Source organism: Lycium ferocissimum, chromosome 8 (genome assembly GCF_029784015.1).
Source record: "Lycium ferocissimum isolate CSIRO_LF1 chromosome 8, AGI_CSIRO_Lferr_CH_V1, whole genome shotgun sequence".
Taxonomy (NCBI): domain Eukaryota; kingdom Viridiplantae; phylum Streptophyta; class Magnoliopsida; order Solanales; family Solanaceae; genus Lycium; species Lycium ferocissimum.
In genome coordinates, this window is record NC_081349.1 from 40,832,387 (window position 1) to 40,952,357 (window position 119,971).

General features: G+C 35.9%; 9 protein-coding genes across 13 annotated transcripts; 3 read left to right on the plus strand and 6 right to left on the minus strand.

Moving 5' to 3' along the window:
- Positions 1-9,032: 9,032 nt before the first annotated feature.
- LOC132068475 (ABC transporter G family member 1-like) lies at positions 9,033-14,757 on the plus strand. Its single transcript, XM_059462072.1, has 9 exons — positions 9,033-9,564; positions 10,471-10,550; positions 10,940-11,404; positions 11,906-11,992; positions 12,142-12,267; positions 12,369-12,563; positions 13,102-13,188; positions 13,305-13,563; positions 14,102-14,757. Exons 1-9 carry the CDS (start codon positions 9,051-9,053, stop codon positions 14,500-14,502), a joined length of 2,214 nt encoding a protein of 737 aa, XP_059318055.1. The 5' UTR covers positions 9,033-9,050; the 3' UTR covers positions 14,503-14,757.
- An 11,092-nt stretch (positions 14,758-25,849) lies between these two features.
- LOC132068477 (uncharacterized) lies at positions 25,850-40,795 on the minus strand. Of its 2 annotated transcripts, none has more exons than XM_059462074.1 (15): positions 40,517-40,795; positions 39,280-39,368; positions 38,113-38,179; positions 37,872-37,987; positions 34,222-34,288; positions 34,086-34,134; positions 33,893-33,978; positions 33,446-33,711; positions 33,283-33,338; positions 30,688-30,773; positions 29,465-29,557; positions 28,505-28,796; positions 26,794-27,323; positions 26,389-26,614; positions 25,850-26,307 (listed from the first exon to the last, which is right to left on the minus strand). In XM_059462074.1, the coding sequence occupies exons 1-15, from the start codon at positions 40,706-40,708 to the stop codon at positions 26,090-26,092; spliced, it is 2,433 nt and encodes an 810-aa protein (XP_059318057.1). In that variant the 5' UTR covers positions 40,709-40,795; the 3' UTR covers positions 25,850-26,089. The 2 variants fall into 2 exon arrangements, with proteins under 2 accessions (XP_059318057.1, XP_059318058.1); XM_059462075.1 differs by lacking the exon at positions 40,517-40,795 and adding an exon at positions 38,878-38,916.
- A 2,833-nt stretch (positions 40,796-43,628) lies between these two features.
- On the plus strand, positions 43,629-46,667 carry LOC132068476 (disease resistance protein RPP13-like). The gene has a single exon (XM_059462073.1). It carries the CDS (start codon positions 43,842-43,844, stop codon positions 46,455-46,457), a length of 2,616 nt encoding a protein of 871 aa, XP_059318056.1. The 5' UTR covers positions 43,629-43,841; the 3' UTR covers positions 46,458-46,667.
- A 1,296-nt stretch (positions 46,668-47,963) lies between these two features.
- On the minus strand, positions 47,964-50,517 carry LOC132068478 (pentatricopeptide repeat-containing protein At1g06143). Its single transcript, XM_059462076.1, has one exon. It carries the CDS (start codon positions 50,474-50,476, stop codon positions 48,800-48,802), a length of 1,677 nt encoding a protein of 558 aa, XP_059318059.1. The 5' UTR covers positions 50,477-50,517; the 3' UTR covers positions 47,964-48,799.
- A 4,775-nt stretch (positions 50,518-55,292) lies between these two features.
- On the minus strand, positions 55,293-58,790 carry LOC132068480 (prohibitin-3, mitochondrial-like). 2 transcript variants are annotated; one of them, XM_059462078.1, is made up of 3 exons: positions 58,359-58,790; positions 56,799-57,288; positions 55,293-55,613 (listed from the first exon to the last, which is right to left on the minus strand). In XM_059462078.1, exons 1-2 carry the CDS (start codon positions 58,710-58,712, stop codon positions 56,803-56,805), a joined length of 840 nt encoding a protein of 279 aa, XP_059318061.1. In that variant the 5' UTR covers positions 58,713-58,790; the 3' UTR covers positions 55,293-55,613; positions 56,799-56,802. The 2 variants fall into 2 exon arrangements, with proteins under 2 accessions (XP_059318061.1, XP_059318060.1); XM_059462077.1 differs by lacking the exon at positions 55,293-55,613 and having other exon boundaries at positions 56,622-57,288.
- Positions 58,791-62,819: 4,029 nt separating this feature from the next.
- Positions 62,820-74,983, minus strand: LOC132068481 (ADP-ribosylation factor-like protein 2). Of its 2 annotated transcripts, XM_059462080.1 has the most exons (7): positions 74,829-74,977; positions 71,860-71,943; positions 71,652-71,762; positions 68,039-68,201; positions 67,195-67,275; positions 66,595-66,827; positions 62,820-62,885 (listed from the first exon to the last, which is right to left on the minus strand). In XM_059462080.1, the coding sequence occupies exons 2-6, from the start codon at positions 71,922-71,924 to the stop codon at positions 66,690-66,692; spliced, it is 558 nt and encodes a 185-aa protein (XP_059318063.1). In that variant the 5' UTR covers positions 71,925-71,943; positions 74,829-74,977; the 3' UTR covers positions 62,820-62,885; positions 66,595-66,689. The 2 variants fall into 2 exon arrangements, with proteins under 2 accessions (XP_059318063.1, XP_059318064.1); XM_059462081.1 differs by lacking the exon at positions 62,820-62,885 and having other exon boundaries at positions 66,739-66,859; positions 74,829-74,983.
- Positions 74,984-78,112: 3,129 nt separating this feature from the next.
- LOC132066947 (WEB family protein At3g02930, chloroplastic-like) lies at positions 78,113-80,996 on the minus strand. The gene is made up of 2 exons (XM_059460132.1): positions 78,994-80,996; positions 78,113-78,708 (listed from the first exon to the last, which is right to left on the minus strand). Exons 1-2 carry the CDS (start codon positions 80,353-80,355, stop codon positions 78,292-78,294), a joined length of 1,779 nt encoding a protein of 592 aa, XP_059316115.1. The 5' UTR covers positions 80,356-80,996; the 3' UTR covers positions 78,113-78,291.
- Positions 80,997-82,148: 1,152 nt separating this feature from the next.
- On the minus strand, positions 82,149-82,959 carry LOC132068482 (histone H3.3). Its single transcript, XM_059462082.1, has 4 exons — positions 82,874-82,959; positions 82,711-82,787; positions 82,526-82,616; positions 82,149-82,402 (listed from the first exon to the last, which is right to left on the minus strand). The coding sequence occupies exons 1-4, from the start codon at positions 82,943-82,945 to the stop codon at positions 82,232-82,234; spliced, it is 411 nt and encodes a 136-aa protein (XP_059318065.1). The 5' UTR covers positions 82,946-82,959; the 3' UTR covers positions 82,149-82,231.
- Positions 82,960-90,202: 7,243 nt separating this feature from the next.
- On the plus strand, positions 90,203-108,340 carry LOC132068483 (uncharacterized). 2 transcript variants are annotated; one of them, XM_059462083.1, is made up of 14 exons: positions 90,203-90,688; positions 95,482-95,558; positions 96,043-96,201; positions 98,742-98,955; positions 99,432-99,518; positions 99,615-99,754; positions 100,655-100,735; positions 102,766-102,830; positions 104,133-104,308; positions 104,900-105,030; positions 105,115-105,202; positions 105,985-106,198; positions 106,460-106,566; positions 107,384-108,340. In XM_059462083.1, exons 1-14 carry the CDS (start codon positions 90,521-90,523, stop codon positions 107,879-107,881), a joined length of 2,205 nt encoding a protein of 734 aa, XP_059318066.1. In that variant the 5' UTR covers positions 90,203-90,520; the 3' UTR covers positions 107,882-108,340. The 2 variants fall into 2 exon arrangements, with proteins under 2 accessions (XP_059318066.1, XP_059318067.1); XM_059462084.1 differs by lacking the exon at positions 95,482-95,558 and having other exon boundaries at positions 90,549-90,688.
- The last annotated feature ends 11,631 nt before the right edge of the window (positions 108,341-119,971 follow it).

A 119,971-nucleotide genomic window follows, 5' to 3' on the forward strand; every position in this document is an offset into this window, starting at 1 on the left:
AATCATCCTCTTCATGCCCCGGGTCCGACCCATTCTGCTCCGTTGTCGAACCCGTGTACTTTAGTTGCTATTTAGGGTCCTTGCCGCCGACTGATTCACCTTCTTTTTATCCGATTTTTTTGGGAAGGGGTGATGCTTCCTCCACCGCGAACATCTCTCTTCAGCGGGTTTTCTCCCGATGGTTTTTATCCCCTCCGGGGTCAGGAATTTCAGTAGCTGATGTAATGTCGATGGCACGGCCCTCATGCTATGTATCCACGGTCTACCCATAGAATGCATTATACTTCATATCCCCTTCGATGACATAGAACACCGTTTGCTGAATGGTGCCATCAATGTTGACCGGCAAAGAAATCTCCCCTTCGTGATTTCACTTGCCATATTGAATCCACTGAGCACTCGGGCTACCGGTACGATTTGGTCGAGTAGCCTTAGCTGTTCAACCACTCTCCACCGGATGATGTTGGCCGAGCTACCTGGGTCAATCAAAATACGTTTAACTTGTGATTTAAAAATAAGAATAGAGATTACCAATGCATCATTGTGCGGTTGAATGATGCCTTCTGCATCCTCGTTGTTGAAAGAGATGGAACCCTCGGATACATAATCCCGGCTGCGCTTCTCACGAACAATGGAAACCTTTGTCCGTTTCATCACCGGCCCTCTAGGAGCATCAGTACCCCCGATTATCATGTTGATTATATGCTGAGGTTCCACTGGTTCGGCCCGTTTATGAGATTCCCTTTCCTTGTAGTGGCTTTTAGCTCGTTCACTTAGCAATTCTCGAAGGTGGCCATTTTTCAGTAACCGAGCCACCTCCTCTCTTAGTTGGCGACAGTCCTCAGTTCTGTGCCCATGGGTTCCATGATATTCACACATCACGCTCGGGTCCCGTTGGCCCGGGTCTGACCTTAGTGGTCTCGGCCATCTTGCTTCTGCGATACGGCCAATAGCCGAGACGAGGTCCGAAGTGTTGACGTTAAAGTTGTACTCCGATATCCTTGGCAAGTCTTTGTTGCTGGCCGAGCTTCCGGCATCACTCCTAAATGAGAGACCTCGACTGTTTGACGGGCGCTCGGTCCGTTTATCACCCCGACCGGAGGATTGGCTCGGGCCAACCCTAGATTTTTCGACCTGAAGCTTGGCTTTTCCGAATGAGAGTATGGCCGATATCTTTCCCTCGACGGTCTTGACTCCGGATCGTAATTTTTCCTCGATCTCTCAGAGCTTTTGTTCATATTTACGGGCCCCGGTGGAAGTTCGAGTTGGTCATCCTCAACCCGAATCTTTGATTCGTATCTGTTATGGACATCCGCCCAGGTCACAGCCTCGTATTCCAGCAAGTTTTCTTTTAGTTTGAACGAGGCCGTCGAGCTCCGAGGATTAAGCCCTTTGGTAAAAGCTTGTGCAGCCCATTCCTCCGGAACCGGAGGGAGCTCCATCCGTTCCCTTTGGAACCGGTTGACAAATTCACGCAATAACTCATCATCCCTTTGGGCTATACGAAAAATATCCGCCTTACGGGCCTGCACCTTTTTGGCACCGGCTGAGCTTTTATGAACGCATCCGCGAGCATTTCGAAAGAAGTGATTGAATGCTCGGGCAGATGGTCGTACCAAGTCAATGCTCCCTTCGACAGAGTTTCCCCAAACTTTTTCAACAACACGGATTCAATTTCATCCTCTTCAACATCATTGCCTTTTATGGCACATGTGTATGAAGTCACATGTTCCTGAGGGTCCGTTGTGCCGTCATATTTCTAGATATCTGGCATTTTGAACCTCTTCGAGATCAATTTCGAAGCCGCACTCGGAGGAAAATGCCTCTGAATGTACCTTTTCGAATCCGGTCCTTTCAGAATAGGCAGAGCCCCCGGGATCTGGTCCACCCGAGAGTTATATGTTTCCACCCTCTTCTCAGTCGAGTCTACCCGCTTTGCCAATGTTTCGAGCATTCTCAGAACTAGTCCATCATTCCAAACCTGACTATTCTTTTCTCAAGGTCTTCGGTTGGCTATGCTTTCCTTACCTCCGACCCTACAATAAACACAAGTTTGATTTTCGAAGTAAACCTTGTGTGTTTCTTACGCTTCTGACAACCCACCTTGGGTATCGCTGTTTGGATCAATCCACTGGACGAGTCTATGTTGCCCGACATGTTCGCTTTGATGAACATAACTTTCCATTTGCCAAGCCATCCATCCTTGGCCCTGCACCCAATCAGTCTCCATCTACCGCGCCTTGGGCTTCTCTTCTAGTCTTTATGTCTCCATCAAGAGTCATTCATCAATCCTCTTCCGGTGGAGATCCTCCTCCATTGCTGCCTAATCCCGTTCAATCACCTTTACCACCACCGATTCATCCTACCACTCGTTTAGGAGACTCTTCTCCACCCTCTTTAAGTCCCGATCACACTCTGAGTCCGACCCCATCATCTACTCCTACATCGTATTCACATGCTCCCACTCCAGAACCAACTTCCTTCCAAGGTATTCCCAACACCTCTTCCCCTAGCCTACCTCTTGTTGTCGACTGAAGTAGCTATAACATGTTCCCAGATCGTTTCCCTGCTCTGTTGCCTCCTCCAACCCGTACCAATAGGCTCATAGTCCCTCCTCGACGTTCACATAAGATGGTACTTAGGCACATGCATCCGTCCTCAAATTTGGCTACTACCTCGGATTCATTATCCCCTCCCACATATGAGCCATCGTGTTTCACTGAAGCTTCCAAACATAAAGAATGGAGGGCTGTAATGGCATCTGAAATAGATGCATTACTGCGAAATGAGACACGGTCACTGGTTCCTTATGATCCGCAAATGAATATTCTTGGGTGCAAGTGGTTATTTCGCATCAAAAGAAACTCTTCTAGTGCAATAGAGCGCTACAAGGCTCGCTTGGTTGCAAAAAGATTTCACCAACTCGAGGGACATGACTACTTTGAAACATTTAGCCCTGTTGTTAAGCCGGCTACTATTCACATTGTTCTTGCGTTGGCAGTATCACACAACTGGGTTTTGTGTCAGTTAGATATGCAAAATGCCTTTCTCCATGGTGCGTTGCAAGAACAAGTATTTATGTCACAACCTTCCGGTTTCATACATCGATCCTCAGTATCCGAATCACGTCTGCAAGCTTAAGAGATCCCTCTATGGTCTCAAATAGGCGCCTCGAGCATGGTACATGTGCCTTCTTAAGTTCCTCCTCACTGTTGGGTTCACTACTTCAAAATCAGATACATCATTGTTTATTTATCTAGCTCATGGTGTAGTGGCTTATATCTTGGTCTATGTAGATGATATTGTTGTCACTGGAAACAATTCATCCTTTATGGAAAGCATAATGTCCAAACTTGGTGCAGAATTTTCAATTCGTGACCTTGGTCCCTTAAGTTTTTTCCTTGGCATTCAAGTCTCTCATGGATCTGCCGGCATCATACTCTCTCAGGAGCAGTACAATACCTCTCTTCTAAAAAATGCTAGTATGCAGCACTGTAAACCCCTTTCCACACCTATGGCAGTGAATTCGAAGCTCCATGCCGGTGACAGCCCCCTGTTCCACGATGCAACGTTGTATCGAAAAATTGTCGGAGCTTTACAGTATGTCACACTCACCCGTCCTGACATTGACTTTGTAGTCAACAAAGCTTGCCAATTCATGCATAATCCTACATAGAAATCAATGGGCTGCAGTTAAGCATATCCTACGCTATTTGAAGCACACTCAACGTTTCTCTTTTCACATTCCACGCTCCTCCACACTGCTTCTACAGGCTTTCACTGACTCGGATTGGGCAGGGTCCCTAGATGATCGTAAGTCGACTGGAGGCTATGCCATATTCCTTGGTGCTGCTCTTGTATCGTGGTCTTCGAAGAAACAACGTACAGTGGCTCACTCCTCCACTGAGTCGGAATACAAGGCGCTCGCTGATGCTGCGGCTGAGCTAACTTGGATACAGTCTATCCTAAATGAGCTTGGGGTGCACCTCCCTAAAGCTCCTATCATGTGGTGTGATAACATTGGTGCGGCCTATCTTTCTATTAATCCAGTTTTTCATGCTCGCACAAAGCATGTCGAAATAGATTTTCACTTTGTTCGAGATAGGGTCGCTAAGAAGGATCTATTGGTGCAATTCTTGTCGTCTAAGGATCAATTGGCCGATGTCTTGACAAAGCCACTTTCAGCGGCGCGCTTTGAATTTCTACGTTCCAAACTGAATGTGTCCTCGCCACCTTCAATTTGCAAGGGGAGTATTGAACCATGTCCATCCCAATCCGAACATGGATAAGTTTTAGCTACTATTACTTTGTATCCTAGTGTTATTGGAACTCTATAGTCCATATCAAATTGTAATTCCTAATTGTATATAATGACATACAAGGCAGCAGTACGATGTGGTGAGAAAATAACAACATTCATTGCTTCAGACTAAGTCTTCACAGTGGGGAAAATAAAATGAAGTCAAGTCTACATAAGGAGAATTACCGAAAAAGAATGTTAACTTTTTCTATTTGTATAGTAGTGAGTTGTCCTTGAAAATAAAAGTGGATTAAATCAAAGGGAACCTTAGCTTACAATTTGCTATTTCATTATTAAAGTCAAGAAATACAGCTGCCAATAATTCGAGTAAAAGAAAAAAAAAAAAAAAAGGTAAACCCTAATTCCTAGATTCCCATTACGTACTTATTCATCATAAGAATATGACGCTCAACGATGTAAACATTTGGGTATTAATTTTTTTTCCTTTTATTTTACTGAATTCCGGAATAATAAAATCAGATATTTTAACATTTTAAAGCCAATATCCATGTGGGGAGTTTACGGCCATTCGGCGATACCACCATCATTTATCTGTATGTTCTTGAATGATTTTGCCTTATAAAAAAATTATATTATCAAATCATTTAAGAAATAGTTATGGTAGTTGGCAATTCTAAATTAGGCCGATAACATGAGATAACTGATACATTTATTAATCAGTGCATATGAGCAGAATTTAGACAAGTTATATTCAATAGTTTTGTATGTGTGATCATCTCATTTAAAAGCATATATAAGTTGTTAGATAGGGCACAATTTTAACAATTTAATTAGTATAACACGCATTTTCAAGTGCGTGCCTGATTTTTTTCATGGCCAGGAAATACAAGACAATCATTTTTCGTAATGGTGAGAAGTGAGACTCAAACTCAGGACCTCTGCTTAATCTAATATTATATTAAAAGGTCCGAGTATCTCATCTAAAAGCTTTATTTGTTAAAAAGAACATAATTTTAATTATTTAATTATATTATATCTCAACAATTTCAAACTGCTCAGCATGATGGTATTATTACGTTACTTCCATTGTTAAATTTTCTTACACGGGAGAGAAAGAAAGATTAATCGAACACTTAAAGATATTCCCCCTACTTGGTACTACAGTCAAACCTCTCTATAGTGGCAACGTTTGTCCAGAAATTTCATGGCTGTTATAGTGAGGTGCTATTATGCATGTATACTGGCATTCGATATTTAGATCTCATTTAGCTATTATAAACAAAAGTACGCAAACAATTAACTTTTGTACTTTTTATGTTATAAACGAAGAATTTTCTCCAAACTTGTGGGTTGTTTCATAAATTCTAGTCTCTTAGTGATAATATAACGCTTGAACTGACGAAGAATTTTCTCCAAACTTTCAGCAAAAGGAAATTCAATAGCTTTCCCTTGAAGGTTGTCTAAGTGCTTAACGTATTTACTCTTCTATCTCCAAGTAATAGCATAGTCGAGGCTCTTACTATCGACACTTTTGTTGTCACATAATATATTTCCTACAAAATATTATTACAAACTATTTAATTATGGTTGTTATAGAGGTAATTTTACAAAGAGTGTACCGCTATAATGGATGTCATTGCTATTATAGACAGAATGCTACTATAGAGAAGTAAAATATAACATGAAAAATTGGTTCCGGAAAAAATCAGGCCGTTATAGTGAAATGCCATTATAACGAATGGCAATTATAGAGAGGTTCGACTATATAACACAGTTGGACGTCAACTTAGAAACTAAGATTTTTTATTGCTTCTAACATGATTAAATCAGCAATATATATATCCACTAGTATAATTATTCTTCTCCACAATGAATATAATTCTCTGGTTGAATATTCCCATTGTTACTTTTTATTTCCAATATGAATCTTTATTTTAGAAGGACACCAAGTAATTCCACTGCGACAGGCATGATTATAAAGTCTATTGTCAACAAAACACCATACAAACCCACTACTTTTGGTATAAATGATTTTACGTGTTCTCTTCTATGTAATAAAATTAATCATTGGTCAAAGTTTTGTTAACCATTTTCCATCTAAGTCTATTGGTGTCTCAAAAAGAAGATTTATTCGTCTACTATATTTTCTCTTGGGTTATTTTTTTTTCCCCTAATTATATCTATATGTGACTCCATCATTATGTGATTTTCCCATAATTATAAGGGTTGGCCTAAGTCCATATCTATTCCATCATTTTATATGATACTATTACGTACAATAAAAAAATTAAGGCCTAATATTAAAATTTGACTTTAGGACATCAAATTTGTTCTGCTCCTGCACGGATCTACCACCGCCCTACTATATTCTACTTTAATAAGAATATCTGCGAAAATACTGCTAATAAATGAGTTCATGAAAATTTGGAGGCTGACCATATATAAGAGCTACACACGAGGCTTGGTCCCAAGATATACGATGTAGTAATTCTCATTCAGTTCTTCGATTTTATGTTTTACTCTAATATTAATTATAATACATAAAAATAAACAATAAACAAAACAAAATAAAGAGTAATAGATTAGCATGCAAATTCTCGATCGGTCTGCAGTTCTATCTTTTTGAACAAAATAGTCTATTTTTCGATGTTCATAGGCTTTTTCTTTTCAGATCAACTTCGAATAATTATGGATAATATAATACATTTTTACAATCTCATTGCAATTTAACCTTGTATACATAGCGAAATATAGCTCAACACGTGGCATGATGGGAATGAAACACGTGGCTTAGTCGTTTGGTTTGGTCGGGACGAGAGATCCCGAATAAACCCGGAGAAATTCTTCGGTCTAGTTGGCCCGGGTCATTTATGGAGGATCGACGTTACATGACCGGCCCGGATTCGAAGCAAACGTTACGCCTTAGAATTAAAGTAGCATTTATTGTCTATTATTACTCATTATTAGAATTAAACTACATCTCAATGCTGAGAATTGCAACTATAAAAGGAGCCAAAAGCTCTATGTAATGATCATCGAATACCATTTTTACTACATTCAGAAATTCAACTTATACAGTTTAAACAAACAAAATTGTTCTTTTATTGATTAGTTACTTCGAGTTTTTATTTCAGCTAGGCTCAGAGTTCCTCCGAGGAGATATTCATTAAAGGATAATCTCCGAGACTGCTCCGGCCCAGACTTATTTACTGCTTTAGAACTTCATATTTACTTGATTTTTCTACTTGTTATTAGCTATTCATTCCTTATTTATAACAAATCAATTCACGTATCCTTTAAACCACAAACAAATTTAATTGTACTCTTTTTAGGGTAAACAAACCTACTGTAAAAGGTTATTTGTCTTATTTATCAAGTTATTACTATTAATTTTACTTATTATGAATAATTACTTATAATTACCTTTGAAATAATTTGATAGTGAAAAAAATTACACCATCAATGTACAAAGGTTAAACTCTTACATTTGAACATGATTTGGTTAAAATTCGAAAGAACGTATATTTATTTTAAACTCGAAATAGAAAAGAAAGTTATATAGAATTTGATCCTAGTCATTCAAATTCAGCTATTGAATCCGTGAATCTAGCGTTGGCTGACTTCCACTAATAAATGGGGAAAAAAGAAAAATTGAGGACACAACACATACACACACAGCGAGATTCCTCAAATTATTACCCCAAAAAAAAAAAGAAAAAAAAAAGAGAGAGATTCATCAAAAAAAAAAAAAAAATCATCTAGATAACCAGAACCAAAATTTTGTGTTTTATTTTATTTTCACTTATTATTCTTTTTTCCATCTTTTAATGAAAGTCATCCCCGGGCCCCGGCTAGATTTGCGGATTCAACAATGTTTTCTTAATCCTGACAATACAGACTTCTCAAGGGGAAATTTTAGCATATAAAAATAATTATAGGGAATTAATTTGGAAAAGTAATTAATGCCTATGTAAATCAAAGAATCAACTCAGCAATTAATTGATTAACTTCTTCTTTTTTCCAATTTTAACCATCCGGTATCAAAGCATGTTGGCCCGACAAATACGAAATAGACTTGACTTCGAGACATCTGGTTAACAGTAAAGATCAGATTTAGACTTTCAATTATCCAATCACAATTCTCGGTAGAGTCAGAGCTAGAGTTCTAGCTATGATTTCGATAGAACCCAATAGCTTTGGCCAAAATTATATATTTGTGTTGAGAAATGAGTTGAATATGTAGAAATAATTTATCAAAACGCAGTGAGCTATAGAATTAAAAACTATAAACTCAATTTATAGTCTCCGGCCCGGTGATGCTAATAATTAATTTACAACTACAAAGAAAGGAGCAAACTAATGAAAAGACAGAATGATTTAGAAAATGGAAAAATCCAAAGTGAAGATGCTAAAATCAATTCTCTTTTCATACAATTCATAAGGTAAAGTCTCCGAAATCAACCTTATCACTAGAGGAGGAAATGGTAAACGAAGACTCAGCTAGTCCAAAACTGTCTCATTTCATTGTATATAACACCACATTTGTTCCTTGGCTTAATTCCAAGCCTTGTTGGAAGTCAATCTAGTCTATTTTATTTGCCACTATTTTATACATTGTGCTAGCTAGATCATTAGTCTAAAATTTCCCAATACCTTCCTTATTGCTAGTATAAATATCAACCCTCTTTCCACTCTCTTCCATGCATTAATTCACTTTTTCTTCTTCTCTCCTATATCGAATTCCAGTAACTAGCACAAAATCACACACAAACAAAAAAAACTTTAGCAAATGGAGTCTCAAGCTAATGTTCCTAGATGGACACCTAGTCCAAATAGATCACCACATAGACGTCATGAATCAGAGACAAATGAAAGTGTTAGCTTTGAAGAAGATATTTCTTTTAACAACAAAAATCCAACCAAAAATTTCCCATTTAGTACAAGTCCACCACCTAATATTGGTGATATTGAAGCACCATCACTAAGGGTTGATTCTGAAATAAAAAGGTCCTTAGAGATGGAAATTTATTATGAAGCACCACCACAAACTAGTGTTCCTCCTCTGATTAGTACTAGTAATTTTGCATATGATGATGTGCCTTTGAGTACATTGATGTTTAATAAAGGTGGTCATGAAGGTATTTCTTTAACATGGAAGGACTTGTGGGTAACTGTGCCTGACAAGAATACTGGAAGGAGAGCTATATTGCAAGGGCTTACTGGTTATGTTCAACCTGGTGAAGTTTTGGCCATTATGGGTCCTTCTGGTTGTGGCAAATCCACTCTTCTTGATACTCTAGCAGGTATTTTTTTTTTTACCAATATTACTTGTTTTTTATTCGGTTTAGTCATTTGGTATCTGAAATTTTATAGACCAGTAATTTAAATTTGTACTGGGGATTAAAACTCTCCTAGCAAAACTTTTTTTATTCTTAAAACTCGAACCAATACTATAGTTAGGGCCAGAGGGATTAAACCATTGCGTTTACATTCCTAGCTAGCTTGGTGATTATTTTGATGCCAGGGATTGGTCATCTAGTCCTAAAAACAATTTTTTAAAGAAAAATCACTGAATTTACTGACAAATACTCCTTCTTGATAAAAAGTATTTTCTCTATTTTAATTTATACATGTCTTTATTTTACTTTTTAATTTGTTTTAAGAAAATGCCTAAAATAGTATAGTTGGTAAAAATTGGAACATTCTGCTTAAAATTATAGTATTATAGAATTGGCTTATGCACTACTACACCACGTACTACACGGATGGCTAAGGGTCCACAGATTTTGACCCAAAACACCACCGAGTTGAGTATTTTCCGTTAAATTAAATGAATGAAAAGACGTAAGGGAAAAGAATGTTTTAGTCAACTAGAAAGAGATTTTTTTATCGTGTACGATATTAGTTTTGTACTCCGACTAATTGAAATTTATGCCGGCTAAGATTCATTTAAAAAAAAAAAAATTATCAAGATTTTTTCATCCTCAGGGCTCAACTCTGATTAAGTGTGTGAATCGTATTCATCGTACCACAGTCCCTACTGGTGCTAAACAGAGACCCGGCTGTATCGACAGCTAGTAGATACATTAAAAATAAAAAAATAAAAAACTGAGGAACAAAAACAAGAATTAACGTTTAAGTTTTTTTTAAAAAAAACAAGAAATGAAGTTTATGAATCTGATTATAAGGTGGACTTAATACAATTGCAGGGAGATTGGAGTCCAACACAAGACAAACTGGAGAAATTCTCATCAATAGTCGGAGGCAATCACTTGCTTTTGGCACTTCGGTATAATAATTATCTCACCCTTTTTTTCCCGAGTTTAATTTTTATATACTGTCAGTCATTACTAGAAAATCACTATTTCCCACTGTAATTTTTCACTAAAAAATGTTCAGTGCTATTCCCATAAAAATCAATGAGAAAAGAAAAAACAGTAATGTTTTCACACGAAAAAATTAGATTGTTTCCCAACGTTTTAATAGTAACTTGTTTCCCATCATGCGTTTTCTCAGCGAGTTGGTTTAGTGGGAATGAGGTGGGGAAAATCGTGTTTGAAGAACAAATTTCTCATTGATTCGCTGTGGGAAAAATCTCTTTTCTAGTAGTGAGTGTAATCAACACTAAATATACTTTTTTCTAGCTACTAAATGTTTCATTTTATTTTATTTTCAAAGGCATATGTGACACAAGATGACACGTTGATGACAACACTAACAGTGAGAGAAGCAATCTACTACTCAGCTCAACTCCAATTACCTGATTCAATGTCAAGATCCGAGAAGAAAGAAAGAGCAGAAGCAACAATAAGAGAAATGGGGTTACAAGATGCAATGAACACAAGAATTGGTGGATGGAGTGTTAAAGGATTGAGTGGTGGACAAAAGAGAAGAGTTAGTATTTGTATTGAAATACTAAAACGCCCAAAGCTTCTGTTTCTTGATGAGCCAACAAGTGGACTTGATAGTGCTGCTTCTTATCATGTGATGAATAGAATAGTTCAATTGGCTAAACAAGATGGAAGGACTGTTGTGGCTTCTATTCATCAGCCTAGTAGTGAAGTTTTTGAACTTTTTCATAATCTTTGCCTTTTGTCCTCAGGCAGAACTGTCTACTTTGGTTCCATTACTGGAGCAAATGAGGTATCACACTCTTTCCGGAGTTTAACTTCTATACGCCGATAATATAAAATATTTTATACTATTAAATCTTTTAAATGATAATTACTTATAACTATAAAAGGGTTGAATTTTAACTTGCACAAAATTTGCTTGTGAGTTTTGACGCTGGACATGTCAATTTGAGCTAAACAAGTTGTCGTGACACGAATCGCCCAACTCAATATATATTTTTTTTAATGACCATCTAACCAACCAACTCCAAAAATTTATGTTTCTTTGTTTTGATAAGCTTTTTTAAAGACAATTTAAGCTTTGCCCAAATTGACTCAAAACTTTTAGATGAACTAACTTGGGTTATTCTCAAATTCACCTTACAATGAATATATGCTAGCCTTACCCAGCTAAGGCAGGTTATAAGTAATATTTTCATAAGCTAAATTTGACACCCTGCTCGATATTTAGTATTTAAGAAAAAGACTAAGCTAGAATCTAATGAATCTTTAATTCCAATTTTTCTTGCAGTATTTTGCTTTGAATGGGTTCCCATGTCCAACAATGAGAAATCCATCTGATCACTACCTAAGGACAATCAACAAGGACTTTGATGTTGTAAGTATCCAATAGCTTCTTCTTCATTTAAAATCTAATTATTTGCAGAGAAATTAATTACTATAGTCTATAGCATTGTTAGAGATAATTACGTACTCATGAGGGACTAATTGTCTCATTGTCCATTTTGACCTTAATTATAATATTAGGATATCGAAAAAGGAGTTAGTGGAAAAATCACTGCGACAGAAGCAATCAACATTTTGGTTAAGTCATACAAGACCTCACAGGGCTGTCAACAAGTGCAACGTAGAGTTTTGGAGATTTGCCAACAGGTTTGTATAGTCATGTATGTGATTCATAAAATGGAATTTTTGATCTTATATAAAATTGCTTAATTGGTAATTAATTTTATTTTATGAATATTTGTGTAAAGAATGGTGGAGAAGAGGCAAAGAAAGGAAGCCAAGCAAGTTTCATAACTCAGTGCATGGTTCTCACAAGGAGGTCTTTCGTGAATATGTATCGTGATCTTGGCTATTACTGGCTTCGTTTTGCAATATATATTGCTTTGTGCTTGTGTGTTGGGACCATATTTCATGACATTGGCCACGACTATGGTTCCATTCAGGTAAACATTTGAACTTTTTTGATAATTTCGAGTTTATTAGATCCGCAACAAACATATAAGATATGAATAAAATACCAAAAATTATGACTTTTAACTTTTATGTAGCATAAAGAATTTCTATACAATGAAGTGACCTAAAAGATAATTACAGATAATTGTCCATAAAAAGAAAGATCAGTAACCACGAAAACAGATCTCCTATTATAACATGTTATTATTTTATAATGGTAGTCTACAATATTCTTATACGGTCAGTACATAGAAGTTAAATCTAAGAAGTTCTAGTTTCATTGCAGTATCAATACTATAAAGAAAAATGAATTAGCTATGAAATTCATCGATAATTTGTCGCTAAATAGCCAGTAGCTAACTGGATTTGCTAATAATTTGTCGATGATCCGTCGTTAATTAAGATTACCGATGAATTTTTGTTGATTATGACAGAAGTTGTCCGTCGCTAACTCCTGTATTTTCATAGCGTAAGATGCAATTTAACTCGTCTAACAACTTCCTTTCTTCCAATCGATATGTTTTGCAGGCTAGAGGTTCGATGTTGATGTTTGTTGCAGCCTTCTTAACCTTTATGGCCATTGGTGGATTCCCTTCTTTTGTCGAAGATATGAAAGTATGTCTCTTCTAACTATCTGTATATAGTAATTTGTCCATTTATATATGTACATAAAACCTCTCAAAATATTAACAATTATTCTAATTATTTGGCTTTTTGCTCCTAATTGCTAGATTTTCACTCGAGAAAGACTAAATGGACATTATGGTGTGGCTGCATTTGTGGTGGGAAATACATTTTCTTCCATTCCTTATCTAGCAATGATCTCAGTAGTACCTGGTGCCATGGCTTATTACCTCGTTGGATTACAAAAGGGGTTCGATCACTTCGCCTATTTTGCATTAATGCTATTCGCAACGATGATGTTAGTCGAAAGCCTCATGATGATTGTCGCCAGCATTGTCCCTGATTTCCTCATGGGAATCATAACAGGTAAGGGTATCAAATGAGAGGGTTGAGCTGAATTTGGGCTGGTGAAATAAATAGTGAGTTAATAAATGGGCGGGTCAATAACTTGCCAAAAATTTCATGAGCTGAAAATGAGCTGGGTCAAAATGGGCTAACTAATGGGTCATAACTCAATTTGCACAGCTCTTACCAAATTTTAATTAATTTGTTTATTTTTATAATTTATTTAAGGAACAATTGACATAAATAACCGCATACCAACATAATAGCTGATAAATATAATATACACCTTCTATACATAATTAGTGTATATTTTTTGTAGATTTGGATCGCGGAAAGCCCCTTTTTAGTTACCTAATAAAAAATCTTCATTATATCTTTATATAACATATTAAACCAAAAAAAAAAAAAAAAATTAATAAGGTTTCTCATGGATCAATTTGGGTTATATATCAGCCCAACTTTAGATGATTTGAATTGGACGGCTCCTTTAACTCATACAAACTTGAAAAGGCTAGGTGAATCATGTTTTTATGGCTAATTTTGTCACCTCTTATGACAGGAGCTGGAATTCAAGGTGTTATGATGCTTAATGGAGGTTTTTTCAGATTGCCTGATGATCTTCCTAAGCCATTTTGGAAGTACCCAATGTATTACATTGCATTCCACAAATATGCAAATCAAGGGTTTTACAAGAATGAGTTCTTGGGATTGAATTTCCCTAATGAGCAAATTAGAGGGCCATCTATAATTAGTGGTGATGAAATCTTGAGAAATGTATGGCAAGTGCAAATGGGATATTCAAAATGGGTGGATGTTGCAATAGTATTTGGAATGGTGATACTCTACAGGTTCATGTTTTTGGGAATAATTAAGACTGTGGAGAAAGTTAAGCCTATGATTAGAGCATTTATGGCTCGTTCTTCTAAGAATCCAACTCATGCTGAAGATCCAGATGCTTAAAGAAAGATTATTATTATTATTATTATTATTATATGGAGTGTTAATTATATTTTGTGTTGATGTAAAATGTGTATTGAAGTTTATTATAAGTTGTATTCAAGACCAGGCCAATGCCTTGTTGGTCGATCGTTTACCTACTTAGCGAGTATTAAAAGTTGGAATAAATTCATTTTTCCCTACTTGTATCTTGTATGGTGAATTGATACTGTATAAACTATAAAATCTTATTTTAACAAATTAATTTTGGTTTATTAATTTGAGGTTTCTTGTCACAGCTCAACGTAGGGTGGACATGGTATGGTAGATACCGATTACCATACCGAAACAGAAATTTTTAATACCACGGTTTCGGTATTATGGTATTTGGTACGGTATTTGATATGCATTTTTAAAGAGTTTAGTATTCGGTACGGTATTCGGTATTCATAAAGAAAAATACCAAAATACCAAATACCATACCAAAGTATATAATTACTTATACAGTTCATACATCTTAGTATTATAATACTAACAAATATATAAATTAGTATTATTAGAAAACTAATTGTTTAAATATTGAAACTTTGACTACTCTATCTTGATTTAAATGTCTTTTTTGTGTAATTGATTTACGAAGGGGATTGCTTGTACTTTCTTTTGAATATTTTTACGTGTAAGGTGTTTATTACATAATAATTGAGACGTTTCTTAAGTAGCGTAAGTCATAATTCTCCACGATATGAGTATATGTAAGTCGAAGTCGGACAAACTATGGTACCGATTTACTGTACAGTAAATACTGAAATCGAAGTTTAAAATACCGAACCATACCGAATTAATTTGGTATGGTAATGGTATAGTATTTTTAGAAACCGAAAATCAAAGTTACCATACCGAAGTTTCAAATACCGTACCATGCCCACCCCTAACTCAACGGGTGTTGGCGTTGAACATGAAAGGGGATTCGCTATAACAGTTGCCTTTGACCAATTATATTGGAGTGAGAGCAAAAAGTAAGGCAATATACAAAGGCGATTTCAGAATTCAACTGTTAAGGCGTCTTTTGGATTAAAGTTCAAGGAGATAAATTTGTGAGGTCCATAAGTCTTTAGATGGTCCAAAAGGGGATCGAGTCAAAGCGGACAATGTCTTGATAGTTGGATTTAGACCTACTGTGGAAATATCTTACGAACATGGTTATCAAAAAATGAAATAAATTAAAGACTAATCACCTAGATAGAGATAACAAAAACTATACTTTATTTTTGGTGAACAAAAAAAAAAAACATACCTTTATTTACTTTGTTTCTTTCACTTGGTTTTGATCTTTCAAAGACAAGAAATTTCCAGCATATATACCTCCACTCGTTGCTAGAATTTAAAGAAAGTTCTAAAGTCAATTAATATGATTATTACAGAAAATAAAAAGGAGAAGAAAGATGCGCTGGGTCTTATATATATATATATATATATATATATATATTTCCCATTTGATTAACGGTAATAGTTTTAGAGTTCGATTAATCACACCAAAAAGTCTTATTTTAAGAGTAACGAGGCATGATTCTCTAAGAAAAGAGTGGCTACCTACTAGAGCTTTGACCAGCACCACCTATTAATATTACGTTTTGCGCCTTTCAGTTGTTGGATGCACAAAACAGCTTATTCCCCTTGTGATTACTCCATTGACCTTTGATAAGTTACACATGATTGCACGTAATCTTTACTTCTTCTTTTTTTGTTGCTTATGCAGTTGACTGACTAATAACTTTAAATTAAGGGATAATTTCAGAGACCTCCCCTCACGTTTGCCTTCGTAACACTTTCCTCCCCTGTGGTTTATAATATTACGCTTACCTCCCTTATTTCAATTTTTGTGTAACAATTCTTTTTACCTATTTTTCATAAATGTAAATAAATAAGAGTTTGACTACTTTGCCCTTACTAATATACTCCTTTGTATAATATATTCTTTCCTAAATTCCTTTAAGATAGCTACCAAAGACTAACACACAAATATAATCATGAATTTGATATATGAATTATATAATCATGCTTTACTAAATCTTAATGAGGTTTAACAATTTTGGTCAATGATTAATTTATAACACCTTTAATAAATATATTTAGAGAAAAAGAGCACATCTGGGCGTTAAAGTATAGCATCAAAATCTATAGAATAAGAATTCTTAATCTGCAAAACCAAACGCCATGGCATTTGCAAATTAGTACTCCGTGATTTGCTTTCTTTTGCGTAAAAGATTGATGATGATCTTGCTTAGAAATAAAAGAGGAGACGGAAGATGAATTAAAAAATGTGGATTCTATGGTTGTCGAGAATTAGGACTTTAGAGCGAAGGGTTTTTTATTCTTAAAAAACTTGTTAAAAAGATTTCTACAAAATTGTTTAATTAGAAAGATTTAATTTAAAGAAGGGCACAATAGTCAAACTCTTATTTATTTACATTTATGAAAAATAGATAAAAACAAGTGTTACATGAAAATGAGAATAAGGGAGGTAAGCGTAATATTATCACCTTTCTCTTAGAGTCCGCGACTTAAGTAGCACTAAAAATAAAAAGTTGTACCAAACTAGTGCAAAAAAAAAAAAAAATTCCATTAATAGTATTCACGCACGAATTTCGTGCGTGAAAGGACCAAAGTGCAAAATTTCACTTTTGGCCTTTCACGCACGAAATTCGTGCGTGAATGAGGGACCATAAATCGGCCCCTCATCTTCCCCACCTTTATCGCGACGTCTCCTCTCCCACCGCCATTAACCCCTTTTTTCGGTTAATCCCAACCCCCTTAAAACTATAATTTCGTGTTATTTTTCAATCCAAAACTCAATATTCTTGGTATATTGAAGTGTAGGAACAAGTTTCTAAGGTTGGATTTCGGAATAGAGCGGCGTATAACACATTTCAAAAACTCAAAAAAAGCTTCAATCTAGGTATTTCACTACAAATTTTCTATTACATTGTTAAATATATTATTATCTAAGCATGGTCATTGTATAACTGTGGTGGATTACTCGTTTTCCTTTTCTTTTTTTTTGCGTTTTTTGGGCAGTCCGTGCACTGTTGGGACTGCCCATTTTTTGGTTTTTTTTTTTTTTTTTTATTTGTTTATCTATTGTTAATTAGTTAATTATTTATTGCTTGTTTATTTAGTATTTGTTAATTATTGGATTAGCGACTTAAGTATTTATTAATTGTTAGACTAGCTATTTCAATTGTTAGGCGGCTAATTATTTATTTTGTTTTTGCTAAGCCAATTGTTTATTTGTTAATAATTTCTTAATTGTTTTGTTTCATTAGTTAATTAATTGTTTATTTGTTAAATATACGATAATAATTTATTAATTTTTTGATTAGTTACTTAATTGTTTATTTATTAAATATATGATAATAACTTGTTAATTATTTGATTTGTTAGTTATTTGTTTATTTATTAATTATTTATACTAATTGTATCCTAACTAATTGTTAATTATTTAACTCATCTTTATATTTTAGGAATGAAAACCCTTAGTTTAGGATTCATAACCCGTAGCTTAGGATTGAAAACCCTTAATATAATTTTCTATAAAAGATTACGTAACTAATATTACTTGTTAATGATTTATTTAAAATACGTAAAACAGATGGGTCACCACAATCTTTAATAAAATTTTCGATAAAAGATTACATAACTAATACTAATACTAATACTACTTGTTAATGATTTATATAAAATGCGTAAAATAGATGGATCACCACCCTCGATCCGGCCCTTCGACCGAGAGTTCTTGTATCTTCGGCCCCGAGCATAGGTCGCAACATATATGGACATCCGACCCAAACGGGAGTCTCGGTCCGTATCGGTTGGGGGACTCGACGCCAAGATCTTAGTCGCTCGCCCCACATCCTCGTGTCTGGATATACTACGTCGGGCGGTATCTACCGGTGCGTCGAAGTTGGTCGGGTACGGACGATAGGTCGCTAGTGGCAAAGATTGATTGAGAGGTGGCGACCGGAGACGCACACATTTCATCTTCGCACCGGTGAGGCTACCATTACCTTTCAGGATGTGGAGGTCATTTATGGGCTACAGGTTGATGGACGCCCATTGTATATTGAGGAGCCTCCTGTGCTGCCGCCTTACCGGGATGAGTTGATTAGGCTCATCGGTTTCGTTTATACGGATGGTCATATTTCCGGCCGCAGTCGGCTTTTGTTGTCGGCCCTTTATGCTCACTTGCGCCCCTCACGGAGACATGCGGCATCCGATTGGAGAGGACACGCCTGGCCGATGTTGATCGACGCGCGCGTCTATACCTACTCATCATATTCGGGGCCATCCTATTCCCGAACACTTCGGGTTCGCATATGAGCTTTGAGGTATCTTCGGTATATCGACGATCTCGCCGAGATAGGATGTTATAGTTGGGGCGCCGCTCGTGCTAGCTACATGTCGAGGATTACGCCGATGTTCTACACGAGGCAGGGTCCCCGCATTTTGCTCGCTCCTTCGGGTTATATATTTAAGTGCGTGTTATTATACACAAAATATTTTTTTTTAAAACGACGACCGAGACCTTTTTTTAATTGACTATCGGATATGTGTGTGGACTAGGTTGAGACACTTTTCGGCCCATGCCAACTCGACCCTCCCGTCCCGACTATCTTCTTGTCCCGATGCCATACGCGCGGAGATGGTCGCGGCGTACGCCGACGTGTGGAGACGCACCACAGCCTTCTCCCGTTTAGGGATCAGCTAGACCGCATGACGGCGCAGACGGTATGTTCATATTTTGGATTCACACGCTAGACCACATAACTACTATTTTAACTAGTTCAATTCTTTTTACAGGCTTTTATATGGACGCCGTATGATCATATTTTGGATGAGCTGCCGGCGTTTTGTAGGGCTGGTCAGCACATGTGGATGTCGCGGTGTCCATATACGCCGGACCTTTTTTCAGGTTATGTGCCCTGGCCTTCACTTTCACATCAACCAGTTCGTGATCCACAGGGTGAGCGGCCAGTTCGTGATCTACAGGGTGGCCTACATTTGCAGTTCGACGACACCATGTTCGAGGACTTCGTGTTTGATATGGCACCATCTCGCATCACTGCCGGCAGGGCCGCTCGGGAGCCCTCTCACCGGGCATCTCGAGGCCGTCGACACACGAGTTTGACTTTTACAACAAAGTAAAGTAATTTATTAATTATTTGTTTATTTAAGGTTCATTTTACAATAAATCAAATCTAAATTATTTATATATTATTTTCGATTCATTGTTCTACGCACGGGTCCACGGGAGCGACCCATCCAGAGACTACCTCATATGCACCACCCCACCCATCTCAGGAGCCTACAGACCCATCTCAGGAGCCTACTCAGGCGCCCGTTGACACACAGGTTCTATTAAATAAATAACGTGAATGTATTCAATATAAATAATGACAATTTCAGGAATCTATGACACATAAAGGATTGATTTGACAATACGTTGCTGTATTTTTTGACCGTTTTGTATTGCGCACCAATTTAATGCTCACTATAAGTATTGATTTGACAACACACCACGCATGACAATTTCGTCTATGACACATAAAGGCTTGATTTGACAATACGTTCTTTGCATTATTTGCGCGTTTGTATTGCGCACCATTTTAATGCGCACTATAAGCATTGAGTTGACAACCCATGACAATTTCAGAAATTTATTTAACTTGAAGGCTTGACGAGTGAAAAACTCATCAATTGCATAGGCCTAAGTCTTACAAGTCATAAAAAAAAATCAAACTTCATTCAAAAAATGTCTCAAAATGCTTGCGTGTTAAGGTTTCACTATTTTGGGATGGAGATATCGTCGAGGACAATTACTCCATTCGTTATAGTGTCAAACCAAAAGCCCATGTTAAATTTCCAACAACTTTAAGTTATGAAACACTAGTCGGTTACTTGCACGAAAGAATGAAAACTACACCACCGAGTTTGGAATCTCAATAAGGCGATATCCACAAACAATATCAAACGGTGTAGTGCGTTATGGCATGCACAATATCAACGATGATGAATCTTTGAGTGATTATTTGGGATCGCCGGAAGAATATCGTGATTTAGTATTCATTAATGTTCTTGAGATGTATGTTGAAAAGATACCTCGGGAACAAGTCCCTCAAGTCCAAAAATTCTATTCATGGTAACACTTATGGGGACTTTAGTTCTTATGGAGACATTTTGAGTGGTCAAGTGCGCATGAAAATCTAAGCCAAACAATTTAATCAAGCTCACAATGAAAATTGGTAAATATGGTTTTGTTATATTATTATTATGTAGTAGCATGTGTTTGTTGTATGAATTGGTAAATAACCGGTTTTCAAATCTTTATAGGAACTATTCTCAAAACTCACCGAGTGGTACCAAATATGGATGTTGGTCAATCCTCTCGATTCGGTGGAGTTGATCATTCTCCACACCATGTGATGCTTATGAACAACGTAAGTTCATCACCTTGATATTAAATTATCTATATATATGTATGATGTTGGTATTTAAAATATGTTACTTTTCATGTAGGAGGATGAATGCACTTAATAATGAAGATTTTCCTAATTATTATGAGTCATCATCAAGTGATGACGATGAAATACCTAATAATGCGGTAACCGATGATGAAGACGATGATGATGTTCAAGTTGGTATGACCAACAATATTCCTCAAAGCCAAAACCAACAACAACCAATGCACCAAGACGTACCACCACCGATGGCCGAAAACCCAACTTCGAAAGCCCAATTCGGTGGCATTCTAACAATATCCCTTATCTTGATAGCACAGTGGTCGTGATGATGCATTTGTCTTCACAAGAGAAGATTATGATAGTCGCTAAAAACCTGGATTGAACCTAAGGATCTCGAACAAAGATCGATGCTACCTTGCAAAGGGAATGTTGTTCGCATCCAAAAAAGCTTTCCCACGAAATGTCAAAATTTATTGTTTAAGGACATGAGAGAGTTTAAGGTTGATCACCAACCTCAAAGATATGGAGGCTAATTTGTAGACGACGGTATCAAGGCCGTGAGTGGTTGCTTCGGGGGAATTGTTAAGCCGATGGTATGTGGGCTATCACAAAATTTCGCGAAAGACACACTTGTGATATGGAAGAAAATCGAAGCGAGATCATTATAATTTAGATACAAACATGATTGCTCAAGTGTTACTTAAAGACATTGCCGAAACGCCAAGGTAACTTATCCTACCTAGTACATTATATGTCTTATATCAATTGAAAGATTATTACTAAAATTTGTTTGTTTAAATTTGTGCGGGTTCCCATTAAAGATTGTATTCGAAACGTTCAAGCCGTATATAGTAAAACTATAAGCAACAAAAAGGGATTTCTCGGGCGTAGACGCTTTTGAGATGGTCTTTGGAAATTGGCATACTTCTTTTCGATCGGCTACAAGGTATATGGCGGCTACACAACATTTTAATCTGGTACCATTGTTGTAGAGTGGCGACTTATAGAGGGTAAAATCTTCAACTTCGTATTTTGGACATTCAAACCATGCATTGATGGTTTTGCTCAACTTTGCATCGACCGATTGATATCCATAGATGGTACGCATGTATATGGTGCCTACGACATCAAGCTCCTAATTGCAATAGGAATGGATGCCAATGGGTCAATATTTCCTCTTGCTTTCGCAATTGCCGCTAACGAGAGCAACGACACATGGGGGATCTTTTTGACCCATTTGAAAACTCATGTTATTAAGGATCGTACCGGTATGCGTCTTTGTCGATCGTCATAAAGGCATATTGCACAATATGGATAATTTACGGGGTGGCCTCCCTTTGTTTACCATCGATATTGTTTAAGGCACGTGAAGGCGAATTTGCAATCAACGTTTCACAATGGCACTCTAAATAAATTGATGTGTGGGGGGGCGATGGAGCATCAACAACGAAAATGGGTGCAAAAATGGATCGATCGAGTCGAAGTGAGTGAACCCGCATACGTTTGGTTGATGAAGCTCGATGTTGAAAAATGGACGTTTCATGCTTGATGGAGGAAAAAGATGGGGCATGCTCACAACAAACAAATCGGAGTCTTTCAATGGATTGCTGAAATGCGCTCGAGGACTACTGTCACCGCAATGGTGAGAATGACTTTCAAGCAAGTGGTGGAGCGATTTGTTGTTAGGACAAAGGCAGGAGCGATATTAGCCGACGGCGGGACATGGATGCCAAAGCCCTTCAAAACTATGGAGCATTATAGACAAAAATGTCGGCGTCACCAAATGACCGAGTATGACCCAATTCAACATGTGTATGAAGTTAGGACGGGTTATTATAACGGTAAGGGTGGAAACGTGCATACCGTTTATGAGGCAACAAGAATATGCACTTGTGGTAAGTGGCAAAACGTACCACGCCGTGTTCTCATCTTTGTCAAGTGCTTCGAGAGAATGAGAAAAACGGTAACAAATTATGTGGCGGGGGAATACAAGGTCCAAAGTTACCTTAGAGCATATTCCGGCCAATTCCACCCACTTGGTAATGAAGCTTATTGGCCAAACGAGCCGTTTTCGATGGTTGCTAACAAGGATTACATTAGAAAATTGGGCATTAACTCACGGAGTCGTAAACCCAATCAAATGGATGTTAGTGAAAGAACTTACTCTCGCAAGTGCTCTATATGTAAGCAATATGGCCATGACAAGCGTTCGTGTGGGCAACAAGGCCGTGGTAGTACAAGCACGTCTCGAAGTAATAGAGCCTCTAGAACTTGAAGATTGTATTGTTATTGTAATTGTAATTTATTATTGTATTGCTTTGAATTAGTATTGTAATTAAATGGAATGAATTATTTTTTAATTAGTATAAACCTCTCGTATTGGATGAATTATTATTAAAACACTTAAATCAAAACCCTATAAATATTACAAGTTTCAAAACTTGCTTGGGGCACTTTAGAACCCCTAAAACGACGATCCAAACGTTTAGGTGGACTTGATGTAATGAGCCGACATTATTGTACGCAAAAAAAAAGATATTAAGTTTTATATAAAATATTGATATTTTAGAATTTTGAAATATGACTAATCTTTGCCCAAAGTATGGAAAAAAACGTGTTTGGAAAGGTAACGCAAAAAAAAAAAAAAACAGTTCAGCTCCTTTCACGCACGAATTTCGTGCGTGAAAGGCCAAAAGTGAAATTTTGCACTTTGGTCCTTTCACGCACGAAATTCGTGCGTGAATACTACTAATGGAATTTTTTTTTTTTTTACTAGTTTGTACAACTTTTTATTTTTTTTTGTCTTCTTTTAGAAATTCGCGACTCCTTTCTCTTAAGTAAATTCAATTTGTGGGGACTCCTAAAAGAGTACATGTCTTGGTGAACTATCTGACGCACTATCCACATTTTTCAACATCGATCACTACGTACTAGGATGAGCATTATCTTTTTATTTTTTTGGATTAAAGTAGATGGCCATTTAATAAGTTTACTTGACTCAAGACTATCTTCATGCTGAAATATATTTTTTTTTTAAAATGTTGGAATAACATGACCGTCGTTGTTTTGCTGGGTGAATAAAACATTGAATATACTTAGGCCCGGTTTGTCCATAGATACCAAAAAAAAAATTCATTTTTTTTTGGAATTTTGGAGTTGGAGTTGTGTTTGGCCATAGTTTTTGAAATTGTAGTTTTTGGTGAAATGTAGTTGTAGAAAAGTGAAAGAAGTAAAATTTTTTGAAAAACAAGTTTTTTGAGTTTTTGGTATTCTGGAATACAACGTCAAGTTGTATTCTGGAATACAACGTCAAGTTGTATTCGGAATTCTCATGACCAAAGGCTGATTCCGGAAAAAAGTGAAAAAAAAAAAATCGGAATAAAGTGAATAATTCTTATGGCCAAACGGGGGCTTAAATTACTTTCATTTTTTTTGCGCGGATTGTCCTTCTTTTGGGGTGGTCTTTGATTTTTGCCCCTCAAATTGGTGGTCTGTAATGTTTGCCCTTCGCTTAACACCCAGAGGTCCTGGGTTCGAACTCAAGCTCAATCAAAAAAAAAAAATCACAAGGCAGAAATTGGGATTCGCAAGGCATAAGTTGGGGTCCAACTTATGCCTTAAGGCAGTAACTTTTACCCAAAATTAGGCCGTAAGGCAGAGGTTTGCAAAATTCCAGCATTTTTTTTTTTTTTTTTTGCTTTAAGGCAGAGTTTGAAATCCAACTTATGCCTTTCGATTTCTTTTTTTTTTTTTTAATTTTTGACTGAGCGGACGTTCGAATCCGAAACCAAGAAGCTTTTAGCAAGGGCAAAAATTAAAGACTACTGATTTGAGGGGAAAAAATTAAAGACCACCCCAGCGAGGAACAATCCTGCAAATTGCCCCTTTCATTTTGGTTTAAAGCGATGTCCATCTGGATAGAATGAACTGTTTATTAGCGAGATGACTAAATCCAAATAAAATTTAAGGTATGTATTGACAAATGTCAAAATGTTGGAGGAGTAAAAAATGCGCTTCCATCATTAGTGCGAGCGATATATTTGAATCTTTTTAATTGTTCAAAGATACTGTGATACAAATAACAACGTTATGGATATTTATAAGCCGATAGGTTAAAAATATGAGAAAAATCACAAACGTTAAAGACTTTTTTTACCCTTTTCTGTTAAAAAATACATTATTAATGAAATTTAACCTATGACACTTAGGCAGATTAGCTTTCATCTATATCGGGTCACGATTAATGCTTATTATAAATATTTGTAATAATTACTATTCAAGTAACCTAATTGTGTAAATATTTTTCATCAGTTCTAGAACTTAAATCCGATCCAACAAAGTACATCTAAACTAGTGCATATCAAAGTTTGACTAAATTTGACAAAATGGTACTGATACAAGAGCACAACTTCTAGCTTTATTGCAGGCCTGAAAATTGAAGTTGATTATAGCTTCTATGTACTCAATCCTGCTTGACACTACTTAATGATATTTAACGCTACTTAATGCTGTTTAAGCCTTTTTAACACTACTTAATATGTTGATTTTCTACACACAAGGATATAATAGGTACATAAATTCACTCGATACATATTTTCTTGGAGTCAAACAAGACTAGAGACAACTAAGAGTGGATGGTTGAAGGAAAAGTGAAGTCGGAATATATAAGGAATCGATGTTCCCCAAACCATTAGACTTCCAGAGAAGAGTCAGGTCGCTAAATTTTGGCTATAGCAATATCAAAGAATAATGCTATATGTGATTTGTGGATATTTGTTGTCTTTCTTTAAGAGTGAAAAGCTAATATTCATATTCTCCTATCGATTGAGATTTGATTTTTAGTCATCCAACCACAGTTGATAATTTGGTGCTTCGACATTTTGATTACAACACATAAAAGTAAGATTACAAAGAGGACACTTCCCTCCATATTCTTCTGAAATCTAAAGTTGTATGAATTGCCTAAACAGAAGAAACAAACAAATAAACATCAACATGTTACAAATTTCCCTGTAATGGTACACATATAACAGCTTCCAAAATTTTAACTAACTATGATTTGTCTCAATGTTATTCAATATAATCAATTCAGCTTAATCTGCTTTAACTATTTCATCTGCCTCGGCAGCAATCAATGGCTTGTTTTCCAGCAATAAGGAATCTGAATCCTCCTCCAAATACATCAACATCCTTTCTAGAAGTTCTTGGATATCAAGTGCAATCACCATCACCGTGATGCTATTCCTGCCTCTCCAGCATCCTATAGCGATAGTTGAAGCATCCACTCGAGGTTCTGACAAGGTCTTATTGTCTAAAAGAAATAGAGAGCAAATTTTACGATAGAAACAAACCAATCGCGTTTACTAAAATGAAGATTGTATGCACATCTAACCTTTATTCAAAATCACTGCACAACAACCAAACTGCAGCTTTGAAGCCTTTTCCCGGAATTCAGCATCCACAAAATCACCAAATTTAATGCTCTTGTACTGCAAAAGATGCTTGAAATCTGTAGGAGATGCATACACTATCTGTTTGCTCATATGTGGAAGCAGCAGTGGCAATCCTTCAGATGTTATGCGGAATACACATTGTGCAGAAACATCTTTTTGCCGCTCCTGCAGCATTGAAAAGAGAAAACAGAAAGGTTATCTAATAGCGCAATGGACAGAGGTCACCGGGAAAGAAAGTTTGGGATTGGCGGAGGGGGGTTGGGGTGAGTTCTTTGCACATGAAACTATAGTGCGAGACGAGTTCCAAAAAGAGAAATCTCAAGTGTCAAATTTGAGGGACTTACAAACATCTTGAGCCCAACGGCAGCTATCTTGAGCTGCTCACCAGCTAGAAAATTGAGTTCAAGAACTTCTTTCACAGATTTAGATACATAATAAACTCTCTTCACATGGCTGATATCACTATTCCTCACAATCAAATGACCTCTGAATGGAAAGGATTCCTTGATGCCATAGAAGGCCTTTATCTGATCCACAGCTGCCTCCTCCCGGTAAAATAATATTGGGTCAATCCCTCTCCAATATCCTTGCATTTGTAACTTTCTTCTCCCTCTCACCAACTCAGGACCAGCTCTTCCATCACTGGAAGGTTCAATCAGCTCCGGCCTCTTTTCTTCAACTATTTTGCTGGGGTCAGTATCCAGTGGAGCTTCATCCTTTCCATTTTCAAGAATATCAGCATCATCTATAGTTGCTTCAGATAGCTGGTTACCTACAGAATCCACTTTCTCAACTTCACCAGCATTTATATCTTTGACCTCGATAAAATTTTGTGCTTGGAAATTGCCTCTGGAAGTTGTCTTCATTTGTATGACTGCAAAGTCATAAAGAATGGAATCTTAACAATTACAAAAGTACAGAGCAAAATTAAGATAGAAATTGTATTAATTATAATGACATCAAGGGTGTGTACTCCTGAATCCTGATAGCTCACGGATTGGCAATCATGGCATTGGAGGCCTCCAACTTATTAAGGGCCTAGAGTGTTTCAAGAGAGCATGGAAAAAATACCTCAAGACCCATAATATACTTGTGTTATTTAAAAAGAGGAATCAAAGACAACTAAACCAAGGATCCAATTTGACCGCCCAAGCCCAATCAACATCAAGTCCTTGGAGTGCTAAAAAAGGTCATGGAAACTAAGCTTCAAGTCAAATGTATCCAAGGAAAACAAGAAACACAAAGAGGAGAGAAACGTGGACCAAAAAACGCCTCCACATTTCAAAATGTGGAGCCTGGCAGGAAAGGAGGAAATGGAGCACGGCATGATAATCAAACATGGAGCCAACTGTAGGAGAAGCTCACCAAAAGCAGCTCCATGATTATCGAATGTGGAGACGTTTTAGGACCCCACGATTTTACTAATTTCGGCCTAAGTGTAATTGAAAGCCTAGTTTAAGGATATTTTTTACTATTGTTAGCTTCTTCCTAGACCTAGTATAAATATTTTAGTTTCCTCTTTTGGCAAGCTAGCTAGTTTTTAGATGATTAAAGATCATACTCTTCTGGGTGATTGTTTGTATCTCTTTATGGAACCTTCTTGGAATTCTTCTTGCCATGGACCCATGTATGAGTTCAACTCTCTTCCCCCTTGTATTATTCTAGTAATTAAATGTTTATTTGATTGTTAAAATTCTCCTTTCTTTCTTCTGATTTTCTGTTAACCCCAATCTAATTACAACTTCTATCCTTGTGTTCTATCTAGTTTCTTCATTACTTGTTCTGCTTCCTCGTTTTGCATCTTGGTTTCTATCATTTAGTATCAGAGCTTTAGGCTTAGGAGTTGTACTTAAAATCCTTGGTCTTTGCTTTTCTAAAATCTAAATATCACAATAAAAAAAGGAGTTCCACCATTGTTGATGTTTGAGTTCTTGTGCTTCAAGTTTCGAATCTGAATTTCAAAACTTGAACCACAAAAGAAGATATAGCTGTGCAGATTTTCTACTAAATGCCCCAATTTTCTACTTCTGAGGAATAGTTGACGTTTTAACTCACGTGGTAAAGGAGAAAGCTTGTGAAGGACAGCAATAAAGAAAGCTCCACTGTTCTGATCATGTGGCACTATCCTCATACAACGTTCCAATGGTAGACTTGAAGCCTCCTCGCCCAAGATTGTAGTAGGAGTTGCAGGATCCTGCACCATCCCAGTACCATTTTGAGAATTACCATTATGCTCAAGTGCATCCACATATCCTTTGCCAGAGGGGAACATTCCAGGAACAACTGCAGCTCTGCGAGAATCAAGAACTTCATTGAAAGAAGTCAACCACATCCCTTTATCTTGAACCTGCATGCACAGAAGAATGACTCAAGGAAGCAGTGTAAAGCAACCATACCTGTGTAACATAAATAGAATTAAGAATTTAAGGATGGCTATTAGTCTTTACTTCTACTCCGGCTTGTACTACTAATAGGCGAATATAGAATAAGTGGAACTCATAACAAAGTCAGGATCACTGAAAGCCTTCCAAGTCTTATAAAATGAAACAAAATAGAAAGAACTTCTGATATTTAACTAGTTCCAGTGACGTAATTCTCGTCCTTCATATCTTGGACCAGCAAAAACTATACAGCTGAATTACGTTATAATACTAAACTTTGGCTGACAGTATAATCCAGAAAAGTTAATGACCTCTCAACATTAAGAGCGGGTTGCACATCACATTAAGGAGGAATATGGCTGACTGGAAGCTTTTTAGATTAACAGAATTTCTTGTTTTTGCAGGGCTGGCAGGGGAATAATGCAAAGGAAGATAAAAGTATCGTGGAAACTGATAGAAAAGGAAATTTTACTGTGAAGTCGTGTTATGAGAACCTACTGCAGAAAATGCTCAAACACAAACATATCCCTGGAAATCTATTTGAAATCAAAGGCACCTCGATCAAAGCAAGTTGACCAAATCTGTCATCTCCGAGAAGAGATCAAAATCAGCACCAAGAAAATTAACCACAAACCTTCCATTTTTTCAGACCTGGCCTTCTAACAAGCTGAGGAAGTTCACTGGAGACATCAACGAGTTCAACAGACCCCCCACACCTTCTCAAAATCTGAGAAACAAGAGAACAATCAGGCTTTATGAGAAGGAATGGAAGACTTAGAATTTATAAAGTTGCAATGCAATATCAAAGTTGTTACTCTCTGTCGTTCAGGAGAATTATTATGATTATGTCATCAGAAAAAGGAAAAAAAAAAAAAAAGTACTTATGGGAACAATTGTTATACTAGGGATAGAGAGGCTGCACACTCAGCTACTATTTTGACAGTTTTGTTCAACACTGAAGAGAGAAATCCAAGTAATTTCCATGAAATCCATAATATATAAACTACTCCCTCCGGTTCAAAATAAGTGTCCACTTAGCCTTTAGCACACCCCTTACGAAAATACTAACTCCTAGAAGAAAATAGGTAGTTTGACTAAACTACCCTTAATAAAAATTTGATGACTGTTAACTTGACACATTGGGATCTGGTCACTTAGCACTTAATAAGGGCAAACCTGAAAAAATAAAGTTAATTCCTTCTTGATTATGTAACTGGATACTTATTTTGAACCGTAGGTAGTAATTACTATTGTGTCCATTATACTAATGGAGTATAGTAGTTGACGTAGCAATGGAAAACATACAAAGAAATCAAAGAAAAAGAAACTTGCACCACATCAGCCCACTTGTTGATATAAGTTAGATCAAGAATAGGCATATATAATTCAGACAAACCCGGGTGTCGGGACAGGAGGAACAATAAAAGGAGGGCTGTAAATAAGAAAATTCAGCTAATAAATGTGCAGCCAATGCAATGATTGAAGAGCTCACTAAGGGGTTCTCTTTTTTTCCGCTCTCCCACCCTACCGCAATCGAGCAAGACCTATACTCAATAGTTTTCTTTTCTGTTCTTTTTCCTACTTTCGGTAGTATCACTCATTGACTTTCTGGGAAGCTAAAAATGAGCAAAATTTCATTCTGTGACAAAAGCTACACATTTAACAGAATCATAATCAATATGTGGGATCCTGCTTTGATTTCACTTCTTCTGAGCCGAGGGTCTATTGGAAACAGCCTCTCTACCCCACAAAGGTAGGGGTTAGGTCTGCACACATCTTACCCTCCCAAGACCCCACTTGTGGTATTACACTGGGTATGTAGTTGTTGTTGTTTTGATGCATTCTTTCTGAGATTACCTCGGCAACCACAGCCTCATTCTCAATGGGATTCATTGAGCAAGTTGAATAAACCATCCTTCCACCAACTTTAAGCAAAGACATGCCTGAAATTTAAGTATGAACAACCATGTGTCAGTTGAAGGCTTTTCATAAAGAAAGAGGGGTCTTACATAGAAGGAATTGCATAGCGCTCCAAAGTCCTAACCCCTCAAACGTTTCAGCAAACTTTCATGCTGGTCCAGTTACCAGCATCTATTCAAAGCTCAGACTTACACAAAACTTCTCCTAAAGACTTAAGCTTCTCAACTCTATATAGCTCAAGGAACAACATCCCTAGCAGGGAAAATATAGCCAGGGCTCCGCAACAATCCGAGCAACTAAATTATAGTTTAACTGATGTTGCTTCTTGAAGGACATACAATTCATCTCATGCTTTTATGGTCTTCTAATCCATCTTGTTTGAGTAACTAGAATCATTTCCTTTCTATCCTTACTTCGGAAGAGCAGAATCTTTTAATTTAATCAAGCATATTGAAATAGCTTGTTTATGCAATTCCTCTTTGATGTGTATGGAAAATTCTTTTCTTATTTGTTTTGGAGGTTTTGGAGGACTCAGATTAGGGTAGAAGGCTAGTAGGTAGTCGCTGTTTCGATCTATAGTCTATTGTCCTTTGTTTCTTGCTACTATATGTTGTTTCTTGTACTTCGATTATCTTATTTATCTGTGGTAGCTACTGCTCCCTTTTTTCAGACTGCTCTATTTTGACTTATTCGCTTTCTTTAGTTTCATTTGCATTTTGCTTTCAACTGCTTGTGCTTATCTAACCTTTCTCGTTGTGTTTTCTCTTGAGCCGAGGGTTTTCGGAAATTTCCTCCTATCTTCCGAGATAGGGGTAAGGTCTGCGTACACTTTACCCTCCCCAGACCCACATTGTGGGATTTCACTGGGTATGTTGTTGTTGTTGTATTTGTTTGGTGCTATTGTGGCATAAAACAACAACTACTACTACACCTCAGTCCCAAACGAATTGGAATCGGCTATATGAATCTCCACTTTCATTTGAGCTCATTTCATATCATCATAAGATAATACTAAATAAATAAAAGTGAAAAATAAGTAATATATATATATATATATATATATATATATAATACTAGAAGCTCTCTAACAAGTCTAAAACCTATCCTCAACTAGTAGCTATCACCTATATGGATCTTTTTCTATTGTACCCTATCTCTAGCTAAGTCTGCATTGATACTAAGCATTTGTAAGTCTTTCGAGACAACTTACTTCATGTGATTGTAGGTCTACCCTGTCCCCTTTTAACACCTTAACTTACCATAGTTTCACACCTATGGGCAGGTGTATTTTAGGTTGACGCAGAAAATGTCCAAACCACCTCAAGCAACCTTTTCGCATTTTATCCTCAATGCGTGCTACTTGCACCTTCTTGTGAATGTGGTCATTTTTAATCTCATCTAAAATGGTATTACCGCACATCCATCTTAGCATCCACATCTCAGCAACACTCATCTGGTGGATATGCTGGACTCTAGCAGCCCAACATTCACTTTCATATAACATTGCCCTATTGTGGCATAAAAGTAGTTTGTAAATTCAGGTCACGACAGGGATTTCCTACCCTTAGATTGCTATTGCGCTCCATTAGTTGGGACTTTGGACGTCTTTCACAAGGGAAGAAACAAGATATGGTCTATCTAAATGAAGGCACCAACATGCCTTAACATATGCTACAGTTGCTAGGATGAGACAACCACTACTACTTCACCTTTGTGAGACATAAGTATAAAATGTATTTCACTACCACTATTCTTCTCAATACAGAAATGGACATATTATATGTGATAGAGGAAATATTAATGATAGAGGAAATATTAATTAATCAATCAATTAAGCTTCACTTGCATAAGTTGCGGTGTCTATATGAAATCATCTATACGACTCTATTCAGATCCATTTCATTCAAATATACTAAATAAATTGCCTTTTAAGGCAATCAGGGTTTCTCGAAATATCACACTTATCCCTACTCCTACAAGGATGACTAGTTTAGTCCCAACATGTTGGTGTCGGTTATATGGATCCTTTACTTCCATCATGTTTTATTCTTAGCTAAGTGTATGATTTCGATAGATTTAGAACTTTTGAGACGACTCCCTCTACATAATTTTAGGTTTACCTCGTACTTTTTTTACCTTCAATTATAATGTCATACCTATGGACCAGAAAGCCTGGAGGTCTGCATAGGATAGGACATGGTTTAATCATCTCAAACGACCTTATCTTATTTTATGTTTGTGTTACTTGCACGAGTGTGATCATTTTTACCACTGTTCGATCTTGATCTTGGATATCAAGATGTGTCTTGAGCCCATAATGAGAAAAATTACTTCGAATATAGTGAAGTTTCGCCACTGGTAGACTAATGCTAGTAAATCTCTGAAGTAGTCAACAAACCCATCCTTAAGCACAAACTCAAAGGTGATTTGCCGGCTAAAATCATAAGTTGCCGTCTGATAGGTTAGTGATGGTCAGCTTATTTTGTTTAGAACACTAATGTACAATTAAGAGAGAGCGAAAGTATAACGAACCTCGCATTGCTATCTGAACCTGTAGCCCATGTAGACCATTACCCATTCCTGCATTCCTGTACGGAAGGAAAAATAGAGGGATGTGGGAGGGACATTAGACAATTGTATTGATTGCAGAATGCAAAATGAGAGTGATAAGTACTAGTAGTCCATAAATAACTACCATCTTCTCCATATATCAGGGGCTTTGCGTAAAGTGCCATCACCACTGCATGGAACGTCACACAGGACACGATCAAATAGAAGTTGATCAATATCAAGTTCCTTCGCTTCTCTTGGCTCAGAACCTTTTGCATTACTTCTATTCAAATGACAGCTCGGGAAGTGTTGTGCTTCATGATTCGTGACTATCAAGTTGGCAGTGGACATTCTCTTCGTTTGATGGATGAGAAGGTTACACCTCTGAACATCAACATCATTTGCTAAGACCTATATAACGAGGCATTTCAAAGAGAAACATTAACTATGTGACAAGGATCCAGAGAATATTATTTGGTAAGGATGGGGCGGAGAGTGTATTATGACGCCAACAATGATGGATGAAAGAACCAAGGAGAGAGTTGCATTGACATCAATGATTTTAAGAGAAAAAATGAAGAAAGAGGTAGACCATTCCACCAGGTAATGATCCAGGTTCAGCTGAGTGGTGTATCATCTCAAGTAACTGAAACGTTTTCGAACCAGGAGCTGCACACACTGCAGGATAAAGGGACGGTAAAGATTCTATTTATCCAGTTTGGTATTCATAATTAATGAAGAGATGCAAAATGAACTCAGATCCAGAGTATTAAAGAATAGCTTACTGTCAAGAATGAAATCATCTGGCCGTACATCCAGGAACAGAGGAGGAACCTGAGTCAAAGCAGCCACAGAATGAATAAAGGGCACAATGTTAACTCATTTATACCAAACAAAGCAGTATAGCAAGAGTTGGCCCACCATGCTAACAGCCTCCTGTCTTGTAATGTTACCAATCTCATTTTGTAGCTTCAAGAACTCGTGGAACCTGAATGTTTTATGTGATGACAAAAATCAATACCAATCTTCAATTATAATTCCGTAAATTTCTTGACCGTTTATTAGATTCTAGGAAAAAGAATTGCATAATTCTCTACGGAGGTGGGGACAATTACCAGGAAGGGAGTAAGGTTTATTATATCCAAAGAGGGCAAAAGGACATGGACTTCTAGATACACAATTTTCTATGCGAGATGTGCATTTTCTTTATTCGAACATAATTATACAACTACATCAATCCTAGAGTAGTTCACACCGGCTATAATAATTCTCTATATTTATTCTGCTCGATCAGACCCATTCATTCCACCATAGAATAATCTCTCTGTAAGGACAGATTAAGGACTCTCTGAAGTTAGACATTATCGCTAATTCTCACACTTATCCGTATACTATCACGCAACCTCTAACAAACCCTTTCTTTATAAGTAAAAGGTAGAGATATATAATCAAACTTAAAGAGGCTTTCTCATCAAAGGACCAGATGTAAGTAGTACCAGTAACAATTAACCTTAATCCCAACTAATTGATACCACCTATAAGGATATTTCGCGTCTGTTGTGTTATATGTTTGCCAAATTTGCGTGGATTCCAGGAATTTATACATCTTTTTTTAGAAAACTTCTTTCCATATGATTTAGAGCTCATTTGGATTGGCTTATAAGCTGTTTTCAGCTTTTTTGAGTGTTTGGCTGGCCAGCTTAAAGGCATTTTGTGCTTAAAATAAGCCCAAAAAAATAATTGGGCCCGTTTGGCTTAGCTTATCTAAAGCAGCTTATAAGCTAAAAATAGCTTATAAGCCAAAAAAAAAAAGTTGTTGGGCTACCCCAACTTTTTTTTCTTTTGGCTTATAAGCTGTTTTCAGCTCATAAGCTGCATTTTTTAAGCCCATCCAAACAGGCTCTTAAGGTCTTAATCATTGCAGGCAACAATCTCACTTCTAATCGTCTCATGCATTTTACAACACTCATCTTACGGAAATGGTGAAATTTTATCCCAACATTCGCTGCAATATAGCATTGTTAGTCTCACAATCGTCTGATAGAAACTTACCTGCACTTTGTAAAATATCCTCCTACTACATTATCATGTCATTCTCTTGAAAGACTGAGCCTAGATGTCTTAAGTGTCAATATTTAGGACTGCAGTCCTGTCTAATCTCATCTCAACTTTGCTTTTCTTATATTGGCTACAATTATTGTGTGTATATTCTATCATCCTTCACCTATCCTAAAAACTCAGTTTCGAGTGTTTCGCCATAAATTAAGCTTTTAGTTAACTCTCCCACTAGTTGTGCCAACACAGAGATTCTGGTGGACTTGGCATTAGAAATTTGGGGTTACAGAATGAATGCTTGTTGACAAAGTGGCTTTGGAGGTTTGTTTATGAGGATCATGCACTTTGGAAGGAAGTGATTATCAATAAATATGGGCAGTGTGTTCATTGGTGTTCTAACATAGTGTGTCTCAGTATGGAGGACAATTAGAAATCTATGGACTAAGCTGGCTGGAAGTGTTCTCTACAGGGTGGGGAATGGTACCAAGATCCTTTTTTGGAAAGAGAACTGGATTGGACATGAGCCTCTGATGAACTCATTTCCAGATTTGTTTTCTTTTTGCAGCAATTCAGAAGCATCAGTAGCTGACACTTGGTCCCCTCAAGGTTGGAATCTTACATTCAGAAGAAACTTGAATGACTGAGAAGTGGGTAGAGTTGCTGAGTTACTACAACGGCTAAGTGGATTTGAAGGCATTTCTACAGAACCAGACAAAATAAGATGGAAGTATGGTAGCGATGGAAAGTTCTCTGTGGGCAGGCTATATAGAAAGGAAGTGGTGGAACAACCAGGGGGTATATCAGGTCCTTGGAGACAGATTTGGAAGTATAAAGTCCCAACTAAGGTATAAGTGTTTCACTTGGTGGCTAGAAGAGCATGCCTCACTCGTGAAAAATTAAAAAGAAGAGGATTTGAGATTGCTTCTAGATGCTTCCTTTGCAAGGAGACTGAGGAAACCAACAGCCACCTGTTTCTCCATTGCAAAGTTACAACACAGCTATGGTTACTATTCCTTAGCACGTCTCAAACTAAGTGGATAATGCCAGAACACACTGCAGACCTACTCAGTGGCTGGATAAGGAGAGGAGGAAGCAGAAGCCAAAAGAAATGGTGGAAGATAATACCACCTTGCATAGGGTGGTCAACTTGGAGAGAAAGAAACAACAGATGTTTTGAGAATGCTTCTAGTTCAATCCAGAAAATCAAAGAGAATTGTGTCAACATTTTTTTCTTTTGATGTTTTGCCTTTTCTTGAGCCGAGGGTCTATCGGAAACAGCCTTCCTACCTCCCAAGGTAGGGGTAAGGTCTGCGTACACTCTACCCTACCCAGACCCCACCATGTGGGAATATACTGGGTATGTTGTTGTTGGTGGTGGTGGTGGTGTAAAGAGCAAGGTTTAGAAGAAGCTGAACAGTTAGTAGATTTTTTAGGTTCTGTATAGTTATTTTAGTTTTCTCTTGTTGTTTTGGGCCGATATTTTTGGAGGTCTCCAGCATGTCCTTAATGCTGAGGAATACAACATTATCATTCTCAAAAAAAAATATAGGCCTGCAAATAACATATACTGTGGAACTCAATCTTGTATATTATCAGCTAACTCATTCATAAATAGGATAAACTAGTTCAGGCTGAAAGAAAATTGCTTGATAAACCATGGTTACGGAGAAATCTGCATCTTCTTCCATAGTTCTTACATTTGTGACACCTCCTTCATACATATCCTTTATTGAATTTATGTACTTGAGATGATCTCCTTTCCTCTCTAGCACATACAAAGTCCGGGATCACATTTTCATTCAAATCAGGATAAAAAATTCCCAAGAAATGGAATTTCGGAATTGATCATGATTGTGATATTAATCTCATATCTTAGATCACAATTACATTCATGTCACAATCATATGGAGGAAATTATCAAAAATTATACGATAGAAAGTTATAAGTTAACTCAATTGAAGAAAGATCAGCAGTACTACAGAGATGCTTTACACAGAGAAAAAGGAAAAATAATCTCCTACATGTGAGATCAGCAGAGAGAAAGGAGCTAATAAAACTCAAAAGGCAGAACTTGTTTCAGACTCGAGCTCAGCACCACCGTCATCAACCATTTGAACTGATTCAAAAGGTGGCTCATAAAAAGGATTGGTAACTTGAAGTGACTTTTCCAAAAAGCCATACTTATTAATCCCACTGTCCCATTCTATGTGGCGTATTTTTCTTTTTAGCTTGACCCAAAAAGAATGACATCTTTTTATATTTAGAAACGATTTAACTTTAAACTTCTCATGGTACCCTTAATGAGATGATTTATAGCCACAAAAATAACTGGCTAGCTTTAGGCAACAAGTTTCAAAAGTCTTTCTTTCTTTCATAAACTTCATGAAAAGGCAAACATCGCCACATAAATTGGGACGGAGGGATTATTATCTGCTTATGAGTACTATTTTTTTTTCAGATTGAAGTTGTTTCCAATATTCAAAAGTTACAACATAAGAAGAGACTGCATCTCTAACCTCTTAAGTATTTCGTTTTTCCTCAACTGCTTTCGAGAAAAAGTTGACTGCCAGGCTAGATTCTCTGGATACCAAGGTAATGGTCTTATTGCGACAACCTCACTCCCATCTGTCCCCTGAATCACAAACCGTTTTGGAAATATTACTGAATAGCAGAGGCTCTGAGCTAGAAGCTGCATACATACTGCAGAGAGTTCATAATTCAGTAAGAAAAAGTAATCATAATAAGCTGATGAACCACCTCTTCCTGCAGAGATTTCATAAAATCATTCTCCAACTTGGCTTGAATTTCCAAGTAGCATTGGCTACTGCAACATTAACACAACGATGAATATGTTAGAAATTAGCTCGGATTAGTTCAGTTCTTTGAAGCGATCAGAGCAATGTGAACTTTCAGTATAAGCAAGTTTATTTGGTTTACACTTACAATTTGGAACTTGAAGTTCTAGGTTTTTGTTCATTTAATCCGAAGTTTAAAGGAATATTTTTTCTCCTGATTCCCTTTTAACTTAATCTGAAATTTCTAAAATTGTACCTCTTATAACAATGATTAAAGATAATATTAAGTTATTGCAGCAGGTATATGCTACTTGCAGTTTATTCAGTCTGCAGTTACTCTGGAAAAGGTTGACTTGCAAATAAACATGAAATATGAGCAGAGACGGATCTAGGATTTCTAGAACATGGGTGCACCACTAAAGAAAGGAGAAAAAAAAGTATTATGTGGGAATCGATCCATATTCCTCTGGGTAAATAACTCATCATTCAACCAAGTGCACAATTCAGTCTTTTTGGTGCATGGAGGCCAGCAGATAATATTAGATCAATTTTAGGATATATATACACAAAATACCTAGTTTGGCGGAGAGACCACGGGTTCACGTGAACCCTAATTTTGGTAATAAATCCACCCCTGAATATGGGCATATACGACTACTACAGTAGCTAATGTAAACGATCCAGAACACAAACAATATAAGTTATTGAACTAGTGAGAAGTTTAAACCTTGTGAAAGTTCTTTACATGACAGACAGTTGCTCAAAACTGCACGAGAAAATCAACCGAGTTAGGTCAGTTTTATTAAAGAGATAAACTAAAATTTGAGATCATACAGACCGGGTCGGTCAGTTCAAAAGTCAGTCGATTTTTGCCGTGTTTTTAGTAGTGCTTTTGGTAGTCACCGTTAGTTTTTAAGTCCAATTTGTTAGTTGGACAAAGGTGCTCCACTTTATCAAACTTAAGGGACTAAAGATGATCAGGGTTATACTTAAGGGAAAAAATAGACATACTCCCACAGATAAGGGACAATTTTGGCTAAAAACTCTGGACGTCTTTGCTATGTTATATAACTGTTTGTGTAACTAATAAACAGTAAAAGTTATCCAATGATAATGAAAAGACACAGACCTTGCATTGATCCTGAAAGCAGCAGGCAATTCACTTCGAAGGCATTCCATAAAAGTGTTCCATTCTTCTGGTGGCACAATTCCTTGCTCCTACACAGATACACACACTATCAGCCAAGTCCATAAATTGGTATATACCCATTGCATGGATATGAAAACCAAATAAAAAGATAACTTACTCCTTCCAACCCAATTTATACTATATCACAGTAACTTATTCGACAATATTTCCATTTTGGTTGTCTCAAAATGTTTGACACAGATCTATTTCTTTACAAATTTCACAACTTCAAGAATTCAAATTCATTCAAATATCAAACTTTGATAGGTTGTTTTCTTTATATTCTATGATTTATCAAACTTAATTTTTCCATCATACCTCTTAATTTTTCCATCATACCTTAATACTCTCTGTATCCCAATTTATGTGACACTTTTCTCTTATCGAGAGTCAATTTAACTAATCTTCAAAGCTAAATTGGATTAGATCAACTCAATATCTTAAAATTAGAGTCTAGATATTCAAAAACAATATAGAAAATATTACAAAATGTAATTCTTCTTTATGTCAATATGATGAAAACTTACAGTTTAAAATGTTAATCAAAGTTCACATAGTTTGAATATCGTTAAGCAAAACTTGTCACATAAATTGGGATAGAGCGAGTATCTCTTTCATGTTCACTAATAATATAGAGTTAATTGCATTTTTGGACCCTCAATTATTGGTACATTTTAATTTTGATCCTTGTGATATATGACTAAGCATATTTAACCTTCAATTTAATTGTGCACTTCTGATCCCCTTGCTTATGAATATTCACAAATTTACCATAATTATTAGTCGTTTCACCACTTTAAAAAAAAAAAAAATTGTTTTTATTACATAGGGGTAGGGGAAGAGGAAATGGGGAGGGGATTACAACGTGGGGATTTGAACCCTCACCAACAAGGTGAAAGTTCAGGTAGCCAAACCACCTGAGCTACTAGATCCTTGCATCGTTTCACCACTTAATTATCCATGTATTATGTTAACTTTGTACTGTTACTCCATATTTAACTGTTATATAGCTCTAACATAGTTCAAATACAACATACTTCTTACATAACACGATTAAAACACACATTTCGATTAACTGAAGGCTAAATGTGGTTCATCAGATATCACTAGGACCAAAATCAAATATATATATATATATATATATATATATATATATATCTTGGGAATTAGGGAGTACCTTGTAATATTCTTCAAAGGCAAGATTTTGGGTGGTAAATGGTTTCCAAGTGGTGTTACTGCTTTCTCTATTATTATTATTATTATCATTTTGTTGTTGCTGGTCAGAACTATTTTTGCTATATTTCCAGTTGTTTTCTCTGCTTTGAGCAAAGTGTTTTCTCTGAGTTCTTGACCTTCCTCTGCCACCCATTTGAATGTTGAAAAATCCCTGTCTCAGAATTTGAGAAATCTGAGATGGTGGCAAAGGGAAAGGAAGAGTGGGAGTTTAACAGAAACTGAATTGAACAAGGTTTAGGATGGGTTTTAGATTATTGGGTTTGAAAGTTGGTCAAGGCCCACTCGGGCAATTTGCACGATTGTTCTTATTCGGGGGTGGTCTTTAATTTTTGGCCCTCAAATTGGTGCTATTTAATTTTAGTCCTTCACTGATTTCGGGTTCGAATTCCCGCTCAATCAAAAATTTTAAAAAATCTCAAGGTAGAGTTTGAATGCGCAAGGCAGAGATTTGCCTCAGGCACAGTTCAGGCAGAGTGAGAGTTTTGAGGCAACCTCTACCCTAAGGTAGAGTTTTGCTTGCCAGAGTTTTGGATTCTACCTTAAGGCAGAGTCTTGAATGCAAAACTCTCCCTCAAACTCTGAAGGGTTTGCATGCAAAACTCTGCCTTAAGGCCTAATTTTGGCCCCAATAGGCTTCTTTGCTACAAATTTCTGCCTTGTGAAATTATCTTTTTTTTTTTTTTTACTGAGCCGGGTTCGAACCTCAAACCTCATGGTATTAGGCGAAGGGCAAAAATTAAAGACCGCCAACTTAAGAGGCAAAAATTAAAGACCAGTGCATTTGAAGGGCACTCCGCACAAAAAAATGAAAAAATAATGTAAAAAGACACAAAAGGTCATCCGGTGAAACTATTGACACCCGATGGCCCAAGAATCTTAAAAGTTATTTTCTAGCCTTTTCAAAATAATTTTATTTTCTAGTCCTCTTTCAATTAATTCCAAAAGATATGTGTGTAAATTGTATCATTGTTGTATATGTATCACTACTGTATATGTATAGAAAATGTATCATTCGTATAGAAACTGTATCGTTGTTGTATAATTTGTGTATAATTAACATATGTTAGAAAATGTATCATCGGTGTATAATTTCTGTTTAATAATTGTATAATTAATGTACACTTAATAATTATACACATATTATACATGTTTTGGGATATTTCTTGAAGGCTCAATTAACGTATACTTACTAATTATACATGTTTGGGATATTTTTTTGAGGCTCAATATGAATTTTTTTCAATCGATCTTTAGTGGCGACTTTTTGATCTTTTGTGGCGACTATTCGCCACAAAAAGTCTATTTTTTTTTTTTTTTGGTAGTGAATGGGCTGCTTGGCTAGCGCTTCACAATACTTTGGACCGAACGTACCAACTCGGATAATTAAGCCCAAACATGGGCCAAACAAATTGCTGATGACCACTGTATGTCCTTTTCCCAAAAAATAATCCAAGGCCTACATTTTATTTTATTTTTTTGGGAAAAAAATTCACAAATAGCCGTTTTTAGCTCATATAATTAAAAACTAATCACGGTTGATTTATGAAAACGTCTATTTTTTTTTTTTGTTCCAATTTAGATTTTCTCTCTATTTTTAGAAGTTTTACAAATATAGACCTTGGAAATTTACTCTACCAAAAAATGTTAGATTGAGGTCTAATGTTTGCTCATGTATTTCTTAGTTTTATATATATAGCATTAGATTATCGTGTAACGTTTGTAGTAACTTACAAAATTTTAGATTGTTGTCTAACGTTTTCTTATAGGAGTTTTAGTTTGCTCAAAAGTAATATTCAGGCCGTGGTATAAAGGTTCAGAAACTGCAAGAGAAATAAAGAGATGGTCATTTTAATAAACAACTATCAAAAAGGAATAATTGGTGAAAATTTCGGAATAATCACTGTACTAGAATATCAAATTGCACAAACACTGTCCTGAAGTTCCACTAGTAAATTTGATACATCAATATAATGGTTATTTTTTAAAAGATAGGGCCAAAGTGGCCTGTAATGTTATTTTTACACCTTTTTTGGGCCAGCAGTCTCTAATATGTTGCAAGTTACCTCCAAACATCCTCAAATAGACCTTAGTCTCCAAGAATACAAATTAAAGGACTTACTCTGCAACAAATGTGGTTACGGTGGAAGACATGTTTGGGGAGTTAGCAAATTACCTTTGGGACCCTGGCTAAAAGGAGCATAGGCATTGTGGGATGAGGGCAGGGGCGATTTTAGGTGCTAAAATTGAGACACTTGAATACACGGTCTCTCCATAAAACTAGGTATTTTATGTATATATTTTTTAAATTAGTATATACTATCTGCATGGAACCCATGCTCTAAAAAGCTAAATGGTCCACTTAGTTAAAGGTTGAATTATTTATCAAGAGAGCTAATACATTTTTTTCCTTCTTTTTTTTAGTGATAAACCCATGTTCCAGAAATCCTAGATTCGTCTCCGGAACCTCCCTCCTCCTTCTTTTTTATCTTCTTCTTCCCTTTGAATATTTGGTTACTAGTTCGAAGATGAACTCTTATAATTGTACGTGTAATTTGATTTATCCATTTCAATACAATATGGGTTCATTACATATTCCCTCTGTTTAACTGAACATGAAATTTAAAAAATAATAAATAATTTAACACGTATACATATTAACATTAGTGTCTTAATGTATAGATATGTTCAACTCGCCACCATTAAGTGTTAACTAGAAATGTTAAGATAAAAGATTTTCCATATACACATAGGTAGAGTTTTAATTACTAGTATTAGTTTTTCTTAGCAAAATATATGGCTTAGATTCACATTACGTAGTAATTCATAAGAATATGACCCATAGACATTTGGGTATTAATTTTAAACAAAAATCATGCCATTTTAAAGAACAAGGAATCTGGTGGTTTGTTTCACGGGAGTAACTCAGAATATACTTGTTAGCTTCGTGGAATTTAACCTTAACTGATACAGAAATATTGAGCCATTCATTTTCTCTTACTTTGTCCGATGGGGCACATAGTTTCACTCTCATTACTCTGGTTTTTGATTCCATTTTCTCCATTGGAAAAATTCTTATTCTTTGTTCAACACGCTATTTACACTGCTCAATGACCATGATAATTAAGGTCACCGTGGACTTGACCTGGCCTATATATATGTCATGCACATTAATATGGCCATAATATCTAAATTCTTGTAGCTACAATTATAATTAACGACTTCCGTTACTTCAACGTGATTTTTGTTCTCAATTTTATCTCTTGAAGATGGTTGATGCATTTGTGTCATTTGCAGTTGAAAAACTAGGGGATTTCCTTATACAGGAAGTTTCCCTGCGCTTAAGTCTTAGAGAGGATGTGAAGTGGCTGAGAAATGAGTTGCTCTTCATGCAGTCTTTCCTCAAAGATGCAGAAGAAAATCTAAGTGAAGATCAAAGAGTGCAACAATGGGTATTTGAAATCAACTCTATTGCTAATGATGTTGTCGCTATATTGGAGACTTACAGCTTCGAGGCTGGTAAAGGTATTGATGACAAAGGATTTGCTAGTCGTCTGAAGGCTTGCTCTAATTGCATCGGTAGGAAGGAGACAAAATTCTACGGCGTGGCCAAGGAAATCCAATGCCTCAAGCAGCGAGTCATGGATATCTCTCGAAAACGAAAGACTTATGGCATTAGAGATATCAATAATGCAGGAGAATGGCTAAAAAATGGGCCAAACAATCAGTCTTCTATGGTTAGAACATTGAGGAGAACTACCTCTTATGTAGATGAAGATCAGATTTTTGTTGGCTTTCAGGATGTTGTAGAAAGACTGCTAGCTGAAGTTCTCAAAGCAGAGCCACGTCGAAGTGTCATCTCCATTTTTGGTATGGGTGGATTAGGCAAGACCACTATTGCAAGAAATCTCTACTATTCTCCGAGTCTAATCACTAGCTTCCGTGCACGTGCTTGGATATGTGTTTCTCAGGAATACAACACCTTGGATCTCCTTAGGAATATCATAAAATCCATCAAAGGTCGCACCAAGGAAATTCTAGATTTGTTGGAAAGGATGTCCGAAAGCGATCTAGAAATTTACCTTCGCGATATATTGAAAGAACGTAAATACCTACTGGTGGTTGATGATGTATGGCAGAGAGAAGCATGGGAAAGTTTGAGAAGGGCCTTTCCTGATAGCAAGAACGGTAGCAGAATTATTATTACCACACGCAAGGAGGATGTTGCTAAAAGAGCAGATGACAAAGGTTTTGTCCATAAACTCCGTTTCCTAAGCCAAGAAGAAAGTTGGGATCTCTTTTGTAGGAAACTACTTGACGTTCAAGCAATGGTCCCAACAATGGAAAGCCTAGCTAGAGATATGGTGGACAAATGTGGAGGCTTGCCTCTTGCGATTGTTGTATTAAGCGGGCTACTTTCGCATAAAAGGGGGCTACAAGAATGGAAAAAGGTGAAGACACACCTTTGGCGGCATATGAAAGATGATTCTATTGAAATCTCCAGCATACTATCATTGAGTTACAATGATTTATCAACTGTGCTCAAGCAGTGCTTTCTTTACTTTGGTATTTTCCCAGAAGACCATTTGATCTATGTTGACAACATAACGTGGTTGTGGATGGCGGAAGGATTCATACCAAGAGGAGAAGAAAGAACAGAGGATGTTGCTGAGGGCTTCTTGCATGAGCTAGTAAGACGAAGCTTGATTCAACTGGTCAGTACAAGTTGGAAAACAGATGTTAGATGCAAGACTCATGATCTACTTCGGGATCTTGCCATGCAGAAGGCATTGGAGGTAAACTTTTTTTATACTTATGATCCAAGAAAGCACTCCATATCCTCCTCATGTATCAGACATGTCATTCATGGTCAAGCAGAAAGGTACCTCTCACTTGATCTTTCTAACTTGAAGTTAAGGTCAATAATGTTCCTTGATCAAGATTTTTGTACAATGAGTCTTATAAAGTTCCGTAATCTGTTCGGACATATATATGTGTTGTACTTGAAGTTTCGTTCCGGTACTGTACTACCTGATGCCATAGGAAGTTTGTACCATTTGAAGTTCTTAAGCTTGAGAGGTACGTATAATCTCCCCTCCTCCATTGGAAACCTCAAGAATTTACAAACACTCCGTATCTTGAATGACTATAGACACTTATGCCGACTACCCCCTGAGACAGCTAACCTAATAAATCTAAGACATTTAGTTGCTTTGTATTCAAGACCGCTGCAGCTTTTAAGCAGACTCACAAGTCTTCAAGTTCTTAAATACATTTGCTGTGATCAATGGAGAGATGTTGATCCTGTTGATTTAGTCAATCTTCAAGAATTAGGCATGTACGATATTATGAATTCTTACTCCTTAAATAACATTGGCAGCTTGAAAAACCTTAGCTCTCTCATGTTGCGTTGTAAAGCTGATGAATCATTTCCAGCCCTTGAATATCTTACTTCTTGTCAAAAGCTGGACAAATTGTGGTTAGAGGGGAGAATAGAGAATCTGCCTCTCTCAGACTATTTTCCAAATTCCATCACAATGATGGTCCTTTGGAAGTCACATCTCATGGAAGATCCGATGCCTATTCTGGGACTGTTGCCAAATCTAAGGGGTCTTGATTTAGTAGGAGCTTATGACGGAAAAGAAATTACGTGCAGTAATAACAGCTTTTGTCAACTAGAATTTCTTCGTCTTGATGGCCTTGAGAAGCTAGAAAGATGGCATTTATCCTCAAGTTCCATGCCTCTTATTATAGCTTTTGGTATCCATGATTGTTCAAAGCTGAAGGAGATTCCCCATAGGATGGAAGACGTTGCTATCTTGGAGAGGTTGAAGGGTATTGAACAAGAGTTTGGCGAATATTACAAAGTCACTAGTTTTACATGAAGCTTTTCAAGCATATATGATGTCTTGTTAATTTCAAGGTCATTAGTTTTGCATGAAGATTTTCAAGCATATATGATATGATGTCTTATTAAATTCAACCTCTTTCACAATTTGAAAGGTACATACAAATGGAATTAAGTTATATATGCTAAAATAAATGTTTCTTTTTTGTTATTGACGTAGTTTAGCATGTTATAATAGGTGATAATGGACAAATCATTTTTCAAGTTACAGAGTAACAAGGATTACATGTAGTTTGTCTTTCCAGTAACCTAATTGTATAAAAAAAAATTACACCATCGGTTCATAGAACTGAACTGTGTACACATAAATTCCCATCCACAACGACCGTTTCCAACAGACATAGTTTGAATCTTGAGATGCGATATAGTTTGAATCTTGAGATGCGAAAAGTATCGCATAAATTGGGATAGAGGAACTATCTCTTTCATGTTCACTAAAAATATATACAAGTCAAATTAAATCTTAGATTCTTTTCAAGTTTAATACAGCCTTAAATAAAATTAAGAATAAGGAAGGACCTTGTAATATTCTTCAAAGCCAAGGTTTTGGGTGGTAAAGGGTTTCCAAGTGGGGTTACTGTTTCCTCTATTATTATTATTATTATTATTATCAGGGGTAGTATTTGGTTGTTGCTCAGAACCATTTTTGGTGTATTTCCAGCTGTTTTCTCTGCTATGAGAAAAGTGCTTTCTCTGAGTTCTTGACCTTCCTCTCCCACCCATTTGAATGTTAAAAAATGCCTCTCAGAATTTAGAATCTGAGATGGTGGCAATTGGCAAAGGGAAAAACAGAGAGGAGTTAACAGAAACTGAACTGAAGAAGGTTTAGGCTAATGTGTTAGATTATTGAGTTTGAAATCTGGTTAAGGCCCACTTTGAAATTTAATCAAAGGCCTACATTTTTTTGTGTTTTGGCTAAAATTCACAAATAGGCATATTTTAGCTCCTGTAATTGAAAAATAATCATCGTCATATAGAGAGTTTCTCAAAAGAAATCTTTAAGACTGTGGTCTAAAAGGTCTATAAACTGCAAGAGAAATAAAAAGGGATCATTTATTAAACAGTTGTCCCATAAAGAAATAATTGGTGAAAAATTCTTGATAATGGATTTGAACTATCCCCCATGCTTACTGTACTGGTGGTAGATATCTACTCCCTTGATCCCCCCCCCCCACCACCCACCCCCTTCCAACCTCCTTTTTTCCTCTCACCATATCTTGAGGTGAATGAAGTGACTCCAATTCCAAAATGTTGGAGTTGGTTGTTCCCTGTAATTTAGACCTTGCATTTGGTTGTTACACCATGTTATATTTGCCTTGTTGCTTTCACCAGAATACATGTTTAAGAAGAAAAAGTTTATATAATCTTCTATAGTAAGTTAAATTACATTAATCTTGTTAGAGAGAACTTTACACTTGTCAAGTACTCAATGTATATAACTCGAATCCTGATTAGAATATGCTATGCGATTTGAATGTGCTATGCGTTAGAAGCAGTAAATTAATATACGTAAATTTAGTCGAACATAGTGACGAAAACAACTTTGCATTTCTTTTGCCTCTTCAAATGTACAGTTCTCGCTTTAAATCCACTACAACAGAATACAAAATATTTAGTCAATTTGACTATGAAGACTATGCTACAATGGCTTTGCCCTCTCATAAGAGAACAAATCCAAGCTCCTGAACATGACCAGCCAGCTTAAGTTGCCCATCTATTCCATCTAGTAAGGCATAAATCTCCTGTGAAGAGTGGTGATAATATTCACAAGCAGCAAACTGATGGATCTTTTTCTCTATTTCGATCCAACTGGAAGTCGGATGCTCTTTTCCTACTCCTACTCCCACTCCTAATCCTTTCAAGATCACCCTGATCCTAGCGGCTCCATCTATTTGCATCAGCACACATATTCACTAGTAGAGTGTAGTATCCACTGTTATTCGGCTCCAAAACGCTCAACTTGAGCAATTTCCAAGTTCTTCTGAAGCTTGCAACCACCAAGTAACGCACCCAAATAACAGCATTCAGCTCTATTCTCATGCTTCTTATAATCTCCAATGCTTCCTCTAGCAAACCGACCTTACATAATAGATCAACCATGCATCCATAATGCTCCATTTTAGGAGGGATGTCGTATTCCTGAGTCATACTTAGAAAAATCTTTCGACCCTTTTCAACTAACCCTGCATGAGTACAAGCTGTAAGAACGCTGACGAAAGTAATACCATTTGGCTTTACTTTTTCTTTCTCTATTTTGCTAAAAAGAGTTAGCCAATTTGAATATGAAGTCTATGCTGTCAACAATGGTTTTGCCTGTCACTAGAGAACAAATCCAAGCTCCTGAACATGACCAGCCAGCTTAAGTTGCCCATCTAATCCATCTAGTAAGTTATAGATCTCCTGTGAAGAGTGATGATAATTATCACAAGCAGCAAACTGATGAATCTTTTTCTCTATTTCGATCCAACTGGAACCCGGATATTCTTTTCCTACTCCTAATCCTCTCAAGATTGTCCTTATCCTCGCGACTTCAGTCCATCTATTTGCATCAGCATGCATGTTTACTAGTAGGGTGTAATAGCCACTGTTGTTCGGGTCCAAAACGCTCAACTTTTCAACAGCGACTCGAGCAATTTCCAAGTTCTTTTGAAGCTTGCAACCGCCAAGTAAAGCACCCCAAATAACAGCATTTGGTTCTATTCTCATACTTCTTATAATATCTAACGCTTCCTCTAACAAACCGGCTTTACACAATAGATCAACCATGCATCCATAATGTTCCATTTCAGGACGGATCCCGTATTCCCGAGTCATACTTAGAAAAATCTTTCGACCCTTTTCAACTAGCCCTGCATGAGTACAAGCTGTAAGAACGCTAACGAAAGTAACACCATTCGGCTTTACCCTTTCTTTCTCCATTTTGCCAAAAAGGGCTAACGCTGCTTCTGCATAACCGTGAACAGCCAATCCATCGATAACAGAATTCCAACAAAAATGGTTTTTCTCCCTTAACTTATAAAACACCAAGAGTGATCTCTCCAAGCTCCCGCATTTTGCATACATGTCAATTAATGCAGACCCGATATGAACACCAAGATCAAAACCTTTTTCCATAACATAAAAATGCATTTCCTTTCCTTTATCCAGGGCACCAAGATGTGCACAAGCGGATATAACACTTGTCATCGTTACTTCATCAGGAGTGATAAACTCACTCTTCATATCATTAAAAACCTCTATAGCTAGTCCATATTTCCTGTTTTGCGAGTAACAGTTAATCATCGTCGTCCACGCGATCAAATCTTTCCTCGACATTTCCTTAAATAATACTTCAGCCGACTCGACATCCCCTTTTCTTGCATACCCATTGATCATAGCATTATAAGCAGCAGTAATTTTCTCAGGCATTTGATCAAACAAATTTTTAGCAGAACCCAAATCACCAACACTAACATGGGCTGAAACCATAGCAGCCCAAGCGAAATTATCTCTTTGAGGCATTTCATCGAACACTAATCGAGCTAAATCAACTCGACCCAAATTCGCGTAAAAATCGATTATCCCAGTTTGTACAAAAACATGAGACTCAAACCCATATTTCCAAATTTGTCCATGTACACATTCACCTAATCTTAAACCACATACTAAAGTACAACCTTTAATTACTGATGAAAATGTATAGCTAGTTGGAATATTTTGAGTTTTTAACATGTCTATGTACAATTGTAAAGCTTTAATGGGGTTGTGACAATGAACAAAAGCTCTTATTAATGAGTTGTAAACAAATACATTTGGATTTTCCATGTGGGAAAATGCAAGTGATGCAAAATGTGGGGTGTTAAGTGTAGAACATGTGGAAATGAATTGGTTCATCAAGAAACAGTCTTTGGTTGTGCCATTTTTTAGCATTAAGGAGTATAGGGATTGGAGTTGTTTTGTATTTGAACATAATTTTAGTTGGTTTACAATTGAAAGGATAATGTTGTTTGGTGACATTGATATTCCGGACGTAGTTGCCGGTATATTTGTATTTGGCGAATTTATAAGAGAAATACTGGTATAGGTAATTTTAAAATAAATAAAAAATTGGTATAATATTAACTGTTGGCACCCATATTTCAAGAAGTCGAATGGTGTACTTGGTTGAATATTGAGTTATTTACCTAGATGAATATAAAGCTATTCCCCTTTAATAAATTTTTTCCTCCTTTTTTATAGCTGCTTGTATGTAGAGAAATGGGGCACTTTGGGAGAGGTGAAAAGAGAAATCATCTATTCATCTAATAATATGGGGTCTTTTGGTATGCAGGATGAGGTGAAATATGTCGGGATTAATTTTGGGATAAAATTTATACATTATTTGATTGAAGGATAAATTTATACCTTTAACCAAATAATGTATAAATTTTATCTCAAACTTAACCTTGGATAATCTATCTTATCTTGTCAAGCTTGTTATTATTATCCCACCTGGGAGGTGAGATGAATTAGTTCTGGATTATTATTCCAGAACTATAATTATGAGATACCTTAGTCTGCGTACCAAACGACTGTTAGGATTATTAGTATATTGAAAGCAACGAATGGAAGGAGATAGTCAATCGGATAGAAAGGCTTGAAGGAGGCAAAAGCAGCAGCAACTCCCCTTTGTGTTCAATTCAAATTGTGCACTCAAACTTGACATATACTAGTAGGGTCGTTTGGTGCACGGTATTAGCTAGGATATCTCAGCGCTAATTGTGGAATTAATTTTGTATCATGTTTGGTAGAAGGTATAAATTTATCATGGAATAAGTTTATATCTTGTATCAAGCAAAGTATAAAGTGCATCACAAACTTAAAGATGAAATATTTCATCTTATCCCATTAATCCTGGGATTATTTTATCCCATCTCCTAGATGGATAAATTAGTCCCAACAGATGGGACAAATTAATCCCAAAATTATAATTCTGGGATAATTTTGTGTATGTACCAAACAACCACCTAATAATTAGATTTGGCCATTTGGGTGCAACTGGGTATAACTACACATTTACTTGGTCAAAATGTAATTGAGTGTAATTGAGAGGGAGTAATTACACTCTTCAATTCTCAAGGTGTTGAGAATAACTGATAATTTCAAGATTTATTTTACAATAGTGTAATTACAAGATTTAATTGAATCAGAAAGATTAAAAATAAAATTAAAAAAAGGAGATAGTTCTCGAAATTTCCTTTTTTTTCTTTTTAATTACTCCAAAGCCAAGATCTAAACCGTTTCACAGTGAGCTTACACGCTGTTTGGATGGTTATTACACATTGTTTCTTTATCGTACTATTGTATGGTGTTGTATTATATTATACTGTATTATTTTGATGAACACAACGTTTGGATAGATTATATCATTTCTTGTTACATAATATCACACGTCAACAATTTGAAGAAAAATAGGGTACGAGTAGAGCTGTTATAAAAAAAAAATTAAGGGAAAGAATAAAATAGGATTATTAGATAATAAGCAAAGACAAAATAAGGTAACGACGCGATCACACCAAATCGTTCGCACTTTTCGTCGTTACATAATGATGAATTTAACAATTCGATACAATAACATTAAAATAACAATCAAAACAAACATTATATTTAGACCAACAATACAATACAATAGGTAACAACCATCCAAACAAGCTGTAAAAGAAAATCTGAAGATGTAACTGCCAAATGACACAAGATTGGAAACTCTGATGAATTAATAAAGAGTTCTTCTTAAGCTTTTGCCTATGGTGGATTCAAACCCACAGTGGCGGAGTCGCAGTGTCGAAGACGGGTTCGGCCGAACCCACGAGGGGAAATAAAAGTACCAAAATAATATAAAAAGGGAAAGCATATTTGCCCCTCTACTGTTAAAAAAGTTTAATATTGTCTTCCATTATATTATCGGTCCATCTATGTCCTTAATATTTTACTATCGGTCCATATATGCTCTTAATATTATAAAAGTATTGCACGAATTTTTACTATTCAAACATTATGCTATGAAAAGCATTATAGGCGGGAGGAAAGTGATGACGATGTTCAAACTGATAACTTGTTTTTTGATGGTCAAGCGGTTCTTTATTCTTGTTCCTTGAGAAGCATCGACTCTTATCAAAATACTTGACGGTAATTAATTTATTCCTTCCGTTCACTTTTACTTATTTATTATGCTAAAAGTAAAATTTCAATTTTACTTGTCCACTATAACCTATCAAGAGAAAGACAACAAAAAAAAAAAAAAATTGTTAAACTCTTAACATTAGTTACTCATTTTCCACGTCTATTGAGATTATACACCAATTGATATGGGTAGTATGGTAAAATATATACTTCATTTATTAGTTCTTAAGAAGCATGCAAAGTAAAAAATGGATATTTAAAAGTGAGCGGAAGAAGTACTTTGTTTCTTTTGAGTTTTAGTCCAAAAAATCCCATACCCGAAAAACCTTCTTCTTCTGCATATAGATTTTTGAGCTATGGAAAGTGGATGAAGTTTGTAAACTAGTTGTCATATTTTTGTTCTTGGTTTTTGCCTTAGTTTCAATTTACAGTCAAAGTAATAGATGATATTTAGCACAAGGAATTAACATCCTAAAGGAGATCTCTAGAAGGAAATAGTAGTACTAGTTATAAACTAACTTGACATTAAAGTGAGTTAAACTTCATTTGTTCGATAAATCGCAATTTTTGTTTCAAGCAAAGGGTAAACAGATTTCCCAGTTTCCTCTCGATCTTAAAAATAAATAATTATAGTAACTCCGTATGAGATAATCATTCCAAGTCTTCTTTTGTCTTCAATCAAATAAATTCTTCACAAATTAATATTTCGAACTTATGCGAATCGTTTTTGTTATGTACAAAATCCTTGATTAGACATTTTTTTTTTTTAAAGTACTCCTCCGTCCCAAAAAGATAGTACTTATTTTTTTCAATAAATGCTTATTTGAAAAAAACATGAGGTGTTTGGTCAAACTTTTAAAAAAAAAAAAATACTACTAGGGAGTAGCAGAAACAATTTCTCAGAAGCTAAAAAAATATTTTTTTTCCCAAAAGCAAAAGCAGAAACAGTTTTTTAATTTTTGTCTTGACAATAATACCCTTAGCATATTAAAATAATTCTACTTAATTAAACCTAGTAATAAATACGATATTCTACCACTTATTCATTACACAACAATTCGACCGCAATATCCCCTTCAACCAAGTAATTTCAATTTTATTTTCATATTTTAGTTAAATAAAATGAAAGCTTAATCATTGTATTTCTTAATAAATATCCACTTAATAATACAATTAATTATTACGTAAATCTATACATGTTCTTATTAGTAATTTGACATTTAAAAGCACTTTTTGAAAAGCTTGACCACACACAAATTGATGCAGAAAAGCTCTTTTTAGGTTGATTGGCCAAACACAAATGATTTCTTATCAAAAGTACCTTTTTGAAAAGCACTTTCCAAAATAAACAGATTTTAGAAATTTGACCAAACAGGCTATTAGTTTGACTTGGCACGAAGTTTAAGAATAAATGAAACTATTGAAATGTATGGTCCAAAACGAGCATTATATATTTGTGTGTACCAAATCATCTCATAAAGTTAAATTATTTCTAAATAGAGAAATGTGCCAATCTTTTTGGGACAAACTAATAAGGAAAGTAAGAAAATCTTTTTTGGGGCGAAGGGAGTATAACATTTCACTGAAGAAAGTTACTTCACTTCTGTACCTGCTATTGCTTTGGATGTTGTTTGTAAAATAAACTGGAGAATCATATTAATGCTTGATAAGAAGTTTGTTTTACTATATTAAGTAAAATCAAATTTATTGAGGAACTTTTTCGAATAAATTACAATAGGGAGGATAGCGGTAAAGTTGACCAGCAGCGTAAGATTAGTCAAACTTATGATTAATTCTTGCAATACAAAATAAGACCGAAGCAAACTTAAATAGAGTAGCATGGACAATGAGAATGTATACAGCAGATCCCAACTTGCTTGGGATAAATGGATTTGTTGTTAGTAATCAAATAAACAATTTGCTTTTCAACACAACTGATGCAATTTCAACTAAACATGAAATATAGCAGACCTAAACTCATAAGAAATATTTATTTATATTTTTGGTTTCACATGCGGGTGTCACCCGCATTGGGGACCCCACTAGTCCCGGATTCAGGGCGCATAAGACCCATTTAAGGAGAAAACACTACCTACCCAAAAACCCTGAAACCTCTGATTAGGGTGAAATGATTTTAACCATCCTAACCCAACCCTCGGTGATAAACTCATAAAATATCATTATAAGCAAAAGGAGTTTGATCCTTCATAGTCAGATTAGAAGACTTTGGTACGCAAATTCAGCAACGGAAACTAATACAAATTACTGATGCAATCCTCTCCAAACTCATAAAATATCATTATAAGCAAAAGGAGTTTGATCCTTAATAGTCAGATTAGAAGACTTTGGTACGCAAATTCAGCAACGGAAACTAATACAAATTACTGATGCAATCCTCTCCAATCTCCAAATTAATATACACAAAGTCGACGTGGAAAATGAAAGGAAGCCAAATGGTACAACAAAAATCATCTGAAAAGAATGGATACCTAGCAGACTCGGACTCATTTCTATTCCATTTTTCCCTTGCTCAAAACTGCTTAAATTCAGTTCTCATCTAATCTTTTAATTCTAATTACCTGCAATTTCACTAGTTGCTTTCTTCTGTCAAGTGCCAGGGCCATAAAATTCTTCAGATTCTAAGATTTTGCGATACTTGTAACCCATACATAAATTGTGCTACAAAAATATGTTTCATTATCATTAAATAAACAACCACGTTCAACTGATGGAAAGGGGAGGGGTGGACGCCTTGTTCAGTAAAACCTTTCAGAAGTCTGTATCTTAAATTGAAGATCATGTCCTAAAGCAACTAAATTGGATTGAAATGTAACTTATATTGAAGAAAATACATTCAAAAGTGTTTCTACCCTTTTTCCAGTGCTACCTGCATACTCTTTCTCCCCCCATTTTTTTTTTCTTTTGGAGAGGGAGGGGGGGAGATCAAGTAGAGTAGCCAAAATCGCCATGATAGAGCACCAAGGAGATACCAACCCTGAATAAAAGTGTTACACAAAGCTTAATTACATGAAGAAAAAAACAAAACAGAACAGATCACCATAAGGTCATTCTACTCTTCATTGTTGAACCAAAACATTCTAAGTTCCTACACTGACACAGGCTCGATGACCAGGATACTCCCCAAGTAATTTCCAAATCCACCAGAATATGGAAGAACATTTAGTTTATAGCTTACTGGAGTTGCTAGCATACAAAAGATTCTTTTCCCATTAACCATCAACTCTATTTTTCCCTTCAGATACCTATCTAAAGCTAAAATTCAGAAGTACTCCTTCTACTTAGCCATTATGTAGGTCATAGTAAGTAAAACTTAAGAACTTATCTACTGGCACCAGATTGACTAGGTCTAAATGAATTGATGAGGCTGTCACGTTCAAGAAAACACTGAAAAGCTAAACTAAAGAAGAAGACCGTTTCTTGCAACATAGGTTTTGCTATGTCTTGAGCCTATTATGAGTAAGTGTAGAGAAAAAATCTCCAGTTTCTTATCCCATTCCATTCCTGGGGATAAAACTCCAAATCAAGGATTCATGGTATAACCTTATTTAACTCTAGTTATTTTTGAAGTATAAAAAAGGAAGACTTTTCATAGAGGTTACATAGTGTGGGTCACCCTTGTATGCCAAATCTGGCAGAGAAAATCTCTGGCAGGTTGGATATCTTGCAAATAACAACATTCTGTCACATGTTACTAAAATTATATTCCCCTACTATCCCTTCATTATTTCTCTGGCAACAATAACAAAAAATTATGAACCAACTTACCCTTCAAATTTATATGAATAGCAGTTATACTTCTTCATAAACTCAGCTTCATCTGATAGCATTTACAGATGTAACTCTGAGCAGACATGGTATATCAGATAACAAAAGTACCAAGTTACTAAACAGTGCAACAACCAAACCATTGATAGATTGGTTCCAAGATTTGACACACACTGCATACTTAAAATCAAAAGGCAGACATTCGGCTGTGGAACACTTTTTCGCTCTTGATTCGCGCTTCTGTATTTCTTTATTTCCCAATTCAGCACAGATTGGTACTACTGAAGCAATTAGATTGTACTATATCAACTTCACAATATTCGACCTCAGCGAGCAAAGCGTTTATATCAAAACTAGAAATGAAAGACAGATAGTAGTAAGTAAACCTAATTACCTAATCAACGTGCTGCGTTCAGTCCCAACAGCATGTTCCCTTGTTTGGGCAAGTAAGCCACATTAGGAGTCTTAGCTAAGGTCGAAGCGACCTCCCTCGAAGCCTCAATCCTCCTAAGCTCAATCAAACCCATACCAGCAGCTGCAGTTGCATCGGAAATCAACTTAGCGGACTCACTCTCTCCTTCAGCCCTAATAATTGCCGCCCTCCTTTCTTGGTCAGCCTTCATCACTACAAACTTTGACCGTTCTGCCTCCTGCTGGGCAACCTGCTTCTGCTCCACAGCCTTAGAAAATTCAGCACCATATGATAAATGTGTTATCGCCACATCATCAAGCTCAATGTTGAAATCCTTTGCACGACGAATCAAACTCTCCCGAACTAATGCAGACACCTGTGGACGCTCCGTCAGAAGCTGATCCGCATTGAATTGTGCGACCACAGCTTTGAGAACTTCATTGCCGATGGAAGGAAGGACCTTCTCATCATACTGTAATAGTAAAATGAAAACATTAATCTTATATAGTATTATACTACGGATAACATTGATCTTATATAGTATTATACTACGGATAACATTGATCTTATATATTCTACACAAAATTACTGTATAACACTTAAATACGAATTAAAACAATATTAGATACAAAACCTTTATATACAATAGTAATATGCAAATACTTATGTACAAGTACTTATATACAATTATATACATTATGGGGAAAACCATCTAGTTTACAGAATATGTACACATTGTATAGGTAGTGCATACTTTACACCAAATATACATATACATACACTATACATATAGTATACATACCTATACACAACATATACAAACAAAGTGTATAGGTAGTGTATACTCCGGCCATGTTGATAAACTAGTTAGCCAAATGGTACATTTAGGTAAGTTTCCCTACATTACACTTACACACAATAATATGCAGCAATATTTAGATACAAATTATGTAAATGCACAACCTCAAGACCTAGGGTTTTAACGATAGGATACAATTAAATTTAAGTAACAATCAAAACAAACACTGTATTTGAGTAAATGTGTTACCTTGAGAGCCGTTGCAGTTGCAATTTATAATACTTTTTGTATAATTTTTTAATATCTAAATTTTAATTTGTAAATATTAAGTTGATCTAATTCATTTTAGCTTAAAAAACTAGTGAAATTGATTCTCGGCGAAAAGTGCCACATAAATTGGGACAGAGAGAGTACAATTATTATACACAATAATATGTTACCTTTATCAAAAAAAAAAAAAATTATTATTATACACAATACTATGGAGCAATAGTAATATAGAAAGGGAAAATTACAGGCAAATACCATTCAGCCATCTAGTTTACACAATATGTACACAGGGTATAGGTAGTGTATAGTTTATACTAAATGTACATATATTATACATACCTATACACAACATATACAGTTTTTAGCCGAAGTGTATAATTCAGACATGCTAGTAAACTAGTTAGCCAAATAGTTACATACACAATAATATGCAGCAATATTTACAAACAAATTATTAAGTGAAATGCACAAACCTCGAGACCTAGGGTTTTGAAAATGTCAGGAAGACGAGAAACTTGTGGTCGGGAGAGAACACGGAGGGTAAGATTGACCATTTGTAAATCTTTCGTACCGGAGAAAGAGGAGAAAGTATGAGGTTTTGTACGGATATCGAATATGTAAGGTTGTTGAACCCACGGGATTAGAAAATGTGTTCCTTCGCCGACAGTTTCGTTGATTACTCCTCGGAAACGGTCGAAGAGTACGGCGCGTTCACCGCCATCGACGGTGTAGAGCGTGGAGTTGAGTAGTGTTGCGGATGCGCCGAGACCGAATGCGGTTACTGCTAGGTTGCGTAGAAATGATAATGCTGCTGGATTGTTTGCCATTTTTAGGGTTACACAGAGAGGAATTAGGGTTTTGTTTGGTAAGGAGGATTTTGGAGAAGAAGAAGAATTGGGGGTTTTGGTGGGGGAATGATGGAGTGTTGTTCAAGAAAAACCCGAAACGGAGAAATGGGTAAGTGGGTTAAAACGGGTCGGGTTGGTTGGAGGCCCAACACATTTACATGGGGCTCCCCTCCAAAATGCAATTTTAGGACCGTTGTTTTAAGTTTTGTCAAACACAAATTATTTTACGGAAAAGGCTCAAATATGCCATCGAACTATCGGAAATATGGTCATTTATATCACTCGTTAATATTTTGGCTCATTTATGCCATAGAACTATCGGAAATGACTCATTTATGCCATCGCCCGTTACCAAAACTACTCATCCATGCCATTTTTCATTGACAGCCGGCTTTACAATACCAGATATGATACGTGACCTCCAACTAGATTATGGTTATGCGTGGGTCGGGTGTATGGTTCGTAATATTTTGAGATTTAAAATTGGGCTGGTTTAATTAAACGACGTAGATCTCTAATCATAGGCGGAGCTAGAATTTGAGGTTTGTGGGTTTCAAATTCAAATCTTTATGTTACTAGGTTCTAAATTACTAATTTATACATATTACACCAATTTCTTAAAGCAAATATAAGGTTTGAACAAAAGCTTGTGGGTTCGGCGAACCCGTCTTCGACACTGTGGCTCTACCACTGCCTCTAATTGGAGGCCCCGTTTTATATCTAGTATTATAAAATCGGCGTCAATGAAAAATGGCATGGATGAGTCATTTGGTAACAGGTGATGGCATAAATGATCCAAACTATTGATGAGTGGCATAAATGAGCCATTTCTGATAGTTCGATGCTATAAATGAGCCAAACTATTGACGAGTGGCACAAGTGAGCCATTTCCAATAGTTCGATGGCATATTTGAGCCTTTTCCGATTATTTTATGCTTAGTCAGAATTATATGCATTATACGTATACACAATAATATACAGCAATATTTAGATACAAATTATGTAAATGCCATGGATGAGTCGATTAGTACGACACTACGATGAGACGATCTAAGCAAGTAAGACATATGATACTTGTCACTAGGTTGATCACCTAGTTGTTCTTGAATCTTGTTTCGGTGTTGATATTTAGGCCTGAGTAGCCGAAAGTGATATCAATGGACTTAATTCCATTGAAATGGTTTTGTATGATTTTCATTAAAATCATGAATTGATATATATGTTTGAAATGTTTATATCATGGAATTCATTTTACACTTGATATTTCATTTAAAATGTTAAAAGAGCATGATTGAAATAATTGTTTATAAGTCTTGTCCTAAAAACTTGAGTGAGAGAGATACTCATTGAGCACTTTGACAGTGATTCAGTCCTCTTGCGCCCCCCCCCCCCCCCATATTCTATTTTTCATAGTTGAAGATGAAGTATGCACGTGATAAGCAGACAGGGCTAAGGTGACTCTCTTCCTAAGGCACATGTTGAGGCACCACTTTATTCCGTGGTAGCTAGTATGTTGGAGTCCGGAGCCAAAATGGCTTCTTTTTACAGCCATTACACCAAAATGGCATGCCTTTTTTTTTTTAAACCCAAATGGGTATTTCGTGCAATGTTGCACGAAATGCAACAAATTTTTATTTTTTTTAATTTCGTTTTTAATATAAAAACGAAATTAAAAAAAAAAATTTGTTGCATTTCGTGCAACATTATACTAAATGCAACAAATTTTTGTTTTTTTTTTTTAATTTCGTTTTTAATATAAAAAACATCGCCTTCTTCTTATTTAACCCTCCCCCATTAAAATACACCATAACTTGAATTTCAAGCTTTTTGTTCTCCTTTTTTCTAATTGTTAAATTTTCTCTCTCAATTAGGGCTCGTATATATACTTCAAAACCTAACAATAAATTGTTCGAATTAAGCGAATAGTAGTTAGTATCTCACGTTAATGACAATGGGTTCGTGCCTCCGGTGTTTAACAATTAACATACTCTATACAATGCAACCCATAATTAGTTTGGAATGACAAATACATATATATGCTTCAAGGCAAAGTCCGCCCTTAAAGGCATAAGTATGCCCCCATCGGCATAAGTTTGATAATTCGTTAACAAATTTATGCCGGGGGCATACTTTTAATGGGCAAACTTGTATGCGGACCCGCATAACTTTGTGAAGGAATTATCAAAGTTATGCCGGACCGATAACTAAACATAACTAAAAGTACGCCCCCTCCAGACTTTTAGTTAAACACAACTAAAAGTATGCTTTAGATCCGATAACTAAATATAACAAAACACCAACTAACATTCAATGCAAACCCGAACAAAACACCAACTTCAATGCAAAATATGGACAATAAACCAAGAACTTGATTACCATATGCAAAATAACCGGACAAGAGCACTAATTGTCAACAAAAACTACCAAGCTACATTGTTTGCTTACATATCCAAGTTTCACCAAAATAGCTAGCTTAAACATAGAAATAACAGACTACTTCATTGGAGATTTTCCTTTTCCTTTTCTTGATCTTGTTTGAACTCCAAGAGCCTTTGATCTTGTTTGGATTCTATGATTAGCACTTTGCACTTGGAGTTGTCTTTGTGTAATCGCTTTTGTTCCTTTCCACTTCAATCCTTTGCTTTGGGTTTGTATCCAATATCACCTGTGACCAAAATTTGAATTCATTGCCTTAGATGTGGACACCAACCTGTTGCTAGGCATTCCTTGTCGCAATTTAAATTGGTTAGTGTCATAAAGTGGCTAAAAATAATAACAATGACTTAGATGATTGAGAAACACTTACATTAACACATTTGTATCCGGACTCGACACAAATACACCCCCGTCCAACAACCCTCGGCCTCTTGTACTTAGTCCCCCCCTCCCATAAGGCATAAGTATGCCCCCGTCCGATAAGTTTGATAATTCGTTAACAAATTTATGCCGATGGGGCATACTTTTAACGGGCAAACTTGTATCTTGGACCGCATAACTTTGTGAAGGAATTATCAAAGTTATGCACGGACCCAAATAACTAAACATAACTAAAAGTTCAGCACCTCCTCAATGACTTTTTAGTTAAACACAACTAAAAGTGCATGGATCCGATAACTAAATATAACAAAACACCAACTAACATTCAATGCAAACACAGAACAAAACACCAACTTCAATGCAAAATATGGACAATAAACCAAAGAACAAGATACCAATGCAAAATATGGACAATAAACCAGTAACCAGTACCAATGTTGCACGAAATGCAACAAATTTTGTTTTTTTTTTTTAATTTCGTTTTTTATATTAAAAACGAAATAATAAAAAAAAAACAAAAATTTGTTGCATTTCGTTGGAATGTTGCACGAAATGCAACAAATTTTTTTTTTTTTTTTTAATTTCGTTTTTAATATAAAAAACGAAATTAAAAAAAAAAATAAATTTTTGTTGCATTTAGTAATTAATCCAACGAAATGCAACAAATTTCTTTTTTTTTTTTTTTTTTAATTTCGTTTTTTATATTAAAAACGAAATTAAAAAAAAAAAAAAAAAATTTGTTGCATTTCGTGCAACATTGCACGAAATACCCATTTGGGTTTAAAAAAAAAAAGACATGCCATTTTGATGTAATGGCTGTAAAAAGAAGCCATTTTGGCTCCGGACTCTAGTATGTTGCTTCTTCTTCTCTTTAAGTCGGGAATTGTCCCAAGTGTTTTGTTCTAGTCCTTGGTAAAGAGGCTCCCTAGATAATGCGTTAGGTTGTAATATGGGATTGTACACGACATACATGAAGGGATATTTATTATCAGTTCAATATTTTTATACAAACATGCAATTACTTATTTAGAGAAATTAGCTTCAACACACATTTGATGCTTATCAACTACTTTTAATTGCTAATCCAAGTGGGCTCTTAATCATCTGATGTTTGAAACGCATTTGCTCAACTAATCCGTATTTACACTGAATAAGCCCACAAGTCTATTTTACTGCTTATACCATATGATTAAGCTTCATGTACAGACTTTGACACTAGATGTTAGCAGTAACATTTGTACATATATGGTCTTTTGAGCAGTGCACAGGTGAGCAGCAACTAGGGAAATGCTCCTTAATGAATATTTGATCTTTATATCTTAATGAATATTTGATCTTTATTGAAACAAAGCAGAAATTCAACTCACAATTAGGAAGCAACTGAATTTATTAAACCAATACACCTAATTACACGCTTAAGAGATCTGCAATAGAACAGTAAAGGAACTATAGAAAATAGAAGAAACAGGGGATGAGAATAGTGATACAGAGCGAGATGAGAAAGAAAACACTAACATCAGTTTTCGCATAAAAAAAAACTACTCGTTCTCATCTATCGACCTTTTAAACAATTTTCTGATTGGGACCTGGACCCCAAATAAAACACTCCAACACTTTACTCAGCCCAATATCAGTTTCTAGGCAATTGGCCCTTAGGACGTTAACTTGGTTCACAACAATACTCCCGCCCTCAAAAAGAACCTTGTCCTCAAGGTTCGAGTAGAGCCACGCTGACAGTATGATGGTGAATCGTCCAAGATTTGAGCGCGTGTAGAAGGCTGCTATAATGGTGCGAAGATGAAACGAAGACCTCTCAGCTTGAAGAACTGATAAAACAATTTCATCATTGCCCTTAGCCAATTCCATATTACCAAGATAAAGAACAGAAGCCACAATTCTAAAAATTTCCACTTGCTCTCTCTTGCTAAGTCCCACAATTTCCATTACCTTCTTTATATCAAGAGAGTCATGATCATTAGTAATACCTGCTATTTTATAGCAATAAGATTGTTTGAGATAGAAAAATAATGCAGGATCCCCCAATCCATACTTTTTGTTTACCTTTATGGGTCCTCCACAAAGAAGGTAGAAAAAATGATAGTTGTGTTGAAGAATTATAACTAGGAAAGCTCGAGATCTTCCAAGGAGAGACGGTACGATGACTGCACCATATGTTATTCCAAGCTTCTCAAGCTGAATCTGCACAGATATACCACGACAACTTGAAATCTTATTTCCAATTGTATTGGCATTGCGAAGTGCTTTAAGTACTGGATTTGACTCCAGAACTTGTTCTAACGTGCACTCTTTAACGCGGCTACCGCTACCAAATAGGCAATATAGCACATACGCCTCATTGTAGACTTAAACAGCCCAAAACTACCGTCACAACTAACGAAGAGATAAGTGCTTGTACTCTCATGGATAACATTAGCAGCAAAAATGGCAGCTACTTTAATCAACTCAAGCTCTACATCACCTAATGAAAGTTCACTTTTAATCACAGTCAAGCTCCAACGATCATTTTCACAAGTTTGTAGTGCAGCAAATTCATACAGTAAGAAAGAGGGAGGGCAGTCGATAACTTTATCACCCGGATCCAAAACGCAATGCATTATCAAGATAATGAATTCATCCCCACCACATCCAACAAGAATATACTCAAATTCAAGGCCAATACCTGTAGCATAACTAGTTGGTACAACCTGAGCTCCAAAGAACACCATGATCTCCTCAAGCATAGAGAAATTACGCAACTCCTGCTCAATTAAGTCTGCCATGGACTTGATGCAGCCTTGTAGCCATGCAATACACACAGTTGCAGTAACTTCTTTTCCCTCTAGTGTCATTTTCAGTACACTAACCTGCTTAATTATTTTCTTTCGGGAAGAGAAATCACCTCCTATTGCAGCATATCTTACCTTACGCTTTGGACCTTGGAGAACAAAAATGAGTTGTTCTAATAGTTGTTGCAGGAATCGAAATAATTTAGGAAGACGTATAATATCCTGAGGTGCAATTGGTTGTAGCTCTATCGATGCAACTCTTTGGGAACTATCATCAAATACCTGATTCACCTCAGAGTATGTATCATCCACTTTTTATTCCATTGCTACTATTTCATCCACAACAGCCCACTTAGCAAAAGTGTCCCAAAAACTAAAATTCAAAGTCACTACTGCCAATACAAGTGCAAATAGCAAATAGGAAGAATGCATACACCCTCGCTGTTCAGGATCCCACACTTGAGTTATAGAATTAGCATACGCAATGAAAAACGTGCCAGTTGACCCAAGCAATAGTAGTGACATGTTCACTGTATAACCTGTGAGAGCCTTGGACTTGGAACTTATTCCTGGATCCCATACGGAAAGATACGGCGCAGTTCCATGAACAGTGACAACAAAACCATTCACACCATGATTAAATGAAAATTGACGTGAAAGACATTGATCGAGGCAATATGCAGGGAAGTACGGCAGGCCAAAGTAAGCACACTCGAACCAGCCCACTTCATCCTCTGACAAATAGCTATTAAAGACAATAAATATGCCAGCATTTCGATAAGCAATTTGTTCAAACACACTAGCTACATAGTCTAGTCTCAATATGTTGACAACTTCTGTTTCCAAATTTAATGGAGTACCTGCATATCTATGAAGCGTACCGAATTGCCTAAGCCCACACTTCAACGAAATTGGTGGAGGAATAGACTCACCGGGATCAAATGGAAGGTGTATAGATATATGATCGTGCATCAATCTGATGCCAGCCAAAATGAAGAGGTCACTCCTTTCCCCGAGTGATTCGAACACTTCATGCTCAACCAAAGTGTGCCCAGCTCCGTAAGAAAAGCCATCAAATACCTGTCCTACATAGGTGTTGGAGTCCTCTTCATCTCCATATTTTGTGACATTACCCTCTCCATCCGGAATAACCAAAGGAAGTTCACAGTCACTAATAATAAGACTGGGATTCCCACAAAATTCAGGCTCAGGCACAGTATTTTTATTAAGAATTGGACCAATATTCTCTAAGACATCAATCGTATGAGACAATTCTGGAAAACTTTGCCCGGCCTTTTGAGGAAAAGTATCGAACACCTGGTGCTCATCAGTGTCGCTTTTGCATTCAGACTTCTCATCATTGCATTGCGGCAAAGATGAGGTGGTTATATTGCTCACATGTGGATGAACATATGCAGGGCATGGCAAAAACACCTCTGATTCACCGAAACCCGACGAAAAAGCCTCCAAACGACTTTGGTACTCAGTCACCAAGGTCACTTGCCGGAGATTGGCCAAGCGATCTTCCGGCGATTCAAGATGCCGATTACGAAAGCGAATTAATACTTTGGCAGTAAAATGTTCCCAATCTGACAATTGCTTGTTTTGGAAAAGCCATTCGTACCACGTCAAAGCTGCTCCGTCGAGATAGGACGAGGCGATAGATAACTTGTGGTTTTCTGCAATTTCATAAAAATCAAAGTAGCGTTGAGCCTGAGATATCCATAACTCTGGATTCTCGCCACAGAATCGTTGGAATTCCACGGGAGTAGTTTTATTCATTGCAAGCTTTCCAACCAACTCCTGTAACATTGAACGAATTTCAGCAAGTTCGTTCGACCACGAATCTTTCACGGCTTTAATTGAATCTTCGATTGTTCGAGATATTTGGTCCTCCATTGAAGACCTCTGGATGAAAGCACCAATGAAACAAACCAGAAACTCAACTTACAATTAGGAAGCAACTGATTGTATTAAACCAATACACTTAATTACACGCTTAAGAGATCTGCAATAGAACAGTAAAGGGACTATAGAAAATAGAAGAAACAGGGGATGAGAATAGTGATACAGAGCGAGATGAGAAAGAGAACACTAACATCAGTTTTCGCATAAAAAAACTACTCGTTCTCATCTATCGACCTTTTAAACAATTTTCTGATTGGGCCTGGATCCCAAATAAAACACTCCAACACTTTACTCGGCTCAATATCAGTTTCTAGGCAATTGGCCCTTAGGACGTTAACTTGGTTCACAACATTTATATCCACTAAAAATGTACTCCAAATGGTATTATACTACAGTGTGTAAAAAGGTCATCTTGCGGGAATCAAAATCTTAATGTAAACTTCACTTAATCAAGCATATAGATTCGTGAAGCAACGTCTTGTACCAGCCAATCAAATCCCTCAAGTAGACCTTCCCCGGTGTATGCGCTACATCCCACGATTCTCCAGTGCCGGCTATTGTCCATAGCCTCCAGATTAAGCGCCTGAATCAGAAGAAAGAAATAATTTCCCCTCTCTGTGGATGTCAACTGTATAAACAATTGGCCACATACAACAGCAAAAAGAAAGAGGCAAAAATCTGCAGAAAAAAGTTGCTACTTTGAAAACTGCTAGATGAAGATTTTCTCCTGATCTTAGTATTTCGGTTTTCTCATTTGGATTTTCAGAGTTCCCAAAGTGTAGAAATCATATTACTGATGCAATCATACTACGCCATAGAACAGCTCTTGCTTGACCCCCCACATAACTGTTAAGGGTATCATAGGCAGAATCCTTACTAGCTCCAAGTGTAAAAACTTCACCTAAATGTTCATTCAACACAGTTTAAGGTATAATAAGAAGCATTCTTACTTTGGCTATTTCATCTGGAGAAAGAGCTCCTTGTATGTCCTGCTTATTTGCAAAAATCAATAATGATGCTCCTGATAGCCTCTGCCAAGGAGAAAAGAATTGTGAAGGACACAGAACATATATAACATTTAAGTAAAAATCATTTCCAATGGTAAACTTCAACTTTATCGATTCCTTCTTTCTCATTCTGCTTGTCACTAGTGATACCAAGGCTCACCAGAAATGCTCAAGTGTTGGAGCCAGTGATGCATTTGAAACAGGCATTCTTCTAAGACCATGCTAAATAGGAACAAGGAATTTGAACAACTCCATCCCCTATGTCTTACATCATGAGCTATGTATTATATATAGCATTTTATTTTAGGGGGATGGATTTTATTTTAACAAGGGCAGGGGCACACGTTGCCTGGACATCATACATCGCGTCTCCACTATAAAAGAGGAACACAACTCAATCCCCTAAGACATGAAGAAGCAAGAGCCATCTGTCCCGCTAAAGCAAGATGCTGCATTTAATACATAGCTCATGACGCAAAGCAATGTTGGGATCCAAATGTCTCATTAGGTAAAAGGACCATCGGAGAAGTTCAAATTAAATGGTTGTGGTAAGAACCAAAATCAGAAATCTGTAGGTCTTACAAGTTGAGAATGTAACTATATAAAAACAAGAAAACTTTAAACGAGTTGGCACCCTTTACTTGGTGCAACTCGTAGACAGTAAACCACCCGAAAAGGGATAATTGGATTAGTAAACCACCCGAAAAATCCATATGTTTTTGGAGTTTTAGCTTTGCGGAGTAGATGAGTTTCAGCAACAGAAAAGAGAACCAAATATGATATATACCTCTTCCTTCAGAAGATTATGCAGCTCGTATCTACAGTCATCTAGCCTTCTCAGATCAGAACTATCCACAACCCACACCAAGCCATCAGTTTGCTCAAAGTAGTTTCTCCAATAAGACCGTATTGTTTTCTGCCCCCCGACATCCCATATATTGAGGGTATACCTGCAGAGTCCCAGATTAACTCAGTGCTATCAGAGGCGAAAAGCGCAGAAAATCTCTAAGGTCCGTTGGAGCATTAAGCGCAATAAAGCATGGGCTTCAATGAAGAAAGGCGCAAATGGAGAAAAACACAAATATGTATGTGTAGTCCAAGAAATAACAGATATATGGACAGAGAAATTGAAAAAGAATTACGATAAAGTGAAATGTCCATTGTTTAGTGTCGCCTCTTTAGGATTACGCTCATCGGCAAGGAAAAGTATGACTTAGATGCGACTACTAAGCGGAGCGCCCACTAAGCGAGGCGAAGTGCTCAACACGTTTTGCGTCTCGCTTCAGGGCTTAAGCATGCTTTAAACGTGCCTTTGAAAACACTCATTAACTTATGAAATTTCAAAAAGACAATCTCATTTCCAACTAGGATCAGTCCAAAAAATTTAAGCTACTAAAATGATCTAAACACATCTGATAGTTATTTCAAAGACATACAAGTTACGTAACTTAGTTTAGTTCACCAAAGTTCATCCAACCTACTTGTCTGGACTCTGGACTTCACTGATGAAGCCCAGAAGTTTTATGTCTGGCATCATAAATCCGAGACTCCACCAACTACTTAAAACATAACCAAAACAAAGCTAAATAAAAAAAAGGAGTATTCATATAGCTGATCCCAACAGATTTGGGATTAAAACATAGTCGATTGATTGATGATATAAACCAAGGGGCCCTAGAAGATAAATAAAAAGGTAAAAACAACTAGAGTATCTTTTTCATTTTTTGATTGGTAAAGGGTATTTTGTATTGATAAGCAGCAAAACTGCTGGCAAGAATTTACAGAGGAAAGCCTCTTTACAAGTTGTGTAATGAACTCAAAAAGTCAACCATGGCTTCTGCATCATTAGCTATTGCCATGTTGCACCAAAAAAACAGTAAAGAAATGCATCTGTGCGTCAAACTAATTACAGATTCCTTTCTGCTATGAAACGTTCTCGAGTTTCTTTCCTTCCAAATACACCACCAGATGGCGGCAGGCAGTGTGTTCCAAGTTCTTGGTTTGCCTTTGCCCAGTCCTTTCACATGCCAGCATTGCAGAAGCTTGAGTGTAGTCTTAGGCATCACCCAACTGACCCCCAAAATATTTAAGAGAAGATACCACATTTGTGAGGTCTAGGGGCAATGTAAGAAAAGGTGATTGACACTCTCCCCTTCCTTCTCACACAATAGACATCTGCTGCAGATTGTAATCCCTCTTTTCTGAAGATTGTCATGAGTTAAAACTGCCCCGTGTGCCACCAGCCACAAAAAGCAATCGACCTTCAAAGGTGCCTTATTTCTCCAGATGATTCTCCAAGGCCAGTTAGGAATGTTGTTTGATGATCTCATCAAGTTCTGGTAACAGATTCTAACCTCGAAATTCCCCTTTCCATCTCTTTTCCATATTAAATTATTAGCTTTTGACTGGACCAGGCTTTGGCCATGTAGCTGAAGCAATAGGGAGGACACACTGTCAAACTCCCAGTCATTCATATTGCATCAAACTCCCATGCTCTGACCAGTAATCCGAGACAGTGGCATCGAGATGTTGTGCTAAGTTGAATAGTACTAGAAATTGCTCTTTTAATGGAGAGTGCCCGAGCCAAATATCCGACCAGAACTTTATCTTTCTACCATTTCCAACTTGAATAGAAAGAGTGCCAATGTACTCTGATGTGTCGCCATATACCAGACGTTCCAGAAGAAGATGGTAGTTTGGTAGTCCAGGGATTAAGGAGACCGTATTTTGCACTAATAACATTCCTCCATAGTGCTTCTTCCTCTTGACTAAACCTCCAGAGCCACTTTTACATTAAGCTGATGTTTTGATGTTTCAGATTTTTTATCCCGAGGCCCCCAACTTTCCTGTCTTGGGAAACGACCTCCCATTTCACCAGATGAAAAGCTTTATGTTCCATGTTACCTTCCCACAAAAAATCCCTTCGAATTTATCCAGTCTTTTAGCTACATGGGCTGGTAAAGGAAACAAGGACATAGTGTAGGTGGGTAATGAGTCGAGCACGCTATTGATCAAAACAACTCTGCCTCCCAAAGAAAGATACTTCCTTTTCCAGCTAGACAATTTCTTTTCACAGCGTTCTACTATATCATTCCATATTGTTACAGCTTTTGCTTTGGATCCGAGGGGTAGGCCTAGATATTTAGCTGGAAAGACTCCAACTTTACAGCCAATGATGTCTGCAACTTCCTGGATGCTGGGTATTTCATTGACCGGATAAATAACACTCTTTGCGAAGTTTATATGGAGACCGGACACTGCTTCGAAGAGCAAAAGAATCAGTTTTAGATGATAAATTTGCTCCCTTTCTGGTTCGCAAAAGATTAAAGAATCATCGGCATATAGAAGATGAGTGATTTCCAGCTCCCCCTGATTTCTGATACAGGGGTTAAAACCCTTAATCCACCTGTGTTGTCCAGCTGTTACAAGCATCCTGCTCAAGCCTTCCATAACGAAAGTGAATAAGAAGGGGGACAGAGGGTCGCCCTGTCTTAGGCCCTTTTGAGTGGCGAAGAAACCCTTAGGAGAGCCATTTATGATGATGGATAATTTTACTGTTGAAATACAGTAGGATATCCATTTTATCCATTTTCCTCCAAAACCCATCAACTTTAGCATGTCTAAGAGGAAATCCCAATGCACATTGTCGAAAGCTTTCTCGATGTCTAGCTTACATAAGATTCCCAACTTCCTTTGCTTCACTCTGGAGTCTATACATTCATTCGCAATTAGTGCGGCATCCACTATTTGTCTACCCCTTACGAATGCCATTTGAGAAGTCGACACTAGTTTATCCATCACAATTTTAAGCCTGTTGGCCAGTAGTTTAGACAGCACCTTGTAGAAACTACCAATTAGGCTTATTGGTCTAAAATCCTTCAATTCCTTTGTTCCGTTCTTCTTGGAAATTAGAGCAATATAGGATGCGTTCAAACTTTTCTCAAATCTTTCTTGAGTGTGAAAAAAGTTGACTGCTGCAATGAGATCAGACTTTACAGTGTTCCAAGATTTTTTGTAAAATTCCATAGTGAAACCATCCGGGCCCGGAGCCTTGTCCCCATTACAGTCTGTAATTACCCCCAAAATTTCTTCTTCATGAAAAGGCCTTTGCAACCACTGATTCTCTTCTGCTGAAATGGATGACATGTATTCTTGAGCCCAGGAAGGTCTCCAGCTCTCTGACGAAGTGTAGTATCTTTAAATGACTCAAATCTTATGGAATAAAATAATCTAAATATTCAGATAACCACATAACCGTTGCCTGACAAAGTACATCTTCGACTTGCAGGTTACAGTTAACTGAGTAATATCAACAAACAAGAACCAACATATTACTGGAGCAGGACAGCGGCATGCAAATCTGAGAAACAAAATAGAGAAAGGAAACAGAGAAACCATACTTCTGATACGTGATGGTTTTGATGTTGAAGCCAAGAGTCGGACTGATGACACTCGTGTCTTCCCCATTTATTTTTAAAACAATCGTTGTCTTACCAGAGTTGTCAAGACCCCTATAGAATGAACAGAATTAACCGAATAGTAAATAAACACTCTATGTATGCAAAAATCTCACATGCCACATGTTAGTGTGTTAGCTTGTAGACTTACACCATAAGGATGCGCATTTCCTTTTCCTTTCGCTTGATCTTTCGAATAATGCTGAGAAGTCCCATTGTGTCCGCTCCTAGTTTCCTGGGAAAAGTTTGATATTCATTAATAGAAGTTGACAGTAGCATGCAAAAAATAAAACCAAGTAATATGTCACAGTGTGATGTCCAACGATATGTTTTGGCTCATGATAAATACATAACAGAAACAAACGACTATATCTGACAGTAAAGTCTATTATTTTCATTTTTTGTCTTTCATAATTAAATGAGGTAGATTTGTTTTCCTTCTCAAAATCAATCCAAATGTACAATACTTAAAACCAGCAACCCAAAAGGATCAAGAAGCTGCAAACAGTTAACTGCAACAAACATCGTTCCTCTCCTCCCCATGTAAAAGGAAGTTACAAACAGTTAACAATAATCACCATCAGCCTTTTTTGATGATTTATCTGGATTTTTCGTGTTCCACATTTTCTTACATTTTGATGGATATAAAATTGTTAAATTAAACAAACTATTCTTTCAATTTTCTGGGTTTTTGTGCTCTCCATTGTCATGTCTGCAAGTCGAGTAAGAATCTCTAGTTATGATCGCTCAATGTCGGATGTGGCTTTACATCTAGGTTTCAGTCAAAAGGAGCAAGAAACACGCTAAAACAGGATCTTAACATATCTTAAAATCATGCAGTTACTACTTCATAAACATGTTCAAATAAAAGCGAACTTTAAACATGATCTAATATCCACAACAGAACGTTTGTTAAAGATCTCTAAGCCATGAAATCCCAAAGAATAATGGTTTCATAGAACATGATTCCTAAACAAACTTTTTCATAGAATATTATAATCATCCAAATATATGCTTTTCACATGGACACCTCCATTTCTATCTGAAGTCATAAAATGAAAGATTTATAAGTCATGGTAATACCCTACGGCATGCTTTTACAAGTAACAGTAAAAGATGAACTCAAGTCAAAATTCCTCAATATAACTTCATAAATGTATATTGCTTAAAGGTCTCAAAAAAATAAGCAACTTTAAATTTCTAAATCAGTACCTCTTAAACTTATGAAAACATGTCATGGTAAAGCATCTTATACAAATTCCTCTCATGTGGTAACAAGTTGAGCTGGGAGGGACTACAACTTACCTTAAGTTCCTTCGTCCTTTTTAATTATAACGATGTAAAAGAGATCTAATTTAAGCTTAAATCTATCAGAAGATTAACATGGTTTCAGTATTCATCCAATATAACAGAAGATCCTTACAGATATATTTGTCAAATTAGCTAGAGAATGAGGCAACAGAATATCATTTCTGAACCGAAACTCGTAATAAGCATATTTACATTATTATTTTTACCAAAATTGAAGGTATAATATTCTTATCATCCTTCATAGCATGCTGATATACAAAACACACACTACATCTTCTTTAAAGTGTTCAAGTCGAGTAAGAATTACCAAACCTATAGACATTGTCTGTAGTTATGATTGCTCAGTGTGGCATATGGCTTTACACTTAGGTTTCAGTCAAAAAGAGCAAGAAGCAAGTTATCTTAAATCATGCAGTTACTACTTCATAAACAAGTTCAAATAAAAGCGAACCTTAAACTTGATCTTCTAATATCTAGAAACAGAACACTGTTAAGGATCTCTAAGACATAAAACCCTAAAGAATAATGGTTTCCTACACAAATTTTTTCATAGAATCATTCAAACATATACAGTCAATAAGTATTAAGTAATACTATTATCACGTTTTTATGAATCCAAACTCAAGACGTAGCTTGATGAACTCTATGTTATGGCCAAAGCCATTGCTTCCAGCAATATCTACGGAGCCAACAGCTGGAGCGGATAATGCCAAATCCTCAATTTCATCTTGTCTAAGATGCTCCATTGCGTCATGAACTGCAAGTTAAGCTAGGCTCTATCCTGTTTAATGGTGTCGGACAAAATTCAATGTTATATATAAGTGGATAAGATAGATATAGGGTGTGTTCGGTATGGATTTTCCAATTTTCTCATGTTCGGTTTGTCAAATTTTTGAAAAACGTTTTCTTTGCGAAAACAAGTTCCTTAAAAATGAGGAAAATGACTTCCCTAATGGAAGTAGGGAAAACAAGTCCCCACCGTCTCCTCCCCACCCTTGAACTCACCTCATCTTCATCCCCACCCCACCCCACCACTCACAACCCACCAACCCCACTCACCCAAACCCACCTCCACCAACCCCATTCACCCAACCCCACCGCACCCCCACCTCCACCACCCCCACTCACCACCCACCCAAACCCAACCCTCCACCACCCACCCAAACCCACAACCCCACACCTACCCCATGTAGTATTTGTTTAGATTATATACAAATCCCTGTAGGATAATAATTTCTGCTTACGTACTGAACACATGAAAATAAGTAAGAAACCCACCGAAAACATTTTTCCTTCCTAGCGAACACACCCATAACCAAAGCTCTGCCTAAATCATCAATACAAGTCCATTTTCTTTTTCTTTTTTGATGACATGGGAACCCGCAGTCGCTACCCTTCGGGTGCGCACAGGGTAAATCCAGCTCCTGTGCAATAGCTCGCAAACCACACAGGAGAGATAACCGCACCAGGCAAGCGCCGTGCGACGAGCTGGACCCAGAAGGTAAATCCCCTGTTGTCGTAGACAGGGGGTTGAACTTGAGACCTCCATTATGAAAACCTCATGCTCAACCAATTGAGCCACCCTTGCGGGTAATACAAGTCCATTTTCTATTAGCAACTAAATCCTAATTTTAGGCATAAACAAGAGAATCCTTAGGGATTGACACTTGAATCGTAATAGCATAAAATATCAACAAAGGCATGCTGAACATCTATAGTCATGGTAACATCAACAAATTAAACTGACAACAAAAATATGAACACATTTCAAAATTTCGGAACTGAAAAAGAAAAAGAGAAATCACTGACCTATTTTTTGAATACTTAGCGTATGAAAGTGTTTAATCGTTCTTCTTTATGAACAAAATTGGCACTACGCACCTTTTGCTCCAATTCCGAATTTTTCAGTCAGATTTTCCTTTTTCAAATTTTTTTTTTTTTTCAAATTTCTATGGTCAAATTTCGATGAGATGATCTGACCATAGAAATTTCGATGAGATTTCAAAAAAAACGATTAACGTATAAATAAGTTTTACTGTGTATATATATATACATATATATATATATATATATATATATATATATATATATATATATATATATATATATAAAAAATTATTTATTGTGAGGTATTTAAAATAAGTTCCCCTTTTGTACTCTAGCTTAGCCTGTTTGACATTTGCACCATCAAGACTCTGCATAGAAGCTAATAATTTAAAATACAAAGAATGCCATTCAACCAAAAGCTCACCTCATTGTAGTCAATTAAAATTAAATCAAGCTTTCCCCTAATATCATCCAACGTCATATAGCATCGTAAGAACAGTGAGGATCTTGCTAATTTTAGAGCTAAAGAATGTTTGTAGAGCATACCTATGCTAAAAGAAAAAAAGAAAAAAGAAAAAAAAGAATGTACATAGGACGTACTGAGATATCTCATCAACATATTTTTTATCAAATAATAATCTACTTGAGACTAGGCTTAGGTAAATAAATTTTAATATTTTATAAAAATTACTGTATTTCTTATATTATTATCAGAAATTAGAGAAAATTTTAGTTCTTGTATTCTATTCTTCAGGAACATGTAGGAGAAAATACAAAGATTAGATACCAAGAAATCAAATATATGAAATAAAAAAGGGGAAAGAAAAGATCTTACCTGGAGGTTGAAGTGAAGAGCAGCGTTGCTGCTTGCTGGAAAGATATCTGACCGAAGTGAAGATGATATGTCCTTTTGTTTTCCAGATCAAGAGCCCGTTTGGATTTTTTGGCTAAGTTTGCTTATAAAAATTGTTTTCAGCTTTTTTTTGAGCGTTTAATTTGTACATTTAAAAGCATTTTTATCTTAAAATAACCTCAAAAAATAATTGGATCCATTTGGCTTAGTTTATACAAAGTTAGCGAATAAGTTAAAAACGAACATAAGCCAAAAAAAAAAAGTTAAATACCAACTTATTTTTTGGGATTATAGGCTTTCGTTTAAACCTTAAGGCATTTTTTTTTTAAGCCTAGCCAAACAGGCTCCAAATAATATTTGACCGAAAAAGATATCTAAAAAGTTAGGCATGTAATTACCAGTGTAATTACACCCAATTCTCAACTCCCCTTGAGAATTGTAGAGTGTAATTACACCCCTCCAATTACACTCAATTCCCTTCTAAGAATGTAATTACTTAGCTTGACAAACATGCTAAACAGTGTAATTACACTCAATTCCAATTACATGGGTGGCTTTCCAAACAGGCCCTAACTATTTTTTTTTTTTCTAGAAAGTAGTAAAACTTGATTAGAGGTATGTTAGTAAAAACACTCTTACTTTTTTAGGAATGATCAATTTCTTAAAGGGTGTGCATGAGCTTAAAAAATTACTTATTATGAAATGGAGAGAGTACAAAGAGTTGACATTTTGGTTCAAAACTTAAAAACTAACGGTGCAAAGTAGATCTATACAAAAAGTTGATCTCTTTATACAGTTAGGGGTCATTTGGTAGCCGGTTAAGAGCTTATTCATGTATTAAATCATGCATAAGCAATATTATATTTAGTAGCATTCTTTTACTATGTATAAAATTCAAAACACCTAATACGGTGTTTGGTTGCAATTTAAAAACTCGTATAACTAATACATGTATAAGTTATGAAAAAATATATATTTATTATTTAATACAAGATAGAAGATGGAATAGCTAAATCTTGCATAAAAATAATATATAGATTCCTTCATGACTAATCTCTGCATAACTTTAACCAGCGACCAAACAACCCCTTAATTTTTAGGTTAAGGACAAAAAAGGCCAACCTTTTAGAATAGAGTATTTCAGTTCTCTTTTCTTTTTTTTTCTTTTTTTTTTTGTGCGGATTACCCTTCGTTTGGGGTGATCTTTAATTTTTGCCCTTCAAATTGGTGGTCTTTAAGTTTTGCCCTTTCTCCTAATACCTCGAGATTGTAGGTTCGAATCTCAGCTCAGTAAAAAAAAAAAAAAAATCGCAAGGCAGAAATTTGCTAATTCTGGCCATGTGCAAATTCTGCCTTTAAGGCCCAAATTCTACCGAATTTGCATGGGCAAACTCTGCCTTAAGCTGAAATTCTGCAAAAGTTAAAGACCACCATTTTGAGGAACAAAAATTAAAGACCACCCCAGCGAAGGCAAATTCTGCCTTAAGCTGAAATTCTACAAAAGTTAAAGACCACCATTTTGAGGAACAAAAATTAAAGACCACCCCAGCGAAGGCAAATTCTGCAAATTGCCTATTTCAGTTTACTGGTATATAAAAAACAAGGGCCTACTGAAAATTATTGGACCTTTGTGCACTTACTTACTCATTGCTGATGCAATAATTTCTAATTTCGGATTTGGAGTAAAAGCAACTTTGGCCATTTATTATTAGTAAATAAATTTGAATTTAAATGTTAGAATATTTAAATTTGGCTATACCAATTTTTGGGACGAATGAGTTAACCTCAGATGCATTCATATGGTGTCAAATGGCCTGGATAGTAATCCAGTTTTAGCTAGGCTGCTTAACTGAAGAAAAGACTCCAGTTTTATTGACTGCGTCGTTTGATGCTACTTGAAATATTTTTGTGGCCAAGTTAGTAATCAAAATTAGAATACTCCCACCAAAAACCTACATCTGTTTGCCACAAGTGTATCAAAAAGATTTAACTTTAAGTCATATACACCGACTGTATAAAGAATATTTTCGCTATCAATACAATTTGACCGCTTATAGCACATTAGCCTTGTTACAAGAGCTACATGTTGTTGTAAATCAATTTAACTGATAGTGTAAAACTGATGCACGGTAAATGCAATTGGAGAAACCGGGTAGCAAATTTGTATAGAAGGTGAGCGAGGTTTTCATGTTCCTTTGAAAGTGCTAATTTTATTTTATTTTTGATTTCTCACTCGTTGTCCGATATCAACTTGAGGCCCACTAATCCCGATTCATGTCAGGAAGTCCCACTTTGGGGTAAAGCGGTCCCTACCAAATTATTAAGAATGAAAAGGGCTAAAAATTGGTAATGTGTAGCTTAATTCGAATGAAACTATTATCGTGTACCTGGTGTTGAACGAATGTTCGTGCTTACATCTGATGAAGCTAATACTGAAGAATAAAAGAACAATGAACGAAATAAACACAAATGTCAGGCTGCAATTTCTTGTGTTCTGATAAATGAACCATTTTGTACACTAGTGTCAAAACTTCAAACACTGAAAATAACTGTACAATTTCAAGTTGTATATACACAACAAGGGCCTATACATTAAGTGGATGATTCCCTCTTATGAAAACTCTTCCTCCTTATGAGATCACCAACTCTTCGAAACAACGCTTTTTTCTTCTTCCTACTAGGAGGACTTCTATCACTATCCGAGTCTTCTGTTTTTAGTGCTCCTCCATCATCTGATAAGGCAGGTGTGGTCGCTCTCCGATGATGAGATACCTTGATTGCCTCAGCCTTTTCAGGATTCTTATCTTGGATTTTCGCGTCTAAACTTTCTTGTTCTTGTTGCAAATTTAGGTCAATAATATTGAGGCTGGAAGTTTTCTTGACTTGAGGATCCTCATAATGTTCCTTTTCTTGCTCCGTATCCTCGGTTTTGAGTGATGACGAATTGCACAAATATTCTGTTTTTAGTGTTCCTCCATCATCTGAGAAGGCAGATCTTGCTGTATGTGGCTGTACAACAACAAAGCATTTAGTATTGCTTTCTTTATTATGAAAATAAATGACTAACAACAAAAGTGGGAAAATAGTAAATTAAAATCAATAAATATTCGAGTAAGATTGTTATAAAGGGGTAATTTTACGAAGAGATTGCAGTTATAAAGATGCATGTCGTTGTTATAGGTAAAACAATGTTATACAGAGGTAAATCATAACATAAAAGATCTGTTCCGAACAAAACTGACTTTTATTGTTTAGTCATAAGTGTAAGGATGTTGTTACAGAGAGGATACGTACCTGTTTCGGTGTATGGGGCTCTGCCTCTGATTTTGGTGATTCATTAGTATCAGATATTGAGTCCGTAAGTGCCTCAGCCTTTTCGTGATTGTGATCTTGGATTTTCATGTCTGCATTTTCTTGTTCTTGTTGCAAATTCAGCTCACTAATGTTGAGGCTGGAAGTTTTCTTGCCTTGGGGATCCTCTTCTTGCTCCTTATCCTCGGTTTTGAGTGATGATGAAGAAAACAACCGTTTAAATTCCTCGACATTTTCATGAGCTGAAACTTCATTAATCCTAAGTCGTTCGTTCTCTCGAGTAAGAAGACGAATCAATTCCTCCTTTTCAGCTAAGGAATCTTTGAGTTGAATATTTTCATCTCCAGCTAGGCCAGCAGCAGCTATTGCAACCTTCGCTTCATTTATAGCCTGCTTCAAAATACCCCTCAATTTGTACATTTCTTTCTTTGATGCTTTAAGAGACTCCGTGAGTCTAGCAGCCTCGTGCTGAGCACAAGCTTTTTCTTCTTCAGCTTCAGCCAAAAGTGACTCATTTTCCTTTTTTGCCTCATCCAAAAGCTTTTCATGCCGAGCCTCGGTGTTTCTGACCATATGTTTCAATTGTCCTGCCTCATCTTTTACTTGTTCTAGTTCTAATTGAGAAGCACTAAGCTTCGCCTTGGCCTCAAAAGCTTCGGTTGCAACTTCCTTCAGCGCTAACGCTAAATCCTCCAATGCCTTTTGGCTCTTTTCTTCTGCATCGGTTGCCAATTTAAGTTCATTTCTAAGCAAGAACAATTCATCACTCAATGCCTTGGCCGTTGATGAAGCAAATTTCTCTCTTTCTTGAATCTTGGCCAAATTCGCCTTCGCCAATCCAAGTTCAAACCTGAGGCATCCCAATTCCTTCTCCAAAGCAATCTTTCCGTTTCTATTTTGCTCAAACGAAGCCTGGAGTGATTCAATTTCCTCATGAAGAGAAGATATCTCAACCTTGGATTCTTCAAGTTCAATCTTAGTTTGTTCAAATGAATCAAATATTTTGGACTCCGATAATCGTCTATTCGCTACTTCAGCTTCTAATTCATGAACCCTTTTCTTGAAATTGGATAATAAATCCATTGCATGAGCCTCATTCTCTTTTGCATTACTCAATTCCTCTCTCAATTTCCTTAAACCATCATCTTTCTCTGTTAACTTAATCTGAAACTGTTTTGCTCTCTCAGGCTCAAATTTCAATGACATAATATTGTTATCTTTAATCTTCAATTCTTCTTGAGTATTAGAATGTAATTCCTTTAAATTCTTTAGCTCTGCTAATAGTTCCCCAGCCTTTAATCCCTGCCTAACCTCCTCCTCAAATTTTCCCTTTTGCTCTTGCATATTGATCCAATTTTACAAGCAAAAACAATACAAATCACTTTCCACAAGATAAAAGTCAAGAATGAATTCATATAATTCCCTATACAAAAATGCATCCAAGGTGCGGCCTAACATTGAATGAAACGGGATGAAAATTGTGGAAAAGGCAAAAAATTCTTCTAAGTTTCGGTAAGGTAGAGTTATCCATTAGGAGGTACAAGGTACCCGATTAAATAGTCAAAATGTGCGCACAAGCAGGTCGAGATACCACCATTACCCAAAAAAAATAGTACTATGAAGGATGAAAGATAAAGTTCTATACCTTGGATAAATGGTCAGCCGAGGAGGGATATATTTCAAGAAAATGAAAGGTGTTTGAATCAATTTGTAATCCAGATTTACAAATCCTTCAAAATTACTAAAGATTCAATCTTTATTGTCATGCAAACTCAACACTTAAAGAAAAAAAAAGACCAGATAAGCCCATGAAACCTTAGAGGATAGAACATGAAAGGGAACAAACTGTTTCCTAGAAAACCTCTGAACTTCAAAGATAATCTACAGTATACACACATAACACTAGGGAAAATATTGAGAGCCAATAAAAATGAGTCAGAAAGCATTGTGGGGATTCTTTCTAGACAACATTTTCGTGTGTGCGTGTTGAAATCCCTGTAAGAAATTTTAGTGTTGTGTTGCGTGTGAGAAAAATCCTGGTTGTGACAAAGTCCGAAGTTGTCGGGAGTTTTTTAGGAAATGTGGTGAGAGATTTGAGACAAACAGAAAATGGAGGGGACTTAAAAAATAAAATTTTGCTGACATTCTATTAGAGATCCATGAGTCAGTAAAATGACCATTTTCAGTGAATCGTTTTCTCGTTTTAATCTTTCCCTTTTTCTGCAAAAATGGATATGAAAGTCAAACGAGAGCCTAACGTATCATTGCATCGTGCATAGAAGACATTTGGCAAATTAATTACGTTCTCAGTGTGTAGAATCATTTTCTTTTCTTGTAGTACTTTAGTTTATATGATTGTGAATATAACTTCTTAACTTTCCCGTGGGTTCAGTCCGTTGGCTAAGAAAACATTTGAATTGCATCTTCCAACAACCATGCTAAGATTTGATTTATTGTTTTTCTGATAGAGGGAAATGCTTCACATTTTAAAGAGTTACTTAATTTAGCTAACGCTTCTCTAATTGGTTTGATATTGAAATAAGATTCTTTAACTTTGAAGAAGAAAGTGGGCATAGACTACAAAACCAAATCTCAACTTTTAAGATACAATTGTTGCAAGTCCTTTTTTCTAAAGAAATCTTCAATATTGACAGTAGTAACCAAAATCGTATTGTTATAGCAGGAAGACGGGAACTTGTTCTCTAGCTTGCTAAGTGGTCATGAGATAATTGGAGACCTGAACAGATTTTAAATGCAGGATTCACTCTACTGTTCATACTAGCTTCTAATCAGATTCTAAAATTTGTTTCATTTTCACCATGGCAACTGATGCAAATACCACAGAATAGTGTAACCAAAAGATGCATCAGAAACCTTGGTCCACACCAACACAAAAATCCAACCATCCACTCAACTGGAGCAACTTCCGTCATCCTAAACATAATCAATAATATCTACAATAACTTGGACTATCCATTGGATGAAAACATTCAACATTGTTCAACACCAGTGGTGTGACAACAAAACGTTATAGAGAGCCAAACAAAATATACCAAGTTTTTCCTACACAAAACAAGACACCAACTTATAGCACACACTTCCAGCCACCGAACAGACTTACTACCACATTGCCTTACTACTACCAACTTCCTTAATTGTCTTTGTCTAACAAGAAAACAGTAAAAATACGACCAACAGAGCTACTACTTCAGCAATCAAACTAAGCACGCTCCCCCCGGATTCGCCTGGCGAGCTGAATGTCCTTTGGCATAATAGTTACGCGCTTGGCGTGAATTGCGCAAAGGTTAGTGTCTTCAAAGAGACCCACCAAATAGGCCTCAGCAGCCTCTTGCAGAGCCAGCACCGCATGACTCTGGAAACGGAGATCAGTCTGAAAGTAAAGAAACACACAAACGCGAACCAATCAGATACCCAGAAAACCAGAGGCTACATCCTTGTTAAACAATATCATCAATTTAGAACCAAAAAGAAATTAATGATGCGTGAATTTTACCTTAAAGTCCTGGGCAATTTCACGGACAAGCCTCTGGAATGGAAGCTTCCTGATCAAGAGCTCAGTACTCTTTTGGTACTTACGAATCTCACTGCATAATGTAAAATCCCAATCAATAACATGCATACACAATGGTACTTAAACATGAATTACTTTGAATTACCAGAAGTCATTTGTGTACTTACCGAAGAGCAACAGTACCAGGACGGTATCTGTGTGGCTTCTTAACACCACCAGTGGTAGGAGCAGACTTACGTGCAGCCTAAAGCACATACAAGATACAGGTATAAACAAAAACATACAAATATATTTAAGTAGAGACCAAGAACAAACTAAAAGCAAATAGACCTTTGTGGCAAGTTGCTTCCTAGGAGCCTTTCCTCCAGTAGACTTACGAGCAGTTTGCTTGGTACGGGCCATCTGAAAACCACAATTTTAAATAATCAATAAATGAAAAGGACTCGATTTTGCAATTATACAAGAAAAGCAAACCAGAATTTTACCAAATCAAGAAGTAAACCAATAGAAAGGCTTCAAATTTACACTAAATACAAGGAGGGAAGCAAAAGCACAGCCATTTAAAGTTGCTGATAAACCAAATACACAAATTCTACAAATTTGAACCTAAGATTGCTTCTTTGGAGCTGTTTGGACATGGTTTCAAACCATGTTTGGACATGTAATTTGAATATCTCCAGTTGTATTTTCCCTTATAGACATAAAAACCGACAAGTTGTGAAAACTATCAAAACATTCTCAATTCTTGTACAATCTTATTTGATCTTACCAAATGAGCAAATCATAGTTCATAACAAAATTAATACGCTACTAGAAGGCCTTTCCAAAAAATACAACATCAATTGTTCAAACTTCAGTTCAATAAAAACGAAAATTCACCATGAATAGTAATGTAACTACTCTTTAATATAATCCTCCCACATGATAAACATTAATAAAGGTTGGTAAAAGTTAATGAGGTTGGTAAATACCTGGTGGGAGTAATTGTTAAAAATATTTACCTTTTTTAATAAAATATAAACTTATGGGTCAAGTTTTATATTTAAAATTTTTGAAACCATGGTTTGAAACCCCCAAATCATGCCTTTTTAGATGATTTGGAGTTTCAAACCATGAGATGAAATATACATCCAAACGCTGATTTCATCTCATGATTTCAAACCGCATGTCCAAACGCCTACTTTATATACCCATTTTGTCCCAAAAAGGAATTGACATTACATTCAACAAGAACCCAGGCTCAAATTTGCACCAATTTAGTGCAAATTTGATTCCGACACTACAATTCTCTTTTTAGAACAAACGGGGTTTTTTTTTTTTTAAAAATCCCTGAAATAAACTCCGAAACTATTAAAGGAAATCAAAATACAAGATCAGTTAAGTCCCTAAATATTCAATAAATCCAACATTCCATAAAAACCCTAGCTTTATTATCATACATTTACAGTTCTACATAAATTTAAAGAAATAAAATAAACAACTACTACAAAAGAACCCAAAAGACTAATTTGAGAATAATCAGAAACCCTAGCCCCAAATTTTCACAACAATTTAACAAAACAAAAAAAAAAAAAAAAAGAAATCAATCATGATCTTCATATATCACAACACAAGACAAATTCAAAATTCTAAAATATATTTACTAACAGCAAATCACTATTTATTCAATAAATCCAACATTCCATAAAACCCCTAGCTTTATGAGCATACATTTACAATTCTACAGAAAAAAAAAATCTTTTTTTTTTTTAAAACGAACCCAAAAAGAAAAAACTACTTTGAGAGATTATTAGAAACCCTAGACATAAATTTCAAAAAAAAAAAAAACAAAGACTAGTTTGTGAGATAATCAAAAACCTTAAATTTAAGACATAACGGATCATGATCTTCATATATATATCAAATACACATGAAATTTAAAATTCAAATATATGCTGTAAAAAAAAAAAAAATTGACTCACCTTCTTTTAATAACTGTTTCTTTTCTTTTTTCTTTTTTTCTCTCTGTTTTTTTTTTGCTGTTGTGAATGAATAAAATTCTAAATGAAGTGGTGGTTAAGGATTATATATAAAGGCTGTGGTGGGGATCGTGTTTAATTTAATCTGACGGTTCATAATGATTATCCTTGTGCTTTTTTAATCCATTATCTACGGTTATTAAATGTGTTAGCTGTGTTTTCTTAAAATGATTGGACGGTTACGATCTGACTTTAGAGATTGTGCCGGATTGAGAGGTGTCAATGCTAGGTTCTTATTGGTTGGAATTATTGAGCTCAATTTGATTAGACATTGGTAATAATTTCGCTTTGCCATTTTATTATGGACTTTGAATTAATCTTTAACTTGTTGCAATTACTAAAGTACATAAAGTAACTGAACGATTACTATTCCCTCCCTTCATGTAACTCATGTGATTGGACATGTGGAAGAAATAAATTAAATTTTTAAAAGTCTTTGTTTTTTATTGGTGAAGGGTCAAATATACCCTTCTGGTGCTAGAAAAGGGTGAAACATATCGCTCATTATATTTTCGGTTCAAATATAGCCTGCTATTATACTTTCGATTCAAATATACTTTTTCATTATACTTTGATACAAATTTATCCTTAATTTTAACGGAGGAACACCTGTCGAGCTGAGAATATCTGATGGTTCATAATGATTATCCTTGTTTTTTTTTTAATCTAGTACTAGTATCTACGGTCATTAATTGTGCTAGCTGTGTTTTCTGAAAATGATTGGACGGTCGAGATTGGACTTTGGGTTTGTGCCGGATTGAGAGGACTCAATGCTTGGTTTTGATTGGTTGAAGTATTGGGTTCACTTTGATTAGACTCTGGTAATAATTTTGCTTTGGCGAATTAATTTTGAATAGGATTAGGATCTTATAAATCTTCAATTTGTTGCAATTACTGAAGTATATAAAGTAACTAATCTATTCTTCCCTCTGTTCATGTAGCTCATGTGATTGGACACGTGGAAGAGATGAATGAATCTTTTTTAGAACTTGCGAGTTTTTTTTAAATGAAAGATACATTACTCCCTCGATCTCAAAATAAGTATCATTTTAGAAAAAATTATCTCAAAATGAGTGTTATCTTTGAAATTCAAGACAAAAATTAACAAGTGTTTCCAACTATGCCCTTAGCATTAAAAAAGTAGTTCATCTTAATACTGCTCAATTCCCGAAAAACGTCTAATAAATAGGAATAAGTTAGTTTTATATACAGAACAAGGGCCTATTAAGTGGATGGAGGCATTGTTGTAGTAATATTAAAAGTTGATCATACATGAGAATTGTGGCTCAAAGGAACGACTAAAAAGTAACTATCAAAAACATATGAACTAAGGGGACGTTAGAAAAAGTGGAAATAGTCGGGCTTGCAATAACTATAGAGGTATCAAGCTGTTAAGCCACAATATGAAATTCTGGGAGCGGGTGGTCGAGATGAGGTTGAGAAGGGATGTGTCGGTATCCGAGTTTGGATTCATGCCGGGGTGCTCGACTATATAAGCTGTTCATCTTGTCTAGAGACTGGTGGAGCAGTGCAGGGACAAAAGAGAGACTTACACATGGTGTTCATTGATTTGGAGAAAGCATATGATAAAGTCCCTCGGGAGGTCCTTTGGAGATACTTGGAGTCTAGAGGTGTACCTGTGGCCTACATTAAGGCAATTAAGGACATGTAAGAGGGTGCGAACACTCGGGTTAGGACAGTGGGAGGTGATTCAGAACACTTTCCGGTCGTGATGGGGTTGCACCAGGGATCGACCCTTAGCCCGTTCCTATTTCCTTTATCGATGGACGAATTGTCTCGGCATATTCAAGAAGAGGTGCCGTGGTGTATGTTATTTGCAGAAGATATAGTTTTGATTGATGAGATGCATAGTGGAGTCAATGATAGGTTGGAAGCTTGGAGAACAATCTTAGAATTGAAAGGTTTCAGGTTAAGCAGGACTAAGACGGAGTATAAGTTCAGTGACGTGACGCAAGAGACAGATATGAAAGTGAATATCGAGGCACAAGCTATACCCAAAATTAAAGAGGCAGTTTCAAGTATCTTGGGTCCATAATACAAGGGAACGGGGAGATTCGTGATGATGTCACACATCGTATTGAAGCAGGGTGAAAGAAATGGAGGCTCGCTTCCGGGTGCTTTGTGATAAGAAGGTGTTGCTTAGGCTGAAAGGTAAGTTCTACAGAGTGGTGGTTAGACCAGCATTGTTGTGTAGGCAGAATGCTGGCCAGTAAAAAACGTTCATGTTCAGAAGATGAAGGTAGCCGAGATGCGGATGCTCGGATGGATGTGAGTTCATACTAGGAGAGATATGATTAGAAATGAAAATATAAAGGACAAGGTCGCAGTGGCCTTCGTGGCGGATAAGATGAGGGAAGCGATACTGAGATGATTCGAACATGTGAGGAGGCGGTATGAGATATTGGCGGTGGCAGAAGTTAGAAGAGGTTGAGGTAGGCCGAAGAAGAACTGGAGGAGATGATTAGATAGGACATGGCACAACTTTAGCTGACTGAGGACATGACCTCATATAGGAAGATATGGAGGTCGAGGATTAAAAATAGAAAGTTAGTGGGTAGTTGAATTTTGTAGTGATATGAGTGAGAGAGGTGAGGGTCTAGCCTTTCCATCTCCTCTTCTCCTTTTCTTAAGTAGTATAATTTTGGTATCGCATAGATCATTATCCTTTATGCTTGTATTACTATGTGTTGCTCCATTTGTTTGGTATCTTGATATTTTGCTTTCTTATTTCTCTTGCAATCCTAGATTGACTTCGTTTCTTTTGAGCTGAGGGTCTATCGGAAACAGCCTCTCTACCCCATAAAGGTAGAGGTAAGGTCTACGTACATCCTACCCTCCCTAGACCCCACTTGTGGGATTACACTGGATATGTTGTTGTTGTTGTTGTTATAGTCGGGGAACTAGTACTACTGGCTAGAGTATTAATGCCGGCTTGGTGAACAAACAAGCAGCTTGCTTGTCAAGAAGATCTTCGCGAAACAGCTTGCTGGACAAAGACGGCGGTTGATAAAAAAATTATACTGTGATGGAGCTACTTCGACTTCCACACTTAAATAGTATATCAGCAACTACGTTAGCCTCCCTTTAGCAGAAGCTGCGCTGGTAGATCACCCAACAACATCATCAAACACTTTCAATCACTTATAATATTAGCATAACGAGGCGTAAGGGCATAAAGGAGAGATATGACAAAAACAAACATATCTAGATGGATAATGAGAGGTGTTAGACAGCATTGTCGCGCTAATTCCAGCCCTTGCTACAAATCTAAGAGTTCAGCTTGTATGCTAGTAGGATTAGGGAGAAAGGCAACAAACTCCGTAACCCACTTGCCTCTGGAGTCTCTGATGACTCCACCAAGTCCTCCCAGAAGAGTATGAGGACTAACCGCACCACCAGTGTTCAATTTAAAATAGCCTGGGGCGGGAGGACTCCAATTAATATGGATTGGTTTTTTGGGGTTAGGAATGGAGTGGCGCTACCAATACAGTGAAACTCTATGGCTTTATAGAGTGTAGTTGAAGGAAGAAGAGGGGACAACGAACGTTGGAAGATATGTGAGTTTCTATGTAATAAAGGATGCCGCAAACAAAAAGGAAGAAGCATTATATTGAGAATACTTTTTTTGTTGGTTGGTAGAGTTATATGGATAAGGGCTCTGAGCCAAATGAGAGGATAAATTGTGGTTTTAAATAAAGAAGAAATTACAAATAGCCGTCTTGAGAATCTCTATGTTAAACAATAGCTGAAGTTTATAAGTTTTGGTAAAATTAGTCGCTTTAAACTCGTGGCTCTGAAGTTCTAGTTTTAAGAACATCAGAAATACGAATTTGAATTTGCACTGCCTAAGCCTAACTTTCATGTATGTAAGTCTAAAATTAAGATTGACAGTCCCAAACTTCAAACATGTATTTCTCAAGTTTTAACTACTAAGCTAAACTTCGAACTTAAATATCTTAAGATTGCATAGCACAACTCTGAAGCTTTTTCAAAAATGGGATCAGACAACTTAATATAAGGCCCAAATAATTGGCGAATGGTAATAAAACTAAGCTCGTGTACATCAACGATAGTATAAGAAAGTGTTGATCCCACGATGACTGAAATAGTTATCAACTTATTTATTCTTACTTTCTTAATAGCTCAAAGTAATTTAAAAATCCAGTAAAGTATTTTTAATGCCTAAAGATAAATTTTTAAAGTGATTATAGTTTTGAATTAAGATTAAAGTGATTTACCGAAGTAAGAAAGTGGAGAACTTGATTTAAGATGATTAATTTAGATTTCGCTCATTAATAAATGCCTATTATTATTATTATTATTATAAATATTCACTACTTCTCTTTAATATAATCATCCATGTGCAGAAATGAGAAATTTTGAAGTTCGAAAACATGTTGCGGAGTATTTTAAATTACAGGTTTTACTCGCAAGATTTTAATTTTTTTCAAGTGAAATTAGTGTCTAACCATTAATAAATAAAATAATTATTCTAATTATTTCATTTTATACACTGCAGTTCATTTTAATCTATTCAGAAACATGTACATTTTATATTTAAAAGTTCTTTTACCTTTAATTTCTTGTTTTATTTTTAATGATATATTCCTGCAATTATATACAAATGTCATGACATAGTTTAAAAGAATAAAATTCAATAGCGCTTTATATGTGTTGAAAGTTTATTTTCTTTCTTTCTTATATTTAACAATTCAATACCTAGTCAAATATAGGGTATAAATAACACGAAAGGATCACATTTTAAAAGAAAAAAAAGATTAATCTAGACTGATATTTCCTAAGAGCTTACATCCACTAGAATTGGTGCCTCGATGTCGGCTCTTCGCCACTTGAGCTATAGTATGTTCAAAGGATTGAGTTGTTCGCCCATTAAAACAAAAGATAAGAATTGGGTTCAAAATGTTGTGAGATAGTTCAATCTATATCTGATGTGGACGTTAGAGTATTGAGATGACTTTTACTTAGTACGAAAGGATCGAGATGGATGCCCCTAGGATGTATTAGTTATCATGCCCACAGTAAACGTTTGGTAGCAAAGTGCAGGACAAATAACTAATGAAAGCATCTGAGTAATAAGCCGATCCCAAAATAAGTATTCTCCTGTTCCGATTTCCTAGGTCCTCCGATCGCACATTCGAGATAACAACGAGTTATCTACCTCTATGAGAATGGAGCAATAAAAGCTTTTTTTGAGAATTCAAGAGAGACGATGCGTTGAACCGTATATCATTACGATAGTTGTTAAGTGGAAGCGTTGTGATGTATGCGACAACAGTAACTCAATATATTTTTAATTATGTTCGAAATCACATAAAGATAATTTTTATTTTATATAGCTATTTGTGCAATAATTTCTATGCTTGCATTAGGTTAGATTGTTTAAATCATACCCCTTGGGATGCAGATTTTCTCCAAACCCTTTTAACGGGGATACTTTGTGCATCAAACTGTTTTTTTTTCTTTTTTTTTTCTGTAATTACCTATTGGTGCAATTGTGCAAGTACTTTATTAGTAGTATATTAAGAAGCAACTTCTTTAGTACAAATCGGGTATTAATCTATAGGTGACACTCCCAATTTGTGCTTAGTGAATCCACAAAGCACTAAAACCCAACCCAACGTCTACCAAAAAGTACAACACGACGCGCACGTCACACCCCGCTTACGTTAGAAAAAACTTAGACCAAACGTAAAGAAAAGTCAATCAGCGCACGTTAGCTACTACCGCTTTAGTACCTTCTTCACCAAATTGCCAAAAAATCACAGACGATCAGAAGGAAAAAAAAAAAAAAAATTTTACAAAAACTAGCAATCGCAATCACCGATCACTTCCTTCTGACCGTCCGATCAACTTTTCCGATCAATTCACAATCAATTACAACATTAATTGCGATTTCATATATTAAAATTAATTAAAAATGTGGGTGTTTTATTTGATCTCGTTGCCTTTAACCCTAGGCATGGTGATTTGGACTTTAAAGTATTTTTCTGGACCAGAAGTACCTCGTTACGTGTTTTTTACAGTTGGTTATACATGGTTTTGCTCTATTGCTGTTATTATTCTTGTCCCTGCTGATATTTGGACGGTACATTTTTATTATTTCTTCTTTTATTACAGCATTTTAGTTCATTTTATTTATCTAATGTTTTGCTAATTTGTTTAGTTGTTCCTTTTCGTTTCAATTTGTTTGTCTGGTTTTGACATGGCGCGGAGTTTAAGAAAGTAAAGAAAGACTTTTAAATCTTGTGGTCTTACACTAAACATATGTAGAATGTACGAAAATGCAATTTAATTTTGTCGTCTTAAACATGTCATGTGGGATGTTGAAATTAAGGGGTTTCCAAATTTAGAAAGAGGCATTCTTTTTGACACGTACTAAAAAGGAAAGTAAGACAAGCAAATTGTCATGTGGAAAGTTGAAATTAAAGTACTTTTCTTGTCCAGAAGTTCCTCGTTACGTGTTCTTTACAGTTGGTGACCTGAGTTATTACACTGGGTATGTTATTGTTGTTGCTGACCTGACTTATTACGTTTCTTCAGTTTAATTTACATTAGATAGGAAGATATGGAGGTCGAGGATTAGGGTAGAAGGGTGGTTGGTAGCTGAAGAGGGGAGGGGGGTACCTGGACTGTAGTATTTATTCCGGCCTTTTTTTTTTTTTTTTTTTTTTTTTTTTTTTTTTATAGTAGTACTCAGTTATAACGTAGTCACTTATTTTTTGATGTGTATTACGATCTGTTGCTGCATTTGTTTTGTATCTTGCTATTTTCTTTTGAGCCGAGGGTCTATTGGAAACAACCTCTCTACTCCACAAAGGTAGGGGTAAGATCTGGGTACATCTTACCCTCTCTAGGCCGTAGTTGTGGGATTACATTGGGTATGTTGTTGTTGTTGTTGCTTGATAGACTAGAACAGCTAGGAATTTATGTGGACATAACTAAGATATAGAATAGAATAAAAGCTAAGGAGTTATATAGGCGATACAGATTAGTTGGGATTAAAACCTAATTGTTGTTGGTACACTTTAGAGAACCTCTCATTTTGTCTTAGAAGATGAATTTTGGCACAATTTTGCTGTTGCTACTGGTCTTTTAATACGGCTTTTTAGTTTAAATTTATTTAATGTTTGTCTGGTTTGACTTGACACGGGGTTTAAGAAAGTAAAGAAGGACGTTTGAATCGTGTGGAAACTAAAAGATATGTAGAATGTACCAAAATGACCTTTAATCTTTTGATCTTAAACATGCCAAGTGGAAAGTTGGAATTAAAGAGTTGTCAAAAAGGGAAAGAAGCACTCTTTTTGAAACGGACTTAAAAAGGAAAGTAAGACAAATAAATGGAAATGGAGGGATTACGTTTCATCATTTTAATTTTGTTTTTGGAGTTGGTGAGGGATGAGGCAAACCTAAAACTAGTTGTCTTGAGAGACTAGAATAGCCGGGAATTAATGTGGACTTAACTAAGAAGTAGAATAGACTAAAAGCTAAGCAATTATGTAGGCCATACAGATTAGCTGGGGATTAAAGCCTAATTATTGTTGGTACACTTTGGAGCACCTCTCATTTTGTCTTGAAAGATGAATTTTGGCACTATTTTGCTGTTGCTACTATTTTTTAGTCTGAATGCTCTTTACTGCTTTCCTTATAGTTGCCATGTTTTCTTCGCTGCCGTATTTCCTTCTCATAACTATTTTGATTTGCTGCACTTGAGCCGAGGGTCTTCCGGAAACAACCTCTCTACCTGGTCAATAACATACCCAGTGTAGTCCCACATGTGGGGTTTGGGGAGGGTAGGATGTACTCAGAGTGTCGGAGACCTTAAAGGCTAATTAGGCGATATTTGATGCTGATTAGTTGAGATAAAACCTAATTGTTGTCGGTACACTTTAGAGCACCTCTCATTTTGTCTTTTTTTTTTTGATGAGATAAATGATTTCATTGCAGGCATCAAGCAGATGCATAGTAGTTACAAAAGTAGAATAGCAAAAGGGCCAGCTCTCCTTTATATAGCTAGTTAAGGGACAGGGAGCTGACAAAGTTCAGAAAGGTAACAGGGGAATCTAATGGAGATAAATAAACCCAGCTATACAAAAACATGAGGCATTTAGCTTTTAAAGATTGGTAGGTAGTTGATATCCCATCAAAGCATCTTCTATTCCTTTCATTCCAGATACTCCAACAGATGGCTGCAGGTATCATCTTCCAGATTCTCTTGATGGCACTATCAACTCTCCAGCAACTCCAGCTTACAAAAACATCCCTGATACTCTTGAGGCATGACCCATTTGAGTCCAAAAAGTACTAAAAACATATTCCATTAATTTGCAGCTATTGGACACTGTAGAAATAAGTGGTTGTGAGTTTTTGCTTCCTTCATGCACATATAACATCTGTTAGCCATCTGAAACGTCCTTCTAGCTAGATTGTCTTGAGTCAAGCAAGCTTTATGAAGTGCAGTCCAGCTAAAGCAGCTGATCTTAGGGGGCAGTTTGATCTTCCATATAAGCTTCCAAGGCCAATGAGCTGTAATTTCATTCTGTGGGCCTAGAAGTTTGTATGCTGCTTTAACTGAGAACTTTCCGTTCCTTGTTTCTCCCCAATTGAGTTGGTCTGGTGTTTCACTATTTATTGCAACACTATGAAGTGCTGCTAGTAAGCTTACCAACTCCTCCATTTCCCAATCTTGTATGTTCCTTCTAAGGATGACGTTCCATGAATTCCTTTCTCTGTGTTGTTGAACTGTAGAGTTTGGCTCCCTTGATAACTGAAACATGTTGGGATAAGCAGCCATTAAAGGGATGTCGCCTAATCATTTGTCTCTCCAAAATCTGATATGCTGCCCATTCCCTGCTACTAAGTGTTGGTGTTGTGAGAACTCCTCCCATAACTTGCTTATGCTTCTCTAGACACCAACCCCATATGGCTCTGTTGGGATATGAGAGCACCAGTGGTTTAGCGCTCCATGCTTGGCAATAATTACATCCTTCCAAAGGCTCTGCTCCTCCTGAGTGTATCTCCATAACCATTTCATTAGTAGGCTTTTGTTGTGCAGTGATAAGTCTCTAATGCCGAGGCCGCCCAACTTTTTTGGTAACAAGACTATTGGCCACTGCACCAAATGAAATTTATGGTCGGTGCTATTCCCTTTCCAAAGGAAATTCCTTCTAGTTTTGTCCAATTGCTCCAAAGCCTTACTGGTTATGGGATGTAGTGACATACTGTAGGTTGGGATGCTATCAAGCACACTGTTAATCAATGTTAGTCTGCCCCCCATTGATAGGTACTGCATTTGCCAAGTAGCAAGTCTCTTTTCAAACTTCTCGATGACTCCACTCCAGATGCCCTCTGTCTTATATTTAGCCCCTAGTGGGAGTCCTAAGTATGTGGTTGGAAAAGTACCAGTTCTGCAACCCAGTATGTCTGCCAGTTCCTCAACATTCTGCACTTCATTTACAGGATAAATCACACTCTTGGCATGTTTATATGAAGACCTGAAACTGCTTCAAATATTAGTAGAGTAAGGTTTAGATGGAGGATCTGCTCTCTGTCAGCCCCACAGAAGACCAAAGTGTCATCTGCATATAGCAAATGGGAGATGTTGACTGCTCTCATTTTGTCTTAAAAGATGAATTTTGAGATATTGGAATGAAGTAGGTCCAACAGGGGGGTTGTGTGGACGGTACATTCTTCTTCTAATATGACTTTTTAGTTTAAATTCATCTGATGTTTATCTGGTTTTGACTTGGCATGGAGTTTAAGAAAGTAAAGAGGACTTTTGAATCTTGTGGTCTAAAACTAAAGATACGTGGAATGTACCAAAATGCCCTCTAATCTTGTGGTCTTAAACATGTCATGTGGAAAGTTGGAATTAAAGAGTTGTCAAAAAGGGAAACATGCATTCCTTTTGAAACAGATTAAAAAGGAAAGTACAAGCAAATTGAAACGGAGGGAGTGATAGTTAAGGATTTATATGGGTGATATGGTTTAGTTGGGACTAAAGCTTAATTGTTGTTGGTACACTTTAGAGCAGCTCTCATTTTGCCTTAAAAGATGAATTTTGAGTACTAGAATGAAGTACATCCAACCGGGGGGTGGGGGGGGGGGTGGGAGGGAATGTTGCGTGTAGAACAGGTAGCTATTTCAAGTCACTGAGGTAGTTCTGCTGGGGTTTATGACGAATGGTCTTTCTCATGAAATGTTTAACAGTTTTAATTCTAATAGTTAATCAGTAATGTGATGAATACCCTTGATTCATTATGGTTCAGTTTCAAAGGCATTTTTTTTTTATAATTCTGTATGTTGCGCATGTTGATGGTACACTTTAGAGCTCCTCTGATTATGTCTTAAAACCTGAATTTTGAGTACTGGAATGAAGTAGGTCCACTGAGTGTGTGTGTTGGGGGGGGGGGGGGGATGTTTGTGTGTGTGGAACAGGTAGCCCTTTTTGAAATAATTCTGCTGGGGGTTATGAGGAATGGACTTTTTATCAAATGTTTAACAGTTTTAATTCTAATATTTAGTCTGTAATGTAATGAATAACCTTGATTCAATGTGGTTAATTTTCAAAGACATCTTTTTTATATTTCTGTATGCTGTGCATGTTGATGGCGAACAAGTCTTGTTCACGAAACTAGTGCATGTGTAATGGAATTCTGGTTGTCTGGTGTCTTGCGGTAGCTGAGTTTTGAAAGAACATATTTGGCCACCTTCTTCTAGGCTTCTAGCTTGTGTATGGATTTTCTCTGTATCTAACAACGTTAGGAATGTTACGAAGTTTAGTGAAATTATTGATAGGTAAAAATGTTGTCTTTGATGTAAATATTCGTACAAAAGTATATGATGTTTACTTTATGCTGATTTTTTTGTCTTTTTGTTAAGACAATCATTGGGCATGGTAACGGAGGCATATCGTTCTTTTGGAGCTGGTCATATTGGAGTACATTCCTACTCACATGGTATGATGGACTTCTATTTATATCTGTTTGCTTCTTGAGGTGGATCTGCTGATATAGCAAATGCCTATACTTTTTGTGCTATTTCATATATGTTTTCGGATGCTCTTTATTTCAGTCTGTCTGGACAGTTAATTATCTCCACGACCAATTATTGCAATATAGCCAACCTCAACTAATGTGTTGATTGATTGACTGGTAGGTACCACATATTGTAATCTTCCCAAAAAATGTGAATTTAGAAGCTTCTCTGAAAGAAAATTAAATTACATAGATTCTAGATCGCTTCACTTAACCTTTTGCATTGTTGTTTGTTACAAAGAGCTTTGTGTTAATATTTGTGTCTTAGGTTTGCAACACTCTCTTTTGCTGTAAGCTGGAAGGCAACTACTCAAATATCATATTTTCCAATTTTCTCTGGGGAGCGATATCTGATTTCACATTTCTATGATGCGTCTAACACACATCTATTTATATTGTCGAATAGGCTCGTGGTTCCCCTCATTCAAGGTTATGAAGATGCTGGAGACTTCACACTTGTAGAGCGATTGAAGACTAGCATACATGCCAACTTGGTCTTCTACGCCATCTTGGGGGTTGTAGGTCTTCTTGGACTTATTCTCCTCATTACGATGCGGAAAAGTTGGTGCGTCCTTTTTCTCTAAACATTTACTCCATATGTTTCAACTTATGTGTTCTTACTTTCCTTTTTTAGTCTGTTTAAGAAAGAATGCCACTTCCCATATTTAGTAATTTTAATATTCTACATGGCATGTTTAAGACCACACGATTTAAGGGTATTTTGGTACAATATACACATCTTTAGTTAAAGACCACAAGATTAAAAAGTCTTCCTCACTTTTCTTAAACTCCGTGCACAATCAAACTAAGACACATAAAATGAAACAAAGGGAGTAATAGTTAATCATAGAGGCGGGTTCCTTTATTACATTGAGCTGCACTCGGTTTAGATATTGAATTGGATGGAAGAGCTTGGTCTCTCATTCTTTTACCTGACTTATATTGGATTGATCTAGCAATTAGCTGCTGTTTCGACTGCATGAACACACTATTTTTGGGGTGGCGAGTATCATCATTTTTTCCGAAAGTTCTATTCCAATGGAAAGGGATCCATATTAAGCTCATCTTGTTAGTTCTTAACATATGACAATACTCTTAATTAGTTTTTGAGGATGTATAAGTCACCTTGAAAATTATAGAGCACAACTGTAAGACTTGTTTATGGTTGCTAAATTAAAATTTGTTTTACTTTACATATGAGACATAAGTCTTAATTAGTTCTTGTCACCTTGCTGTGAAAAATGTAATCAAAGGCACCTGGATTTCTGTCTCCAAGAAATTTCCTCTTACTTTGTTATCTCTTCGATTTCCGTAATCAAGTATGCTTTCTGCACCAACTCTGGATTTCTGTCTCCCAGGAATATTCTGATGCTTTCCATTTCAAGAAGTTTTCAAGTGCTTATGATTTCCTCCTCTCCATGTTGCCAAAGACGTGTGTGTTCCATTCAATCAGCTTCCTTTTAACATCTTGACTTTACTGCCTGGTTTGAAATCTGTTCTCCTTGTTACTTCAAAATCATTCCATCAACTTCTTACCATGTCTATAATACCTTCAGGTTCCAACCACATTTTTTTGAATTTAAAGTATGTCTTTCTACTCTCCACTGCCCTTAATACAACATTAGAGGGCTATGATCTGACACTACTTTTTGAAGCGAAGATTGTTTATGTATTTGAAATTTTCATCACATTCGGTCGAGAATAAGAACTTATCTATTCTTGAGGCTATGTCTGACTTGCCTCTTGACCACGTAAATTCTGCCCCATTTTGAGGAGGATTAACTAGTTCCATTTTTTTTTTTTTTTACCATACATTTTGACAATCTCTGGTTGTTGTTTCTTCATGTGTGTATCTTGTCACGTTGAAGTTAGCACATATAACCGAAGGTCCTTTCCTGATTTCTTTTATTCCTGCTAGTTCATCCATACCTCCTTCTTCCCTTTCTTTTTATGTGGTGCATGAACTCCTGATAGTTGCCAATTATATCCAGTATGTGTTTTTTCAAACTGCATGAAACAGAATATTGTCCCTTAAGACAATCCACCTTTTCCAATTCCTTTTATCCCATTAGACTATTATTCCACGTCTAATATGGCATGCGTCAAAAGCCTCGTATTCCGCTCTACTACCTGCCTGGATTTGTCTCACCTCTCTATCGTGCCATATAGCCTTCTTAGTTTCTTTACAAACAAACAAGTCAGCCTTCCATTGAAATTTAACCAATCAGGAAAAATAAAATAAAATAAAATAAAATCAGCCTTCCATTTTTGCGTCAAGAATTTAACTGTCCTAGGTTTGGAAAAGTCATTAAATGTCTTATGTTCCGACTTAACATTTTCATCTTTGTCGCAAAATTTTGCAACTCTGTTTCCTATCTTCTTTGCTGCCTGTCCTACTTTTGTAGTTGATGTGAAACTCCAAATCTTCAATTTTTTCCTCCCTTTTGAGTTTACAGTCTGTTTGATAGTGGAATTAGATTCCTCCAGGTTTCAGCCCTTTTCTTTTCCATTCTCAACAAGAGGTCTAGGATTTCTTACTCGAAACCAGCACATTTTACTCTCAGCACTTTCCTCACTATAATCCAGTTTCTTCTAACCCAATTGAAGTTTTCTGTTCTTTCGCCTTTTTGCCAATTCTTGAATGAAGTTGTTGTCCTGATTCAAGTAGTACATTGTTTTATGTCCACTGTTTTCTTGATTGAGGCTTCATTTGAATGAAGTAATAAAGGGAATGACTGTAAAGGGAATAGAGGAGGAGCAACTAAAGGTGATGTGTCCTGGGGAACACGAGAAAGGAGGGAGACAGGAGGGGACAATGGAAGGAGATATGGGCTGTTATCCAGTTCATTATTTACTCTGTCCGAACCAGATAATTCGGCTTTGCCCTTCATTGGCATTATCATAGCTTTGTCTTTCATTGCCCTTATAGTCTCCTCACATCCATTATTGAACAAATAAATCCCAAATTGTATCTGTTGCTTATTGTATTTGAATGATTAGAGACCGAATCTTGTCAGCATGTCGAAGAAGCAACTCAACCATAGCATCTTCTATTTTACGATTGTTTTAGTAAATATTCCCTGTGTCCATATTTCACAATGACAGGGATGGTAATGTACTGGGGTTTGCTATGGCATGTTCAAATACTTTTGGGCTTGTGACTGGCGCTTTTCTTCTTGGTTTTGGTATGAGTGAAATTCCAAAGAGCATGTGGAAAAATGCAGATTGGACAACTCGTCAGAAGGTGCTTTCTCATAAAATTGCCAAAATGGCTGTGAAGCTTGATGATGCCCATCAAGAATTATCAAATGCTATTGTGGTAAGTCTGGCTTAGGATTTCTGGCTTAGGATTTTGCAATTTTAGTTCAGAATATGCTTGCTAACTTGTTCTGTGGGTTTGGGCTCATTTCTGACTCCAGTACAGCTTGCATTTGACATGTAAATCTGATTTGTCCGTTTTTGAACAATTTTGATGAGTGCAAGAATTTGCAAATTGTATTGTAAAAGTTTTTTGTTTGTTACTCTTATGTTTGTCCAGTAAGTTATATTTTTTGCCCGTCGGATATTTGATAGGAGTGAGCCGAGGGTCTACCGGAAACAGCCTCTCTGCCTCACAAAGGTAGAGGTAAGGTGTCTGCGTACATCCTACCCTCCCCAGACCCCAGTTGTGGGATCATACTGGGCTTGCTGTTGTTGTTGTTGGATATTTGATAGGAGTAGGAAATAAATTACATCAGTTTAACTGGTTCTCTTCCCCTGCACTTGCGAATTAATTGGCATGGTGAAACTGATCAGGTTGCTCAGGCTACATCGAAGCAGATGTCCAAGCGTGATCCGTTGAGGCGTTACATGGATGTTATTGATAGTATGTTAGTTCAAATGGTACTGCTCCTTTTCCATTCCCTTTGAACTATACTGCTTCTCCCTTTTTTTTTTTCCTAAATACATGCGTGATATTTCATTTCATTTCATTTACAGTTTAGGGAGGATCCATCTTTCAAACCGCAAGGGGGTCAATTGGGGGAAGATGACATGGATTATGATACAGATGATAAATCAATGGCAAAACTTAGGCGTAATCTTCGTATAGCTCGAGAGGAGTACTATAGATACAAAAGGTAATGTCAATGCTGCATGTCAACTTGTTCTTCTTATACACCAACTTTATTGTGCCTTCTTGCACTGCTTGTATTCTTCTATACATTTTTTTTTTTTTTTTGATTTTTGATAAAGGTATCAAGAAAAAAAAAAGTATAGAAGAATAGGTTCACATGGACGAGCAGTGCAAGAAGGCACATGAACCTATTCTTCTGTACTTGTTATTCATCCGGAAAAGAATCCTTGTATAGTGAAATTTATTATCCACTAGTTCAAGAATAAGCGTCAGATCCAGGTCTACTTATTCCTTAAAGACATGTAGTATGCAAATATACCGGGTCACGTAGAATGTCGAAGAGCACAGGGCCCTTTTCGATAATATCTTCTAGTTCCTACTGATAACAAGCGTCTGTTACCTCCGTAATGAAATCTATTACTAGACTTCAAATGGTCTTTTGTTGTTTTTAGATTTTTGGAGTTCACAATGCCTACCCATTGGTACAGATGTTTGATAGATGCTTGTGGAAAGCTGTTCTTTTGTCCTGGCTTTCACCTTTGGTACTGATTGTTTACAGGTCTTTCCCTTTAACATCTTATACATCATGGGCTAAAGATGGATACTGTTCTTTAAGCTTCTGAATGAAGCTAGAATTAAACTTTTGACGCTCATGACTAACCACTTTGTCCTGGTTATCTATGCCCTTCACTGGCTCCTATTTTGCTTGTTATATCTGTGTTTGAAAAACGTCGATTATATAAAACTCCTTATTCTGCAATTCTTGCTAGAACTTTCTTTTGTATCCACATTTTTTTCTCAGTATGTTTCAGCAACATATTGGTGATGTCTCATTATCTTCTGTCTGTAGAAATTTAATGCTTTCGCCAGTGGCCAACTGATAACTTTATCTTCTAACATGCAGTGAGTATTTGACATGTGTAACAGAGGCTCTTGAACTGGAAGATACAATAAAGAATTATGAGCAGCGCGATTTAACTGGTTGGTATGTGTCATTATTCTACTTTTGAATTCTGGTAGCTGTTCTATATTTATCTTTCGAAACTATTGTATACAGAATTTTCAATGATGTTGTGAAACGCAATATGGAGCGATGAGAAGTGATGGGTTATCGTTTCTCATTGGTAAAACGATACGACTTGAAAGAAAAAAAGATTGAAAAAAAAAAAAGAAGAGAAAAAGTAAGGTGGGTAGCTATCTGAGAATTAGGAATGTCTCTGGTCTGCAACCCTTGTTCTTCTTCTCTGGTTTACGACTGCTCTTCGTTAACTACTTCTGTTTATCAGCTTCTCTCAATTTGCTCTCTTTCATTTCACAATGAGCTTTCTTCTTCTGGTGAGCAAGTTGTCTCTTCTCGCAGCTTTCAATTTAGGCAGCATTGTTGTTGTTGGCATGCAAGTCCTATTCTTTTGCTACTTCTGCTTCGTTGTGCTTCTCTTCTCTCTTACTCCTTTTTGATTCTTCAAAATTTGATTTATGGGAAGATTGTCTGGAATGAAAAATGATGCATCTACATCTAGTTATTGGTGCAATTGCTAAAGCAATTAGGGATTGTACATAAATACCCCCCAAAGTACTCTTTTTCAGTTACGACTTTAAACTATGCGGGGGTCCTAGTACCCTTAGAACTCGTTCGAAGTGGGTATGAAGAACCCTTTTTAGCCCAGCTGGCATGGTTACACCCCTATAGTGCATGAGATGGAAAGAAAGTTACAACTTTATTTTTTTATACAACATTTCTCCCATTTAAAATATTTTTTAAAATTATTTATTTTCATACTCTTTTTTATTTATTTTCTTCCTTCTCTTTCCTTTTTTAATCTGGTTTTCACTTGCTGCACCACCACTGTCCTTGTAATCACCATAGCCATCACTATTGACCTTCGTCCTTCTCTCTCATTCACACCACCATTCTGCTGCCGCCACAAATCAACCATTAAAACCAAAGCAGAAGGAAGAAGAAGCTGTAAAAAAGGTAAAAAGAAAGAATTTTTTTGTGTGTGTGTGTGTGTGTGGGGGGGGGGGGGGGGGGGGGCAGGGAAGGATATGGATGGAATGAAAAAAAGAAGAAAGAATTTTGGGGATCGAAGATTGAACAAATGGAAGACGAAATAATTGATGGTGGTGGTGAGGGATTGAACTAAAGAAAAGAAGAAATAATTGGGAGGTGATTGGAAAGAAAGGAATCAACGATGTTTTGAAAGCAAATATGAAAACATGCAACAACATACCCAGTGTAATCCCACAAGTGGGGTCTGCGGAGGGTACAGTGTATGCAGACCTTAACCCTACCTCAGGAGGTAGAGAGGCTGTTTCCCATAGACCCTCGGCTCAAAAGAAAAACATTTCAAAGCATGTCGGAAAAAGAAATAGTGGCAGTGATGGATCCATGGCAAAATACTATAGACAACATGTCAAATTAACTACAACAAAGTAATACGACAAGTGAAGTACAAGAAACAGCAGATATTATTAGAAATCGAAGGGCAAAAAACTACCCGAGTAATCTTACGACACTAATATAGAAGGATAAGCGACACAACGCTCTACTACCTACAAACCTTCTACCCAAGTCTGAAAATATACATGTATTGAAATATAGATGTATATCTTTTTTGGCTGGCTTTTGGGTGTAGACTAGAAGATGTTAATACAACAGATAAGATCTTTAGGAGTCTCTTTTTCTTTCACTTTTCACTTCTTAAAGCACTGATTTCAATTTTGACAAACTATATTTGGCTGTTTAAGGATAGATTTTAAAAAAGAGGGACTTGTTTGGTAAGGGGATAATCTATTGTCGTGAAATGAAATCTTTTTGACATTTTCTGACCTTTTCTATTTTTTGCCTTTATTACTCTCTTTTCTTTTCCCTCTTCTTCTGCTTTAGTTTCCTTTTGCTTTTCAGTCCTTGACATTTTTGCACAAGAGTTTGAAACTCCAATTATTTGCAATAATTTGATCTAAATCTAGTCCCTTTGCTGCTAGATTTTTACTTTAGTGTTAAAATTTATGCAGGAAATTTGTTTCAACCTTGAGGTCTGAAAGGGCTGGAACATTGGGTTCCTTCTTTGACAGAACAGGTATTTTTCAAGGGTCATATTCTATAGTTTATATATCTGCGGTAGATGGATTCAAAGGAGGAGCATTGTCACTTATAGTAGTCCGCATCACTGCTTCATAACTATACTTGAATTTTTTGATGATGACATCATATGCTATAATTGGATTTTCTTTTCTGGTTGGGATTCTCCGAGTGAAGTAGCTAATGTTATACCAAGAGAACCAGTGGAGGAGGAGAGGAGAAGACATCTGAGTCCCTTTGCTGGTCAGATAATAGTAGACCTTGAAAAGAAATGTTAGTTAAGCGGTTATAGACTCAAGCCTTGAGCCAACCACAAAAGATTATGTTTGAATGTTGATATATACCGTCTTTCATGATTTCATAACTTCTAATCTCTTCCAGTAAGCTAGAGGTTTCATTCAGGACTCCTTAGTTTGTTTGAGCTAAATGAATCCAAAAACACATAGAGGGGGCAGATTTCCATTGGTGCATTATTTTTTTTTAATAACCGAGAAATCCCTCTTGTGGGTGGTTTGAAACTCTTTTTTGTTTTTTGTTTTTTTGGACAGTCTAACTCGGTGGATAATGAGCCCATCCGTCTTCCCTTCACTTAAATACCAGGTTTTTATGAATAAATGTTATCAAAAAAGAAAAAAATACCAGGTTTTTGTCAGCGCAGGGTTCAACTGTGACATATAACAAGTTGCGCTCTTACCACTAGACCAAAATCCTGGGTACAACAATATTGCATTGTTAATCAAGACAAGCACATTGAACTCTTACCAAGAACTGGTCTTACAAAGTTGGCACGAATGTTATCCCAAACATAGTAAATTAGCTACAAGTATGCTGTAAAAGAACTAGGAACAGATACCAATGTGCTTCGTCATTTAACTAAATATGCAGTTATACTCTAGTAAATAGAGTACTAATTAGACAATAGGAGTGATAATTCATGCTTTAGTTTTTTATTTGATCATTGGTCGGTCTTCTGTCAAAGTTATCAGGATTGAGGACAATACCATTAATGACATCCTTAGCTTTGGATACCCTCTAACCCACATGAATAGAAGGATTTGGACATATGCCTTGCAGAGTGTGTTGATTATAAACAATAGCGACTACTATGCCTCAATCGCAAGTTGTTGGTTATCCAACTAATGATTTGTTTGATGGTGTCTTGGTTGATCGTTTATTCTGAGTCATAGCTGGCTAATATGTAGTCAAGTATTTTATTTTTTGAACTATTAGATTTGTCATATAAGATCTGCTTGTATTTGGTTTCTCCACTGTTGGAATAAAAGTTTACATTCTTTTCCAGAATTAATCTGGCGATGTGTCCTGCGGAAGCAATTACAGAAAGTCTCAGCTGTAATTCTTGGTTGTATGTCAGCTGCTATTTTATTAGCTGAAGCAACTCTATTGCCAAGAGGAGTTGATTTATCTCTATTTTCCATTCTTATAAAGTCTGTTGGAGATCAAGAGGTTCTTGTTCAGGTATTTTCAGACGATTTTGTTCTTATATGGAAGTTCTACACTTGCTCGGGAATGTTTCTAGTGTTTCTAGCATCTTTTATCGGATAATCATGAGGCATGACATGCTAATCATGGTACCATAAAAATTTTGGTTTGGGGTTAACTGCTTAATAAGTCATGTTTCTTACAGTTTATTGGTCCAGGCATCAGCTTTTGCAATAGCTATACTTGTGTCATTATTTTGTGATAGAGATTCTACTAATTGTTAAAATGTAACAAAATTGCTTATTAAGGAGGTTGTAAGAACTTGATAATATAGTCATTTTTAATTGCTAGAAAGAGGTATTATTTGTTCTTTTTTTAATATAACAAAAGGAGCACCTATGATGTCTTTGTAGTGATTATACCTTATAAAAAAAATTGTCTCTGTAGTGATTACTTTGTAGCATTTGTAATTGATATTACAGTTCCTGGACACTAGGATGTTATTATTTAGGAGTCATCCTACTTTTGTCATTGTTCTATGCTCTTCTACCTGTGTATGTCTTCTTATGCATCTTGAACATTAAATACAATCTTCAGCTTTCAAGCCAATCCGTCCTTATTTTGCAGGTGTTTGCTTTTCTGCCACTTATGTATATGTGTGTCTGCACCTACTATTCACTGTTCAAAGCTGGAATGTATATGTTTTACTCATTGACACCGAGACAAACAAGTTCAGTGAGCTTGTTAATGATTTGCTCGTAAGTTTATCCTAGTAATCTTATTACAATATAAGAAATTTGGTTTCCTGTATTAATTTAGTGTTTCCTCAATATACCTTGCAGGATGATTGCTCGTTATGCACCTCCAATCTCATACAATTTTCTTAACCTTATTAGTCTAGGCGAAAACAAGAAAACCATTTTTGAGAAGGTGAGTTTATGGTCAACCTCAGTTTAGTAATCCATAAATAATGATGGTGAACAATTCTTGAAGAAGAAAACTGCAGTCTTCGATGCGTCTTTTAACAACATTAGTCGGCAAGCATTCTTCACTTTTATTCCTTTATATGGTGGTCTAGGATAATATGTAAATGATGCTAATTGATACTAAAATTCTGTGGTTTTCTGTTAAGCTGATTCCTGATTTATGCTGACTGTAACAATGTGAATATGGTATCAAACAAACCATTTCTACTTTACCAGAATTGCATAGACTTCTCCTTTGAGTTCTAGGAGGTTTTCTGAATCCCACCTATTAATCAATAATGCCAAAGAAAGGGTAAAAAGGAGAAAATCATGCCTTGTCTATTCCTCCAAATACCATTTGCCCTTTCCTCAGCCGACCAGCAAAACAACGAATTCAACCACAGATAACCTTTCCCCCAAGGGGCGAATTGGAGTATGAAGTTGTAGATTACCACTTCTTTACATGCCAAAGGGAACTCTGTATTTTCAAATTGGGAATGATGCTTTTGTAATTCTGACTTAAACTAAGTGAAGGGATTGCAGTTTGGCAAGGTAAAAGATTTTGTCCTTGCCATGAGACCAGAATGGTGGAGAATGTTCTCTTCTCCCATATGGTATTGTTTTGTCAAATCTGTATTTGGTTTGACTCGTCAACAAACAAATAAGTTTATTCACTGGGCATTATATGACTCGTGTCTCCTTTTATAATTCATTCCCTTTTGCTTCATGCTTTATTTATGATTGCAGCGAATGGGAACTGTTGACAAGGCTGTTCCTTTCTTTGGTCAAGGATTCAACAAAATTTACCCACTTATTATGGTTATATACACACTGCTAGTTGCAAGCAATTTCTTTGACCGAATAATCAGTTTTCTCGGGAATTGGAAGATATTTAGATTCCAGTCAGAGAAAGACGATATGGATGGTTTTGATCCATCAGGGTTACTGATCTTGCAGAAAGGTAAGCAGGTCACTGGAAATATTACTTTTATCTGTTCCTTTTCTGCAGTATTTTTGTTGGAATGCGAGTTTGTGGTCCACTGAGCGGCTGGAACTGGGCCGTTAATTGCTTAATGTTTTAGTCATCTGGATATTGGAGTATTAGTTAGTGTTGAATTGGAAGTAGTAACACCTGCTGTTTAGCTATTGACTTGCAACAGTTTTTCAACAGTGAACTGAGTATGTTGCAAAATGTTGATGCACCTATCTTTAATCTTTGCAGAACGAAGCTGGCTTGAACAAGGACGCAAACTTGGTGAACATGTTTTGCCATTGGCAAGGAATTTCAACACTATGACAGTGGATCTGGAGTCTGATGGCAATGCCATAGTATGTGATTTACCTTTGAGCTATATTTGGATATCGAGTAGCTCAAAAATATGCATTTAGAAATTTTCAATAAGGGAAAGGAAGAGATGATATTTCCTTGCTTGCATAAGTTGATTGGAAAATGAAGGTTGGAAAGAAGGCAGTGGCTGTTTTCAACTTTCCTTCAAAAGTTTACTCTTGATTAAAAAAAAAACACTTTCCTTCAAAAGTTTATTAACATCTGCAGGAACTTAATTTGAAGAAATTCTCTCTTAAGGGAGACCCTATAATTCGTTTATCCATATATTTCCTGCTTCCCAAATGCAAAAAGAAGGCAACAATATTATTTTTGTACCCCTTCCTTTTCCTATTTGTGTCAATCAAATGATAGCTCTCGTTGTTGTCTTTTCCTTGAGTGTTCATCACAAGGGCGAATTTAATGTACAAATTACGTCTTCAGTCAAAACCATTGGTTTTGGTTCATACCTTGTGTTTGTTAAAGATCCTCTAGTAAGTACAAATAATAGATTTCGAACCAAGTGAATCAAATGGGTTGTGATAGAATTTCGAAACTCGAACTCATAAGGTTCAAGTAGTTCATCCCCACATGCTTCACCACATGCTTTAGGTATGCTTAGTTTCTTCTGTTCTTAAAGTGTTGAGATAAACCGGTGAATCCGGTTCTCGTGAGGAGAACTGCATGTAACTTTTATTTTCTTTGCATGTAAAAATTTATTTCTAATCACTAATGTCTGTGACCATGTCCTGTCAAGTTATCTAGTCATATTTCAGTTACTCGTCATGTTTCAGCCTATTTACATTCACTTAAAAATTTCAGGATACAATTGAATTGAAGGCATCCATGGAATCAAGCAAGGACAGAGGGAGTTCTTCAAAACCTTTGAAGGATGAGGCCCGTAGGTATTCAGGGAGCAAGGAAGCAATTAGCAGCAAATATGCTGCCTTCAGGGAACAGGGCAAGCTACCATCTAATGTGAAGCCAATGGAGGATATAGGCTCTACTAAGGTCTCTTTACTTGATTCTGCCAGCTCTCACTCTGGCAGCACAGTAGCAGCTCCATCAGGTTTGGCTGGAAGATGGGCATCAATGAAAGCAGGTTTCCAGACCTTCAAAACAAACATCGAAGCAAAAAGGTTAATTCCACTACGCCAAGTTGGTGAATTTATTCCTTTACGCCAATCTCAGGATACGAACGTCTCTCGTGCCTCCTCATCCGACTCTCTTGATGAGATATTCCAGAAATTAAAAAAGCCTGCTACGGAGAGTGGAAATTACAGTGATGATGACGATGATGAGAGAATGCCGAGGAGGTGATACTGTAAATTGCTTCCGTTAGATGGAATATACTTGTCGATAACTGTAGAAATCAGGAAGAAAGAGCCAACAATGTGTACAGTTCTCTGAGAAACTATCAGCTGCTTACTCATTCTTTACAGCTGACCTTTGATGTAGTTGAGGGGCTGTGTATGAAAAGATAGGAGCCAAGCAACTGGCCAGAAAGTGATTCCAAGATCGTGCAACGCCTCATGGCAGAACTGTAGGTTATAGGAAAGCTGAAATACAAATCCAGTCCACATTGATGAAGAGAAATCATGTAGGTCAGTGTATTCAACTTTGTATAAGTTGATTCTTGTATAATTCATGTACTGCTAAATTTTGAGGGTGTCGATTACATAATCCATCAGAATGATTCTATAAAATTTTGGTCTGTCACATTGATTATTGACAAAAGGTTAGATATAAAATCCATGAGTACTTCCTTATGCATGAAAATACCTGTTAATTTAGATGGACTAATACAAGGTTTAAATTGGACTCACAGCTTGATGTGGTTTTGTAATTTTTTTTTTTTGATGGAACATGTCCCATGAGAATTATTTGATGAGAAAATTTCTATAACATGTAAGCACTTGAGTTTTATTACATGCAATCCATAATGAATTTGGGTTACATCCAAAGTTATGCAATATTGCATTGATTCATGTAAGAGTTGGAGCAATCCTTTAAGACCAAATGCATTGATTTGACAGAAATCAGACTTTTCTTAATTGAAATATCTATTTATGTAGCATAATGTGTGGACTTTCATTTCAAGTCCAAGGCTCACTTGTTACTTCACGGCATGTCAAATGGTATAGCGTGCAAGTCAAATTTTAGGCTAATGATGTCCTATCGTATTGAAGTTTATCAAGTGTTCAAGTGAGATGCTTTGACCAATTAGATATGTATAATAACAAGCTTGACTAAGCTTCTGTGAAATAAAATTGTTTTTGTTTAATTTTTTGATTAAGCATTTATCTTTGAGAATTTGGCCAACCTTTTTTTGCTATTGATGTTTTTCGAAAAACAGGGGCAGAGGGCAATTTTAAGTTAGTGTGGTAGTAGTCTTCCTTAATAAACAGGTACTCCGTACATATTTAAGTATAAACTTGTGTTTTCAATTATGTTTCAACGATATATTTAAATTCAAATTGAAAGTGTTAAGTGCATTTGAACTCACTATCCGAGGCTAGGACTTCTACTAATGAAAATGTCGGCTCAACAAACATGGGGAAGCGAGTATGACATCCCTAAATACCTAAGCAAGAGGAAATGATCTCATGTGCCGGTTTTCAACTTGCGTTTCAACTTATAGAAGAAAATGATATGATAAAGAACTTCTGTGTTGTTTACAGATCTCTCAACTGTGAAAAAAGTAATAAAACTAATAAATATTTGTAATGAAATGCAAAACCAAATCCCTCAATATCACAAGCCCATCGTCCGCCGCACCTCCCTCCCCCCATACCCGCCCATGCTCCCTCTCAAACTATTATCACTTCTGCCCAGTTCAGCCCAAACTAATTACTCGACATGCCCCTCTCGCTCAAACCCCTTCCTCCATGATATCATCGCAAAGATATTTATATATCATGATGGTATCATGGAGGACTAAGAGAAGGACTAAAACAATCCTCCATGATACCGTCTCAGTACATTTATATACCACGATCAGAGCCGGACCTAGGATTTTAAGACGGCGGGGGCACCATTATCTTAATATAAACGTCAACAAAAATTTTAATGACGACTGACGGATAATACCGTGTCGGACCGGTCACTAATAGTGTAGCAGTAGCGAAAATACAAGTATATAGGTCAAATATGTGTAATAAATAAAATTTAACACAGTGAAGCAAATGAAGGAGATAGCTCAGTGGCCAAGGCTGTGCAACATGTGGTGACAGTGCAGGTTCGAATCTGGGCGAGCTCATTTAACGCTTATTGTCTTTTTAAAAATAGGCTCAAAAAAATAATTAAAAGTGACATTCGGGTTCGATCAAGGTTGATATGTAAGGGAAGCAGCAGTTGCAACCAACGTGCCTCAAAGACATTTTCGGTTGTTAGAGTGCACAATTAAATCTATACTAATTTCTCTAGGTATATACACATATATATACATAATTTATCCGAAGGATGGGAGTGCAGCACTCCCACCCTTCCATGTGGGTCCGCCCTAACCACGATGGTACCATGATCCTGAGGAGTGTCTCATTGAAGGACTGAAGCAGTCCTCCATGATACCATCACAATATATGTATATAAGATAATGGTATAAAAGAGGTTTTTTTCGAGAAAAGTGTGTCATTTTCAGTAAATGAACACGATAATTCATAATACCGTCTCAGTATATTTATATACCATGATGGTATCATAAACTGAGGGGCATCTCGGGTAAATACTTTTGATTTTTTCTAGGGGTACGAAAGTAATGAGGGTATGGGCGTGTAATTATTTTGGTTTGAGGGGGCATGCGTGACCTCCCTAAAATAAAAAAAATAAAAAAAAAAAGGAAAGAAGAAAGGATCAAGTGTATATTTTGATGGGAGGATATATTTTTTGGTATAGTCAACCCCAATTAGATGCCACCAAAGTTTGTGGTGAGATGCCACCAAAGTCTCGAGTTAAGTCTTTGGTATGGAAAAATCTTGATAGAAAACGCTTTCCACCTTTCCCTCTTATGCGACATGAAATTTGAATTTGTCAGAGTTCGAAATACAAGTACCAATCGCTGGGGTTGAAAAAAAAAAAAAAAGAAACCTTAATTTCCAAGGTTATTAACCTATTTTGTGTTTGAATGGTCGAGATTAGAGATATGAATGAGCCATTGACAAAGTTGAGCCAACTGACACACTCAGGGGTAGAGGTGTACATGGATCGGGTTGCTTCGGATTTTTTAAACATCAAACCAAACCAATTGCGTTGGGTTTTTAAATTTATACACCAAATCAAATCAATAAAATTCAGGTTTTTCAACCTCGGGTTTTCTCGGATTTTTCGGGTTTTTTTCCCGGATAGTCTTGATGCAAAACATATACACTTTTACTTCAAATATTTCTTTAGTCCTAGTAAGATACAACTATAACTAGAGCCTGTTTGGAAAGCCACCTGGTAATTGAAATTGGTGTAATTACTACCCTAGTAATTACACAGCCTAGTAATTACACAGTATTGTAATTACAACGGCCTGTTTGTTTGTTATAATGTAATTACAGTGTAATTACAAGCGTGTTGTTTGGTTGCACAAGTGTAATTACACAGTTAGTTTAATTTTAATTATAAAAAATTAAAAAATTAATATTTAAAAAATATGTGCCTTTATAAATGATATTAAATTAGTTATTTTGATAATACATTGTTTCTTGAAAATATGTTAATTAATAATCATATATTTGTAACTAATATAATTTCAAATTAATAATATTTTAATTTGAATTGATTATAAAACTTAAAAGCATACCTTTTTTGTGAGAACATCATGGGATTGGATGTTTGACAAAAAAAGAATATTTATAAATATAATGCCATAACACTATTCAAATGTTTGACAATGATTCTATCAAACTGTAAGTGAAAAATGAACCACATGTAATGTGAAATAACAAGTCAATAGAACTAAAACAAATATTTTTAAAATCGAAAATATAACCTAAAATCAAAATCCAAAAGAATTTTTTTTAACATAATACTCTTATGTCAAATTCCAACGTTATATAAGTAAGTTTCAACGTAACATAAGTAAATACTCCTATAATTCAAAAGAAAGGAAAAATATTCTATAACCTCATTCACAACTATAACCTCATTCATAACGAAATTCTACTTTAATAACGTCACTTATTATATGTCAAGTTTGTTAATGACTTTTTTGAGAATTTAAAAAATAAAATAAAAATTGAGACCAAGTTTGTTAATGGCTCATTCTTTCTAATATTAAGAGATGTAGTTTCAAAAATTAGATATTAACACGGACATGCTAAATAAAAAAAAAAAAAAAAAGCAATTACATGGAACCACAAGAAGTAAAGGTTTGGAATGAGAAGAAAGGAAATAAAATATAAATTCTATAAAAAGAAAAATATATTTTTAAAAATAAAAATAATTAAAAAGTAAAAATAAAAACGAAATTAAATAATAGAAATGAAAAATAAATTAGAAAAGAAAAGAAATTTAAATAAAATTAAATAATAGAAATAAAAAATAAATTAAAAAGGAAAAGAAATTAAAATAAAATTAAAAAGAAATAAACTAAAAAGTAACCCTGTAATTACAGGGTGTAATTACACCCAATTCTCAGCCCCCCCTTGAGAATTGGAGAGTGTAATTACACCCTCTCAATTACACCCAATTCCCACCTAAGCGTATAATTACAGTCGAAACAAAAACGAGGCGTAAAGTGTAATTACACCCAATTACAATTACCTGGGTGGCTTTCCAAACAGGCCCTTAAGGTGTTTCTTAAGAAAATAACACAAAATGTGAGAAGAGTGATGATATTGTATTAAAGTATTCAACAAAGGATAATAAAATCGGTTAACATAAATATTGCTAATTAATAAGCCATAAAGATAATGACCATAATCTAAAAATACTAAGTCATGCTAAAATAAGTAAGGCTAATAAGTACAAATTACATGACAAAGAAAAAAAACTTAAGTTATGTATTTTCACTCTCTAAACCAGTTATGCAAAATTAAAGAATAAATATCCAATATTATTGTCATTCCTAGTGGTAAATTGAATTTCTTTTGTTACCATTAGTGTTGAGTTGGTTTTGGTTTGGACTTTATTTGAATTATTAACATTCAAAATTCTAAGTTCAAGCTTGAATAATATGATAATCGATTAAGTACGAAAAAATTTAAGAAATATTTATAAATTACATTACAAATAAATATTTTTATGTATAAAATGTTTTAAAAATTGAATACATGTAATGTTGGGTTAGTTTGGTTCGGTTTGACTTTTTTTTAGCTAAAATCAAACCAAACCAATTATGATCGGGTTTTTTTTTTCAACACCAAACCAAGTCAAACCAAATCACTAGTCGGGTTTTTTTCTCGATTTGATTCGGTTGATAGGTTTGGTGGGATTTCTTGGTTTACGTTCTACACCCGTACTCAGGGGATCTTTCAATGTCCGATCATACAGTTGTAATAACCCATCAAACAAATAGATATTGCTTCCTTTGACCAGCATCTTATATTAATCTTTATACAAGAAGTAAGACCTACAGTATGATATGGGTCATTCGCACAAATGCTCTTATTCGGGGGCGGTCTTTAATTTTTGCCTTCGGCACTTTAAGTGGTGAAAAGTGTTACTGAGATTCTGGGTTCAAATTCCAGTAGAGTATAAAAAAAAAAAAAATCCACAATGCAAAATTTCGTAGCAAATTAGGCCTATTCGGGCAAAAGCTAGGTCTTAAGGCCTAACTTCTATATAATCACAGCAGAGTAAAAAAAAAAAATTCTGTCTTGCGAAATTTTTGCCTTAAGGCAAATTCTGCCTTATAAGTGCATAACTAAGTTCTGCCTTATAAGAGTTCGAACTCAGAATCTCGGGATATTTTCGGTCACTTTTTTAAGCGAGAGCAAAAATTCAAGACCAGTAATTTGAGGACAAAAATTAAAGACCACCGCCTTTGAACGGCAATCCGCGCAAAAAAAGGGTATAATATGCCTCTATATCTAACATTGACAACTAATTTCCAATATATGAACTTAACATGCATGTCACTTCATTTTGACTGTTCATACAAGAATATAGCTTCAGCACGTAACCTTGTTTTGGCCACACATCAATCTTGCTTCAAAAAGAAGAAAAAACACTTCCTTTTTAATAGAGATCAGTACATACTCAAGCTAGGAGTATACTACAACGGAACTTATTTATATAGAACTAAACAGTACTAATAGAGTCTAAAATACAGGACTTTTTTTCTTCCCCCAGTAACTCAGCGTTTACATTAAGAGCCTGTTTGGAAAGCCACCTAGTAATTGGAATTGGTGTAATTACTACCCTAGTAATTACACAACCTAGTAATTACACAGTATTGTAATTACAACGACCTGTTTGTTTGTCATAATGTAATTACAAGCGTACTGTTTGGTTGCACAAATGTAATTACCCAAATAATTTAATTTAAAAATAAAATGTAATTATAAAAAATTTAAAATTAATATTTAAAAAATATATGCCTTTATAAACGGAAAAGGGCCAAAATTACCCCTGAACTTTGGAAAATAGTTCATCCATACCCTTCGTTATACTTTAGGGCCAATTATACCCTTACCGTTATACTATGGGGTCAATTATACCCTTATGTCTAACAGCTGCCACGTGGCATCATCCCAACCCTTCAAAATTATTTTCCCCTTAAATAATTTTTTACCTTCTAAAATAACCCAACCCGACCTAATTTTTTTTTCCAGCCAAATTGATACGGACCCAACCCATTACCCCTTGGCTGGAAAAAAAAAAAATCGGGTCGGGTTGGGTTATTTTAGTGGGTAAAAAATTATTTGAGGGGAAAATAATTTTGAAGGGCTGGGATGATGCCACGTGGCAGCTGTTTCTGATATTGATATAATTGATCCATAGTATAGCTGACAAGTACAATGGTACCTAAAGATAACTTGAAGGGTATGAATGAACTATTTCCCAAAGTTCAAGGGTAATTTTGGCCCTTTTCCGCTTTATAAATGATATTAAATTAGTTATTTACTAATACATTGTTTCTTGAAAATATGTTAATTAAATATCATATACTTGTAACTAATATTGTAAAAAATAATTGATATATAATTTCAAATTAATAATATTTTAATTTTAATTGATTATAAAAATTAAAAGCATACCTTTTTTGTGAGAACATCATGGGATTGGATGTTTGACAAAAAAAAGAATATTTATAAACATAATGCTATAACACTATTCAAATGTTTGACAATAATTCTATCAACTGTAAGTGAAAAATAAATAACATGCAATGTGAAATAACAAGTCAATAGTACTAAAGCAAATATTTTAAAATCGAAAATATAACCTAAATTCAAAATCTGAAAGAATATTTTTAACATAATACTCTTATGTCAAATTCTAACATTACATAAGTAAGTTTCAACGTAACATAAGTAAATACTCCTATAATTCAAAAAAAAGGGAGAATATAAGTTAATAACCTCATTTACAACGAAATTCTACTTTAATAAATTCACTTTTTATATGCCAAGTTTGCTAATGGCTCATTCTTTCTAATATTAAGAAATGTAATTTAAAAAATTAGAATATTAACACGGTTATGCTAAATGAATAAAATAATTAAAAAAAAAAGAGCAATTACATGGAACCACAAGAAGTAAAGACTTAAATATTGTTCTCTCTTTTTCCATCTTTGTTACGATTTTTTGTTTTGTTTTTGTTTTCAGAATAGTTCTTTTCTCTTTCTTTGAACAGATGGGATGGTTCTTTTGTTAAGATGGCCAATTAATCAATGTATTATATCAACAAATTAAAAAGAATAAAGAATAATATTTGTATAATAAAAGTAATTTGTACAATTTTAAAATTTCAGTGGCCATTAATTGACTTATTGACTCGTCAATTGTTAAAAACAAAAAGGAAAAGAAATCCAAACAAATTAAAGAGAAAGGGAACACAACAAATAACTGAGTAAAGATTAAATTGACATACAAAAATTATTTGAAGTTTTGAAATTGTTAAAAGAAGAATTATCGAAAATTGCAAAAATTGATAAGGAAATATATATTTATTATCCTAACAATGATTAGGACTTTGATTTGGTTAATTAAATCTCAATCATTAGTTTTAACCATGACACATGTTTCCCACATCAAGTAAGAACTTGGGGGAAAATGGAGAAAGAGAAATGGAGAGGGGCGCATCGAGGTTGGGAATGAGAAGAAAGGAAATGAAATATAAATTACAAAAGAAAAATATATTTTTAAAAATACAAATAATTAAAGTAAAAATAAAAAAGAAATTAAATAATAGAAATAAAAATAAATTAAAAAATAAAAGAAATTAAATTAAAATTAAAAAGAAATAAACTAAAAAGTAACCCTGTAATTACAGGGTGTAATTACATCCAATTCTCAGCCCCCATCTTGAGAATTGGAGGTGTAAATACACTGACCTCTCAATTACACGAATTAAAACCACTTAATGTATAATTATAAATTGACAAACGTAAACTTGTGAATTACGTTATTACAGCCAATTCCAATTGCACGGTGGCTTTCCAAACAGGCCCTAAATCAATAAATACATAAAATGTAATCACATAAACTACGTATCTCAATGATAAGTTAATATAGTTCGATGGAAACTGCCAAATCTAACTTGAGGTTGACAATTTCTACGATAAATTGCTATATGTGTGAGCTATGTATCCAAATGCCAAGTGGCTGATCAATTCCTCCCACCTACCACGTGAATGTTCTTGGCAATTTCGCGCACCTCCATCTACTGATAATTACAGAAACTAAACAAGTAGAATAGTCGACACAATTGTTCAACCTAAATTCCAAATTATCACTAAGTACAAACAATTATATTACTAATTGCCTCACTTTTTCTTGAAAAGTTTAAATAGCACACACAAAAATATAAATATATAGTTTTTACACTACCCTTAAGTAAATCAACAACATATTACAGGTAGATTCTTTCTTACCTAAGAAATGGAAGTGAGCACTTTACCAAATGATAGATAAAGTATAGGACGTTCAGTAAACAATTTCTTAATTTAAGTCCTCGGGATACTCATGATCTCCATGTGCTTCAAACATTTTATTGATGCCAAAGTGAATAGTTACAAAACTAAACAAGTGCTGACGACCTATTTCTCAATAGAGAAAACTAACTTAGCAAAAGGTAAAGGTAAACTAAACCTATCACTAGTCAACTATACAAGTATTTATACCCAACATGACAAGAGTATATATATAAGTTTGCCACAGGCAAATAAGAGCTGGTTGGACTGTCTTGTTTTCACTTTCGGGGTCAATCAATCAGCAGTCCTTTCCAATTTCTTACTCGAGATCCCATTTTTAACAAATAGCTTATGCCACTCGTATTTTCACGAATTGACAAAAGAGATATTAGATATTCTTGTGTAAACACGTAGAAGATGGACGATAGAGTACCTAATTAACTTATTACATCAGGTAAAAGTTGATTGATAGTATAAAAATCTTTTTCAATACTATCAACGTATATAAGTTAAATCCTTTTTTGATAAGATGATCAATGTACAAGAACCGTTTTGGATCTTTTACCCGTTGACCTCATCAGCTTTGACCAAAACCCTTCTTTCTTCTTTTGTCCATTTAATCCACCTCTTGCAACAAAAGCTATTGATCTACTCTTTTTCAAACCTCCTCCGAAGCTGGTGCCGATGATGTTGACGAAAGAGAAGGGGCCCACGACGTCGGAGGTGATCCTGCGGTGGCCACGGCCACCGCCGGGTGAATCACAAGTGGAAGAAAATTTAGAGGAAGATAAAGAATACGTACAGGATGAAGAAATTAGTGATATTGTTGGGGTTGAAGTAGAAAGATTAACGAGTCTTTCTCTAAGACAACAAGAACAAACTCCAGGATGCTGCTTGTGATGTGGGTGCTTCTGGCATATTACTTCTGAGTCAATAAAAACCATTTTTGATTGGTTGAGATATCGTCTTGGACTAGCTTTTAATGAATGACTAATGACCAAATTGCATGTGAGGAAGAATATAAAGATATGACATATATATACAAGTAGAGTGAATGTTGGGAGGAAGTACTAGTCAAAGTATAGAACGTGTGTCAAGCATAGACGAATTAAAGATTTTATTTTTACATATTGAATGAATTTTCTTACATATATACAAGGTCTAGATTAAAATTACTGAACCTTGTCAAATTCGTAATATGTATTGTACATTCATCTTTGATATGAAGGATGAATTATTAAACGGTCTAATTTTTTAGCAACGGGAATTTAGATGAACCTCTTGCGCTCTCTGGATCTAGCCCGGGTGAAGTCAAGAATAACGTGTGTCAAGGATGAGTTATTGGCCAGTGTGAAAATTGGAATTGGCGACTTCTTTTAGGAGAATTAAGGACATAGACGTATTGGGGGACCGTGTGGGTCACGACGTTACCGACTTTGCTTCTGTTTTTTATGATCACTCCCAACAGTTTACGTCTCTATGCAATTGCTAGTTTAGTGGACCCTTTTTCTATGTTCTCTTTTTTTTTTTTTTTTTGCCCTTTTTCAATATTTTGGTCAAATGGAGGACTTTAATGATGTTGGTGTGACCAAAATCTTTAAACGGTTCTTTCTGTATCGTATGTTCTGCTTGAAGAACGTCTTTTTTGGTCCGAGATAGGTCAATAATCGTGCAAGGTCCAGGATAGTCGCTATAGCATTTTTTCCTATACGATAACAAGGTCGAATAATGAATCTAACATGGAAGATGATATTGTGCCTTAAACAACGCGATATAAGCTTTAAAGAGGATATTCACGAAGAATTGTAGGATAGCCTCCCACTCGAACTTGAAATCCTTCCCCTGACTGGCAGAGTGTCTTAAATAAAAAGAATGCACATAATAACAAGACAACTTAAATTTCACCATAAAGAAGATTTTTGTTAGTTATACCGAAAAGCTTGAACCTGATATAGATCACTCCACCATTGCCCCACAACCCTTAAGGGTAGGAAAAGGGCAAATCAATTATAACGATGATTGGTAATTTGGTATTTGATATGATTATTACTTGTAACTAGCAAGTAATGGATATTGTTAGGGGCCGACCATACCTAATTATTATTGTTCTACTACTTCCGCCATTATATTTATCTTCACATGTAGTTAACTGTTGGAGACAGTTCATTTAGGGGCAACACTAGAGTACTAAAACAGGGTCCAAATTCAGTAACTTTGGTCCCAATTTTGTTTTAAAATTTCATGAAATATGTATCAATTATTAATTTAAAATTTATTAACTTAATTATTAGAATTTTGAATTCATAAACTTCAAATTTTGATATCGCACCTGGGCTTATTCACTTCATTCTCCTATTAATATCCACGAGTGTTAGACCAATCGACCTTGTGCTCATCAAAATGAGAAGATATTTAAACACAATGGCAGTGATCAATGTTTAAGATGTAATTTAATTTCATTATATAAAGTCTTTTCACTTTACATTTACTTATTTTGCTATCATTTCTAGCTAGTAAATGTCGGTTCATAATCAGAACTACAACGTACGGTAAAAAAATGAAGATACATAGTATGACAAATTTGTCTGTTTCTTTTGGAAGAATTATGTACATTCTGTGCACGTGAGATTGTCTCGTGAACAAACGACCAAATTTTGTTTTAAGTTCTTTCCATTCAAATGAATGTTTTGTTTTTATTTAATCATTGCATGCATGAATATCATGAGGTTCTTGCCCTCACGAAGCTTCTAATAGAGTTTTTTTCTATAATAATGAAAATGATTTTACCCTTCCCATGCACATTTGCTCCTCCTGCTGGTTGACAATATAGACATCCTTGGATTTTGCAATAATATTCATGCACATTTCTTATTCCTAGAAGTTTATCCCCCGACCAAAACAAGATAATGTAAGATAGATTCAATCGTTAATTAAACAACAAACTTTCTTTATGCAAAATATCTAACAACTAATTAGCAATGAATTATTAAAGAAATCTACTTTTTATAGTTTAATTATTACTTATTTATGTGAGTTACGTTTCTTTTTATTCTGGTAAATATATTTACAAGTTGTTACAGAACAAAAATCTAAATGGGTTCAATGTAAAAGTTAACCTATTAAACATATGAAATTATGAATTCAAAATTTGCTATTTGTTAAAATTTCAATAGCTTTTACATAAAAATATACCATTTTTTAAATGAAAATTGCGGGATTCGGCTGAACCGCTAGCAGACATGCTACATCTGTCTCCACTTGACACAATTAACGGGAGCAGAACATGATATATATTGAATACTAATTCAATTTGATTAATTATGAATGAATATATGACAATATCTTTT

What these genes read in the sequence shown, in the direction of transcription:
- LOC132068475 (XM_059462072.1), top strand. Translation starts at nt 9,051, where the DNA reads ATGGAGTCTCAAGCTAATGTTCCTAGATGGACACCTAGTCCAAATAGA. An exon ending in CACTTGCTTTTGGCACTTCG is followed by an intron (nt 10,551 to 10,939) that starts GTATAATAATTA and finishes TTATTTTCAAAG; the next exon opens with GCATATGTGACACAAGATGA. An exon ending in ACGACTATGGTTCCATTCAG is followed by an intron (nt 12,564 to 13,101) that starts GTAAACATTTGA and finishes TATGTTTTGCAG; the next exon opens with GCTAGAGGTTCGATGTTGAT.
- LOC132068477 (XM_059462074.1), bottom strand. Translation starts at nt 40,708, where the DNA reads ATGGGTGGCAGAGGAAGGTCAAGAACTCAGAGAAAACACTTTGCTCAA. An exon ending in TGAAATCTCTGCAGGAAGAG is followed by an intron (nt 37,988 to 38,112) that starts GTGGTTCATCAG and finishes TTTGTGATTCAG; the next exon opens with GGGACAGATGGGAGTGAGGT. An exon ending in ATGAGGCTGTGGTTGCCGAG is followed by an intron (nt 29,558 to 30,687) that starts GTAATCTCAGAA and finishes CTTGTTTCTCAG; the next exon opens with ATTTTGAGAAGGTGTGGGGG.
- LOC132068476 (XM_059462073.1), top strand. Translation starts at nt 43,842, where the DNA reads ATGGTTGATGCATTTGTGTCATTTGCAGTTGAAAAACTAGGGGATTTC.
- LOC132068478 (XM_059462076.1), bottom strand. Translation starts at nt 50,476, where the DNA reads ATGTCACCAAACAACATTATCCTTTCAATTGTAAACCAACTAAAATTA.
- LOC132068480 (XM_059462078.1), bottom strand. Translation starts at nt 58,712, where the DNA reads ATGGCAAACAATCCAGCAGCATTATCATTTCTACGCAACCTAGCAGTA. An exon ending in TCAAAACCCTAGGTCTCGAG is followed by an intron (nt 57,289 to 58,358) that starts GTTTGTGCATTT and finishes TTACTATTACAG; the next exon opens with TATGATGAGAAGGTCCTTCC.
- LOC132068481 (XM_059462080.1), bottom strand. Translation starts at nt 71,924, where the DNA reads ATGGGACTTCTCAGCATTATTCGAAAGATCAAGCGAAAGGAAAAGGAA. An exon ending in GAAATGCGCATCCTTATGGT is followed by an intron (nt 71,763 to 71,859) that starts GTAAGTCTACAA and finishes TTCATTCTATAG; the next exon opens with GGGTCTTGACAACTCTGGTA. An exon ending in AAAACCATCACGTATCAGAA is followed by an intron (nt 68,202 to 71,651) that starts GTATGGTTTCTC and finishes GGGACTCTGCAG; the next exon opens with GTATACCCTCAATATATGGG.
- LOC132066947 (XM_059460132.1), bottom strand. Translation starts at nt 80,355, where the DNA reads ATGCAAGAGCAAAAGGGAAAATTTGAGGAGGAGGTTAGGCAGGGATTA. An exon ending in AGCCCCATACACCGAAACAG is followed by an intron (nt 78,709 to 78,993) that starts GTACGTATCCTC and finishes GTTGTTGTACAG; the next exon opens with CCACATACAGCAAGATCTGC.
- LOC132068482 (XM_059462082.1), bottom strand. Translation starts at nt 82,945, where the DNA reads ATGGCCCGTACCAAGCAAACTGCTCGTAAGTCTACTGGAGGAAAGGCT. An exon ending in GGAAGCAACTTGCCACAAAG is followed by an intron (nt 82,788 to 82,873) that starts GTCTATTTGCTT and finishes TATGTGCTTTAG; the next exon opens with GCTGCACGTAAGTCTGCTCC. An exon ending in CCTGGTACTGTTGCTCTTCG is followed by an intron (nt 82,617 to 82,710) that starts GTAAGTACACAA and finishes TACATTATGCAG; the next exon opens with TGAGATTCGTAAGTACCAAA.
- LOC132068483 (XM_059462083.1), top strand. Translation starts at nt 90,521, where the DNA reads ATGTGGGTGTTTTATTTGATCTCGTTGCCTTTAACCCTAGGCATGGTG. An exon ending in AGTACATTCCTACTCACATG is followed by an intron (nt 95,559 to 96,042) that starts GTATGATGGACT and finishes ATTGTCGAATAG; the next exon opens with GCTCGTGGTTCCCCTCATTC. An exon ending in ATTACGATGCGGAAAAGTTG is followed by an intron (nt 96,202 to 98,741) that starts GTGCGTCCTTTT and finishes TCACAATGACAG; the next exon opens with GGATGGTAATGTACTGGGGT.